At 39.6% G+C, this 122,609-nt stretch overlaps 12 protein-coding genes and 1 long non-coding RNA gene across 19 annotated transcripts; 6 read left to right on the top strand and 7 right to left on the bottom strand.

Moving 5' to 3' along the window:
- Window positions 1-3,755: 3,755 nt before the first annotated feature.
- LOC116249034 (defective in cullin neddylation protein AAR3) lies at window positions 3,756-13,067 on the top strand. Its single transcript, XM_031622135.2, has 9 exons — window positions 3,756-4,068; window positions 6,201-6,285; window positions 9,197-9,248; window positions 10,238-10,313; window positions 10,444-10,526; window positions 10,891-10,987; window positions 11,302-11,347; window positions 12,148-12,239; window positions 12,411-13,067. The coding sequence occupies exons 1-9, from the start codon at window positions 3,993-3,995 to the stop codon at window positions 12,725-12,727; spliced, it is 924 nt and encodes a 307-aa protein (XP_031477995.1). The 5' UTR covers window positions 3,756-3,992; the 3' UTR covers window positions 12,728-13,067.
- A 3,143-nt stretch (window positions 13,068-16,210) lies between these two features.
- On the bottom strand, window positions 16,211-16,953 carry LOC116248412 (Bowman-Birk type proteinase inhibitor-like). The gene is made up of 2 exons (XM_031621185.2): window positions 16,794-16,953; window positions 16,211-16,570 (listed from the first exon to the last, which is right to left on the bottom strand). Exons 1-2 carry the CDS (start codon window positions 16,906-16,908, stop codon window positions 16,365-16,367), a joined length of 321 nt encoding a protein of 106 aa, XP_031477045.1. The 5' UTR covers window positions 16,909-16,953; the 3' UTR covers window positions 16,211-16,364.
- Window positions 16,954-19,822: 2,869 nt separating this feature from the next.
- On the top strand, window positions 19,823-24,270 carry LOC116248663 (uncharacterized). 3 transcript variants are annotated; one of them, XR_004171039.2, is made up of 3 exons: window positions 19,823-20,436; window positions 20,923-22,637; window positions 24,059-24,270. It is a non-coding gene; the product is annotated as an uncharacterized LOC116248663 (long non-coding RNA). The 3 variants fall into 3 exon arrangements; XR_007572455.1 differs by lacking the exon at window positions 24,059-24,270 and having other exon boundaries at window positions 20,923-21,281; window positions 22,073-22,843; XR_007572454.1 differs by lacking the exon at window positions 24,059-24,270 and having other exon boundaries at window positions 20,923-22,843.
- A 1,363-nt stretch (window positions 24,271-25,633) lies between these two features.
- Window positions 25,634-26,378, bottom strand: LOC116246704 (Bowman-birk type proteinase inhibitor-like). The gene is made up of 2 exons (XM_031618527.2): window positions 26,216-26,378; window positions 25,634-25,970 (listed from the first exon to the last, which is right to left on the bottom strand). The coding sequence occupies exons 1-2, from the start codon at window positions 26,331-26,333 to the stop codon at window positions 25,765-25,767; spliced, it is 324 nt and encodes a 107-aa protein (XP_031474387.1). The 5' UTR covers window positions 26,334-26,378; the 3' UTR covers window positions 25,634-25,764.
- A 13,797-nt stretch (window positions 26,379-40,175) lies between these two features.
- Window positions 40,176-40,930, bottom strand: LOC116246702 (Bowman-Birk type proteinase inhibitor-like). The gene is made up of 2 exons (XM_031618526.2): window positions 40,767-40,930; window positions 40,176-40,514 (listed from the first exon to the last, which is right to left on the bottom strand). Exons 1-2 carry the CDS (start codon window positions 40,882-40,884, stop codon window positions 40,309-40,311), a joined length of 324 nt encoding a protein of 107 aa, XP_031474386.1. The 5' UTR covers window positions 40,885-40,930; the 3' UTR covers window positions 40,176-40,308.
- A 4,227-nt stretch (window positions 40,931-45,157) lies between these two features.
- On the bottom strand, window positions 45,158-46,131 carry LOC116248634 (Bowman-Birk type trypsin inhibitor-like). The gene is made up of 2 exons (XM_031621540.2): window positions 45,926-46,131; window positions 45,158-45,523 (listed from the first exon to the last, which is right to left on the bottom strand). Exons 1-2 carry the CDS (start codon window positions 46,047-46,049, stop codon window positions 45,309-45,311), a joined length of 339 nt encoding a protein of 112 aa, XP_031477400.1. The 5' UTR covers window positions 46,050-46,131; the 3' UTR covers window positions 45,158-45,308.
- Window positions 46,132-55,565: 9,434 nt separating this feature from the next.
- On the top strand, window positions 55,566-59,899 carry LOC116247181 (glycosyl hydrolase 5 family protein-like). Its single transcript, XM_031619192.2, has 4 exons — window positions 55,566-56,340; window positions 57,942-58,354; window positions 58,474-58,889; window positions 59,080-59,899. The coding sequence occupies exons 1-4, from the start codon at window positions 55,939-55,941 to the stop codon at window positions 59,562-59,564; spliced, it is 1,716 nt and encodes a 571-aa protein (XP_031475052.1). The 5' UTR covers window positions 55,566-55,938; the 3' UTR covers window positions 59,565-59,899.
- Window positions 59,900-66,218: 6,319 nt separating this feature from the next.
- LOC116247350 (granule-bound starch synthase 2, chloroplastic/amyloplastic) lies at window positions 66,219-75,846 on the bottom strand. Of its 4 annotated transcripts, none has more exons than XM_031619497.2 (9): window positions 75,679-75,846; window positions 74,659-75,069; window positions 72,026-72,686; window positions 71,750-71,814; window positions 71,304-71,381; window positions 71,080-71,190; window positions 69,948-69,992; window positions 68,731-68,904; window positions 66,219-67,535 (listed from the first exon to the last, which is right to left on the bottom strand). In XM_031619497.2, the coding sequence occupies exons 2-9, from the start codon at window positions 75,046-75,048 to the stop codon at window positions 66,579-66,581; spliced, it is 2,481 nt and encodes an 826-aa protein (XP_031475357.1). In that variant the 5' UTR covers window positions 75,049-75,069; window positions 75,679-75,846; the 3' UTR covers window positions 66,219-66,578. The 4 variants fall into 4 exon arrangements, with proteins under 4 accessions (XP_031475357.1, XP_049931877.1, XP_031475358.1 ...); XM_050075920.1 differs by lacking the exon at window positions 75,679-75,846 and adding an exon at window positions 75,431-75,651; XM_031619498.2 differs by lacking the exon at window positions 75,679-75,846 and adding an exon at window positions 75,402-75,651.
- Window positions 75,847-80,627: 4,781 nt separating this feature from the next.
- On the bottom strand, window positions 80,628-83,314 carry LOC116248783 (uncharacterized). Its single transcript, XM_031621755.2, has 4 exons — window positions 82,506-83,314; window positions 81,674-82,054; window positions 81,142-81,359; window positions 80,628-81,047 (listed from the first exon to the last, which is right to left on the bottom strand). The coding sequence occupies exons 1-4, from the start codon at window positions 83,182-83,184 to the stop codon at window positions 80,787-80,789; spliced, it is 1,539 nt and encodes a 512-aa protein (XP_031477615.1). The 5' UTR covers window positions 83,185-83,314; the 3' UTR covers window positions 80,628-80,786.
- Window positions 83,315-89,410: 6,096 nt separating this feature from the next.
- Window positions 89,411-98,249, top strand: LOC116247259 (beta-1,3-galactosyltransferase GALT1). 2 transcript variants are annotated; one of them, XM_031619310.2, is made up of 10 exons: window positions 89,411-89,689; window positions 89,766-89,835; window positions 89,977-90,897; window positions 91,730-92,940; window positions 94,656-94,891; window positions 94,989-95,270; window positions 95,359-95,487; window positions 95,602-95,781; window positions 96,306-96,413; window positions 97,176-98,249. In XM_031619310.2, the coding sequence occupies exons 4-10, from the start codon at window positions 92,094-92,096 to the stop codon at window positions 97,386-97,388; spliced, it is 1,995 nt and encodes a 664-aa protein (XP_031475170.1). In that variant the 5' UTR covers window positions 89,411-89,689; window positions 89,766-89,835; window positions 89,977-90,897; window positions 91,730-92,093; the 3' UTR covers window positions 97,389-98,249. The 2 variants fall into 2 exon arrangements, with proteins under 2 accessions (XP_031475170.1, XP_031475171.1); XM_031619311.2 differs by having other exon boundaries at window positions 89,411-89,663.
- Window positions 98,250-100,103: 1,854 nt separating this feature from the next.
- On the top strand, window positions 100,104-103,838 carry LOC116247260 (GDSL esterase/lipase At1g74460). The gene is made up of 5 exons (XM_031619312.2): window positions 100,104-100,576; window positions 101,920-102,050; window positions 102,167-102,406; window positions 102,660-102,909; window positions 102,997-103,838. The coding sequence occupies exons 1-5, from the start codon at window positions 100,324-100,326 to the stop codon at window positions 103,356-103,358; spliced, it is 1,236 nt and encodes a 411-aa protein (XP_031475172.1). The 5' UTR covers window positions 100,104-100,323; the 3' UTR covers window positions 103,359-103,838.
- Window positions 103,839-107,002: 3,164 nt separating this feature from the next.
- On the top strand, window positions 107,003-109,854 carry LOC116249267 (uncharacterized). The gene is made up of 4 exons (XM_031622488.2): window positions 107,003-108,132; window positions 108,578-108,970; window positions 109,105-109,325; window positions 109,429-109,854. Exons 1-4 carry the CDS (start codon window positions 107,283-107,285, stop codon window positions 109,705-109,707), a joined length of 1,743 nt encoding a protein of 580 aa, XP_031478348.1. The 5' UTR covers window positions 107,003-107,282; the 3' UTR covers window positions 109,708-109,854.
- A 1,197-nt stretch (window positions 109,855-111,051) lies between these two features.
- Window positions 111,052-115,276, bottom strand: LOC116247175 (ribonuclease 1-like). Its single transcript, XM_031619184.2, has 5 exons — window positions 115,129-115,276; window positions 114,803-115,044; window positions 114,282-114,437; window positions 111,946-112,144; window positions 111,052-111,551 (listed from the first exon to the last, which is right to left on the bottom strand). The coding sequence occupies exons 2-5, from the start codon at window positions 114,911-114,913 to the stop codon at window positions 111,328-111,330; spliced, it is 690 nt and encodes a 229-aa protein (XP_031475044.1). The 5' UTR covers window positions 114,914-115,044; window positions 115,129-115,276; the 3' UTR covers window positions 111,052-111,327.
- Between the last annotated feature and the right edge of the window lie 7,333 nt (window positions 115,277-122,609).

Genomic DNA, 122,609 nt, shown 5'->3' on the forward strand with positions numbered 1-122,609 from the left:
GGAGGCTAGGTTTCTGGGATGCATGTCTTTAAAAGTGGAACCCGCCGATGACCCAAATAAGATATACTGATATACATACATAAGTATCGAAAGAAGTGCATTCCCTGCATATCCACGGAAGAAGCTACCATTTCTACTTCCTGTCCATCATCAAAACCCTGCTCCGTTAAATGCCTCGATGTCCAAAAATTAATCACCATGTCTGCTCGGGGAAGCCAACTAACGAAGCACAAACAAATATGGTAATTGAACAACGTGCCTTCATCTATTTAGGTACGAAGGGCAGTTCAACTATTTGAAGGTAGGCCATGATCTTTGAGTCTGGCCCTCCTTGCTATTCACAGTCTCAAGATTTAGAAATTTAATGGCACGATGTCTATCTACCTCTTTCTCTTTCTCTTTCCAATTTGTGCGATGGTCTTGCGGTATAGATACAATTTGCATGGTCTCTTTTTTCTTTCGTTAGTAGCCTTGCCAAATTTAATGGCACGATATCTATCTATCTATCTTTCCCTCTTTTTCTCTTTCCAATTTGTGTGATGGTCTTGCGGCACAAATACAATTTGCATAGTCTCTTTTCTCTTTCGAATAGATGAAAAGTTTTTCATTTGATGATATCATGGATATCTACCTTTATTAAATGCAATTTGAATATGGTTTTCACTGAGCATTTTTTTTCATGGGCATGAGATGACGAAGGGCTTTTTTCGTACATCGTGCTTACAGCTTGCTTTAACCTTTTGGTGTTGGCTGGTTTCCTCATAATCTCCTTTGAGCTGGGGGGCCATACTCGACCATCCAAAACTCTTGCATGATTTATTTTGTTGGACCACACTCAGACTCAAAATAACTTCAAAAGCTCTGGTTTTCATCTTACAAGCACACATCTTTTATGTTATTGTGCCGGAGAAACTAGCACTCAACTGTTATGGTTTATCGAGTGTTGTCGCAAGATCTTTATGCGCTTACCTGATCCATAACTCCTATTGAAGTAAAAAAACATATCTACAATTCAGGACTTGATCTATAGACCAGTTAGAGTGAGAAACAAAAAAAAAATGGCATACCATTTAGAGAATTTAGTTGTTTATGTTTTGGTGAGTCATTTGGAACTCTATGGATGATATTATTTATAGGAATGAGGTTGTCTTACTTCAAGGTCCTCTATTTTGTATTATGTCTGGTAATTTATGAGAAAATGGTAATATCTTCAACTTCTTATAAGAATTAATAGTTGAACTTTAAATGTAATCTCTAAATAGATTGAAAAACGAACAATCATAACTCCCATGCATGTTTTTGAATAATATCCTGGCTAGCTGTATACATGTAACTGGTGCCCATGGTAAGGCAGTGGGAGAGGGGGAGGGCCATTCACGTGGTTCTGTGGGGGCAGAACACGGGGCCCGAGCAAACACGGGGAAGGACGGCTGAGCGGGCCCAATAGAATGGGAAGCCATTTCCTGCCCACATGACCATGAAGAAGCTCATCCTTCCACTGTTAAAAATCTATGCTCCTTTTTCTGCCAAACAATCGCCCGAGCTCATCGATCACCATCTCTCGAATAACGCTGGCCGACAATGGAACATGACACTTTTCACTGTGAAGTTAACACACTGAGCGGCCCATACCCATCCGTTTGCAGAGAAATTAATTTCTGCCTCTGGTCTTTACGCTAGCTAGCTAGTCATCGACTCAGACGTTCCAATAACCCAAACTAGCATAGGACGTAGCTGGGTACAGTAAACCTCTCACTGTCAAACACGCGGTTCCCCCTCCTCTTAAGAAAAGTAGACATTAAGAAATATTTTTCTTTCCCAACAGGCAAGCTGAGGATGGACAGGTCCTTGACAAATTATGTCAAAGAGATCGAATTAAACAACTGGGTGATTGAAGTCTTGGACAAGTTTAAAACTTGAAGGTCTTCTAACCGACTCAAAAGTCATGGATATTATAGCCTTTAAAGATTTTCTTTCGAAAGGCAAGATGTCAGAATTTGAGGCTTGTCAATGAATTATTATGACAGTTAAAGCCGTGGACATGTATGCTGGTACGTTGGGGCCTCAATTTCTCTCTATATGCAGCAACAGAATTTGCCAAAGTGCAAGCTATATGTCTAAATATATATAGTTAATATTGACATGTACATGACATGGACCACCTTCACAATTATGAAACTGTAGAACATTACTATTGACCAAGGGTCCCTATACTATTCCTCTCATTCCACCGCCCTCACCAACTACTGCACCAATTTCAGCTGTATATAATGTCTTCTTGGAAAACGATAACAGGGTTTTCAATTGTTTGGAAAATGCAGGTGAGCCCGTGCCCTCTTCATGGCGCCCATTAGCGTCCGCGACTCTGGTCCTTGTGTTTTTTTTTTTTTTTTCATTGATTAAGTACATTGCACTCGAACTCAAAGCTACATCGTTGAAACTGCATTTATGAAAGATGATTTCTTGTGGTTAATTGATTTGGCCCTTTTGCAATGGGTGAAATAGAGGCATCGGATAATTATCGGTGCAAGATGAGCTGCTGCCATCAGCTAGAAAGGAAGAAGAAGATCTAACGTGGAGTGGATGCTTTGAAGAGTAGGTAGCACATTCAATCTCATCACCCCTTCTCCAGTTTATTTCTTTTTCCTTCTTACTCCGAAATCTTCGTTGAAGATCCTACCTCTTCCACATCAAACCTAGGGCTGGGCTGGGGCCTCAGTTCCTAACTGTTGCAGGGGCTCGACCTGATTAAAATTATATATATATATATATATTATTAATAATAAAAAATTAAAAATATCTTATAGAGCTGAATCGGACTGATTCTGACCCACCCAAGCCGAGCCCAAACCCTAGTTAGGCCAATACCGAGTACCTGTCCAGTACCAGGTCTGACTAATATCCATATAGCTTCTTGTTATCTATCTAATGTATTAATGAATTAATTAAAAATTTAACTTTTTTTTTAAAGAGAACTACTGGCTTACAACGGTTTACCATTGGATCTAAAGCTTTTCACAAGTTCCATACCTGCAGATTCGGATCCGGTTTGGATTACTTAACGGGTCTTCAAACTCAAGAGTCAAAGTGAAAAGGAGACCATTTTGTAGAGTTGGTAAGCCGACGAACGTTGGCCTTGTTTTTTGCGTCACCGCCATTTTTTTCAGACCGTTGGCACGGGACAGAGGAAAACTTAAAAACGAAAGGAATTAACAGATAGGCACAAAATTTAGCAGTTATTCTCAAATAACCGTTTCGCAGTGTATACGTTATTGCTATTAGCGGCTGCTTCGGTTTCGATGCTCGGCCTCGGAATTTACCTTTTGCGTTTTCATTTATGCCATATAAAACTACAGGAGACAATGGGAACCAATAATACAGAGAAGGGAAAATCAATGTCATGAGGATGGTGCATCTCAGCCGAATAGGAATCTTATTGAAGTCTTTCGAAGGTGCATTAAAACATGAGCTAAATCTTAGGCTCGAAATTGACCCGATTTAGTTATTAATTTAAATTCGTTCGAAATACACATGCTTTCTTTTTTGGCTTAGCGAATACTTAGAAAAAATAAATAATAGTAATATGCTAAGAAAAATTACAAAGTGAAAATTCAAAACAGAATTTCATAATCGAATTGGTTTACTTTTTTAAGAGCTTCCGGAAAAAAATCGCGTCATATCTCATTCAGGCACTTCATATTTGATGAACGCGATACGCGGCGTTCTACAAATATGTGATAAGCAAGTGGCTTCCAGTGAAATACTTGGGGGTGCGGAGGAAGAACCAGGTGCGGATGTCTCCAACGTATAAGCTCAGAGATCCTCCGTGTTTTTCCCTCTGGACGTAGGAACCCAAGCATCTGGCATCTTCTCGCCGGACCTACCGGCTACCAGCGACAGAGAAAAGGAGACGGTTCATTTTCCTTCTTGTTTTGATGCGAAAGAAACCCTAGCGAATCCTTTTTCTCCAGCTTCGTGTTGTCTGGGTTTCGATGGAAGTCATGGTTCGTGGCTCAACTCCTTTGAGCTCCTCGGACGCCGTGGCGAACATCTACTCTAGATATTGCGGTAAAAGCACCGTCCTATTCATCCCTCTTTGTTTTCTTTAATTTTTTCCACTTAGTTATTGGATTTTATTATTTTTTCCCGGATTGGTTTTCTTTTAGATTCATTTTTGCGTTCTCTAGATTTCTAGTTCCATATTTGTTTGTAGATCTTCAATGGTGCCTGGTCCGCTAGTTATGGTGAGTTAATGGTCTGCTTAACACTGAAATTGATGATATCTTAGTGAGCTTTAAGTTGATCGAAACCTTATGCTCGTCTGTTGCTAATAAAAAGGTAAATGACGATATGAGGTTCTTTGGTGAGTGATTTGCATGTGGATTGATGCAATTCCTTCCGAATGAACCCCTTTTTTGGAACCCCGTAGTTCTTGATGAGTTTTGTGTTGTTAAGATGACTCAAGTGCTAGCAAGTGTTCTTGTTTTTAATTGTAATCATAGCATTAACTCTGAGGTGATCCGCATGATTTAAAGGGGTTTTCTTATGACTATACCCGTTTGGCTTTTTCCTGTCAATATCGGTCTTTGTGACAATGTAGATGAATGTGAAAGATGGTCAAAAGGTGAGTTTGAAACCATGAATCTTTCCTTTATACGCAGCATAATCCATTTTCACTAAATAAAAGTAAAGGGTGCCAAAAATTTTCCTGCATTTAGTTCTCTAATGTATAATACCAACCATAATAAACCTAAAAATCGGCCATCATAATGTCAACTATGTCATATAACCCTTGCATTTTGTTGTATTGGACTTTACCATTTGCTACTGAGTGTGGATGGTTGCAAGTAGTGTTGGGTTCCTGATGGGTCACGAACTACAAGGTACAAAGTAGTGTGGCTGGGAGGTTGGGTATGTTATATGACGCACATGTTTGCTCTCCTCTCCCACCGGCACCTTGCCTTCCCCTCTTTTTCTCTGTGTGCATGCATCTGTGTTTGCAGATGTCTATGTCTATCTGTATGCACTTGTATACCAGTGTGCACGTGCAAGCATGCACCTACACGTGTGTGTCTGTGTGTACTGACACACACATCTGCTGTCCTCTCCCACCGCCACTCTGCCTTCCCTTCTTTTTACCTTGTGTGCATATGTGCACTGTGTTTGCGGGTGTCTATGTCTATCTGTATGCACATGTATATCAGTGTGCACCTTCACATGTGTGTGTCTGTGTGTACTGACACACATATCTGCTCTCCTCTCCCACCGCCACTCTGCCTTCCCTTCTTTTTACCCTGTGTGCATATGTGCATCTGTGTTTGCGGGTGTCTATGTTTATCTGTATGCACATGTATATCAGTGTGCACATGCAAGCATGCACCTTCACATGTGTGTGTCTGTGTGTACTGCTCCTAGGCATGCATGTATAACCTGTCTGCGAGCACCATATGCATCATGTTTGCAAGGCATGGATATAAGTAACTGAGATTCTTGGATAATCAATTGATTTTCTGAATATATAGTCATTAGACGATAGTGTGGCATTTTACAGAGGGGAATGTGAGGTCAAGCACTTAAACGATCATGCCACAGGAAGATAATGCACCGTTTTGGCTGCATTCATTGTCACTAACGAGAAGCATTCCTGAATGAGGACTAAGGATCGATTGTCTAGATGCTGCTGGTTTCTTATTTAAATCCGTTGCCAGGAAGCATGACACATCTTAGTATCTTACGATTCTTATACAAGGGATGGTGTTCTTATTATCTCATGTCTGATGTGCCTGAATTTACATTCATATTAGGTTATGGAGGGCATATATAAATTAGTGGACTCCTTGAATCCAAAACACCTTAAATTCTTGCCAGTTCAGCATTGCATTAATATAATATGTTGTTATTAACTTATTGTGAAGTTGAGGGGCCTTAAACTTCATTTGTCAGTGCTACATTCACCTTAAATAACTGTCTACTGTCTTTTGGACTCTTCGCCTGATGTTCCTGGACTTGTAGGATTGTTCTTTCTTCATTGTTGTTTCTTATTCTTCTATTATGGTAAGATTTTGGGAACATTTTCATCTGATTCCACCAAATTTTGTTCTCTTGAAAGCATTGTGGTGCTTAATCTTGATATAGTTACATTAAAAGGGGGATGTATCTCTTACCTTTTCCTTTTTCTTCTAAAACATGGTTCAATTCAGATACGAGAAGAATAAATGATCCTGCAGAGTGCAAAGATGCTTTAGCATTGCTTTCAAAATGGGTGGAATCCAAAGGATTGACAAGGTATACATAATTTGATTTATGGATGGTTCATTTTCTTTTAACATTTTGATCCTTCAGATAATAATGCAAGAATAAGGCTTTCCATGTGCACACAAGATTAGCACAATGTGCTACATGCTTTTGGTTAACATGGTCACAGTTATGGATCACCAAAAGAAAATAGATACTCTTTGGATTTTGTCATTCAAATGCTAATCTCCACTAAACTGGCCTTCATCGTGTATGTAGGAGTAAATTTAGGACAAATATGTTAAAGCTGATAAAAGTGCTTAAATGCAATTAGATTGCACATCCAAATGAATATGCACACACACACACACACATATCATTGTCACAAATATCAACATATTTTTCTTCAAAATATAGTGTCTGAGAAGCAGCAAAATAAGGAAAATAAAAAGGAAAAGATCACATTACTGAAATATTGCTAAAACAAAAACATCCCTCATTTTTTGACAATTTTTTTTGTTTTTTTTAGAAAAGACATTTTAATGCAACTTAATGTTTTGGGTTTATCTTAACATTTTAGTAACTATTTAATACTTTTGTCAATGCTTTCATAAGAAATTTAGTAGAAAATCGAAATTTGCATTTTTTCTATTATTTTTATTTCTTTTCTGGTTTTCTGGATTCGCAAGATCTTCATGAGGAAAAAAAAATTCAGCTAGCATCCCATGGAAACCCCCAATTAGTGGCGGAGCCATGATTTTCATGTTGGGGGGCCAAAGATTTTGTTTGAACTTTGAAGGGCTTATTATAGCTTTCAAAATTCTCAAAGGGGCCAAGTTATATATATATTTTTTCTGAAAATATTGTGTTCTTGTATATTTGACTTGCTTGAACTATTGAGAAAATAAGCTTCCCAATTAGTACATGAGAACCAACAAATTCCCAAAAATGATATTTGTGACAATGACACATATGTCTACGTATATACACACTTCTTCAAGCTATGTGATATGGACACTTTCAAAAGGCAGAAGTACCCATGTCAATGTTTTGGTGCTAGTATGGGACAGCGCTTGGGCACTGCAGACTTATTTTTTTTGTAATTTTTGTGGTATATGTTTTTATCTGTTTTTGGTCTATTTTAACATTAAGTAATTTATATTTTATAAATATATACAATGAATTTATGTATGTATTTGCTTAAAATCTATTATGTATGTACTATGTACATATACACATATACACTTTGTCACATGGGTACTTTGTTTGAGTGAGGCACCCTTGTCGACACGCGTACGGATATGGGAACACTCTTGGACATGGCCCATACATGGCCAAATCATTGTCAGGTGAGGTCAACGCACCCATGGCTGGATCCATCCTTTTTTGGACTTTGTCAAAGTTGACCAAGTCCTCTTTGTCTATTAATTAGGTTTTGTTTTAAACCATCATATATATAGACAATGCAAATGAAGAGCCCTTGATAGACATTAATGGGCTGTTTATGTTCTCTATGGTCTAACTCCACCTGTTCAGCAGGACTTTTCAGCGACCGGCAATTTTTTGGTGACTTTTTGGGCCACTTAGTTTTCTTTAATAAAACTTTCTGTATTGTTTTGTTTATTTGAAATCTTATTTTTTGTTTTTTTATATATATACATGTGTGTGTGTCTGTGTGTACAGCCGTATCTCCAGACCCAAATTTTTTGAAAGTGCTCTGCATCCATACCCGTACTGGGACCCGTACCCACACCTATGTGACTAGCATATACATATTTGTATATATATTTGTATGGCTACATTCCCATGCCCAAGTTTTTTGAAAGTACTCCATATCGGCACCAGTAGCAGCACCTGTACTGACATGGTGGCACCCATATCCATATCCATGTGACATAGTCTCCAAGTGTGTCTTATTGCTGTGCTTCCTAGTTTTTTCTTTTTCATCAATAATAATGTGTGAAAATTTAGGAGTAAAAGTAAAGTTCATGAACGTTTGGTGTCCAGATTGTTTTTGTGATCTGAGAAAGCTAAGACTGTTACTTTTTAGAAGCCTTATAAATTTTGATTTACTCACATGATTTTTCAGTTTTTTAATCTTATAAATATATACATTTTGCATCCATCTTTTTGATTGGATTTGTAAAAATTAACATTCTTGATGCTCGACAGCTATGAGACAGCAGGCAAGATAAAAGGGAGACGTGTGTATGTGCATTTATAGTAATCAGAGACCTGTGTTTGTATATAGATATGCATACACACACACACACAACACACACACACACACACACACACACACAAAAAGAGAGAGAGAGAGAGAGAGCATTTCTTATGCATCTCCTCTGTTTCATTGCCACTTTGACATGAATAATGTTGGTTTCCATCTCATGCTAAGATGGAAGGTCTACAGACGGGAAGCCATGTGCTAAACATGAACTTCTGCTGCCTAACCTGGAAAAGTTAACCAGGTAACATCTACTTTGAGCTGTTTGATCAATTTGATCAGCATGATTTGTAAGTTGTAACTTTGGAAAGGTTGATAGTTGATACCAACTATCTGTTATGAGTTGACAGTCCTTATTTAAAATATTAGAAAATCAACTCTTCTTTTTGAGGTGACAACCTTTATAACCCTCTGCATATAAATGGATTAGATGTTTGAGGCTGATAGGCGTGGTGTTTATGTTTCCCAGTTCCTCGTAGCTCTTCATTCTTAAAGGTACTGCCTAAGAATACTTCTTCTGATCCATATATAGGACTACCTAATTTATGCTGGTGCAACCTGCCACAACTGTCATTTCTAATAGTGTTTTCTTCTTGGAGTCTGCAGTCATAACATTCAAACTGTGTGATTCCTTTTATGGTTTGTAAAGTTGATTATATGTATGAGTAACATGGTTAACCTTTCTTCTTTGTGGTAATGAAAGCATCTGATGTGTGGTGCACTTCTAAATTGCAGCCAAATAATTTTTGATGGACTATATAGGCTTATGGTGCAGCTTGATTTATTGGTGAGTTGCTTTTCTTTTGGTGATTTTCTGAGCACTTGCACTCAGGCTTCTTATTGCAGACTGTGGCCTTTGTTCCAGCTCTTTATATACAAAAATTCTTATTCTTATAAGTGTTCTTTTACTTTTTTTTTCTCTTGGATGTTGAAAGTTCTCCACACTAGTCAGATATGGCCGTTATTGCTTGTGAATGTATTTTCCATTTAACAACTTGCAAAAAGATGCTGTGACATTAAGAGAAAAATTTTTTATGTGAAGCATAGTGATGAACATGGTTATGTAGCTTATTGCGATACCTGGTTCTGACTTTGTTGAAATTCTCTACATCATTCTGATCTTCAGAATTCTGTTGCCAAATTTTCGTGTACAGTCACATGGGGTGGTTTCCTAGTTCAACCTCAGCAAAACAAGGATTTGGGGCCATGATCTAATCTCATTCTGTTGAATGGTGTGAAAATGGCTGTTTCTCTACGCACTTTAGTCATCTTGGCGTGCCTTTATTTGACGTCTTTAAGACGGACAGTTTTCCATTCCAATCCAACTTTTATCAGTAGGTAATCTAATCAAACAGTTTCTGGACACATTTAAGACAATTGTGTTAACACTTAGAAGTGGTCTGGTATCTGGTCGTACTGGCATTATGACCAAGTTAGGCATGTTCTTACAGAAATTCACAAGTTTTCGAGGGTGGGGGCAACCTTGGTTGAGGCCATTTTCTCATATGCTTACATCCAGTGTAAGTTTCAATTTTATGCTTTTGAGCTAATCTGGTTGTGCCATTAAAAAATCACATCCATTTACCAAGGGATGTCAATATGGTTTGTTGACTATGTCTATTGGGCTTATTCTAATAACTTCATCTTATGATGGAACTTAGGTTATATTTTTATATGTTTGGTTCTCTACCTTAAAATGGTTAATGCTGAACTAAATCTTACTGCTTTGATGTTGAATGTGAAGTTTATTGACCCAATTCTGTTATTCTTCTGTAGGCAGATTCTCGTGGATTTCTAACATTCTACAATTTTGTGTTTTTCATTTGCCGTGAGAATGGTCAAAAGAATATATGTAAGTACTGTTTATGTGCCTTGGCAAATAACGTTGACTTCCTATTTTTATGTCAACAGCAATTAATTTATTATTCAATTCTCAATGTTTCTTTTCTTACTATGAATTTACCTTGTTGGAGCATGTGCAGCTGTATCCAGGGCTACTACTGGTTGGAATATGGTCTTGAATGGCAGGTTCCGTCTTCTTAAACAGTGGTGTGATTTTGTTGAGGTATACATCGAACTTTTCGATCCTTCATGCCTCTTCCTATACTATCCTTTCAAACCCAGGCATCAATGCAATACTTGAAATTGGGCTGTACAGTCTTTCTCCTTGTAACCTCTTTCCTTATGGGTGCATTTGGTAATCATACACATGAGAAGCAAACTCTCACCCTGTTAAGGTCATGGTGTCTATGAATTGTTTGGAATATTTTGATGGACCTTACTTTTATGAGATAATGTCTACTTTGCATATTTTGTTCATTTTGTGGCACTTTTCTAAGGATAAAATGGGTATTATTAGTATGCTTCCTTGATGAATTTGAATTGATTGCTTCTGTTCTGTCTTTCTTTCTTTTGGTTGGCCTCCTTAGAAGCATCAGCGACACAACATTTCTGAAGATACCTGGAGGCAAGTGTATGAATTCAGCCGATGTGTTCATGAAGATCTTGAAGGCTATGATCCTGAAGGTAGTTACATGGATGATTATTTCTCTAGTAGGCTAGTCCCCGTTTGTTTCTAAAAGTTACTATTCATATATGTTCAAATAAGAACTGTGTTTTAGATTGATAATACACTCCAATAGAAATGAATCTCCGTTTGTATGATTAAGCTCTCAATTAACTTCAACCAGAAGTAGAACTTACTGTCATTGCAAGCTGATACCATAATGGTAGGTCCAATGTCATTCCACGTAATTGAACAGATATGAAACGATTCTTGTGTAACAGCATTTTGTTTGATGCTTTATTATTTTATTAAATCTTTGGTTCCTGATCTTCAGGTGCATGGCCAGTTCTAGTCGATGATTTTGTTGAACACATGTACAAGTAAGGTCCTTTCGTAATTCTTGTCTTAAACAGGGTTTGAGTTGCATGAATTTCCGGCTTCTTTGCAGATATATATATATATATATATATATATATATATATATATATATATATATATAGGGAGAGAGAGAGAGAGAGAAATTGGTAGGAGCTATATGCGATGGATAAGGAACAATCTCAGTCCTTGAACTTTTTCAAAGTGGTGTTTGAGAGAAAAACAAGGAGAAAAAGGTGATACCGTGATAGGGCATTTTGTCGTTCGGTATTAGTTCACACAGCTTTCTCATTGTTTTTTTTTTCAACTGCCGATCTGAAAATGATTAGACATTGCGATTGTTTCTATATGTCTAGCGTCTAAGTGCCTACCAATCTCTCTCTCTCTCTCATATATGTATATTATATAGAGGAGATGAAATCCTCTAGTCATCCATCAATTGGCTCTCACATGCGCAGCCCTATGCATCCGGCTGTGTGTGTGAAGGCTGGATAAATGGATATCTTGAGGAACTTGAGAATCTTGTATATGTACATATATAACATTTGAGTGCTGTGCATTTTTTGCAACGGCACATTAGAGAGCATCACTTCTTGAGTTTGACTGATGTGAGTGAGTGACTCAGCCGAATTTCTGTATAAGATTGTATAACAATCTTTGATGGAAACCTTGATACACTGGGCCATCTGATGTCTCAAAATTACCTCAGGGCAAGGATTTGTGACCTTGTGAACAATTAAAAGCTATTTCCACCCATGTGTGCCTGGATTCCTGTGATGAACATGCTTTACTTTTCATATTGCAGAACTACTCATTCAAATGGTTGCAGCTGTTTGAATCTTGAATGTGATTGTGGCGGAACACAAAAAGATATTGGCTTGTCTAGTCCACTTCCTGGTGAGCTTGGAAATATAATTTGTTTCGATGTGTTAATATTTCCTCAATTACTTTTTGTCTCTGGCGCTCGTGTATGCAATTTTTTTTTGGTTTCACTCTGTACTTTCCTCATTCGTAAGTCTCTGGCACGTTCCTTGCTTCACCCATCTTTTTGGTGTTTTGCTTTAATAGGGTTGAATGTTTTCCCGGGCTTCAAACGGAAGTATGCTACTGCAGTCAGTGACTGCAAAGTCATACCAGGAAATTTTTCATCTCGAAATCCATCCAGTGCAAATGACATGATATTAAAGAAAGCTAGAACTCTTTCACTTGACGAGAAACTGGAATACTTGGAAGCTGCTTGTGACACAAATAAGCATAATGTGAAAGTCGGGTTAGGCAGTTCTGTATGTGCCATCGAACGGTTTCTTTCAAAAGGATTCAAGGGGCAGCTTTCTATTGGCTGCAATATTCAAATTGATCCGTCAAGAAGAGTTTCAAGTGTATAGACTATAGGGTTACGTATCCACTGATTGATTGGCTGCTTTAGAATTCCTGGTCTGCTTTCTGTTTGCTGTGTAATCCAGAGTCATAGGTGATTTTGATTGGGTAGATGGTGCCAATTATTGCTATCTAAATGCTCAGAATATGTTGCCACACCGGTATTCGCCTCATTCGGCCTCACATTGGAAGATGACATCGTGTAATATCAACCCCTGATGGGGCTTATGTTTCTATTAGTGAATGGGTAGATATTTGGTGTGGTGATCATATATTGTTCTTTACTTAATAGTGGTGCTTAATCATAATAAGAATGGGAATGGTTTCATGGCTCTAAATATTTCTGTATTGAGAGTTGTTCTTTCTGCGGGGTATGGTTGTGTTCTTGACAAAGTTATTGGTAATTATATGAATACACCCGATGTATGGGTGTATAGTTTCACCTGATTTACAAAGGGGTTGGGTTTATATGGCCCGAACAGATAGATTTGCACTGTCATTTTGTAGCATATGATACTCGATTGTATCTACTGGTGGGTGACCTCCCACCTTTTTATTAGGCAAAAATTAGGCTATATTTACTAAAAAAGTTGAGTGCCGAGCGGATAGGCGATCACAGACCAAAAAGCGGGACTCAGTTGAAGTATGGTTAGGCGCCAGCGGCCAGCAGTGGGGAGAAAACGCCTCTTCCTTCTAGCAGTGCCAATGTCCATCTTAACCAACCTCTTTGGTTTGTGATTAATTTTCCAGTAACAGGAGGAGTGCGATGTTAACGGGAGGCTAGTGTACTACCTAACAAATCTTGTTGCTGTGAAAAAATCCTTATCGTTTTGATGTTGATGCATCCCCAGCGTGGTATGGTTCTTCAGTGAACTTATCAAAACCTCTCAAGGGCCTTGGTATAGTTGGTCGGGCGGTCAGCTAGGTGAAAGTCTCATAAATAGTGGAGGTTTCGAAGAAGCCTGGGTCATCGGGAATGGTGGCAGGAGGGGTAGGGTGTTCTCAGCTTCTCTTCTGGGTACCATCAGCAAACAACATACTCGAAAACCACATGCGATGAAATGCCTCTGTGTTGATTAGCCAGGCACCAGCTGTACTGCTATCACAGTTCACCCATCCATGACAGAACTTGTGGACGGCTAGAAGTTCAGCGCCTTTCTCAAGCTAGTGCGGAACGCTTTCACACATCGGAGTTTCCCATTTCTTTGTCATGCGAATTCTTCCACTTAGCGGTATCCTGCAAATCAGAAGTCAGAACTCTTACGGCTATTGGCATATTCGTCCATGTCGTTTAGCAGGAACCATGTTTATGGCTACCTTACATGGGAATTTCAAATTATATTTCTTAAGCAATCAATCAAAATTGTTTTCGTCTAACGAAATATAAGTATTCTTAAAGAAATGTCATAAACCCATTTTCTTAACCATGCAACTACGGTGAGTTGCTTACAATATATAGTCAAACAAAAACAATGATCTGCTTGCAAGTCTAATCAAGGAGGATTGTAATAAGTAATCAGAATTTAGACCAATTTGTCATTTGCTGCAAGGAATGAATTTGGAAATAATAACCTGCTCTTCTTTTCCAGGAAGGTGTGTTTAAGGTGGGAAACGTGGAATGATTCTAAAATTTTATTTGAGGGTTTCAATTCAGGAGGTGCTCCCAGTCCGAGTACCTGAGTGTTCTGCCCGGAAACAGAAAGGCTCGTGCAAGTGGCCTCCAATTCATGGGCTTAGACGATCCTTTCTGCCCCTAAGCCTTGTCGAAGAAATCACGAAAATGACAAGGATTAGCTCGTGAGTATATACATCATGAGTTGCAGATAAATCTTCACACCGTCTTCTTTCTGCTTGTCGATTAAGTTAACATGATATTTATTGATAGACTTATCGATGAAGAAGCTGGGGAACATGAAATCTACTTTTGCAACACAACCATGGAGAATTTCATGGTTGGCTATTAGAATACTGATGTGCATACTGTTAAAACGTCCGTAGATGGAGCTATAGATTAGATCTTCCTTAAGGAGGCCAAACAAGGTTAAGGGTAGTTCTCGTCAATAAGGTGAAAAAGAACAAAGATTTAAGGGGTGGACTGGTTTGGTATTTCATGTGTCTTCCGTTGTATTGTGTGACTTGTTTGATTTTTAGGCACACTGAATCTAGGATGGGCCCTGGGGGGAAGGAGGGAAGGGCAGGGGCTTTGGCTCTCAGTCAGGCACGCACTAAAGATGAAATACTCTTTTTTTTTTTTTTTCCCACCCAGAGTCCGTGGTGGCTTGAAGCCTCCCAAGTTCGAATAATTCAATGTCAAGTTCTTTTATCTGTCCAGCTTTTTATGCCTACAAAATATGGAGACTCTTGTCTAAAATCTGGAAAATCAGGGGGCTCGTCATTAGGTGCTTTAGCAACACATACAAACAGAGAGCAATCGCAAGCCATTCTGATCTGTCACGGTACTCTATGGTCAAGGAGAAGGGAAATGTTCTGTCCCGATCTGTTTCGTTCGTGTAAGTCCTTCTTCTGCTATTCATGATTATTCGGTAGTTGTAGGTCGCATACTAGCCTGAACTGACCATGTTACAACCTGCTTTAATAGTTGTTGTCTTTCACTGGAAAAGGAAAAGGAAGCGTGATTTATGGAGCTAGAACATTTGGAACAACATATCAGATTTATAAGCCTCATCACCATCGATTGGCCCGAAATTGTCCGGTAGTTTCTTGCCGTGACTTTGCTGTTAATTTGCTACAGAAATCGATCGTGGCAAATCGAGGGTTTATTTTTTTTTTTGCTCTTCGATGTGATTGAGTGTGGAGGCTTCTCTCCTTAATACGAAGCAAACTTTAGGTGGTTCGGCCATTCGGACGTGCAGTGCATTGAGAACCTGGAATTTAACTCAGTCCTGTTCTTACCATGAATGGGGAATGGGAGACGGAGCCTGTTCTTAAATCTGGTCTATGTTTTCGGCAGTCTTGTTTCTCTTATTGTTTCCCTACAGGGTGATCTCCTGCTGAGAGGGGCTTAGTTTTATCCTGTTCATCCTTCAGTATTTGCTGCCTTACTGTTTATGCCCTTGACTCTCGCTGCTTGTCACCTTTATGAGTAATATTTTCCACTGTTTAGTTATTTCGGAGAAGGTTGCTTACTGTTGTTGGCGGTAAAGATTGAAAGACCCTGGGAAGCAGCAAACAAAATTGCATCCTTAATTTACCAAGTAAAAATGGATTGTACGTCCATGGAAAAAAGGGCCAGCTTTCAAGCAGCGGCCTATCCATTAATGTGTTTGGACTGTTACTGCAGTTCAATTACCTGAATTTTTCTGTAAACTCAGCAAGGAACAACGTAAAAGTGGAACTTCTTGGAGAATAACGAGTAACCAAAGTTACATTTTGAGATATGCAGGGAGACCTTCCCACCATAGTGTGTCTTATTCATTTTGGAAATATGGTAGCTGATTCTTTTCCATGAATGAAGCAGAAGCGAAGCAGACTCAAAGTCAACCATCGAACCCAAGGTCCAAGTATTATTTAGATATATATGCAACTGACAGCACATAGCTAGGTGCTAAGTACGAGCATCAGGCAAATTTATTAGGGGCTTAGATAGTCCTTGGTTCAGGTAAAGGTGCGCCACTGGCATTGGCTTCAAGGTTTCTTGGCGGAACATGGCTTTGGGCAATATGACAAGGGATCTCGGCATCTGCACTGCGGAGGGAAGGACCTGGTGCACAAGCACATTTTACACCCCGGGTAGCAGTGGTCCTTCACATCTCCGCAGTGGCATAGTGGAGGAATCGACTTGGTGCAACCACAACCGGCATCGCAGCACGGCCGCCCAGCAGCATCAGAAACTGCACAACAGAAGAACACAACCAACTTAGAAATGCAAGAAGAGAACCAGGTTAAGTGATCATGGCGAAAGACTGCGCGTCTCCATTCGCAGGGAAAAATAAAGCTTATTTCCAAAATCACATTGCAAATGATTGTAGACTTGATAGTGCACATTGATTTATCGCTGCTAAGCTCACTCAGAAGCTGTAAAAATTAAACAGGGGTTACAGAGCCGCCATACACCTTCATCATCAGTCACGGTTGGCAGGATCGGCTTATCCACTGCGGCATCAAGCCTAAGGACCGAAATAGCCAGAACAGTGGCCATTAATGCAACCAGAACACTCGTTCCCCTCATCTTGGCCAAAGACACTGCTTCCACTTACGTCCACAACGCATCCATATCAAGGCTCAGCTATTTATAGACTCAGAAGCAGGGTCTTCTCACATGCTAGGCCCGTCCAAGTTGTTTCAGTAAATTACTGGAAGGCTGCAGCAACTGAGAACGCGTTGGATGGTAGGCCTTGCAATCTTTCTGTAGTTTGGCTCGTCTCCAAATGTTGACAAGCGCCTGCCAAAACATGCCGTTCTCTTCTTCAGTGTGTGGATGGTTTCTGTCTTCATGTGCAGATCTAGCATTGTCACAAGCCTCTTCTTATTATTTTCTCTAAAGTGGGTTGTCGTCAATTTCCAAAAAGATATACAATAAGATGTCTGTGGTTGTGAAAGCGTCTCCGCACATGTATGTATCCTGATCTCCTTGGATACTCTTACTTGATTCGCAAGCATGGGGGCTCCACCCTGGAAAGCAGACATTCATTGATTCATACTTGCTCGTGTAACCTCTGGACATAATGTTCTTTAATTACACATTGACAGTCCAAGTTTTTATAAACTAATAATATGTTTGAGGATAAGGATGCGATGTGGGTCTACAGCAACGGGCTCGAGTGTAATATGAGCACTAAATTTTCGTCCAATTACACACCAAAAACTGCACTTATTATGTTCTTCAAAATTTCAGTTGTATGGATCCGTCATGTTTAAAGAAGTTAAAAATTTCCAGATCAGTTTTCTCTTCAATGTTGTAACCTGTAAAGATTGATGGGTATTCACTTTTTTAGTTTATAATTGACTATGCAAACATCCGAGCAGACTGACATATAGGAATCACATCTTATGCTCCGAAATTTGAGAAAAGAATTATGACTGTCGAAGTGTAATTGTACAGCTATATAAACTTGGAGCAATTACGTAGAAAAAACAATTCGCTGGAATCACAGTGCACCAGGCCTGTCCCTGACCAACATGGGAAACTTTTGCTGAAAAAAAATTGCTTTGCTTGACAGCATTAATTTACAGCCTCAATATTGTTCCCAAGTACCTGCGGAGGTGTTCTGTCCTCTTGAGAGTGAGGATAGTGTCGGCCTTTCTTGCGCAGATATAGCCATATGGCCTATGATCACAAGCCTCCTTTTTCTCCAAGTGGGTTATTGTGAACTCTGAAAGGGGCGCCATAGACAAGCATGTGATGACAACAGTCCCATGCCTTATGACTAAGTTCGGTGTTGGTGATCAGTAAAGACAGAAGACATATGCATGCCCTGCTCTGATTTCTTTTTCATACTCATGCTTGTGGACAGTGACCGCATGTTCTTTTCATACCAATTCCTGTAACATGTGGACAAAGCTTCTTTAATCATGCAACTATTAAAATACCTATTCTGTAACATGTGGACAAAAGCTTCTTGATATGCAACACGACAGTCAAAATTTTTACAAGAATGGTATATGCTTGAAGAATTAAGATATTAAGCGGCAACAAATTTTCATGGAATAGCAGTTGAAGTAATAAAATTGTTATATTCTAGTTCTAATTCTCAGATATATGCTAAAAAACTTAAAGTATATCGTCTTTGAAACAGTTTTCTTTTGAATACTAACTTAAACGACATTGTAATTAATGTGTACAAATCCGTACTCCAATTAATGGCAATTTTTTCTTTTAATTTTGTCTTGCTTCCCATGTGCACATGGGGTATCTCATTTTTGCCTAGGTACCTGTGTCGTTACGTGGATACAGCCACATGAGTATATGGTACGGATGCATTTTATAACATTTAAAATTATACTTAAAAAATATAATTTTTTCTTTAATTTTGATTTTTCTTTTTTTTATATATATATATATATTTTCCTTTTACTAGATTCTATATTTTCTTTTCGTTTTTCTTTAATTTTGAGATTTTTTTGTTGATGACAAGACTATTAATTTTTTTTTTTTTCATTTTATCATTTTTAAAAATCCAAAATTTACCTTACCCACATTTTTCAAGATTGCCGAACCCATACTGCCGTACCCGAACTCGTACTATACCTACACCAATGTGACATAGCTTACTTTTATTTTTCTTTCTTGACTACCCTTAGTCATAGACGGTAGTCTTAGCCATTTTGTTTCGTTTGGGTTATTTTAATTCAATGGTATTTAAGCATTGGTTCTATCAACTAGTCCTTCCAAAACCTTATTGACCTGTTGCCTTCCATCTTTGGTTTTTCTAAAACTGAGCTTGATTTGTTATTGGCCTCCAATTATAGTTCCTTTGTTGATTTTCTCAACACATTCAAACACTTGTTTGTTGATTAAGAAATTAGTTCAATGCTAAACTTTGCATCTAATCATTCCAGTCTCCCCTATTTTGCTTAGAGTGGATATCATATTGAGCATAACATAGCTGGTTGGACAGACAGCATCTAGAAGGCACACCATGCCACCTATTCAATTCCCATAGATCCTATTTTTTTGGACCACAAAAGTAAAGTTGCGATACTCAAGCTGAAAGGTGAATGGGAGAGCTTCGAGCCTCACTCCAATGAGTGGGGTAACCTCCCATTCGCTGGAATGTCATATAGTGTAGATCAGTCAGTATTAGCATGATCTATCTCTTCTGCATGGTGAACAATTAATTGTAGACTTGAGAGTGCACGTCGATTTATCTCTTTTGCCCGCACTCACACTCGGAAAGAAATTATACAAATTAAACATGCGAGCACACACAGAGCAGCCATATATGCACCTTCATCATCAGGAGTGATCGAAAGGCGCGGCTCGTCCACTAAAAGATCGTTTGATGACCACAGGACACGCAGAACAGGACACGCGTGTCTTGTTTAGTAAATTTCATCAAACGGACATGGTGGACAGAACGAACGGTTGAGCGAAGGTATAAATAAATTTTTTGTCCCAGACAGAAATTCGTCTCCTGCCACCGAAGACCCTGAGCCCTCGACCTCTGCCCCCATCTCCTTCTCCCCGAGCCCTCGACCTCTGCCCCCATCTCCTTCTCCTCCACCTCCCCTGCCTTTCTCCTCTTCTCCACCCCCGACCTTACTTTCTCCTCCATCTCCGCCCTCATCTACGCCCCCGAGCTGCCCTATTCCTATTTCTCTCCTTCTTCTCTGCCGCCCGAGCTGCCCTAGCCGTCACCCTGTAGCCCCTTCTTGTCTCTCCATCTTCCTGTGAATTTTGAGGTAGCCATGGAAGGTTACAAGTTCAGTGGGCTGTGGGGGCACAGCTAAGGCTAACCTGATTCTCTCCACATGCATCCTTCAAAGGGCGTGGACCTCCATCTCCGAGCTCCAACAATCGGGCAAACTCCCCTTCATCGTCAACGATCGTTTCCGCAGCTTCACAATCGTAGCTTTTAATGACTTGCAGAACCAGACGCAAGACCTCCACCTCCTCTCACCCATTCTTGCTCCCCTGCAGCCAACCCATCCCGACTTCGGTTTCCTCATCAGCAAGGACAATCCCTCCATCTCCCTCCACGCCTCCCCTCTCTCCACCTTCCTCCGCCTCCTCTGCACCACCGACCTCAAAGCCCAGGTATGTATGTCTTTACCTTCATTAATCCAAGTGACTAGCTGAGAATTCACTGCTTTAATTTCTTTCTTATCAACGATTATGTAGCTACCCACCTTCTGCCCTTTGTTCTGCATATATAGAACTGAAGATTTTCCCGGACTTCATGATAGCTGCGGATTCGTTTGAGCTTTAATGATCAGTTCACTAATAAACTCTTTTATCAGCTGAAATAAAGAACCCTGACTCTTACAAATTGTGAAGTGGAATTCATTAAGAGTAGGGCATGATTCTCATTCACCGAGGGGGAGATCTCAATTCCCATGCCTTGGATATCAACTCTTACATTGCATTCGTTTCTCTTCTAAAAAATTGTTATTAATATCAATTTACTATAAGTTCCAGGCATGATCTAATATATCGTTTGCTGTATAGTTCCCCGTGTTCTTCCTTACCCATTTCCTGCATGTTATTTCTGATTCTAGTACTGCTTCCTGTTTCTAATTGTAGTCCGCAGCAACTATGGGGAGAACCACTGTAGTCCTTCCACCATTTTTCTTCTGCAACTGTTCTCTTCAAGTAGTCTTCTTGAACAAAGAATTCTGTTACAATGTAAAAAATTAGGTAATTTTCCTTTTATTAAATTCATTCAGATTCTCTGCTTTGTGCGTCAGTGAGTAGTAGTGCTTCTTATGCGTTCTGCACGTCCGCATTTGAGTCAGACCACACCGACAATTTACCAGAGGGTTGAATGATATCTAAGTTAAGGGACAGCAAGTATCACCAACAGGAACAACTAAATAGCACCTGCCTGTAGATACAAGAAGACCCCCCGAAGTACACAACTCATTGGCAGCAGAAACATGCCGGTAAAGTGGTTTGCAACTTATTTTTCTGCTTCTTAGCAGAACTCAGAGAAGCAAAAAAACTCGTCTTAAAGGATGGTAAACAAGAACGGAAGCAGAGTCTGGGAAAAAGCAGATAAGCTGACGATATTATCCTAATACAAGCTTGACAAAGAAATTAAAGCAGTGAATTCTCAGCTACATAATATTTTAACTGACAAATGGAATTCTATTGAAAATAAAACAGCCTTCATGGAACTATCAGGTTAAACCTCTTTGTCCTTATGTACTGCAGAAGAAACTTGCAGGATTTATAAGTGAAACACTGAAACAGGTCTGTAGTTGTATTTGTAGAAAATATGAGGACAACAAATGTTATTTTGAAGAAAATCAAATGTTTTTAAGTAGATTGATTAAAGATCCAATGGTTTTTGTAGTTGTTTTTCTGAAAAACGAAATCTGAAACACATCATTTGCGTAGCAATCTGTGGAAACTGGGGAATGAATTGCAACTTTCTGGAATGAGTTGAAATCTAATTGGATCTGAACCCGTCTACCCATGCACATAAACATCATTCAGTTGTTTATCCTATTTTATTATTTTCAAAAGCTTCCACTAGTCAAAGTTTAAGCTTATGCAGTCTTAATTTATGCTTTGATGAAAGAATGTAAGGGTCTATCATAAATATGAATGTATATTTGAAAGTTGCTTCTCAGAACAGATGAGACATAAAACTTGTAAAATGCTTCATTAGATCGTCTAAAGTTTGGTTGTTTGAAAGATTTTACCATGTCTATATTCTCTACATGGACAGGCTTTTCTTCTGACTTACGGCAGTATGCTTCTTTTGACTGGCAAAGAAATTTGGGGTTAATGAGTCTAGAATTATGTTTCCAAAGTTGTAGCAGAGGAAGTTTAAAGGACAGTTTGGCCATGGTTGGGGAAAAGAGAACGTTAGGTTAACAACATCTAATTGCAAAGCATGGCCTTGAAATTTTAAGTGGCCTTTTACTTTTAACCAGTCTTCACCAGGAACACGTCTCAGTGTGTATTATACATTCTCCCAAGCACATGGCTAATGGATTCAACTTCATTTTCAAACTGAAGGAGAAAGTTCAAAACCCATGCTGCCCCATGCTGCCTCTCTTGGAAAATCTTGTTGATGCCTGCCAAAAGTAAACTTCTTGTTGATAGAAAGCAAGATTGTTATCTTGCTACTAACATCACAAGGAGCTGACAAAAAATGTCTTTACAAGCAGATTTCAAAAGGAGGGAAGCAGAAGTTGGGAACAGACGCCTGACCTACAACACAACACCGACATTATGTCATGAACGGCAGCTGTTCCATTCTCCAACTTTATTTCTAAAGAACCAAATTGGTATTGCATTATGTTAAACCTCTTTGTCCTTATGTACTGCACAAGAAACTTACGGGATTTAGAAGTGAAACACTTGTATTTGTACTTTGCTTTTACAGTCGATGTAATAATCCTTGCTTCATCTATCAGATACTTTTGTAATTGTTTGATACTTGTTAATACTTGTTAACATTGATAGAGAAAATTGTGAAATGTCCGTTTTTGTACTATGGCATTCAAGAATGATTCATTTTATGTTCAATTGAAAGCATTCAAAATATTATCTGGAAATAAATACAGGAGATATTGAAATTGAAGGTTTTGTGTAGTACAAACGTCAGACAAAATTAAACATCGGACATAACGAATAGATCGGACAAGAAAAAAACAAACGTCAAACAGGACGGACAGAACAGACAGAACAGACACACACGAAACAAACACCGGACAAGAAGAACATAAAGTTCTGTTCCTAAAATCATCAAACGGTGGACAAGGAACACCATTGTCCATGAGGACAGGACAGTGGTGTAATAGATAGGACGTCCTGTCTGTCCTGTCTCAGTGGACAGCAATCAAACGACCTCTAAGGCTGAAGACCGAGACAACAAGAAAGTGGCCATTAAGGCAACCATAATAGTACTCATTCCCCTTATCTTGGCCTAACACACTGTTCACACTTACTTCCCTGACGCATACATATGAAGGAAGGGTTATTTATAGACTCAGGACTCAGGAGTTGTGCCTTCTCACATGCATGCTTACTTACAAGCACAAGCCCATCCAAGTTGCTTTCGGTCATTTACTGGAAGGCTGCAGCATTGAGAACGTGTTAGATAAAAGAACTTTTACTTTTTCACATTTTTAGTTTTTGCTCGATAGGCTAGAGACGTTGACAATAAGGCATGCTGTCATCTGCTTCAATTTGAAGCTAGACTGTCATCTGCTTCAATTTAATGACTCATCTAGTCAGACCCATCGTCGGTATAGTACATAAGATATACAAGCTTATTTTTTCTACGTAAAAGTTTTTGGTCACTTTTTCGAAAAGTTAATTTTACACATGACAAAACATGAATAATCAGTCAGGTTGACTAAATAACTTATAATCATTCTACATAGTTTCAATATTTACTGAGTTCAGATATAAATGAATTGGTTAAACTGGTCTTACTTTGTGACTGGTTTTTCCAACCCCTATTTTTTTTTCCTCACTCACTAGCTCACTTTCTTCTCTTTTCATTTTCATTTCATGTTTCACAAGCATCATGGTGTGTGTGTGTGTCTGTATATTAGTTGAATAATGTCTGTATATTAGTTGAATAATGACTTTGATTATCCAGAACCACTCAGCTGAGGGCCAACTGGTCCATCACAATGAACGGTTAAGAAAAAAAAATAATGATGCCGCAGATGACGCGGATGTTCGATGCTCTCTGCAGGTTGGAGACAAGGAGGCGAAGGGTAGCGTGAAGCTGGTGCGTGATAATCACATTCACGAGGACATCAACGCGAATGTGTCAATGGAATAAGTTAAAAGAAGACAGAGCAATGGTTCCTTCTAATTCGTCCTTTCTTTCTCGTGCCTTTCAATTTGTACCCACATGAAACTCAATCGACAAAGAGCCTGAATAATCCATTCCTGCGCATTGAATATCTGGCTTCATTGTTTTTCCCTCGGAAGCCTAATGTCCACACGCCCAAAGCATCAAGTCTGATCTCTTATTAGGGATAAGGATCGGCCGGCCTACCGTCATGGCCGCAATATCTTGTCCGCATTCCTGTGGTAAGCAATTATTTTGGAGGAGAGCAGGGTAGGCGGAGACTCATGGCTAGCTGATTTATAGTGTGCTTGACACTTTCTGGGCTGCCTAGCTGTAAGATATCATGTCTGACAGTGTATGTACAATGAAATATCTTGAGAGACAAAGTGCCGGGAGAGGAAAGTTAGATGCCAGCCTATATTGCATCACACATGCACCGCTCAGCGCACACAATACACAGTACACCAAAAAAAAAAAGAGACATTTTTGAAATTATTGAAAAAGAATGTCCTTTTGAATCTTTTCACTCTTTTCAATTTTCTTTTTTATTTTTATAAAAAGTTTTTTTTATCTGTTAAATGAAAGTATTCTCATGATGACCACACACAGGCGTACGAAAATTGCATGCATATAATTACCAGCTTCGGAATAAGGATAGGAAACACCATTCAGCTTGGTCACACAGGTAAGTATCTAGAGCTTGGTATTCACTGCCTCTCAAAATGTTTTATTTTTCTTTAAAAAGTACTTTCAACTTTAGCCTGAAATTCACAGAACGCATCTGATTTTGTAAGCTATCATATACATCCAAGTATACCGAGAGAACACGTGCACAAAAATAATATAATAACAGTTATCAATCAAAGCTAATAGCACGCACATGGCCACAAATCAGAATAAATTAAATCCAATGGATGAGAAAAGTTCGCTTGTGAAGTGTAAAAAAAAACCGGTTTTTGGTTTTTACCCTGCTGACAGGCCACGCACACACTCTATTCACACGCAAGTCTACGAGAAAAAGGTAAATCAAATCGTCTAGTTATCTGCTTGATGACCAAACTGCTGATGCACTGCTCGACCGGTACATGGACTTCCTTGTCAGTGTGGCCTATTATTCACGGAAAGAATTGCTTCTTGATCTTGGGGTGTGAAAGGTAGAAAGATCTTGGGGAGCAACAATACTAATTAGAGGACCACATCTGAAAATGATGATTTACTAGCTGAAGTATTCTAGCATCATCATATAAAAATGGGTGAATCTTGAATTAGTTTCCAGATGGATGATTTTTGTCCGTCGTTCACAACTCAAAATCCTCTGCTTATGGCATCCATATATAACAAAATTCGATCCTCCATTTACCAAGTCAACAAGGAAGATAGAGCCGTAATGTGCCTTCTTTAGTTCAGAAATTTGTTCTGCTAAGGGATTCAAGTGCAGGGATGAATCGGAAACAACAAAGGCAACCATGCATAGAAACCAAGGTCCAGTCTTATTTGAATATATATCAAACTGACGGTGCACAGCTAAGTGCTGAACATAGTAGCGTCAGTCGAAGATTAGGGAGTACTATAGGTCCTTGGTTTTGATCCACGTAGTCTTGGCTTCAGAATTTCTTTTCGGAGCAGGGCTTTGGGCAGAAGGGCAAGACATCTGTGCATTGGCACTGCGGAGGAATGGACTTGGTGCATATGCAGCCTCTGCACCCCGGATAACAGTGGTCCTTAACATCTAGGCAATGGCATTGTGGAGGAATCGACTTGGTGCAAGGACAAAGCGAGTCGCAGCATGGCTTCCAACGAGCATCTAAAACTGCACAACAGGAGAAAGAACAACACAACGGACTCAGAAATGCAAGAACAAATGGAACTTAGTTGAGTAATCATGACGAAAACCAACTCTCTTGTCACAGGAAAAGACAAAAGTTTCTTTCCAAAAAACCGCATGGTAAACGATTAATTGTAGACTCGAGAGTGGACGTCGATTTATCTCTGCACTCAAGTCGCTCAGAAATTATACAAATTAAACATGCGAGCACACGGAGAGCAGCCGTGCACCTTCATCCTCAGCGATGATTGAAAGGAGCGGCTTGTCCACTGCTGCATCAAGCCTGAGGACCGAGACAGCAAGAAGGATAGCCATGAAGGCAACCAGAACAGTACTCACTCCCCTCATCTTGGCCTAATACAGTGCTCACACTTACTTCCCTGACGCATCCACGTGAAGGTGGGGCTATTTATAGACTGAGGACTCAGGAGTTGTGCCTTCTCACATGCATGCTTGCAAGCACCATCCCATCCAACTTGTTTCGGTAATTGACTGGAAGGCTGTACCATTGAGAACGTGTTGGATAAAAGAACTTGTACGCTTTCACATTTTGTATCTTTGCTCGACCGCTAAGGCAAGATGTCCTCTTCTTCAATTGGAGGATATTCTCTGCCATTGCAAATCCAATTATGTGGCCTACAAGCACAGGCCTCTTCTTATCGATTTTTCCTCTCCTGTATAGGTAAGTCTTAAACTACATCCACAAACGACGCTTTAAAGCCTTGAGTGGGTTTTCTCAGAGCCTCTGACGTTTAAGTTTCCCCTCAACGCACAATGAACATGTTGTTTGCTGCTTCTCCGTCATATGAGAGAGAGGAAAAAAAGAAGAGGAGGGTTTGTTACTCGCCTGCCAATGGTTTTTAGAATATGCATTCTACCTAAATATGAATGATGACTCATGTGAATTAATGTTCTTAGGAGGGATGACACGTTGGAGAGGAACAAGAAAGGAATTTTATCAATGGAACGAGGTTATTTCTTTATTGAAAATCAAGACCATATATACAATAGCTTCACAACGGTAACGAGCTAGCTCTCCTTCATTCACGTAACAAAGTTTTCTAAAATACATTTGATATCTGAGGCAAGTTGAGGTGGAGAGCCTTGACATGAACGTTGAGATGGACGTTGAGATGAGGTGAACGTTGTAAAGTGTGAACGTTGTAAAGCTTTTCTTTTAACACTCCCCCTTCAAACATGTGTGTAAAGATTGACGACACTAAGTTTGAACAATAGATGATAAAAACCTTCTTTTCCTAATGCTTTAGTAAATAAGTCTGTCAGCTGGTCTTTGCTTCGAATATAGCATGTGCGTATTGTCCCCTGAAACAATTTTTCTCGTACGATGTGACAATCTAGTTCAATATGTTTCGTACGTTCATGAAAAACTGGGTTTACAGCTATATGTAATACTGCTTGATTGTCACAGAAAATCATTACTGGATGTAGTTGGCTTACTCCAAACTCGTTCAATAGATATCTTAACCATGTTATTTCACATATCACATTAGCCATGGATCTATATTCAGCTTCAGCAAAGGATAGTGATACTGTTTGTTGTGTCTTTGACTTCCAAGATATGGGAACTGGGCCAAGAAACACACAATAGCCAGTGACAGATCATCGCGCGTTTGATGGCAGGTAGCCCAATCTGAATCACAAAAGGCACTTAACTGCAAACTATTCTCTTTACTCATTAGGATGCCTTGGCATGGATTTTTCTTGAGATACCGAATCACTCGAAATGCTGCTTGTAGGTGGGGTATTCGTGGTTGTTGCATGAACCTGCTTAGGACGTGTACGGCATATTGTATATCTGGGCATGTAATGCTGAGATAGATTAATCTCCCAACAAGTCGGCCATATTGTGTTGAATCCTTGATGTAGTCTCCATGATGTTCGTCCAACCCATGTTTTTGTTCCATTGTCGTTTCTGTTGGTTTTGCTCTCAAAAGACCTGTTTCATGAATAATATCTAGAGCATATTTTTGTTGTGAGAGATATATTCCCTTTGAAGAACGGACAATTTCAATTCCCAAAAAATACTTAGGTTTGCCTAAGTCTTTCATGTGGAACTTTCTACATAGAAATGATTTGAAGTTATCAATTGCATCCTTCACATTTCCTGCAATTGTCAAGTCATCAACGTATACAAGAATGGCAAGAAAAATTTTATCACGCTTGAGTGTGAAAAGGGAGTGATCAGCTTTAGATTGCATAAATCATACCCTTCTAGAGCAGTTGAAAGCTTGTGAAACCAATTTCTTGGATATTGTTTTAAGCCATAAAGAGATTTATGTAATTTACATACCTGATTCTCCTCCTGTTTGACATACCCTTGATGTATTTTCAGATAGACTTCTTCATGCAAGTCGTCATGTAGGAAAGCATTATTGACGTCCATTTGGCACATGATCCAATCTTGATTAGCTGCTATAGTAAAAAGAGTATGTACCATGACCATTTTGGCAACCGGAGCGAAAGTTTCATTATAGTCCAATCCCTCTTGTTGAGCATATCATTTGGCCACCAGCCTAGCCTTGTAACACTCTATGGATCCATCTGATTTTAGTTTAATCTTATAAACTCATTTGCACCCGATTGGTTTCACTCCGTTTGGAAGTGTAGTAATAGTCCAAGTCTTGTTTTCTTGTAAGGCACGAATCTCACTATCCATGGCGTCTCTTCATTCCTTATGTTGAGTTGCTTCTTCAAAGGTTTGTGGCTCAGACTTGGAAACAAAAGATGTGAGAAATGCAAAATGATTACTAGAGAAACGATGAAAAGAAATAAATTTTCTTATAGAATACCTCGTTCCTTGTTGATAACCTGATTTGGATATGTCGTTGGTTGAGGGTGAGGTAAGAAGCGAACATTGGAAATCTTTTAACCATACTGTTGGTTTTCTTACACGGGTAGATCTCTTAGATACTAAAGATGGATTTGGATATGAATCTGGATCAACCGAAGATAGGTTTGGTTCATTTAAAGATGGATCTAGATCTGGATCAAATGATGATAGGTTTGGTTCATTGGTTTCTAGATCAATGTGTTCTACATTAAGGGGGCTAGAAATGGATGTGTCATTCCTTATAGCCTGTGTAGGATAGATGTCTAGATCATAAGGAATGGGTAAAGCGATACATCTTTCACCAATTTTTTTATTTTGAAAGGAAAAATATTTTCATGAAAGATTACATCGCGACTAACAAACACTTTGTTTGTCTCAAGATCATAAAGTTTATAAGCTTTTTGCCCTTCAGGGTACCCAATGAAAATGCACTTAATCGCTCTAGAATCAAATTTGGTTTTGTTTTGGAAAGTATTTGTGGCATAACATAAGGATAAAAAAACTCTAAAATGTTTGATGTTTGGTTTCTTGCCAAATAATATTTCAAAGGGAGATTTTTCATTTAGTTTTGAAGATGGTATGCGATTAATTAGATAGGTGGCTGTCAAAACACATTCACCCTAAAAATGCAAAGGTAAGTTAGTTTCAAAACGTAAGGCCCTTGCAACTTCAAGAAAATGGCGGTGTTTATGTTCCACTACGCCATTTTGTTGAGGAGTAGCCACACAACTATGTTGATGAGTGGTACCTTGTTTTTGTAAAAAATCTTTCATTTCATATGAAAAAAATTCAGTCCCATTATCCGTTCGCAAAGATTTAATTTGACAATTAAACTGTGTTTTAATCAAAGCAAAAAAAAATTTGATAAGATGCAAGGTTTCATATTTATGCCTCATTAACAAAATTCAAGTGGCACAAGAGTAATCATCTACAATGCTAAGAAAATAATGTGAACCGGAAATAGTGGATTGAGCATACGGGCCCCAAATATCACAATGAATTAAATCAAAAGGTTGCGTCGTAGATATTTCACTCAAACCAAACTTAAGTCGAGTTTGTTTTGCTCGATGACAAGCATCACAAACATAGTCATCATTCACATCAAAGTTTAAATCTAAATAATTGTTCACTATCTTTAAGCGAGAATGTGAAACGTGACCTAATCTTTTATGCCAAAGTTCATGAGTAGAAACGGCAAGACAAGCTTGAACAAATGGTGGTCTTTGTTGGAGAACGTACAGTCCACCTTTCACCTCACCCTGCCCAATCGTCATCTTCGATTCCAGGTCCAGTGTAATACAATGATCAGGTAGGAAAGTTATGGAACAATTTAAATTTTTAGTTAATTCACTAACTGAAAGTAAATTAACGTTAAAAGATAAAATGCATAATACATCATTCGCTTCAAACAAAGGCAATGATAGTTTACCCGCCTGATGAACTGGAATTGTTTTTCCATTTGGTAATGTCACAGGAACATTGCATGATTTTAAACTTTGGAGCATATTTTCGTCAGCACATATATGGCGACTCGCTCCCAAATCAATAATCCAAGTACGAGATTGAGTATTAATAGAACAAACATTACCTCCATGAACTACGTTACCTGCAAAGTTGATATTGGTCTGTTGGTTTTTTTACCAAGGATAGCAATTTGTGATATTCTTCAAGTGTAAATGCTGGAGCAGAACCTTTAGTATCTAGTCCTCCACAACCTAGACTCCCAACACCATCAAAGGAAGTCAGTTTAACATAAAGTGCATAGTTTCTTTGAGACACATTAGCTGCAATTGGCGATTTAAAATTAGGATCATACAAGTGATGTCTTGGAGCGTACCCAATGAGTTTGAAGCACTTTTCTTTAATGTGTCCAATTCCTCGACAGTGGCTACAAACAGGCCGATTTTGGCGTCCTCCTTTGTTTCTATGAAATCCTCCATAGTCAACATCGTGACTGGTTTGTTTAACATGCTCACTTTGCTTGACCGCCAAGGCTGCAGTCCCTCCACTAGCTGAACCAGAACACCGTGCCTCACGCTGTTTTTCTTCTTGGAGGACCATCGCATAAACTTTGTTGACATTGAGAAGGGGATCAAGAAGTAAAATCTGGCCTCTAACAACATTATAAGAATCATTGAGACCCATTTAGAATTGGATAGCACGTTCCCTTTGGATTTGTTCCGAATACGACTTCATGGCCCCACAAAAGCACATGGGAATAAGAGAATATGAACTAAGCTCGTCCCAAAGAGCCTTTAATTTGGTAAAATATAATGCAACAGTCATAGTATCCTGTTGTAGACGACTAATAGCACTCTGGATTTGATAGATCCGAGGAGCGAGACTTTGAGTAAATCGTTCTCGCAAATCTTCCCAACCTCTCTAACATTAATCGAATAAATAACACTCTCTACAATGTCTTTGTTGACTGAATTCAAGATCCAAGAAAGTATCATATTGGTGGACCGAACCCATAGATGATAGCTTGGATCATCCTTTTTTGGTTTCTTGATAGAACCATCAATGAAACCAATTTTGTTTTTTTACTCAAAGAGCCATCAACATGGCTCTACTCCACATCCCATAATTTTTCCCATTAAAATGTTGCGAAACCAAGACATTTCCAGGGTTGTCTGAATGGTGAATAAAGAAAGGGTTAGACATCACCTGGGATAGATATGCGCCATTGGGATCAACATAAACGACATCATCTGCCTTTCGTCTATCGCTATTCTCATCAACTCCACGGTCTGCCATTGCCCTCATTGCTCTGATACCATGTGAATTAATTTTCTTATGAGGGATGACACGTTGAAGAGGAACAAGAAAGGAATTTTATCAATGCAAAGAGGTTATTTCTTTATTGAAAATCAAGACCATATATACAATAGCTTCACAACGGTAAGGAGCGAGCTCCCCTTCATTCACTTAACAAAGTTTTCTAAAATACATTGGATATTTGAGGCAAGTTGAGGTGGAGAGCCTTGACATGAACGTTGAGATGGACGTTGAGATGAGGTGAACGTTGTAAAGCGTGAACGTTGTAAAGCTTTCCTTTAACAACTCAAGGATCACACATTTCATCCATGAAGGTTGTTCGATACATTGTAATGAATTGTTGAGAGAAAAACAAAGAGAAAAAAGTGATTGACATTTTTGTTATATAATATTAACTAACATATTTTTCTCTGGTTTTTTCTCAATCATCTACCACACCACAATGAGTCTGAGTCATAAAAAAAAAAATCAAATTGATCTAACATCTATTAAGGTATTAACGAGCAATGAACATCATTAAAAAAATGTGAAAGCAAAAACTAAAATTTTTTTACGTCATTCAGAGAAAAGCCCCTTGCGTCCACGCCCAAAGCACAATCGATTTCTTATGTTTTTGAAATAAAATACAAGAATGGATCGTGTTTTACATGTCTAGAAAAAGAAAGCCTAATGGAAATAGCTTCCGTACATGGCTTAAATAAAATTGGATCTTCGACAACCCATGGGACATGAAGCGGCCGGCTCCATCCTCCGCTTCCTTCCACGAGAAACATCTTCCATCAAGCCCCTGATTTTACACGACATCTTCTTACTAGAATATACCTACCGAACAATTCCTGCGTTAACATATATTTTTTTCCCGGTCGACATCTGTGCATATGTATATTTTACATTATCTATAATTCTTTCCCCCTTAACATCTACATTTGTTTTACATCTTTCTATAATCCTTTCGCGGTCAACGTCTGCATTTATTTATTTGGCAGGCATATGACAGGGTTCACCTTTGGAACCATTCGTAGCACATACTACCACGTTTATATACCCGTATATGAATGATTGAGACGTAGGAGATGAACCACACGACCCAATTACCTACTTTAATTTGGAATCTAAATGAATTGATCAATACATCCAATTAGTGAAACGATTTCAAATTGGACCCAATAAAGAGATTCCGCCGCAGATTTGATATGCAGTTCCACAATTAAATCGAAATCTGAAATGAGTAGCCAATAAAAGTATAATGACATTGCATATGAATGCGAATATGAATCTAGATAGTGAAAAAAAATTTGAAAGGAATAATGGGGAGCAGGAATGACTTTGGGACGCTAATTAATGATGCCGCCGCAGATGGACGCGGATATTGTTAAGAGTCAGCACCGACTCAAGAATCATCACCGACTCTCACGAAGCATCTTAAACCTCCTCTTTTATGTCGGTGCATGTAATGATTACATGAAATAAAAAATAAAAAAATATAGAAAGTGGTGGATTCTTCCACCACCGACTAAGTAATCCCTATAAATAGGGGATGAGGGCCATGTTGAGGTGTACGTGTGAAAAAAGAGTGAGTGTGTGTGAAAAAATTGTGAGTGTGGTTGAGTCATTTATGTGCTCACTTTGTGAGCGTGTGAGGTGTGTGAGCTTGTGAGGTGTGTCAGAGTTGTGCTCAGTGCAAGAGCGTCGGGTTTGGAGGTATTTAGGTGTGGAAGTTCACTACGTGAGCGAGGTGAGTTTTTCTTGAGCCTCCTTGTAATGTTTATTTTGATGAATGAATAGTTGATATTTTAAAGTATACTCTTTCAAAGTTATTATTGAGTATCATTTTGGACGTCGAGACTCTGCTAGATTTTCTCTGCATAAATTTGAGTTTGTAGCTGAGTTATAGGGCCCGCATTACGTTTTCCAACAATTGGTATCAGGGCCAGGTTCTGTCCGAAGGCCGATTTATTGGAATAGATATATCCTGAAGTTATGGCGGCATTAGCGGTTGCATTAAACAATATTGAGAAACTTAACAATAGCAATTATGGCTATTTGAAATCATGTATGGAGTCGTATTTTCTAGGACAGGAATTATGGGAGATAGTATTGGGATCAGACACTAATATTCCTGTCGACGAGGAAGCGAAGAAGAAATGGATGATCAAAGCAGGAAAAGCTTTATTTGCAATTAAGGTATCAATCGAGAAAGATTTATTAGAGCATATACGAGATGCTACGACTCCTAAAGAAGCATGGGATGCTTTTGCAACCTTATTTTCACGAGCTAATGATGCCCGCCTACAATTATTAGAAAATGATTTAGCTACATTAACTCAGGGAAGCATGTCGATAGCAGAATATTTTATGAAGGTTAAAAATATTTGTAGAGAGATATCTCAAATCGACCCTGAGTCTAAAATCAGTGAGGCCCGTATGCGGAGAATACTTATTCACGGACTTCGTCCAGAATTTGGCAGTTTCATAATTGGTGTTCAAGGCTGGCCAGTTCAACCAACTTTGTTGGAGTTAGAAAATCTCTTGATCAATCAAGAAACATTAGCGAAACAAATGGTCGGGCTTTCTCTCAAGGGAAATAATGAGGAAGCTTTGTTTAGTAAGGGTCAGAGATCACGATGGCCAGCTAAGCCAGTCATTAGGTCTCCAAGTAGGAACATTGATGACAAGAAAGAGAAAAATGTACAAAAGAAAACAAGAGAAACTACACAGCAGTGGAGACCAAAGGTAAAATGTTTTAGATGTGGGAAATTGGGTCATATTGCTCGTGACTGCAGAGTGAGAATAAATGAAGGAAATGCAGTCATGATAAGTAAGCAAGATGGGGGAGCTAATGAGACTGTACAGAAAAGTTCATTTTTGTACTCAATGGAGGTTAAAGAGGATGTTAAACAAGAAAGATGCAATTCCGCCCATATAAAACCTCCAAAAGAAAAAGAAGAGAAGATCAATTATCAAACTGATTGGATAATTGATTCTGGATGCTCAAATCATATGACTGGTGATGAAAACAAGTTTGTAAGTCTGAAAGAATATGATGGAAATCGAGTTGTTGTTACTGCTAACAACACAAAGCTCCCAGTGGCACATATTGGAGAAGCAGAGATTATAGCCAACTTCGGTAAAGACCGGATTTTACGGAACGTTTACCATGTTCCAGGAATGACAAAGAATTTGTTGTCTGTGCCACAACTTACAGCTTTAGGGCACTATGTTGTGTTCGGCCCAAATGATGTAAAAGTTTATAAGGATGCAGATGTTCAAGGAACTCCCATGTTTGAAGGAAGGAAAGTTGAGTCAATATATGTCTTGTCAGCAGAAACAGCATATATTGACAAAGCAAAGAAGCATGACACTGCAGATATCTGGCATGAGAGACTCGCTCATGTTAGATACAACAAACTTCAGGAGATGTCTAATAAGGGGCAGTTGATTGGCCTGCCCAAGTTTGAGGTACAAACTGACAAAGTATGCCCAGGATGTCAGTATGGAAAGGCGCACAGGAGGCCATACAAAGAATCAAAATATAGAGCTAAAGCGCCATTCGAACTTGTGCATTCAGACGTATTCGGCAAAGTACCAGACCCATCAGTTGGAGGTAAGTGGTATTTTATCACTTTTATTGATGACTTTTCAAGATATACTTGGGTCTATTTTATGAAAGAAAAGTCTGAAGCACTTGAAAAGTTTAAGGAGTTTCACCAAATGGTGCAAAAAGAACTTGGGCATAGAATTCGGTGTCTACAAACCGATAATGGTGGCGAATATACATCCAACATGTTTATGACATACTTGAGACAACATGGCATTCGAAGACAATTCACATGTGCCTATACGCCACAGCAAAATGGAGTGGCAGAAAGGAAAAATCGCCACATAGCAGAAACATGTCGAAGCATGATGCATGCAAAGAACATGCCACCAAGATTTTGGGCCGAGTGTGTCAGTACCGCTGTACACGTAATCAATCGATTACCAATGCCGAGATTTAATTTTAAATCTCCATATGAAATGCTCCATAAAAAGAAGCCATCTGTGACTTATTTTAGAGTATTTGGTTGTGTATGTTATGTTTTTATATCTGAGCAGCACAGGACTAAGTTCGACAAAAAGGCACAGAAGTGTGTCTTTGTCGGATATGACCCATATCGGAAAGGATGGAGATGTGCTAATCCTAGCACATGACAAGTTTATATTTCTCGCGACGTCATCTTCGATGAAGCATCATCGTGGTGGTCAGAAGAAAAGAAGACGCTTCCAGACTCTCCAGTTCTTGGAAGAGACGTTCAACACAAAATACAATTTGAGATTAATCAAGGAGAGCCTGAGCTTGAAGACACAGAAGCAAGACAACCAGATAAAGAAATTCATTGCACAAGGCAAGAAGAACGTACAGATCCATGGAGAACAGGAGTCAGTCATATCCAACAAAGAACTGCAGAAGAAGAAAGACCATCACAATTTGAAGAGCCAGAAGGAGCAACGATAGCTCTAAGAAGATCAACGAGAATACCAAAACCAAATCCAAAATATGTAGATGCAGACTGTGCCATCATGGAGGAGATCGAGCCAGCTTCTTTTGAAGAAGCAAAAGATGTTGAAAAGTGGCAATCAGCAATGAAAGATGAAATGAAGTCACTAGAACATAACGAAACTTGGGAGCTCGTTCCAAAGCCTAGAGGAGTAAAGCCTATTACTTGTAAGTGGGTTTACAAAATAAAAAGAAAGACAGATGGCTCAGTTGATAGATACAAGGCTCGACTAGTTGCGAGAGGATTTTCTCAACAATATAAAATTGACTTTGAAGAAACTTTTAGTCCTGTTGCGAAAATCACATCCGTACGTGTTCTGATAGCCATTGCTGCAAGCAAATCCTGGACGCTATGGCAAATGGATGTGAAAAATGCATTCTTATATGGAGATCTCGACCATGAAATCTGTATGGAGCAACCTGAAGGATTCAAATTTCCAAACAAGCCAGACTACGTTTGCAAGTTAAGAAAAGCACTCTATGGACTGAAACAAGCACCAAGAGCATGGTACGGGAAAATAGCTGAATTTTTGGTATTTAGTGGATTTCAAGTCTCCTCAGCAGATTCAAGTCTCTTCGTCAAGGTAAGAGGTACGAAACTTACCATGTTGTTAATTTATGTTGATGATCTAATTATCACTGGAGATGACAATGAAGAAATTAATCTCATTCGTGAACATCTCACGGTGAGATTTGAAATGAAAGAGCTGAGGGAGTTGCGACACTTCCTTGGATTGGAAATTGATTACGAAACTCAAGGATTATTTTTAAGTCAAAAGAAATATGCTCATGACTTACTACGTAAGTATGGTATGCTCAGTTGCAAACCTATCCCAACACCAATTGAGATAAATGCAAAACTTAGAGTTGATGAAGGAGACAGGCTGGATGATGTTACTATGTATCGACAACTGGTTGGAAGCCTAATCTACTTAACATTAACAAGACCAGACATTGCCTATGCAGTTGGTGTTGTGAGCAGATTTATGCAAACTCCAAGGAAACCACATTTAGAAGCACTAAAAAGAATATTAAGGTATATCAAAGGAACTCTTGACTTTGGTATACTTTATGAAAGAGGGACAACTTGTCAAGTTGTTAGTCATTGTGACGCGGACTATGCAGGAGACTTATCAACACGAAGATCAACCACTGGATATACATTCAGTCTTGGAAGTGGTGCGATTTCATGGTGTAGTAAGAGACAGCCAACAGTTTCACTATCTACAACCGAAACAGAGTATAGAGCAGCTTCTCAAGCAGCACAAGAATGTGTGTGGTTGATGCGACTGCTGAAAGACATTAAACAAAACGTGGATTATGCAGTGAGGCTCTACTGCGATAATCAAAGTGCAGTCAGACTTGCAGAGAATCCTGTCTTTCATGCTCGAACGAAACATATAGAGGTGGAACATCACTTTATTAGAGAGAAGGTACTCAAAGGGAAGATTCAGTTGCAGCCAATCGCTTCAGAAGATCAAGTCGCTGACATCTTTACCAAGGGCTTACCAGTACAGACGTTCGTGAAACTTCGAAGAATGTTGGGAATCATAAGTAAAGAGTCGGTAATGAGGGGGAGATTGTTAAGAGTCAGCACCGACTCAAGAATCATCACCGACTCTCACGAAGCATCTTAAACCTCCTCTTTTATGTCGGTGCATGTAATGATTACATGAAATAAAAAATAAAAAAAATATAAAAAGTGGTGGATTCTTCCACCACCGACTAAGTAATCCCTATAAATAGGGGATGAGGGCCATGTTGAGGTGTACGTGTGAAAAAAGAGTGAGTGTGTGTGAAAAAATTGTGAGTGTGGTTGAGTCATTTATGTCACTTTGTGAGCGTGTGAGGTGTGTGAGCTTGTGAGGTGTGTCAGAGTTGTGCTCAGTGCAAGAGCGTCGGGTTTGGAGGTATTTAGGTGTGGAAGTTCACTACGTGAGCGAGGTGAGTTTTTCTTGAGCCTCCTTGTAATGTTTATTTTGATGAATGAATAGTTGATATTTTAAAGTATACTCTTTCAAAGTTATTATTGAGTATCATTTTGGACGTCGAGACTCTGCTAGATTTTCTCCGCATAAATTTGAGTTTGTAGCTGAGTTATAGGGCCCGCATTACGTTTTCCAACAGATATTCGATGCCTTCTGCCGGTTGGAGACAAGAAGGGGAAGGGTAGAGTGAAGTTGGTGCGTGATAATCACATTCACGAGGACATCGACGCGAATGTGTCAATTGAATAAGTTAAAAGATGTCAATTGAATAAGTTAAAAGATGACAGAGCAATGGTCCCTTCTAATTCGTCCTTTCTTTCTCGTGCCTTTCAATTTGTAGCCATATGAAACTCAATCGACAAAGAGCCTGAATAATCCATCCCTCCGTATTGAATATCTCGCTTCCTTGTTTTTAACTCGAAAGGCTAAACGTGCACATGCCAAAAGCATCAAGACTGAGTGATCTCTTATAGCGATAAGGATCGGCCGGCCTACCGTCATGGCGGCAATATCTTGTCCGCATTCCTGCGGTAAGCAATTATTTTGGAGGATATTATTGCCAATTTCCTTTGGGGAGAGTCACTCGCAGGCTGTGCATAAATCCAATTTCACAACTTTATAGTTGCTAGTGGAGGAGAGCAGGGTAGGGGGGACTAAGGGCTAGCTGATTGATAGTGTGCTTGACACTTTTTGGACTGCTTAGCTGTAAGATATCATGTCTGGGAGTGTATGTATAATGAAATATCTTGAAAGACAAAGTGCCGGGAGAGGAAAATTTTTAAACTGGCATTCCCTCTACGCTACGGAAGGAGATTAAGGGAGTTAACATTGTTCTTTTGTCGTAAGCTAGCCAAGTGTGGAGATCTAGACAAGTTTTGGAAAGATACTTGGGGAGCGAATATTATGCACTCATATTTCTATGGAGATCTTAATTAGTTGAAGTCAAGGTGGACATGAAATTGACTATTATGTATGGATGTAGTTAAGTAGAGTCGAGCTCGGCTCCACTTGTTTCTTGCTCGGCTCAAGCTTAAGTCGAGCTTGACAAGGTCAGATCGAGCTCGATTCAGATAGGCTAGACTGTGTTGAGCTCGAGTTCAACTTGTTTAAAGATGCCAACCTATATTTCATCACACATCCGCCGCTCAGTACATGCAATACACATACACCAAAAGAAAAAAGGAAACATTTTTGAAATTATTGAAAAAGAGTGTCTTCTGAATCTTTTCACTTTTTTTAATTTTCTTATTTTTTGTCTTTATAAAAGTTATTTTTCTGTTAAATATAGGTGTTTTCATCATGGCCACACTGGCGTAAGAAAATTGCATGCGTACGTAATAACCAGTGGTCACACAGGTAAGCATCGAGAGCTTGGTATTCACGGCCTCTCAAATTTTTTTTTTTTCATTAAAAAATACTTTCAACTTTAGCCTTAAATTCCAAGAACGCATCTGATTTTGTAAGCTATCATATACATCCAAGTATACCGAGATAAAAGATTCTTAGCAGCAATGGGCGCATGAAGAATGTCTTTAAGAACTGGAGTATTAGAAATGTGAATGGGCAATAGACGGACCTGATCCTACAGTCTTCCGGCCCGATAAGGAGTATGAATACTTTAAATCTTTAATGGTACCTTAGGTATTGGTTCCATCACGGACACATATTTGAATCCAAATGCAAAGTTATTACTTCTAAAGACCTTCCTTCTTGACCTATTATTCACGGAAAGAATTGCTTCTTGATCTTGGGAGCAGCAATACTAATTAAAGGACCACATCTGAAAATGATGATTTACTAGATGAAGTATTCTAGCATCATCATATAAAAATGGGTGAATCTTGATTTAGTTTCCAGATGGATGACTTTTGTTCGTCGTTCACAAAATGGCATCCATATATAACAAAATTCGATCCTCCATTTACCAAGTCAACAAGGAAGATAGAGCCGTAATGTGCCTTGTTTAGTTCAGAAATTTGTTCTGCTAAGGGATTCAAGTGCAGGGATGAATCGGAAACAACAAAGGCAACCATGCATAGAAACCAAGGTCCAGTCTTATTTGAATATATATCAAACTGACGGTGCACAGCTAAGTGCTAAACATAGTACCGTCAGTCGAAGATTAGGGAGTACTATAGGTCCTTGGTTTTGATCCACGTAGTCTTGGCTTCAGAGTTTCTTTTCGGAGCAGGGCTTTGGGCAGAAGTGCAAGACATCTGTGCATTGGCACTGCGGAGGAATGGACTTGGTGCATATGCAGCCTTTGCACCCCGGATAACAGTGGTCCTTAATATCTAAGCAATGGCAATCTGGAATACGCGCCCTGGTGCAAACACAACCCGAGTCGCAGCATGGCTTCCAACGAGCATCTACAGCTGCACAACAGGAGAAAGAACAACACAACGGACTCAGAAATGCAAGAACAGATGGAACTTAGTTGAGTAATCATGAGGAAAACCAACTCTCGTCACAGGGAAAGACAAAGTTTCTTTCCAAAAAACCGCATGGTAAACGATTAATTGTAGACTTGAGAGTGCACGTCGATTTATCTCTGCTGCCCGCACTCACACATGCGCTCAGAAATTATACAAATTAAACATGCGAGCACACGGAGAGCAGCCGTGCACCTTCATCCTCAGCGATGATTGAAAGGAGCGGCTCCTCCACTGCTGCATCAAGCCCGAGGACCGAGACAGCAAGAAGGATAGCCATGAAGGCAACCAGAACAGTACTCACTCCCCTCATCTTGGCCTAATACAGTGCTCACACTTACTTCCCTGGCGCATCCATGTGAAGGCGGGGCTATTTATAGACTCAGGACTCGGGAGTTATGCCTTCTCACATGCATGCTTGCAAGCAAGCAAAAGCCCATCCAAGTTGTTTCGGTAATTGACTAGAAGACTGCAGCATTGAGAACGTGTTGGATAAAAGAACTTGTACGCTTTCACATTTTGTATCTTTGCTCGACCGGCTAAGGATGTGACCGCTATGGCAAGATGTCCTCTTCTTCAATTCGATGATATTCTCTGCCTTTGCAAATCCAATTATGTGGCCTACAATCACAGGCCTCTTCTTATCGATTTTTCCTCTCCTGTACAGGTAAGTCTTAAACTACATCCACAAACGACGCTTTCAAGCCTTGAGTGAGTTATCTCAGAGCCTCTGACGTTCAAGTTTCCCCTCAACGCACAATGAACACAAACTAATATTTTCGAATGATCAAACCCAAAAACAAAGATTTCCCTTTCTAGATCCTCACATACATTAGTCACCCCACTGATTCAAAGCTTGAATCTTAATTTGACACCGTCCTTGCAGTTTAAAGGTGGCCGATCGACCTTGTCGTTTCTTTCATTAAGATATGTTGTTGCCTTCTGGTTAAATGGACGAAAATAAAGATGGAGAGCAACATCTTGTTTACTGCTTCTCCGTCATATGAGAGAGAGAAAAAGAGAGGAAAAAAAGAAGCACAAGAGGAGGGTTTGTTACTCGCCTGCCAAGGGTTTTTAGAATACGCGTTCTACGTAAATATGAAAATTACGTGGAATACTTGATGAATCATCTAATCAACCCAATTGATGGTTTAGAATTTAAATGAAATATGTAAACTTCTTCAAAGTAAAAGTTTTCAGTCACTTTTTTGAAAAAAGAGTTGTACACAAGGTAAAACATGAATAATCAGTCAGGTTGACTAAATGACTTGTAATCATTCTCCATAGTTTCAATACTTGCTGAGTTCGGATGTATAATTTTTCTCAATATCTGACTCTTTTTTTTTCGTTTTCATTTTTCTTTTCCACAACCATTCGTTTCAATATCTTAAGTGTGGCAAATTAAATAGACTTGAAAATTGAGTCATATATTTTAGGCTTGCATATTTTACATACCGAACAATTCCTGCGTTAACATATACTTTCTTCCCAGTCGATATCGTATATTTTACATTATCTATAGTTCTTTCCCAGTTAACATCTGCATTTATTTTACCTTTGTCTATAATTCTTTTGCGGTCAACTTCTGCTTTTATTTATTTACCACGTTTATATACCCGTATACTAATGATTGAGACGTAGGAGAAGAACCACAAGATTTTGGTCACGACCCAATTACCTTCTTTAATTTGGAATCTAAATGACTTGATCAATACATCCAATTGGTGAAACGATTTCAATTTGAACCCAATAAAGAGAATCCGCCGATTCAACAGCCAATCTGATTCAAATTTGATTTGCAGCTCCACAATTAAAGCGAAATCTGAAATGAGTACCCAATAAATGTATAATAGCATTGCATAGGAATGCGAATATGAATCTAGATAGTGAAAAGAAATTTGAAATGAATGATGGGTAGTGGGAATAACTTTGGGAAGGTAATGAGGCCTTGGATGGACGCGGATACTAATTCGATGTTTTCTGCACGTTGGAGACAAGGAGGGGAAGGGTAGCGTGAAGTTGGTGCGTGGTAATCACATTCACGAGGACACCGACGCGAATGTGTCAATTGAATAAAGTTAAAAGATCAGGGAGCAATGGTCCCTTCTAATTCGTCCTTTCTTTCTCGTGCCATTCAATTTGTACCCAAATAAAACTCATGCTCCAAGTTCTATCGGGATGTTCAATCAACCAAGAACCTGAATAATCCATTCCTTTCCTCGGCATTGAATATCTGGCTTTCTTGTTTTTCCCTCGAAAGGCTAATGTGCACATGCCAAAAGCATCAAGTCTATCTCTTAGCGATAAGGATCGGACTGCCTACCGTCATGGCCGCTCAAGGCGCCAATATAGGAGAGAAACGAACCCCAGCTACCCTTGCCTTGAGTTGAAGCTCGGACCCTGGCACAGCCTGGACCTTCTGATCGGACCACACTCTGCAGCTCCAGGGGAGCTTGGTCGATTAGCCATGGCGGGGCGGTCAAGCTCGAAAACTTTTGCTCCGGTGCCAACTACCATGGAACTGAAAAGAATGATGGTTAACGGCACATACATATGATAAGGATGCCAGCATCATGGTAAAGATCGTTTGGAAAGGATCATAGCAAAAATCAAGACGATAGATTATGGAAACAGTTACAGTAAAAATCAAGAAACAGTTTTGTTGAAAATGAATACCTTGTAACAGCTCCTTAAAAAGGATCATGGCAAAAATCAAGACGATAGATTATGGAAACAGTTACAGAAAAAATCAGGTTTTGTTGAAAATGATTATCTTGTAACAGCTTCTTAAAATAAAGAGTTACCTCAACTGTAATGCCTATATAAGAGATTGACATACTTTGTCAATTTTAAGGTTAATGGCCTTTCGTGGGTAAAGAAAATATGCTCCACCTTAATCTCCTAAACTTTTTTCTGTTATTGGTTTATGTTTTTCAACAGGAACCCCATCTTTGCTTCCAACTCCTCTGATGGCACCCACACCACACGTACTACGTGGAACTCCAACCAAAACGTCATCACCGACCGCTGCAAATGCTTAGGGAGACTAGGCATGCGACCCTTCGAGCCAACGGTTCAAGATTATTACCACCGCCACTCCAGGGACCCAGCCGCAGCTACCCACAGCCAAAAACCCTCAGCTTCCACCTCCCTTAATGCACTTTAATTTATACTTAAATAATCCAATAAACAGTCACTGGGCAGAAGGATAGAGTATTTTCGTTATATAGTATTACCGTTAGTGTGATGATGGAGGGATTTGAAGGTTATAAATAAAATAAATCATCAGAGTTTGAATGTTAGCAGCAATAATAAGCAGTAGATTGGAAGATGTACCCGCTGTTCCAATGTCTCTAAAGCAAAGGCAATATAAATATTGATGTCTTTTGTTAAAGTAAATGAAGTTTGAGAATGTTTTGGTTTGACATTTCAAATGACCGCTGGATCTGGATGTTTCAGTAGGGAACACCATGAAGTTTATGCAGGTTTCTAACTTATAAGCTACTGAAAATTCTTAATGGACACAATCTTATTTCAGATATTTAATGATCAAATCTAGGGGTATCGACTATAGTAATTGGGTAGGTGCAAAGACTAAATCAACTAATTATAAATCACCCAATCAATTTCACTAATGGTTTACAAGTTGAGTTTCCTTAAACACGGTGAAAGAAAATTACAAAGTTACTGAAATAATTAGAATTGGCATGTACATTGGCGTACCTCATAATCGTCAATCAGGTTGAGGGAAAATAACTGCCCTCAACTTGTAAACGAATTAATATTTTCTCAATGAAAGCGCACGACAGCTTGGTGAGCTCTATACAGAACCGCAGATTGCTGATCACATATTCATAATAGTTTGACATTTTGCGGCAATATGACTTATTAAAAATTACTTTCTTTCACATATTTTACGGGGGAGGCCCATCTTATTTGTCTTTGAGATGGTACATTAGTATCCGCATTCACTTTTTTAGCAGGGTTGACAAGGCTGCGTGGCACCATGGAATCCAATTGGTGACTGCAATATCAGAGACGCACCATCCAAATGCATCCGTATATCAATGGAAGAAGCGGATCAATTTACGCTCCTCTTTCTCGCTTTCATATATATAAAGGGACGATTCAATCCCACCGGATGCCTCATGTTGCCATATTGCTGAACACTTATTTATATTATAAGCTTCATATATATATGACGAACTGTTAAAATTTAAAAATTTACTGCTAAAAAAAGGTACTATATTCTCATTAATGCAGTTCATGATATTGTGATGTTTAGCATTAATCAATTTAATAGCAGGTACCCATACGTTGCTGCACTGAAGAAACTACCACTCACTTGTTATGATATTGTCGGTTGTCAGAAGACATTTATGCAGCTACCTGATTTTTGCCTTTGATCACAAACATATCTACGATTTTGTGATCTTAGAGGTGGACCAGTTAGAGTGAGGAACAAAAAGAAATGACAAGAATTCATGGTTTGCTCATCTATCTTCTTCTTCTTCTTCTTCTCATCCAACATTTGATTTCGACGTTGATGGTAAAAAACAAAATTTCGATTCAATAACAAGTGGAAATGAAACTTGAAAGAAAACAACCCCAGGTCGCTTTATTTAGAACCTGCTGCAGTAGCAGTGATCATGAGTCATCACAATTAATATTGGGAGACCTTATTTAGACAAGTAGCTAGACACTTGGGAAACTCATTCCATCCTCTTCATCACTTCATTAGCTGCTCAGCACGGCTTTACGAGACTCGGTGCATGGTGTGTGGCAGTAGCTAGGATTAATATCCACACATCTGCAACCAGGAGGATAAGATAGTGTACATATACATAAACCACATGCGGGAGGACAGGAGGCCGCGTAATAGATATCACCACACATGCACTCTGACAAGGTGCAGACGCAATTGTCGCAGCAGTTCTCTCCATCTCTTGTACCTGCAAAAATTTCAGCAGAAGAAGTTCACCTTCACTTTTTGAAATGCTTGTCCCCGAGGTCGATGGACCAATAATGCAGGGATGGATCTAGGAAGCATTATTATACCCTTCATAGATGTTATGGTGGAACGTTAATTGTTTCTTCTCCAGTGCATGTCATTAACATCTGTCAGCAAAATGCGCTTCCTAGTGTTTATGCAAAGCAGCCGGCCGCGGGTTTTCTCAAGGGCATATCATGTGGAAGATTTCTTTGGAAAATTTTAAATTTACCTTCTTTTAAAGATGAATGGTGGGTTTGAAAATGAAATTAGTGGGAATCACTCGAACCTGAACTTGCTAATGAAAAGGAAAAATTAAGGAAATAGCGATATACGGGAAAACTTCCACTGCAACGGTTCTTACCGGCGCTGAAAGCATCGAGGAAAACAGGCAGGTTTTTTCTGGCAGCTTCAGCCCTTGGATTAGCAGTAAAGATGGCAAGAGTTGCCAGGAGCAGGCCGATAAGCACAACACCCTTGCCCTCCATCTTTTTCCAAACTTCCCTCAACCCACAATGCACACTAATCTTCTAGCTCTCGACAAAGCCGCCACAGTTTGATCAGCACTCGCTTGCCTCATTTATAGATCCACGGGTTGGATATTAATGTCACATTATGGACAATATGACTTAGCGTTTCTTTCAAACACTGTATTATTGGGGAGACACATCTTCTCGTCTTTCATAAGGTACTCTATATTCCTCGATATCTGTGCATATGTATATTGTACATTATCTATCTATAATTGTTTCCCTGTTAACATCTACTTTTATTTTAAATCTTTCTACAATTCTTTCACGGCATTTATTTATTTGGCATGCATATGACAAACACATACTACCACGTTTATGTACCCGTATATGAATGATTGAGACGTAGGAGATGAACCACAAGATTTTGGTCACGACCCAATTACCTACTTTAATTAAGAATCTAAATGAATTGATTAATACATCCAATTAGTGAAACGATTTCAAATTGGACACAATAAAGAGATTCCGCCGATTCAACAGCCAATCTGATTCAGATGTGGTATGCAGTTCCACAATTAAAGCGAAATCTGAAATGAGTACCCAATAAATGTATAATCACATTGCATATGAATGCGAATATGAATCTAGATAGTGAAAAGAAATTTGAAATGGATAATGGGGAGTGGGAATAACTTTGGGAAGGTAATGATGCCTTAGATGAACGTGGATATTCGACGTTTTCTGCAGGTTGGAGACAAGGAGGGGAAGGGTAGCGTGAAGTTGGTGCGTGGTAATCACATTCACGAGGACACCGACGCGAATGTGTCAATTGAATAAAGTTAAAAGATCAGGGAGCAATGGTCCCTCCTAATTCGTCCTTTCCTTCTCGCGCCTTTCAATTTGTACCCATATAAAACTCGTGCTCCAAGTTCTATCAGGATGTTCAATCAACAAAGAGCCTGAATAATCCATTCCTGCGCAATGCATATCTGGCTTCCTTGTTTTTTCTTTGGAAGGCTAATGTCCACATGCCTAAAGCATCAAGTCTGATCTCTTATTAGCGATAAGGATCGGCCGGCCTTCCGTCATGGCCGCTCAAGGAGACAAGGCGAAAATATAGGAGAGAAGCGAACCCCAGCTAGCGTTGCCTTGATTTGTATGTTCGGGCCGGGCTGCGACCAACTCAGGTCGGGGGTGGGTTTCGATCGATCGTCGTTTTGAAAAGGTGATTTTCTTCACATTTCCATGTTAATTTGGGGGGATTGCCTCTTTATTAACTGGGGCATTTCGGTCATTTGGGCAACCATTGAGTTCAATGTTGTGTTAAGTGCCCACCCCAGGTTCCACCATTATAGTTGTGAACCTGGTGATATGCACCACATTGGTGCAAATTTTTTTCTGCATTAGTATGGTTAATGACTAAAGTACCCTTGGTTTACATTGAAAAATACTTTTTATAACGACAAAATTGAAAATAGGAAAAAGATTATGGAGAATTTTTTTAGTAGATTGCCAAAATGTCCTTCCTGCCTGCTGGGTGTGTGGGCATCCATTGAATCCTTTGAGTGAGAATTTCAAAAACAAGATCAAACACACCCTTCAGGCCTACTTAACGTAATGCGCAGTTTAATTAATTTTCAAACATATTGTTCAGTTAAAAGTAGTTTATTTATTTTTATATCAAGGCATAGATTCCATTTTTGTTGTTTAGTATTCTACCAAAAGAATGCATACTTTACTATCCTAAAACTAATTCTTGGACGTATAACAGGGAAAAATTGGAAAGTTTCCTTAAACAACTTGTCCAACCTGAGTAAAACCTAACTCAATCTCTGTTTCTCTAACCCAACATCGGAGTTGTTCCTGCGTGTGTTCGGGGTGGAACGTGAACGACAACAGGCGCGTACCTGAACCCTTGCAGCCGTTGAAGCTCGGACCCTGGCCCAGCCTGGACCTACTGATCGGACCACACTCGAGGCGGTCAAGCTCGGAAACTTTGGCTCCGGTGCCAACTACCGATGGAACCCCGTCTCTGCCTCCAACTCCTCTGATGGCATCCACCGCACATGCACTGCATGGAACTCCAACCAAAACGTCATCACCCACCGCTGCAAATGCTTAGAGGGAGACCACGCATGCGACCCTTCGAGCCAATGGTTCTAGATTAGTACCAACACCACTCCTGGGACACAGCTGCAGCTACCCACCAGCGAAAAACCCTCAGCTTCCCCTTCCTTAATGCACTTTAATTTGTACGTAAATAATCCAATATACAGAAGCATAGAGTATTTTCTTATATAGTATTACCGTTAGTGGGATGGTGGAGGGATTTGAAGGTTGCAAAGAAATAAATGATTAGATTTTGAATGTTAGCAGACTAGTTTTAGTAGCAGCAATGTTAAGTAGTAGATTGGAAGATGTATCCGTTATTCCGCTGTCTCTAAAGCAAAGGCAATAAAAATATTGATGTCTTTTGTTAAAGTAAAGGAAGTTTGGGAATGTATTGGTTTGACATTTCAAATGACCGCTGGATCTGGATGTTTCAATAGGGGATAGCATGAAGTTTATGCAGGTTTCTAATTGTAAGCTACTGAAAATTCTTAATGGACACAATCTTATTTCAGATATTTAATGCTCAAATCTAGGGGTATCGATTATAGGAATTGGGTAGATGCAAAGACTATACGAACTAATTATAAGTCACCCAATCAATTTGATTAATGGTTTAGAAGTTGAGTTTCTTTAAAGACGGTGAAAGAAAATTACAATGTGACTGAAATAATTAGAATTGGCATATATAGTACCGCACCCCATAATCGTCAATGAGGTTGATCTAACTTGGGGGCAATAAATATTCAATCTATGTAATCCTTACATTTACTCGATTCTAATATTTTAAAAACTGATCGTTTAACCATAACACCAAATCTAACTAAATTTTGTGGAGTAGAGAAGCGCATGGAGGAAGAAAAAGAACTGGCATATAATATGACAGCTTCTTAAATGAATTTAAAACAAGCCAAAGAATACCGGGCTGTATGACACGCCTTGTGTTTTTAAAATGAAAAGGTTGCAAGTCCCGGCTAAAAATTGATATTTGGGTCGGATATATGAAACCTGAAGAGATACTCAATCGTACACGTGCGTGGGATTTAATAAATATGACTATATTCATTACTTCAGTTTAGATTAATTTAAACTTGACGGCGTCTTGCTTGTACTCCTGCATAGGGTTCCAAACAGGTCAGGTTCGGTCTAGCCAGAGCGAGCCCAGCCTAGTGCTGAGAACATTATCTCGCCCTGGACCTCAATGAGATCGAGGTGGGCCCACAGTGCAAATTAAGTCCGAAACAGGAGTTCATTATTCATACGAGTTACCCAGTAAATCCAAACTGGTCACCTGACCCGCCCATGCATTTCCAAAATTCATAGTTTTCTTAAAGACTAAATGAAAAATTTTCTTATTGTGTTCCAAGATCACATCAAAAGTTAGTATGAAATATTTGGATAAAAGAAGGTTGTCTGAATTTAGATCTGATCACATAAAACCAAGTAAAAAGCAGAACTGGATAAAACCTTTGTCCTACCTAGACCCAAACTGGCCTCTTAGTAGGAGTGAAACTAGAAAATTCTAGTTAAAAGGGCATTATGTATAAAATTTTAAATTTTTAAGAAGCACCAATATGTTGCACCCCAAAAGGCATGCAGATGTTGCACCCAAAACGATCAACATGGTCCTTCAAAGATGCGAAAGACAAAGTTTTGATTTGATAACACGTGGAAACCAACCTTCAAAGGAAACAACCCAAGGTTACTTTATTATTTAGAAACTGCAGTAGCAGTGATCGAGAGTCATCGCAACCAAGCTTGGGAGACCTTATTTAGACATGTGGCAGGACACTTGGGATGTTAATTCCACCCTCTTCATCACTTAAGTAGTTGCTTAGCACGGCTTTACGAGACGTGCTGCTGCTGCTGCATGATGTGTTGCAGTAGCTAGGATCAAGGACATAACATACATTCAGGAGGAACAGTTAGTTGATCACATATACAAGCGTCGCATGCAGCAGGGTAGGAGGTCCGAACATCAGCACATCTGCACTCTGACAAGGCACAGACGCATGTGTCGCAGCAGTCCGCTGCAGCCTTTGGACCTGCACAAAATTTCATCACATCTGAAAATGCTTGCCACGAACGCACAGGTGGAAGAGCTGAATAATGGTAGTCGAAAGCATCATTACCCATCGCAGATTTTAGAATGGAACATCAAATGTTTCTTCCCCAGCCTCTATTTCTTTTTTACTTATTGTGAACTGAATGCTACTAGCTGATGCAAAGAAGGATCAAGAATATAGACACTTCCATGGTAACATACGCTTACCGGCAGTGAAAGCATCAAGAAGAAAAGGTAGGTTTATTCGGGCAGCTTCAACCCTTGGGCTAGCTAGCAGTAAAGATGGCAATAGTTGCCGGCAGCAGGAGAAGCAGAAAACTCTTGCTCTCCATCTCTTTGGAAATTAACTGCCCTCAACTTGTAAACGAACTAATATTTTCTCAATAAAAGCGCACGACAGCTTGGTCAGCTCTATGTAGAACCGCAGATTGCTGATCACATGTTCATATTAGTTTCACAATTTTCGGCAATATGACTTATTAAACATTAACTTCTTTCACATATTTTATGAGGGAGGCCCACCTTATTTGTCTTTCAGATGGTACATTAGTGTCCGCATTCACTTTGTTAGCAGGGTTGACAAGGCTGCGTGGCACCATGGAAACCAATTGGTGACTGCAATGTTACAGACGCACCAACCAAGTGCATCCGTATATCAATGGAAGAAGCCGATCGCTCCTCTTTCTCACTTTCATATATATATAAAGGGACGATTCAATCCCACCGGATGCCTCATGTTGCCATATTGCTGAACACTTATTCATATTATAAGTTTCATATATATATGACGAACTGTTAAAATTTAAAAATTTACTACTAAAAAAAGGTACCATATTCTCATTAATGCAGTTTATGATATGGTGACGTTTAGCATTAATTAATTTAATAGTATTACCATTCACTTGTTATGGTATTGTCGGTTGTCAAAAGACATTTATGCACTTACCTGATTTTTGACTTTGATCACAAACATATCTACGACTTGTGATCTTAGCGGTGGACCAGTTAGAGTGAGGAACAAAAAGAAATGGCAAGAATTCATGGTTTACTCATCTATCTTCTTCTTCTTCTTATCCAGCATTTGATTTAGACGTTGATGGTAAAAGACAAATTTTCGATTCAACAACAAGTGGAAATGAAACTTAAAAGAAAACAACCCAAGGTCGCTTTATTTAGAACCTGCTGCAGTAGCAGTGATCATGAGTCGTCACAACTAAGATTGGGAGACCTTATTTAGACGTAGCTAGACACTTGGGATGCTCATTCCATCCTCTTCATCACTTCATTAGTTACTAAGCACGGCTTTACGAGACGCGGTGCATGGTGTGTTGCAGTAGCTAGGATTAATATCAAAACATCTGCAACTAGGAGGAACAGATAGTGTACATGCACAAAAAAAACATGCAGCAGGACAGGAGGTCCCGACATCAGCACACATGCACTCCGACAAGTTGCAGACGCATTGGTTGCAGCAGTTCTCTCCATCGCTGGTTCCTGCAAAAAATTCATCAGAAGTTCACCTTCACTTTTTGAAATGCTTTGTCCCGGAGGTCGATGGACCAATAATGTAGGGATGGATCTAGGAAGCATTATTATACCCTTCATAGATTTTATGGTGGAACGTTAATTGTTTCTTCTCCAGTGCATGTCATTAACATCTGTCAGCAAAATGCGCTTCCTAGTGTTTATGCAAAGCAGCCGGCCGCGGGTTTTCAAGGGCATATCTTGTGGAAGATTTCTTTGGAAAATTTTAAATTGCCTTCTTTTAAAGATGAATGGTGGGTTTGAAAATGAAATTAGTGGGAGTGACTCGAACCCGAACTTGCTAATTATACGGGAAAACTTCCACTGAAACTGTTCTTACCGGTGCTGAAAGCATCGTGAAAAACAGGCAGGTTTATTCTGGCAGCTTCAGCGCTTGGATTAGCAGTAAAGATGGCAAGAGTTGCCAAAAGCAGGCCGAGAAGCACAACACCGTTGCCCTCCATCTTCTTCGAAACTTCCCTCAGCCCACAATGCACCCTAATCTTCTAGCTCTCGACAAACCCCACCACAGTTTGATCAGCACTCGCTTCAAACGTGCCTCATTTATAGATCCACGGATTGAATATTAATGTCACATTATGGACAATATGGCATTAGCATTTCTTTCAAACACTGTATTATTGGGGGGACACACTTTCTCGTCTTTCAGAAGGTACACTATTGTCCGCATTCACTTTTCTATGACAGTTGGCACCATGGACGCCTTCAGAGCACCAGCCACCTTTAAATCCCCATTTGAATGAAGTGGGAAGGACTAGTTCATCAATCTATGCCTCTCGCTCTCTCTCTCTCTCTCTCTTCTCGATCATAATACATTTTCCAATTTATGCACTCTCCCTCTCCCTTATATATATATATATATATATATATATATATATATATATATATATATAAGCAGAGAAAGAGAGAAAATGAGAGAAAAGACGGGTGAAAAATCCATTGTTGTTAAAGGCATGAATGTAAGGTAACGATTGAGCTTATTATGAGGCTCGAAGAATAAGCGTTGAGGCGTTGATGCATTAACTTAAAGAATATCAATACAAATAACAAAAATTTGAAAAAAAAAAAAAAGTTAAAGTGAGAGTAAACAAACATATAAAAAGCACACTAATTAGCTGCTTCACAAATAAATAAATAAATAAATATACCTTTTGTTGTGCAACCGAAAATGACGGGAGAGAGTTTTCATTTTGGACAGCGAAGGGCGCACTTGGTCCCGCAGACGCCGATCTTTGATGTCGCATTTGGTGAAACTTTTCCTTGCAAGTGTATTGCCTTATCTACGTTTGGTTATTGCTATAGAAAGCTCTGATGTTCCATGGTTAAAATATGATGATGAAGAAAACCATTGACAAAGTTCATTAATTAAAGCCGAATCACATAAAATGCTTGTTTTCTCTTGATTACATGTTTCAAACTACTTGGTATAAGAGTCAATGACCGAACATGTAAAATTAATCATGGCTGATGCTGATAGTTGTTTTGTTGCATAATGCTGTAGTAGCGAACGCAGAGTGCATTTTAATTAAAATCCTCCAGATACCAAATAGCTAGCAAGGTTGCTTATATTCTCTTTGAATGGTATAAATTGCTTCTCTTGGTCAAAATCCGTTACTCTGTATATACTTCATCGTAGATTTAAGATTGGCTATTTAATGGTGAAATTCTTTGACCAAGTTCGTAACAACCAAAGATTTTGTTATCGCATATCAGCCAGGAATGAAGTGGATTAATAGCCTAATCATTTTTCAATTATAAATCATGAGAGACTACTCCTTTTTCACTTTTCCTAGATACCAAGTTATCTCAACAAATTAAAACAGAAAAGCCAGTGGTTGCTGACCTCATAGACGGCATAGGCAATGTCCAGCCTTGTTATGTGAGATTTATAGGCCTCCAGCTTTTCCACGATCGAGTATTCGTTCCTTAGGAAGGTCAAGTGGAATCCTTGAGATTTTGTCACTCATGATCAAGCTTCTGTTAATAAATTGTGTTGCCTTCCTTTGTCAACTTGAGATGGTTAAAGGCCTACACCATTGGCACTCAAGAGTCCCTTTTCTTTTTTCCCATATACTTTTAAGAGAACATGAGCCTAATTAGTTCCTAGTTTGGAAAGTTGCTTAGACACCTCTGAAGGATCAAAGGAACAAATTAGAGAAAATATCAGTCATCAAAGGTGTTCTCTTTGGACATTGTCCACAGCAGCCAAGGATTAATATCCTTCTTTTCTCTCAGACGTCTTCAGAGAACATGGACAGGTTCACATTAAAGGTGAAAGGGCAAGGACCCGTTACAGCTTATTTGGAAACATTATCCAGATTGCAACCGTTGCCCAAAAATTTGGAGATGGCGATTATAATAATGAATTTCAGCCAATAAATATTTCTTTCTTTAACACATCCTTTTCCTCCATCTTTTACCAAAGTTCACTCAAGACACACATCAATCTTCTTTAAACACGAGTGACACCAATGTGCCAAGCTATAGGCCTGCCTATCTACTTATACCAAAGATATCGGGCTAATGCTTCATTAATTAGATGTAATTACCCGATTTATTCTACTTTTAATTTTCAGAACAGTAATAACTTGGCACCTTTCGACCATTTGGTTCATAAATTAAGTTTACAAAGCAATGTGGTTCATATGCGGATCGGGTGACTACAAAACCTTGTGATATATGGGTGGAGCCCTGTGTCAATTATATTAATTCCACAAGCACTGGGGGTTTGTCCCTTGTGGCTTTTACAATGGAGTAGAGGAATCTCTGCATAATTTAAACGTTACCGTCAGATATTGAAACTGGTCATGTGTACACCCTTATACACAAAAAAATTGTGGGTATGTGCAGTGACCAAAATACCTTTGATTAAGTAAAAATGAGAGCCTTTTTATAAGGATAAAAAATGGGTTATAAAAATGTCAAAAATTTAAAATGTACATTTTCTTATAAAACACCACCTGATGCACGCAACTAGATCTCACCGGAAATGGAGAGTAAAGCGGGGGACGTGAAGGTTGTTAGGGTGCATGGTGAAGCCAATTATCATTCTAGTCTTCTTCTCTTCTTTCGTTTTGATCTTTTTAGCTGTCACAGGTGGAGAGAAGGTGGTGCCATTTTTCTTTTCTCATTGTCTTTTGTCTTTTCTTTGTTAGTTATATGTGTCATACTGTTGTGTTGCATGAAATTTAGTGCACCAGTATGGTTAGTGACAAAAGCATTTCTGGTTCACACAAAAAAGACAAGTTTTTAATAAGATAAAAATAAAAATAAAAATAAAAATGAAATGAAATGAAATGAAATGACTATAAAAAACATGTTTCTTTTTAAATTACAAAAACATCCCCCTTCTTTCACTGCGTAAATAAGCGGCGGATTCAACCTTTACTAAACCAATGTGTACCATAAGTGCAATTTTTCGAAAGGGAAGAGGAAAAGCACTTAGCTAGTTAGCTTTTTTAATTTCTACTTAGTTCTTTTCCCTTCTAGCTTGAACTGCTTTTGCTTTAAACTCCAACTGAGAAACATTCGAAGATTGTCCCGTGCTAGCTGATTCCATGTTTTACCGATTTCCTCCTTAAACTTTACTAGCGTGCATTAAGATTATCTTTTCTCTACGCATATAAGAAGCTGAAAATATAATTAGGAAACTAATATAATGACATTTAATTTACAGAAAGCATCTGACAAACACCGAGAGATGAACATTTGGGTTTTTAGACTTTTACTTTCTTGATTTGGTATAGTTGTCTAATTAATGAAAGACTTTGAAGAAGAAGGAACATATTCGATGTCAGTGACGGCAGAGTTCATCTTTCCTTTCCGCTGTTAAATATGACAAGCATGCATTTTGGATACTGTTATGTTACCATTTTTCAAGAAGTGGAACAACTCAGTTCAACTCATTTTGAAAAAATTTCACGACGTGCGAAATTTATTGCCCAGCGGTCCTGCACATGCAAGGCAGAGCGATCGACAAGTCATGTTATAAACGTATGAAATTTATTGCCGACGCTGCTCTTCGTCGAACTTCTCTTCGTTCTCATTTGTTTATTATGATCTCCATGTGATTGCTTCAATCACGCTCCCGACTCATCGTTTTAAACTGCACCCTCATGAAGGAGAAGCAGCATTCTTTAAAGGTAAATTAAGCACCGTCATCCTCAACTGCATCCAAACTCCACCATGGTCGACAGGTCCCTCTTACCAGCCGCTCTCTCTATCCTCCTCTTATCACTCCACCGCGCCTCCTTCGCCCTTCCACTCTCCACCAACTCCCGATGGATCGTCGACGACCAGACCGGGAATCGCGTCAAGCTCGCCTGCGTGAACTGGGCGTCTCACCTCGACGCGGCCGTCGCCGAGGGCCTGGACAAGCAGCCGCTGGACAACATATCCAGACTCATATCCACCATGGGCTTCAACTGCGTCCGGTTCACATGGCCCCTCTTCCTCTTCACCGACGACTCCTACTCCAACCTGACCGTCAGGTCCTCCTTCGAGAGCTTGAATCTCATCGACTCGGTTGCTACTCTGCAGTTTCACAACCCTCATCTCATCGATCTCCCACTGACCGATGCCTTTAAGGTGAACCTTTTTCTTTCTTTCTTTCTTTCTTTTACTTCGTTAAATTGTGTATGATATTGAGCCGAGATATTATGGCCTGCATGCATAAATGACGCACTGAATCTAATGCATGACTTAAGATCCACAGTAGAGATCCTCTTGGTTTTACTCTTAAACGCTAAGTAAAAATTTCTAATGAAGCATCGAAGGGAGGAAGGGTTTAACTTGAAGCTACATTAATCTCAGAGGATCTAACATCCAACTAAGCCAAGGCGTAGTTGAGCCCCCCTTTGATTTTGTGGTGCTAATTGGGTTTGGTTTAGGGGTGGCCTACCCTGCTCTTTCGAAAGAACCACATCAACCACTCCACTTTTTTTCTCTCAGCTTTTTCTTCACTCACGGACGTCCTTCAACTTTTTCTTCCTTTATTTTTATTTTGCTTGTTCTTGTCAGGTTGTTTTGGTTAAATACCCAACCACTTCCATTATTGTTCCCACCAAAAAAAAACTGTTTGGCATTTTGTCTTGAGGGCCCAACAGAAAATCTTATGACAGATATAGAGAGAGAAAGTCTTGGGTTCCACTTCACGCGGTGTAATTAAAATCTGCCTGAATTAGTCTGACCAAGTCAGATTGAATCAGTGGCAAACTGATTCAATTCACTAATGCTCAATTTTTTTACTATTTTGAAGCTCGAAATACGAAGCTTTGGAGATTGTTTTAAGACGGTATATATCGTCTTCTTCAATCTACACACTGGAATTAGGTCATGCTCTTCTTGAGGATCATGACCGTTAGATTGTCAATTTATATCGAGGGTTCCTTGCTGAAAAAAACGTTTGTAACATCAAGTTGATTCACATCATAACCAGATATAACAAAATTAAAGTCATAACGTGCCGAAGCATCAATTATTTTACCATATTTCAGATGGCCTGAGTTCAGATCATTTGAATTTATTAATGAGTCTAGCTGAAAGAGCAGCTTTGGAACCTGTTCTATTGGTTTTGCTGAAGGTCTGAAAAACTCAGCAAGTAATTCAAGAATTGTAGAAGCCCCAAAATTAGATAATGAATTATAAGCAGTTGATCCCTGTCTTTAGGCTTTTAGTTTTTGTTATTCAAACCGCGCGCGTTGCTAAGATGAACTAATAGCAATCTCTAGTATATATATCCTTCCTTCTTGCAGTTTGTGCAAGAACTTTTTTTTTTCTACGTACGATTTTGGTGTTTTACTTGATGAAACTGATGATCCGAATCATTGTTATTCATAAAACTGAACGAGTTACTGCATCAGACTTTTTTCATTTCAATTTTTGACAGATCAATCAAATTTATAACCAAGTAACCAACCCACCAGAGTCCTCTCATGACAGTAAAACTAGCAACGTTGAATGAAGGTAGCTCCTAGTTTACAAGGCTTTAGCTTCCTCATATTTCGGGATTGACCGACAAGAAGTGGAATTTTTTTTTCCCTTTAGTCTTCAATTTTTTGGGTTGTAATAGCCTATAGGATCAATGTATATGGAAAATAAGAATCCAACTCATCTCTGACCATTGGATCAATGACATTCTGATTACCAACATATAATGCTTCTTAACTGAGTTCATCTTAATCAATTAGGCCGTTGTATCAAGCCTTGCTGCCAACTCCATCTTCGTGATATTGGACAATCACATCAGCAAGCCCGGGTGGTGCTGCAGCAATTCCGATGGAAATGGCTTCTTCAATGATCAGTACTTCGACCCCGGTACCTGGATCAGCGGCTTGGCGCGTGTGGCCTCCATGTTCAACGACACGCCCCAAGTGGTGGGAATGAGCTTGAGGAACGAGCTGCGCGGCCCCAAGCAGAACCAGCAGCAGTGGTTCCAGTACATGCAGAAAGGCGCGGAGGCTGTGCACTCCGCTAACCCTCAAGTTCTGGTCATACTCTCAGGGCTAAGCTTTGACACAGACCTCAGCTTTGTAAGGAAGAGCGGAGGAGGCACTTCGGTGAAGCTGAGCTTTCCCAACAAGTTGGTGTTCGAGTTGCACTGGTAAGAAGACGGCAACGCTGTCAGTGTATACATTCTCAATCTACTGTTGTTGAAAAGGAGCATTAATTACCTTATAAGATATTGATGTTGTCGTTAATTGGGGGATGGTTGCGGCGCAGGTATGGGTTCTCTGATGGTCAGGCGTGGGTGAACGGAAACCCAAATCAGGTGTGTGGTTCGGTGGTGAGCAGCTTCATGAGGAGGGGGGGCTTCCTGCTGACAGGGGCCAATGGCAATGGTGGTGGCAGTGAAGCAGGGGAAGGAGGGGAGGAGTACTACCCATTGTTCCTGAGTGAGTTCGGTGTGGATCAGAGAGGGGTGAACGTAAATGACAACAGGTACCTGAACTGCATACTGGGGGTGATGGCGGAGATGGACATGGACTGGGCTTTATGGACGCTACAGGGCAGCTACTACTTGAGGGAAGGCAAGATTGGCCTGGACGAGACGTATGGACTGCTCAACCAGAACTGGTCTGCCCCAAGGAACGGGAGCCTCCTTGCAAGGATTTCCGTCCTTCAGTCCCCATTTCAAGGTAGCTACTGATTCATTTCAATTGTATGACAATATTTCATCCATCTCGTCCTTCTTCTTCTTCTTCCCACCGAAAGATTTTGCCAGTGCTTCGCTTTCCTTTCTTGCTGCACTATCTACACATTGGTCATAGATTAAGCTGTACTGATGAATATTAATTGGTTTGTGATGCATAAATGCTTGAGTTTTAGGTCCGGGTCTATCACAGGAGAGCTCATACCAATTGATTTTCCACCCACTGACGGGCCTCTGCATCACAAGACAGTCGACACTCTTGGAGCCATTGAAGCTCGGACCTTGTACTGATTCGGGCGCAGCCTGGACCTACACAACGGACCACACTCTGCAGATGAAGGAGAGCCCGGTCTGTGTTGCTGCGATTGGCCAAGGCAAGGCGGTCAAGCTTGGAAACTTTTGCTCGGATGCCAACTCCAGATGGAACCCCATCTCCGCCTCCAACCTGCATCTTGCATCTAACTCCTCCGATGACACCCTCATCTACTGCATGGATGTCGACTCCAACCAAAATGTCGTCACCAACCCCTGCAAATGCTTAGAAGGAGACAAGAAATGCGACCCTGCAAGCCAATGGTTCAAGATTGTCAGTACTACCAGGGATCTGTTAAGAGTCACCACCGACTCAAGAGTCATCACCAACTCTCACGAACCATCTTAAACCTCCTCTTTTATGTCGGTGCATGTAATGATTACATGAAATACAAAAAAATGAGAAAAAGGAAAATTGAGAAAATGGTGGATTCTTCCACCACCGACTAAGTAATCCCTATAAATATCGGATGATGGGCATGTTGATGTACGTGAGAAAAAGAGTGAGCCTGTGTGAAAAACTTGTGAGTTGAGTGTGCTCCATTTGTGAGGTTGTGAGTGTTAGCTCGTGTGTTCACTTTTGTGAGCTTGAGCATTGCAGTTTCAAGTGTGCGCTGCAAGGGCGTTGGGTGTGTTAGCTTATTGCATGAGCCGAGGTGAGTTCTCTGGAGTCATCTTTTGTAATATCTAGTGTGATAAATAAATAGTTTACATTTTAAAGAGTACTTTGTCAAAGTTATTATTGAGTATCATTTTGGACGTCGAAACTCTGTTGGATTTTCTCCGCATAAATTTGAGTTTGTAGCTGAGTTATATTTAGGACCCGCATTACGTTTCCCAACAAGTGGTATCAGAGCGAGGTTTTGTCCGAGGGCCGATTTATTGGAATAGATATATCCTGAAATTATGGCGGCATTAGCGGTTGCATTAAACAATATTGAGAAACTTAACAATAGCAATTATGGCTATTAGAAATCCTGTATGGAGTCGTATTTTCTAGGACAGGAATTATGGAAGATAGTATATCGACGAGGAAGCGAAGAAGAAATGGATGATCAAAGCAGAAAAAGCTTTATTTGCAATTAAGGTATCAATCGAGAAAGATTTATTAGAGCATATACGAGATGCTACGATTCCTAAAGAAGCATGGGATGCTTTTGCAACCTTATTTTCACGAGCTAATGATGCCCGCCTATAATTGTTGGAAAATGAGTTAGCTACATTAACTCAGGAAAACATGTCGATAGCAGAGTATTTTATGAAGGGTAAAAATATTTGTAGGGAGATATCTCAAATTGACCCTGAGTCTAAGATTAGTGAGGCCCATATGCAGAGAATTCTTATTCGCGGACTTCGTCCAGAATTTGGCAGTTTCATAATTGGTGTTCAAGGCTGGCCAGTTCAACCAACTTTGTTGGAGTTAGAGAATCTCTTGATCAATCAAGAAACGTTAGCAAAGCAAATGGTTGGGCTTTCTCTCAAAGGAAATAATGAGGAGGCTTTGTTTAGTAAGGGTCAGAGATCACGTTGGCCAGCTAAGCCAGTCATTAAGTCTCCAAGTAGGAACATTGGTGAAAAGAAATAGAAAAATGTAGAAAAGAAAACAAGAGAAACTATACAGCAGTGGAGACCAAAGGTGAAATGTTTTAAATGTGAAAAATTGGGTCATATTGCTCGTGACTGCAGAGTCAGAATGCATGAAGGAAATACAGTCACGACAAGTAAGCAACATGGGGGAGCTAATGAAGTTGTACAGAAAAATTCATTTTTGTACTCAATGGAGGTTAAAGATGATGTTAAACAAGAAAGATGCAATTCCACCCATATAAAACCTCCAAAAGAAAAAGAAGAGAAGATCAATTATCAAACTGATTGGATAATTGATTCTGGATGCTCAAATCATATGACTGGTGATGAGAGCAAGTTTGTAAGTATGAAAGAATATGATGGAAATCGAGTTGTTGTTACTGCTAACAACACAAAGCTCCTGGTGTCACATATTGGAGAAGCAGAGGTTGTAGCCAACTTCGATAAAGACCGGATTTTACGGAACGTTTACCATATTTCAGGAATGACAAAGAATTTGTTGTCTGTGCCACAACTAACAGCTTTAAAGCACTATGTTTTGTTCGGACCAAATGATGTGAAAGTTTATAAAGACGAAGATGTTCAAGGAACTCCCGTGTTCGAAGGAAGAAAAGTTGAGTCAATATATGTCTTGTAAGCAGAAACAGCATATATTGACAAAGCAAAGAAGCATGACACTGCAGATATCTGGCATGAGAGACTCGCTCATGTTAGATACAACAAACTTCAGGAGATGTCTAATAAGGGGCAGTTGATTGGCCTGCCCAAGTTTGAGGTACAAACTGACAAAGTATGCCCAGGATGTCAATATGGAAAGGCGCACAGGAGGCCATACAAAGAATCAAAATATAGAGCTAAAGCGCCATTCGAACTTGTGCATTCAGACGTATTCGGCAAAGTACCAGACCCATCAGTTGGAGGTAAGTGGTATTTTATCACTTTTATTGATGACTTTTCAAGATATACTTGGGTCTATTTTATGAAAGAAAAGTCTGAAGCACTTGAAAAGTTTAAGGAGTTTCACCAAATGGTGCAAAAAGAACTTAGGCATAGAATTCGGTGTCTACAAACCGATAATGGTGGCGAATATACATCAGACATGTTTATGGCGTACATGAGGCAACATGGTATTCTTAAGCAATTTACATGCGCCTATACGCCTCAACAAAATGGAGTGGCAGAACGGAAGAACCGCCACATAGCAGAAACATGTCGAAGTATGATGCATGCAAAGAACATGCCACCAAGATTTTGGGCTGAATGTGTCAGCACTACTGTGCACGTAATTAATCGACTACCAATGCCGAGATTTAATTTTAAATCTCCATATGAAATGCTTTATAAAAAAAAGCCATCTGTGAGTTATTTTCGAGTATTTGGTTATGTTTGTTATGTCTTTATATCTGAGCAGCACAGGACTAAGTTTGACAAAAAGGCGCAGAGGTGTGTCTTTGTTGGATATGATACATATCGGAAGGGATGGAGATGTGCTAATCCTAGCACATGACAAGTTTACGTTTCTCGTGACATCATCTTCGATGAAGCATCATCGTGGTGGTCATAAAAGAAGAAGACGCATCCAGACTCCCCAGTTTTTGATAAAGATGTTTGAAACAAAATTCAATTCGTGATGAATCAAGGCGAACCTGAGTCAGATGATAAAGAAGCAAGACGATCAGATAAACAAGTTCAAACGCCTGAACATAGCTCAAGACGAGAAGAAAGAGCAGATCCATGGAGAACTGAAGTCAGTCCAATCCAACAAAGAACTGCAGAAGAAGAAAGACCATCACAATTTGAAGAGTCAAAAGTAGCACCCATAACACTAAGAAGATCAACAAGAATACCAAAACCAAATCCCAAGTATGCAGATGCAGACTATGCCATCATGGAGGAGATCGAGTCAGCTTCTTTTGAAGAAGCAAAAGATGTTGAAAAGTGGCAATCAGCAATGAAAGATGAAATGAAGACATTGGAGCATAACGAAACCTGGGAGCTCATACCAAAGCCTGCAGAAGTAAAGCCCATTACTTGTAAGTGGGTTTACAAAATAAAAAGAAAGACAGATGGCTCAGTTGATAGATATAAGGCTCGACTAGTCGCGAGAGGATTTTCTCAGCAGTATAATATTGACTTTAAAGAAACTTTTCGTCATGTTGCGAAGATCACATCCGTACGTATTCTGATAGCCATTGTTGCAAGCAAATCCTACAAGCTATGGCAAATGGATGTAAAAAATGCTTTCTTATATGAAGATCTTGACCATGAAATCTATATGGAGCAGCCTCAAGGATTCAAATCTCCAAACAAACCAGACTACGTCTGCAAGTTAAGAAAAGCAATCTATGGACTGAAGCAAGCATCCAGAGCATGGTACGGGAAAATAGCTGAATTTTTTGTGTTTAGTGGATTTCAAGTCTCCTCAGCAGATTCAAGTCTCTTCGTCAAGGCAAGAGGTACGAAACTTACTATTTTGTTAATTTATGTTGATGATTTAATTATTACTGGAGATGACAATGAAGAAATTAATCTCATTCGTGAACATCTCACGGTGAGATTCGAAATGAAAGAGGTAGGGGAGTTGCGACACTTCCTTGGATTGGAAATTGATTACGAAACTCAAGGATTATTTTTAAGTCAAAAGAAGTATGCTCATGACTTACTACGTAAGTATGGTATGCTCAGTTGCAAACCTGTCTCAACACTAATTGAGATAAATGCAAAACTTAGAGTTGATGAAGGAGACAGGCTGGACGATGTTACTATGTATCGACAACTGGTTGGAAGCCTAATCTACTTAACATTAACAAGACCAGACATTGCCTATGCAGTTGGTGTTGTGAGCAGGTTTATGCAAACTCTAAGGAAGCCACATTTAGAAGCACTAAAAAGAATATTAAGGTATATCAAAGGAATTCTTGACTTTGGTATGCTTTATGAGAAGGGACCAACTGTCAAGTTGTTGGTCATTGTGATGCGGATTATGCTGGAGACTTATCAACTCAAAGATCAACTACTGGATATACGTTTAGTCTTGAAAGTGGTGCAATTTCATAACAGTTTCACTGTCTACAACCGAAGCAGAGTATAGAGCAGCATCTCAAGCAGCACAAGAATGTATGTGGTTGATGCAACTACTGAAAGACATCAAACAAAATGTGGATTATGCAGTCATAATATACTGCGACAATCAGAGTGCAATTAGACTGGCAGAAAATCCTGTCTTCCATGCTCAGACAAAACATATAGAGGTGGAGCATCATTTTATCAGAGAAAAAGTACTCAAAGGAGATATTCAGTTACAGCCAGTCGCTTCAGCAGATCAAGTTGCTGACATATTTACCAAAGGCTTGCCAGTGCAGATATTCACCAAGTTTCGAAGAATGTTGAGAGTCATAAGTCAAGAGTCGGTAATGAGGGGGAGATTGTTAAGAGTCATCACCGACTCTCACGAAGCATCTTAAACCTCCTCTTTTATGTCGGTGCATGTAATGATTACATGAAATAAAAAAAAAATGAGAAAAAGGAAAATTGAGAAAGTGGTGGATTCTTCCTCCACCGACTAAGTAATCCCTATAAATAGGGGATGATGGCCATGTTGAGGTGTACGTGAGAAAAAGAGTGAGCGTGTGTGAAAAACTTGTGAGTTGAGTGTGCTCCATTTGTGAGGTTGTGAGTGTTAGCTCGTGTGTTCACTTCGTGAGCTCGAGCATTGCAGTTTCAAGTGTGCGCTGCAAGGGCGTTGGGCATGTTAGCTCACTACGTGAGCCGAGGTGAGTTCTCTGGAGTCATCTTTTGTAATATCTAGTGTGATAAATAAATAGTTTACATTTTAAAGAGTACTTTGTCAAAGTTATTATTGAGTATCATTTTGGACGTCGAAACTGTTGGATTTTCTCCGCATAAATTTGAGTTTGTAGCTGAGTTATATTTAGGGCCCGCATTACGTTTCCCAACAGGATCCAGACACAGCTCGTCACAAGTTCTAATGGTGATAACGGTGGTTGCCCCATCTTCAGACAGCCACATTCCTTGCGCTTCCTTTTAAGATCTATAGGCAAAACAATCAATAAACTGGCACTGGCCTACTTGTTGCTCATACAATTTAGGCGAAGAGAGACATTGTGGAGAGAAAAAAGGAGAGGGGGAGGCAGGAGCTGGTAAAATGGAAACTCCATTGACAAAAATATTGGGTGACACTGTAGTGAGAGGTCTCAATAACTTGGTAGGGTGTGACATCCAAGTTGAATGGTGCATTGCTACTATTGACTGATGCTAGTACAGCTCAAAGACCCTGAACGTCTCACTCCAGCTGGTAGGGATGAGCCTTGGCTCACCGGATCAAGCAGTAGCGGGAGAGAGAGAGTTTCAAGGAGAACCTTCTCCAACTCTCACAAGGTACATGAGCTGTACATTTCCAAATGCACCTCGATGGTGGATAATCTATCAAGTTCTTCATCCCTCTGATATGAAAGATTTTTTTTGTTTCGACATTGCTGGCGAAGATGACCATATAAAGTTTCAAACTCGTCATATCTATAGAACTCATGAATGGTTCTTACACAGGCTCTGCAGAGACCTTATAAGCTCAAACAGGTTATTCTCAGATTCAATATTTTCCACTGCTGGAGAAGCCATGGTCAAAAACGAAAATTATACTTGATTCGAAAGTTCTGCAATATGATCCCTAGTTTTTTATGTACAAACAAAATGCAACCTGAAATTTGAAATATTACATCGTACAGTTTAAAGTAAACTATGATAAGTCACTTGAGGAAGCTGCTTTTGAAAAGACAAACTACGACTGAGCTCTCTCACCACAGCAACTAATGAGGATACCACAACTCAACAGTATTCATAACTCTACTGTCTTATGCGGGGAGAATCACAACTGAAATTTTTACGGAAGGTCTTCACCTCAACAGTATTCATAACTCTACTGTCACCTGCTGGGTCAACCACTCGTTACTTTTAAAAGGTTATTAAAGGCACCAACTTGGGCATCTGTTTGCTACATAAATTCAAAAGTGAGGCTTTAGTACATTTCCTAGGTTGTGCCACAAGATGAACCTATAGTATTGAACTATTAACCTCCGAGGTTTTTGGTTTTTTTGGCCAACTCCATAAAGCCAAGAATACAGAGCTCATGGCACCAGACAGCCTACAACCGTATCAAATGAAAGATATTTTATTCCTGTCAAACGGCCCTCATAACATGTTTAATGACCGTCCGGCGCAAACCCTGGAAAGTCACAGCGAGCATCCCTTGCCACAAGACCAAAACTACGCGTAATGCATAGGCAAAAGGATTCACGGGTCCTAGCAGACCTGTCATATGGAGTTCTTAGTTGGTCTATGAAAACGAACACGTTTAATCACTTTCTATCGTAATCTACGGACACTGAAAGAAAGCAGATTGACCAAAGATATATATTAACAGGAAAATGAATCCGCATTTTGAAACTCAACTGTATGTACTCAAACGGATGGCACTGCAAGAACATTGGCAGGTCCCACTCAGGCCTATCTAAAACTGCAAATTATGTACAAATAAGTGCCACGTGTGGTCTTCATTGGAAACAAAATTTCCTTCATTGGAAGTGCCAGGTTTGGGGGACAAGGGTTTGAAAGGGTTGTTGGTCAAAAGATACATCTTGCTAGCTCATCATGCTGGATTTCAGAAGCTTAAAGAGAAGCTTTCACTGCAATCATACTTGTGGCATCAGCAGAAGGAACGGTTTACTGAGATCATTACTGTTTTGCCCTGTCTCAAGCATCACCACTGATACTTAGCAGCAACTAGAACCTCTTCATATAACTGAGCAGCATGATCCCAACTGAGGTCCTGCATCATTCCTCGTCGTTGTATTCCATCCCAACTGTCCTTGTAGTCTCTGTAAGTCCATAAGCAGTTTCCTAGCGCATGTATCAACCTACTGGTTTCAGCTCTATCAAAAGTCCATCCAAGTCCAGTCTCGTTGAATGGGTCAAAGGTTTGTACTGTGTCTCGCAACCCGCCAACAGCATGAACAACAGGAACTGTGCCGTATACCATTGCATACAACTGATTCAAGCCACAAGGTTCAAACCTTGATGGCATCAGTAGGACGTCAGCACCTGCAGTTATACGATGTGCCATTTTCACAGAGAAACCAACCCATCCACGAACTTTATCACGGTGTTGACCTTCAATTTGCCTCAGCATGTTTTCAAGATCAGATCTTCCAGTACCTAACATCACCAATTGCAGATCCTGACTGACCATCCAAGGCATGGCCTCAGCAATGAGGTCCACTCCTTTCTGGTGGTCTAGTCTTCCAATGAAACCAATAAGGGGGACATCATCACGAACTGGCAAACCCAGCTCCTTCTGTAAAGCAGCTTTGCACTGTGGTTTACCAGTTTTAAGGGTTTCAAGGGAGTAATTTGTATAACCATCAGATTGCAGGTGAACATCCAACTGTGGGTTCCACTCATTCATATCAATACCATTGACAATGCCTCTCAATTTCCAATCATTCTCCTTTATTATCTCATGAAGGCCCCAGCCACCTTCAGATGTTTTCAGTTCCCAGGCATAACCATGGCTAACAGTCACAACTCGATCAGCTGTTTTAAGTCCAGCCGCAAAAATATTAAAATGCTCACCGCCAACTGGATCATAAAGTCTGAAAAGATCAAGATAGTGATCTGGCAGTCCTGTAAGAGAAAAATCATCCACTGGACCACGCCCCTGAATATCAATAAAAGCAGTCTCAATTTAAAAAGAAAAATGAATTGAAACACAAATGATTAAGTTTTAAACTTTTGAATCAAGAAAGCAAGAGAAATCTTGAAACAAATCGTATCCAATAGGAAGCAGCTGCCTTCATGACCATCTTTTAAATGGACTGTATCTGTAATGGATGCTAACAAGTTCAAGAACTCTTTTGATACAAAAGGAAACTAGGCCATTATCAATCCACAATTGTGTGCGCAGAAATGGATGCTTGCAATCACAAGAACATTTGAAACATTTATCCCTAGCTAAAGGGTGCAGAAAAAAAGCTTCCTATTAACAACAAAAGAAAGAGCATAAGTAGTATAGCAAGCTTAGCTTCACATGCTAAGCCTCAGTTTACAAAAGCATCAAAAGGGAAGTGGTTAACCCAATGATGTTGCTTCATGGACTACACCATCACAAGAAGCAACATGTTTTCATCAGTTAAGAAGTTCCCAGCCCCACTTCCTAATATAAAGACCCAACCAAATTTCAAACATTAAGCCACAAAGAAGCCTTTCTCAGATCTCGAGTCTCTTATATTCTTGCACGTGAAAAAAATGTTCTTTGTTTGTCCAATGTAAAGTTGAAAAATCGTGACAAAAACAAGGAAGCAGAAGCAGCTACATCATGTCTGCTTGAAGTAAAGAAACTTTTGCCCTAGAAGTTTCACTTTTTTAAATTAAGGGTGAGCATGGACCACCAAGCCTATCCAGGGTTGGGTCTTGATCCAGAGTCTTCAACTCGACACCCACAAAGATTTATATTTATCACACATTTATCTCCTCAGTAACATACCATAAAGATGTTGATATACTAAGTAACCAGCAATATTTAAATACCTATCCAACAAGACCAGGCTTATTGAGATTAAAAATCTTTTTGTGTTCATTGAAGGGTAAAAATTTCAGTATATGTTTCAACTTTGAATATATTCCCAGAAGTAGTAGTATGCTTTTTATGCATGCCGAATAGAAAGAGATGTGGTCTTTAACAAGCTAGGAATCTATAGTTTAGAATACAAAAAAGAGGATATTGAGGCTAGATACCAACTTTATTATTGGATAGTATCTAATTATTTTGCATTATTACCAGATTTCAGCATCGTTTCGTCAAGATATTCTGAACAGTGAACATTATAATAGAGAAATAGTAAACAAAGACATACCTGATGGGCAATATTGTGAATGACAAGCACAGATCGGGTATATTTCATTAAACCATGGTCACGATAATATGCCTTCAGATAAACTGGCAGCAATGCCGTATGCCAATCATTTGCAATGAACACTAAATTTCCATCTCCATAGCACACACCACCACAAGGAACATGCCAAGGGACCTAGAGTAACCACCTCATGATGTTAAGGTCCCAGCCACAAATTCAAGAGATGAGTAGAAACAGAAAGCACTTATGTGCATGCTAATATGCATGCATGAAATCACAAGAAAGAATATATTGTCCAGAACATCAGCAACAAAAAAATGGATGAATTCATTGCCTACTAAAGTAAATATTACAGGCTGCCTAAGAAAGTTGTTTAGCTTCAGCTCTCTGGGCAGTTTGCACTTTGCAGGGCATACGCTCTGGACAATCACACCCTTTCTTGCAACTGTTCATCTCTTCAGCTAATTTACATATAGATGCTGAAGAAAACAAGATCCTCTCTCCATAACTTCCTTCTGAAAATATTTTTGATCAAATGGACAAGGATGAAATTTGTAGAGGTATGTTTTGCATGAAAATATTAGGGCACAGGAACTACCAAAAAGAATGTGGGCACATATTGATGCAGCCATACATGTGTTGTCTTTATACAATGCCTGTTTAGATGCTTGGGGCTAAATATAGCCAATACTAAGTTGATCATCAAGGCTGGTAGGCAGACAACTCGGTCATTGGACCTAACCAAATTGATAAATCAAACCATCCAAAAGACCCATATTCTGCATGTCAAAACTAACTATATACAATTTAAGTGAACTAAACTTCTTGTTAGAATAAAGAAGTCAAAAAAAAAAAAAAAAACACAAGGGTGTGGTGGTTGGTGAAAAAGAAAAAATAGAGTTTGCACTAGAGTAAGGAAATTTAGAAAAAGGTCAGATGTCAAAGATCATGTGGCACATGATTTTTTGGTGTATGAACATTTCAAGCTCACAGTTTGCAATATTATCCATGACGTCAAATGATTCATGATATAAAAGAAAATACTCAACTCTTATTCAAGCATAGCAGCCCCCTTGGATACAAACTATAAGGAAATTGAAATTCAACTCTGGAATTCTAGTTGTTCGTTCAATAGGAGATTCATTATGTGGAACAGCAATGCTACTACAGAAAATTTATAGGCTTATTGGTCATTTAAAGAAACTTCAGCACCATACCTCAACTGCAGCTTTGCAGAACAAAATCATGCGCTTCAAAATCACCTATAATAAGGCAAGAGCAAGTCAAATAGATGCTAAAAAATAATAAAAAGAAAGCTTTTCATAATATAGTATTATACATAATGAGAAACATACATAAGGAGATAAACATAATGGAAATTATGTCTGCAATATATTATATGTATGCACATACGACCACATTCACCGCACACGTGCACAAACATATATTGTGCATGTATGCTCCAACAAAAGAATTCAAATTCATGTTTTCTGTTTATTTAATCAGGCTTAGCAAAAGCATCCCATCAACTCACCTAAATACATACAAGTGATCCATTTCAAGGGGAGCTTATTCCAGTTCTTGGATATGGTCAGAGAAATCCTCCCTATAACTGATGGCTGTCACATGCAACCATTAGTAAGTCAAACCACCTTATTCCGGAGAGTGTCTGACTGTGTCCTGGGAATGCCAGGAACAAGACGTTCTTTCCTGAAGTTCCCAAGAACAGGGTGCGCAACAAGGGCGAGGATTGGCACATGTTTGCCCGAATCTCTGGAACGGATGCTCCATGCCAAACATATAGCATCCACTCCCTGCCATTCTGCCAAGAAAAATGCCAATTTGGCAATGCAGTCCTCCCTTCATACATGCCTATTGACCCAATGGCCGAATGCCAAGAGGGCAAGCATCTATTCTGCAAGGCAGAACATGTATCTAAAGTCTTCATAGGTTAACAAGAAAGACCATACTGAGAAATGTGATATAGGCATTGCATCACATGTGGAGTGCAGAAAAAGAAAATAATGGCCACTTTAAACGATTGCATTTAAGAGCCAGAAAAAAGAGTTGATCCAATGTTTCTATCAGCTTAGCAGATTTTCCCATGAACCATGATTCGAAATACTCAGGGAAGATCCATATTACCATCATTCTTTGGTTTAGCTTGAAAATTTGGAACAAGTTACAACAAAAGCAGAGGAACGAGTATCCTAAGAACAAATTTGAAATTTAGGCATCCAGAATCATAAATCTGGGGGGGAAAGCAAATGTAAAGATGAAAGCAAAACAACTTTCAGCAAAGCCAATGTTCCTGAAGAACTACCAAATGAAAGGGCAAAAGCAACATACCAAGTGATCCCCACCATAAATATCCTTTTCGCTGTGGCGGAACATATGATTATCAATAAATACAAAATCAACCCCATCAATATAGGCATGGTAGTAGCCTATTTCAACGTCCTGCAAAGTACGCATACCTTGATTAATGAATAAGCTAGAAATATTTCTGCCTATGGGCCTCATGTGCATATGAGAGAGAGAAAGAGAGAGACGAGCTACAACATATCACAGACCTGTCCACCCACATTGATTCTTTTGTTTACACCAACATATTTTGCTTCATGGTAATCGCCATATCTTGGTGCCACAACCTACATAATGAACATAATTATCAGTTCAACTATGGAGACCTTACTAATTGGAGCTTAACTTGTAACAGTTTACAGCAAAAAGCTTGACGTTAGCTGCAATAAGGATAAATTAACTTTATCAGCAAGAATCAAGTGATAAGATCATTAAGTACAAAATGCCTTCAATGTGAAATGTGAAGGATTACACTACTTTCAGAAATTGTTTGTACACATAAACACTGACTGGAAAAATATGTTTGCAGTTTTGCTTCTAATCTGTAAAACTAAAAACAAACATTGGCTTTTCAATTAGTAATGTATCATCATGACTAGTTACTTACAGGGCCACAAAGGCACATGGGATAAATGCTATCATATCAATATCTTACCATAACTCTATGGCCACGCCGAGCCAGAGCCTTAGGTAAAGCACCAGCTACATCTGCCAACCCACCTTCAGAAATCCAAAATGTATTAGCATGTATGCAGCAGAAAAAACAAAGTATTATGTAAGTAGGTAAAGTTTATATCAGAACTGAAAGGAGGAAAAAACAAGAGAGGAAGAAATATATATATGAATTATGACATGAATGGTGCTAATACCATAAAGGAACTGAACAGACAAAGAAAGTAAAGATAAGAGCTATAAACACTTAATATGGTACCAGTTTTCGACCATGGGGCACATTCTGCAGATATGAGTATGACATTCATCACATTGGCCCCAGCCAATGGAGGAAGTTTTACATCTTCTTCGTCAGGCAGCATTTCAGGCTCTTCAATAATCTCATCCATTAGATAAACTGAACCATCCGACTCAAAAACCTCATCACCCTTCACATCATAACCTTTAATTCGTTCAGTAAGAAAAGGTGGCAATACAGCAGGTTCTGGAGTTGGCATATGTTCTCTTAGTTGTTCTACTTCTCCCAGATCGGCTTTGACAGAAAATGATGAAAAATTTTCAATCCTTCTAGGTTCTTGAGCAAAGCCATTCTCTGAAGTTAAACTAGTTTCTCCAAACTCTCCTTTCAAATCTGTTTGTGCATTAAAAGGTTTATACTGAATATCTGTTTTAGGTTCTTCTTCAACATCATCATCATCATTACCAGAATATGTTGGATCTGCAACCGAAGCTGACCGGTCAAACTTATCCCGAACGATCCCACCACCAAATTCTCTATCAACGGCTCCCTGCTCCCTGTCCTCTTCCGAAACTTCCATACTTGATACAGAATTATTCAACTTAATGGAATTAGAAAATTCTTGCTCAGGATGAAACATAGTCTGTTTGATAGATGAAACAAGTTCCCTTTTTTCTGCAATCTGCATTTGAAACAATAACAAAGAAAATAATGCTAAGACATTGGCTACTTCATGTCATTAATTCTCTCCATAGCTCTCATAGAATCTTCATTTCCACTGAGAAAAGACAATTGTACAATAACTTTTTTTTAAAAAAAAAAAGATAGACTTAATCAGGATGCGTTCATACTTCACCATGTATGAAATCAAAGGAAGTGTTATATTTAAAATCCACAAACAAAATGCACTAACTCCATAAAATTGACAAAACAAGCTTACTCATATGTAGATCACAATATTGTTATGGGTGTAGGAAATTCACTTTCAATATAGGTATGATAGTTTAACTTTAAAGTATATTCTTGGTTTATTGCATATTATCAGCACACTGCAGGCAAGTTTTTATATTCAAACCATTGTCACAAATTTGGTTTTCGGGTATATAACGGCGAAGTTTTTCTCTGGTATAATATGATAAAGTTGAAAATATTGACAGGTTTTAAAAAAGTTAAAAAAGCTACAAATAAAATGTAACAAATGTAAAAAATAAAAAATTGGTAATTAAAAAATGTAAAAATGCAAAAAAATGTGAAAACTTTGAAAATAATAAATGTTTTTTTCAAAAAAGCATGTTTTACCTTTTTTTTTCGCTTGAAATTTCTTTTAACATCTTTTTGTGTGTTTTTTTTCTAACAAAACGTGTTTTCTGCGACAATGATTCAAACCAAGGGGCTTCCATTATAAATTCATAAATACTGGTAAATGGGACGTCCATAATGTTTAGGAGTACGGAACGTGCATAAATAAACATGTAAATCTAAAGTACGAGCAGATGTGACATTTGGACTTCAGAATTAAGTGAATATTCACACAGACATGAATACAAGCACATGCCATGTACATGTGCATCCACCCAGACGGTGACCTGCATAGTTTTCATACTACATGTCATAAGATGTATATGTATACCCGTTACAAGGGTTATGCTGGAAGTAGGTTACATATCCATGAGCTAGATCCATAAGATGCACTCTTATGGACCTACACCAAATTATAGAAAGAAGTGAGATGTTCTAGAAGAAAAAATGAATTGCAAGTATCACGCAGAATCATTGAAGGACTTGATTTTCAACACCTCATTTATCTTCAAGGATCATTCTCTTGCAAAGTTAGAATTACCAACTTCAGAACATTCTCTAGTGTGGCATCTGGCTTACAATGTTGACTATTTGCAACTATCTAGTTTTAGTTTTATCAGCCACATGATTTTTTTACCCTCTAACCAAACATATAAGGTAACGAGAGCAAGGCTCTATCCGATGGACCCACAATAATATGTCAGTTCCTCTAAAGGCGATAATCATCACCTTGAGCTCACAGCAGAAATGTAAAAAAGGTGCTATCTGACCTCCGTCGATTACCTTCTCAATGTCATTCTCCTAAACAACTCAAAGTGCAGTAGTTGAACCACAATTATTAGCTCCCAATACAGAAGATAGCAAAGTGAAACAATTTTGTTTATTTGCTAAAAAAAACCTCCTAAATCCCTCTTTCTGATTTAATAAGCATATTCATAGGTGGGTAGAAAATCTAGAAGGTAAGCAAAACCAACCACAGATTGTTACAACACATGAAGAAAAATGCAGTAGATTCCTTCCTATGTAGCATATAACCGGTGTGACCGTTGCCAAAGTTCAGAAAAGAGAATCATGTGTTATTAGATCTTCCAAAGGAATGCTACGTTAAAAAATCTAGAGAAGTATTCTTTCAGAAAGACAACTAAAATGCTAGACCCGTTAATCCCTTAAGCCCAATGAAACAATTAATTTAAATGGACAAACGGAGTAAGAGAGGACACTTAGCATACCAAGTCATCCTCTACATGACAAAGCTAAATATAATTTAAAATTTCAGGATCGAACTGCACATATATAACAAGACCAATGTCAGACATGTCAAATGAAGAAAAACGGTAATGCCTCAAATGTTCTACCTGCTTAAGCAGGTCATTCTGCATGGCCAAGACCTTCTTACTCTTCTCGATGGTGGAACGCAGAGCCTCATCCGCACTGCTTTCATTCTCTCCTCCTTCTTCCCAGCTTCTTGCTATCGACTTCACTTCAGGGTATCCATTCCGCCCCTTGCTTTTCCTTGACTTCCCCTTGCAATACCCAAAATCCAACCTTGCAGAAACACGCAAGACCCTCTTCCCACTCAAGACACCCAGATTAGTTTCATTTCCAAAGACCACATTTTTCATGGAACCAGTGCATCTTCGGCTTCGACATTGAAGAATCTGGCATGGAAACAAAGAAGAAAAGCGGGTGGAAAGGATGGAACCTTCCATGCCTTCAACCAAGGAGAAGCTCCCAAAATTCGCCATGCTTGTTAATTACCAACAAACCTGGAACCAAGGATCCGGAAAGAGCAGAAGAAAAATCAAATAGGGAATTATCTGCAAGGATTCTTCAAAAAAGATGAAGGCGATGAAATCTTAAAAAGATGGAATCCAGAATAAAAAAAAACGATTAATAAGAAAGAGAAGCCAATTGGAGAATCTGTGCGGAGGAACTAAGAAAAGGGTGGCAGAAAAGGCAGTAATGAAATCTCGGAAAGCGAAAACAAGAACTATGAAAAGCACATGGGAAACGTTCAAAGCAAAAAAAAGGGGGAGAAAAAGGAGAAGAAAAAAAAATGGTGGTTGTCAGAAAGAGAGGACCCGCAGGAGGAACATACTAACAGGAGGTGCTACCAAAAGAACTAACACATTGAGAATTTGAAGCTAGGAAAGGTTGGCAGTAGAGCAGAAAATTGACCACAGAACGAATGGCGAAAAAAGGCAGATTATGCGATCAAGATATTTTAGGGAAAAAAGGGTATCGGAGGATCACAAAAAAATTGAGGTGGTGAGGTGAGATGTAATCGACGGGGAAAATGAAAGTCATTATGCTGAACGTGCGTCTTTCAAGAAAATGAAATCATATATTCGTGAAAAGGAACAAAACCCACAAACCAGAAATGTCCAGCTTCTTGGCATTATTCTTTCATGTCTTCCGGAGGGTGGGGGGGGGGAGAGGGGCGAGAGAGAGAGAGAGTGGGAACCACCAACATGACCTGATCAGTTTAAATGGAATCGCCAATGTAACAATAATAGGTATCTATTGCTCAAACTTTGTAGGATTAATGTAGACAAGTAGAGATGGCTAACTGTGACCGCAATTGTAGAGAGAGATAGAGACGAGAGAAAGACTGCTGGATCGCCACATGTGGAGAACCTGAAAGCCAAGCAGGTACTGGTGCCGGCGGTTATGCCAAAGTATATGGAGATGGCTGTTTCAACCTTCCTCTTCTTTACCACTTTGGAGAAAGTAAATTCCCCTCAAGACTTGCTTCGGGCTCAAAAGAATGGGATTGATCGTTTTGAACCGGTTTCAAGAAAGTGGTTGGTTAATCGAAAATTACTGAATAGAAATCCCCCATTTCCATCGTCCACCAGGTTAAAGTTTCGCTTGTTTTGGTTTTTGCCTTCCCTGTGAAAAAGGTGAAAGCGATCACTTCAACTGGAGAAGAACGTTAATGTAGTGGAAGACCTTCGATTTGGCAAATTAAGTCGTCCATGCGTAATTAGTTGCCTCTATTTACTAAAAAGATCACAAATTGAGAAGGAAAGAAATTGATTATTCGAACTTTGTTCACTTATAAAATCTTAGTCTACAAGTAAAAAATCATGAATATTGTTCCAACTGATTTGTTTTCAGATATATGGGCACACAAGATGACAATATAGAAGGGGAATCATGTGCGCTTAGTGAAGGAACCGAGGCCATCCAATTTTGTAGGTCCACCTTTTTGAGGTCTTTCTTTTTCACCAACGTGAAGTGAGGCGCAGTTCAATTTGATTCATGTTCCCTATCACGGAGGTGATTAGCTACATAAAATAAAAATTTAATATCAGATTCCCCATAGGGCCCATCATCACCATCTAAACTATTGCACACGTCTGATCTGTTGGAAGTTAGTAGTTTGGACATACGCGGGACGCACTCTACACTTTGCAGCAATTTATTGGCTCGCCGACTATGCACCTCCATTAATCGAAGGAGCATGGATCTCCCACCCCAATTGGTCATGATCATGGCCGCCCGCCCCAGGATGAAGATGACAATCCCTACCAACCAACCTGATGGCGTCGCGTGGTTGCCCCTGTTATCATTTAAAATTTAAAACTGCTCTTGCTCCCGTCCTACGGGCAGGATTGATCTTGTTTTTGTGTTTCATTTGAGTATGATAAGAAACTGCAACTGGAAATTTGAACACCTCCATGGTAGATTGATTAGAGCCATGGTATGGTGTCCATATACGCTGCTTCAATGATATTGAAATATCATCCTTAGGGTGAGACTTCACCTTCTTTGCCTCTTAATTTCAATAGCACCGACACAATCAGAAATTTGATTACAAATAGAAACCAAATTCTACCTCAAACTGAACTTGGAATGAAAATTTCAATTCTAGTTTCTCTTTGTGTTTGACAATCTGGATTCTAGAATTGAAAATGACGTGTCCCATAAGATATGGGAATTAGAATTCTAAGATTGATGAATTAAAAACATTATGACACGTAACCCTAAGGAGATATGTAAAAATTTTTAAAATTCCGAAAATCATAATTCCACCTCTTATGATAGAATTACAGTTCCTGAATTTTGATAAATTCAAGAATGAACCTGCAATTCCGGAATCAAAACTTTTTGTTTGGTAATCAATTCTCGTTTCATAAAAAAAAAATGAGAATTTTAATTCTAAAATTTTACAATTTCAGTCTCATTAAACAGTGTATTTTAAGATATGAAATGTCGAATGCAGTGCAATTGAAGCATGTGAAGCCCATATCCAAATTAGGTCCAGTTAGTTCTAGCCGGACTGGTTAGTAGCGGACAGGACACTGCACGTGACTGGACATGCGTCCATCTTCGACGTGTGACTCCACTATCTCAATTATGGCATAGGTAGGGGCACCTTTTCTATTTCTACATGCTTTATGAGAGAAGAGAATAAACAAAATATGATCAGAGGAAAGTAGAACATTTGGATTCAATGGTGATCAATGACTTCTGTCTGCAAAATACTAATTTTTGTTAGTCAAACTCTAGATGATAAAAAATTTTACTTGTTTTATAGAATGTGTTTTATGTGGTCATGTTTTTTTTCTGTGACACCAAGAATCCATAAATAGCTAGTCTATAGCGTGTAGTTGCTTTAACATTAAATGCATCAGGAACCATTGGGTTTCATGTTTCAGGGGGTAAAAAAAATGTGTAGCTGATGATCCACAAACTACGTATTCGCTAAGTGAAGTGTAAGCATTAAATTTATGTGTGGATTTGAGCATTAAAGTTAAGAATTGGAAAAGACGAATACTTCTTATAAGAATCTCATAAATCGTACGTGCTGCACCTCTTTCTCTCAATTAAACATAAGTAACTATTTGTGGCCATTTGAAAGACCACAATTGAGAATCTTGAGTTTATAAATATTCATGCTTTCCTGGAAAAGCTAAATAGCGACCGCAAAATTTTGATTTTTGCAATATAATAATATTGTTGCACTGCAACTTTACCAAAAGCAAAGATGTTCACTATTAAGTAACTTTAGCTAAATGTTTCTCCTTCTCGTCTTGTCACTGGCTTCGTTGGCTTATTGTGCGCAGTGCATTCAATTCTCCAGTACTTGAAAACTTGACGACAAGGCGGACTGTTTGCTTACTGAACGAACAATCAATTGGGTGAACGATCATCAAACGCCTCAATAGACCACCCGATTGAAACTTTACAGGTGGTTGCGTTTGGGAATCCAGGAAGAGCGTCCAAAAGCAAATCTCCTTTGATGACCACAGAACTCGGCAACTTAATAAAATCTCAACTTGTTCCAAATGAACACCATCGTCAGTACTTTAAAAGGTCTCCTTTTTGGATTAAGACGAAACTCATGATCCGACTTTCGTCGCCGTATTTAGAATGTGTTAATTCGGTCGTCGCCTAGAGCATGCTGCAGTTCGTGAACTCCGTGTTTCCATTGCTCTTTACAAAGCACAGCTTGCTACAGCTGTTTTCTGCAGTACGCAGAAATCTTCACAAATTCAGACATGATTTTTTTGGTGCGCAGAAGAGTGTAAGTTCCAATTCCTACTTCGGCCACAAGGGAACTCCTCTCGTGTGGTAAAGGTGATCATTACTTGGTAAATGATCAAAATTAAGGATGTGATCAGATTTCAATCATACATACCCTTTATCATATCTGATGTATCGGATGTTTACATGATCAGATTAAGTGGTAATGGGCATCTTCTCATTTTTGTAAATAATATTTTTCTAACTAAAGGGGTATACATTTACATTTTTGTTAAGCCTTTATTTGATATTTATGAATCAAACTAAGGACTGGCTTTTTACCAGTCACTAGTCTGACCAGCGATACCACACCCCGAGATAAGAGAAGGTGCTACGGGTTACACCATTTAGTCCAGTGCAATTTGATTTCCAACTTCGAGCATGATCTCTCTGTCATCCGAAAGAAAAATGATCCATTTACTCCAGCTGTCTACATTGTGAAAGGATGTATCCAATTTATGAGCGGTATTGGAATAAATCCATGGAGAGGCCTTGGAATTCTCTGTTATATACTAAATCTGACTCCTCATGTTGTTTGTGGATCTGGGGGCCGTGCTTTTTGACCCATATGCCTCCAACTCACTGACTGACTCGCACCGAGGACTACTCATTAGAAAGTAGGCCCAGAACAAGAAAAACTAGATCTACTTACGGTGCTGTTATCCATCTTCAGAAAACTAGATCAATTCATGGTGCTGTTATCCATCTTACCTAGACATTGGCCATGCCTAATGCCTGATTCCGCTATCTGGTTTGAAAAGCTTGTTCTTCCTATTACTTCAATGCACAGAATCCACAGCACAACCAATAAAAGATGTGCCTGCCATATGCTAATGTGAACTGCTTTGAATTACATGTGCAGTCACTTGAAACACCCAAAGTAGAAAAAGGCTATTACTGTAATTACTATGGCATCTAAGTTTTAGAACTCATCTGATTGTGGGCCTCAAGTAAGGGTTCCTGCATGTGCAGCCAGTTGAAAGATTGCTGCGCAAAGAGCAATAAATTCCTCGCGGTGTGAAAGGCGACCATTTAAGGTGTTCCTCCAAGTCTCCAAGCAATTGCAGTCCTACACAAGTTTTAGTTTAGTTCAATGTGACAACATAGTTTGAATAAAAGAATGAAATCAACAAACTTGATTACAGTAACATTTTGTTCATTTCAATCTTGACTTCCGTTTGTTTGGTTAGGAGATTTCCTCTGATAACAGCAGGGAGAACTCTTCTTGAGGCTTAATTAGCAGTTATCACATCAATTTAGAGATGCTTTTTGCTACATTAATAATGAGAAAATCATAGCGCTTTGGCACTCTGTAATTGGTGATGGAATAGTTGTCCAGAAACTAAAAAGGTGAGGAGAAAAAAAAAATGTTAGCTGATAATCTAAGCATAAAACGTGAGTTACTAAGGATTAAATTAAGCAAAATGAGGCACATGTATGGACGCACAAGTGGGCTGATCATGCATTCATAATAGTTGCAAATCAATCTCTAGATTTCATTTAATTTCTTGTTTTGAGCTTAGCTGATAATGGTAGATGGATCTCTTAACTTTTGGTCGAAGCTACCATTCTACTGTATTGACCTTTCACAAGCTATTGCCTGGCTAAGAACGTTGCCAACCAACTCAGGGCACAATTTAAGTAGTGCACTCATTTTCTATGTTTTCAGGTCATCTATTAAGCCGAGTGTGAATTGGTGGATTTTGGAAAATTCGTGGTGGTATTGAAGAAAACCACATTCTTAACCCTTCCCACTTTCCAACCTTTTCCAAAGAACCTCAAAAGAAAATAGTAAAGGCTGGAGTTCTGCTCCATTGGGGAGGACAAATTCCTCTATATAAAAAATAATGTGCCCACTGTACAATTTGAATACTAGAAAGGAAATTTTGGGCTTTGGCAGCATGAACTGATGTTGCCTAGGCCTTTCTTGTCATTTCTCTTTTCTGTAAGCCTAAGAGAAAGGGAAAAAGAAGCCTGAGCAGCCCCTGTACAGTTTTCCACCATGAAACTCAATACCCTGAAGCTTGTGTTGGCACCAGTTTAGTTGGCTAGTAGAAAGGTGACTCATCTTCAGAACCCTGGATACAAGCTTTATTTCTATCAAGGCGAACAGGTACTCCAATTTTTGTGCTTCTTCAACTGTATCCATTCTTCTTCTCTTTAACAGCCAGCCTTTCTTCTTTCTTACCATATCTTTCGCTCTTGCTTTTCTCTGGAGAAAATGTAATCAACAGACAGCTAATTAGTAACTTTTTGTAATCTTATGCCCACATAGGGTGCAAGTAAGAGTCATTTATCAGGCTTACTTCTTTGAGGGTCTTCCTCAGGTAGAACAGCAACTCTAGATCATTCGGGTCTTCAACTAATGGATCATCCCACAGAAGCTTGGATCCCAATCTCCGTGGAGTTTTCTTGTTGTCAGTTGAGAGTAAAACCCAAAATGTCCATATAGATTCCTCCATAATTTGAAGCAATTTGGTCGCTTTCACATCCCCCCCTCCGATTTGCTCTTCCTCAGCATAGCCTTTACAGCACGAAATATTTTCATATGTCAGACACCAAACAATTTGTTCCGAGTGACAACAGAATTATGATGACCAGAGTTTCAGCCCAGAGCCTAGAACACAGGCATTAAATACTCTACTAGAACAACGAGAATGTAAACATTTGATTAAATATAAGAAATACATGAAATTAATTTCCATTTCCCGTTTAAGTCGTTGCAAACACAATATATCAGTACGTCTTCAGGATATAGGAAACTAATCAATAAATTTGTGGGTTTGACTCTCAATATATATATATATATATATATACGAGGAAGTTAAAACCAATCACCTGATAAACAAGGGACTTGAAGCAAATTTTTGGAGGCTAATCTGCTCTTGGAATATCTCCAAAACCTTTCAATTTGCGGCCCTTCATCTTCCATGAATCTCTCTAGCAAAACCCTGAATTTTTGAAACTTCTGAGCTACTCTATCATATGGTAACCTCAGATGGCAATCTGCAGCTGCCATCTGCTGAATTTTCAGGTACTGATGATGAATGGCATCCCAGCACAAACAAGAGTGACCCACATACACCCTTTCAAACTCACACTGTAAACGCCTGACAAGCTTTCTCATACCAACATTGCCATGAGTATCACTAGCAGACGTTATAGAAGCGAACCTTTCGGCCAAATTGGAGTCCTGCACTTGCTTCCCTAGAATTGCACCTGCGACAGTAAACGAGCAGAGCATGTTAGTAAATATAGTAAAATTGCTCAAGATCGCAGGTCAGTTGGTGGAAGGCTATTCACCAATCATACAAGATGCCTAAACCCACCTAGCCACCTAGGGCTGGATCTAAAGTTCCATGACAGACCAATCATACACGATGCCTAAACCTCCTAGCCACCTAGGGCTGGATCTAAAGTTCCATGACAGCATCTCTTTGATCAGGAAACTAGTGCGGGTTGACGTGGGGAAGTTCAGGAAAAGAACTATATTGAATCTCCTTCAGGAATCTGATTCCATGAAGAGTCACCACAAGTCAATCGCTTGTCATGTCTCAATGCCAGACTTAACTCCGTCTGCACCGTAACCCAAGGTCTCAGTTGGTCGTCTGGTGGTTAACATCACAGAAGCAAAAAGCAACAATAAACTGAAGGAACCAAGTGTACCCACTTAGCATACTGCCCCTCTCAGAGTTGAGGAGATCGAACATCGTCATCCTCGTCGCATATTCTCTGTAAAACTCATCCATTTGTTCCTCTTTCTGCTGCTGTGCCTCTGGCTCCGACAATGAAACCACCAATTTAGGATCAGACATTTGAAAAGATTCCTTCATCCCATCGATGGAATTTGGCACATCTATCACTGGACAAACATTATGTGTGTCTGCAAACTCTGTCTTGCAGTACAGTTCCTCTTCCTGGACAACAATGGCCCTGCAGTCTTCTTCCGTGGTTTTCGGTTCGTTAATGGTGGGGAAAGATCGCAACGAGTGACTGCATATAGCTAACTGAAGTGGGCCGTATGTGTCAAAATCTTCGTCCTTGGAGAGAGCGCATAATTTGATGGATTCCGCGGCAGAAGAAGCTTCATGATCAATGACGTCTCTCCTGTGACTGCTAAAGAAGGACAATAAAAATCTTGCATCTGCAACAATCATGCCTGACATGAGCTTAAGAGGGACGACAACTATGCACGGCAACCAATTTGCCAAGAGCTTCACCCATACTACAACTTGGCAGGGTACGAGCCATAGTGGGAAGAAGAAGAAGTGCAGAGTGCGCCATTTGAGTGATCCCTGTGGGATCAAGAAGACGGTAACAATTAACCAACATTGCGAAAGCAAAGGCATCTGAAGACCCAGCGTTCCCTCCTGAGATTTTTGGAATAAGCATTTGGTGTCATCACCTATAAAGTAGTCCCTAGACGATGGCCAACTTTGGTGGGAGTTGTTTGGTTCGAAATTTTTTAATTTCGTCACAATCTCCAAAACTCTCTAATTAACCAATGCGATGTTGCACGATTCTAAGGTCACCAACCAATAGTTCGGATGCTGTTATCTCCAATTTGTTTCAATTTCTTAACTACCATTTGAGATGGCTGCTATTACTCCAATTTGTTTTCATTTCATACTGCTATTTGATCCGTGATGAATATATAGGACGTGCATATCACACCAAAATATGCACATATTTTAATGTAACAATATATTTATGATCTTAAAATTTGCAAGAGTTCAAAAGAAAATGAGCCGCTCGTGTTCAGCTTGTAGGATTACTGCTTAGCTTGTTTATGATGCATTCATGGTCGACAGGTTGTTACCCTCAATAATTTAATAAGGCAGTTCAGGTCATTTGGGTCGTTTATTACTACTTAAAAGTCATGTAGAGAACATTATCTACCAGTTGGCACTTTACTGTCTTCTACTTTTGATGAGGAAGGATTGGATCCTGCTAGGACGAGGCTTTCCTGCAAGTCTTTCTTTACTACTTTGTGTTTGTCCTGGATCTGATTCTTTATTCACATGCCTGGTTGTTCCGGATTCCACATGTTTCGTTGTTCCTACTTCCAACATAAAAACAATAGTCCAAGGAAATTGTAATCAGGAGTTGGAAGAGACGAAATCAGTCAACAGCAGTGGTTGTTCCACTTTTGCAACCCTTAGAAAAGCAGGCTTCCGCCTGCTGTCCTTTCAACCACAAACCAAACGCTATGTTTATTAACTAACGACGATCCCCCACTAGGAAGGCGCCATTAAAGAAGCAAATATGACCGTACTGACGTGGGCATGAGAGCCCAGATAGAGAGAGAATCGTGCCGCAAAAGGCAATCCATCTGCTAATCTACGGCGGCTCTCCCGTCTTCGTCTTCCAGGCTGTTGATCTTAGAGTGCAGTTTTTGGGAGCTAGCTAGTGAACAACCACATGTACTGTAATATTTTTTTGAAGTTGGGAGTGAAAATGAGTCTCTAGATCTAGCTTCAATTTTCTTTATCGATCTGTGGGCGGGAAGAATCGATTCCTTTTCTGTTTTGATTTTAGCGGTTTCATGTCAAACTCTCAATAACGTCTCCTTGTAAAAGGCTCTTAAATACAACCCATTGGCCAAGTGGATTTAGCTCTTCTTGGCAAGTAAGACCTGCAAAAGGTTGGATTCAAGACAATTAAGCACAATGGAACCCAGCTTGAAATTGGAAAATAGCAAAACGCTTGGCCCAATTACAACCCCACAAATGGCAATCAGTCTCCTGTTAGTAACAATTTTCAAATTGCTCTTGTTGTTCACAGGAGCTCCGCCTCTTACTTGGTAGAGCCACTTATATCTCTCATGGGCTACACAAATTTTTTGTCCTCTACATTAATCCCTAGCTGGCTGGTTCAGTAGACCCTTATTCCTATTTCCTAAGGGATTGGTACAATGGTTTGGGTTGAGGGTAGAGAGTCTCCTCCAGTTGAAGTGTCACTCAAAAGCATCAATCTTCTACACCACAAAACCACAAAAAAAAAAAAAAAAGTTGAAACTTGCAGGAGTTGCCGAGTCCCCTCGAGAACTAGTTAATGGGCTGCATGCACCGATTCCGGTCGAGCGACAAACAAATTATTACACCGACAGCACAGATGGGTTAAGATGACGTCTCGCACCATGCAAAGCTCAGCGCCCACAATGGAAAGCATTGAAACTTTGAGCAAGAATTTAACTTCACCATAGCACGACAAATTTGTAGTTCGGTGGGAGAAATTGATCAGCCGGAACGGGTTTTCCGGAGTGTCTGACGCGATGCTTTTAAATGCAAATGAAAGCATCCCTTCAGCTTTTTATTGGTCCAGCGTGCTTCTTTTGTGAGGTGAGTGATAGAAAGTAAGTAAGATGCGAGAAGGTGATGGTTGGTCCCTCTCATCCACAGCTGTGGCCAGTTATGTTTCAGAAACTAACTTTCAACTCTTTAGTAATACAAAATAGTTTTTTTTTTCTTTTAATACATAGTTTTTGAATTGTGTCAACCATCATTGCGTCAAGTAATCTAACCTGAAATTATGGTTTTCTTTATATAATATCAAATTCGACTATCACATATATTTGAGTAGTTGCAGTGCAGTTAATCTGTAATCTTATCATTGTATGTATATCAGCCATGGGGTCGTGTGTAGGCCGATCAGCTTCGTATCAAGGTAAGACTGTTACTTTTCACACTCAACTTTTGATCTTATAACAAGCACAGGCTTGCTCATGAATCTCCTTGGATCTAAGATCCATGGAAAATCAAATGCAACCTAACTTTTATTGTTTTCTAAAAATGTATCAGTCAAGAAAAACTCGGCGAAGAACGATCGGAAACATAGATTTATAAATACTCAACTCTCGACTTTCTTCAACTTAGTCTTAATGTTGATTCACACGCATTTAATTGGTAGCTTTACTGGTAGCCACGTGAGAAGGTATTAGCTTCCATCCGTAAACTCAATTGAGTAATGAGTCGCTCATTTTTAACGTCATACAAGAATAAAATTGTTCCGGTTTACCGGCTGTAGTTGCAGTACATTATTACAAGTGGGGGAACCGTGGCTTTGGAATACTTCCAAATGATGATGCCCACTGCCCCGAAAGCAACCGGACCGTGCTCGGACTAAACCGATACAAAAAATTTTTGCAGTCACTACCGAAGATCATGTGAAGAAAAAATAACCATATTCATATTCAATTTGTCTTTTCTGCACAAACCTGTTTTACTCAGCAGCGCTGCTTTGTCGCATATAAAAGCCACTCCTTCCCTTCCCAGCCCACCCCCACACACACACAAATTACATCGATGAGAGGCCAGGCCATTCCGATGGCCGGAGAAATCTACTTTTGACCCTAAATTCTCCATCTCTCTAGATGCTTCAGTCTTTACATACACGCAGGTCGATGCAGTATATATATACATTACATATATATATATATATTACAACTCAATATTGAGAGGGCTTTAAATCAAGGGGTGCTTGATTGCCACTCGTCTTGAATCCATAGATATGATATGATATGCTCTTGCTTTTGCTTAAAAAATCATATAAAAATTGGTTGTTCATTATCTTAAGTTTGAATTAAGATCTACATTTGATTTATATTTAAATTTATGGTTCATCAAACCAAAAAAACTAAATTCTGAAATAAGATCTCAAGTATGAGATCTTCATTCTATCTTTTAAAACTGATAAAATGCATGAAATAAGATTAAAAGCAAATAGTCTGATCTTAGCTATATAAATTATAAATCTCAAATTCTATGGATTTAAAATAAAAACTAAGTCAGAGGTAATCAATGTGCTTAAGTTGTCTTGATATGGAGTTGACTGATCGAATCTCTTTCATTTAATTGCCGAATCTATTTACGTATAAAACTTTCAGGATAAAGCTTTGTTTCTTTTTTCAAATTTATTATTCACTCACATGCTGTGGCAATTTAATTCACGTTAATTGCCATCGCTCCTTTATATATTTAAAAAAAAGAAAAAAAGAAGAAGAATATAAGTGATTGTCAAATATTTGTTAGCGAGGAAGTTTGTCAACAACACTGACGAGCAATTATTCACTTCCGATTCATCACCGAATCTAATATGCAGGCAGGCGCGCGCGTGCGCTGACGATTCGCGTCATTTTAAATTCCCGCTACTTTATTTTTCCCTTACCTGCACTCGAAATTTAGGAATATCCAGGACGTTCCTCCAATATCTTGAGAACATGGCCGTCAAAAAATAAAGGATGTACGTAACGGTGACAACTATATATTCAGTTTGTGTTCATCAAGACATACAGTGAACGCTGAACTACTACTGGCCATGAGCTCAACAATTAAACATCTTTATTAAGTGAGCTTGGAAACCTCCATCACTTTTGTTGGCTATTTAATTTAAGTGTCATCTTGATCACGACTGATGCGAAATCACTTATGGTCCCCATCTGTACATATACTTGGTATTAGTTTTATTAAGAGATCATAACTAAAGGCATATTTGTAGATCGAGAGAGGAGGTGGTGTTTGCAAAAGGGACAAAATTGATCCAGAACGGCGAAGTGCATTAGAGGTCAAACTAATCGGACGATATGTTAAACCGGCAAAGCACTCGAACAAGCTTGCTCGGACCATGACAACCCATTCAATTCAGTTCGCGTGAAGCTTGGATATGCAGAATCATCGCCATTAGAATGAAGGGCTAAAAGAAGTGCCATTAGGTACATCCCCACACAATGAATGCATTGGTTAGTATGTCCGCTTTGCTTTTTGCTTACCATTGAAGGCTGTCGGCCGCTTGATCACTTGGCTGGTGCTTCTTTGCTTGCCCATAATATCGCCAACTGCTCTGAAATTTCAAAAGTCGGATTTCCAAATTTCTTTAAACACTGAACGCTGCTCCAAGCAACTAGCGGAGCCAAAAAAAAAAATTTGATTGGAGGGGGCACTAATTCTAGGAGTACCCATATATATAAACAATCAAATTATTACAACAACTCCGCCATTGGACTTCAAGCGCCGGCTAAATGGGTCCGATCCATTTTAAATTCTTGCTTATGGACCTACCTTGCCCCTTTTATGGAAGGACATGCAGACTTTTTTGGAGCTCTGGGTCGACTATGACAAAAGAAAAGGCAAGACTGGTCCATTTTTGCTGCTGCTGCTGCTTTACTTTTCTTCAAATCGGTTGGTGCAGCCAGCTCCGGTCAAAGGGCGGGCCTTTTCAACGAACAAGCGCGTGGGGTCCCACCCCTTGGGCTTGAAGATCGCCCACTTGATTTGGATTACAGTATACCCGAGATCCAATATCCGAAGATTAAAAGCAATGCACCCGAACAAGAATGCGGAACCAACGTTAGTTTCATATGTTGGATCTCCACCTTACTTTGCCAAACTTACACATGAAAATGGACTTACTCACAGTTCTTTACTTGAAATAACGTTTTTTTTTTTTTTTTTTTTTTTTTTTTAACAGGGCGAGAAATAGATAAAACTGCACTAGCACGTTTGAGTAGATTCCCTTTCTTCTTTACGATCTCGAGGGGAGGGCGAGCTAATTTTCAAATGACATCCTTTGCAAAAGCGTTAAATTGATGTCGACAGCTTTGACAATTTACCTGTGGCCAGCTTTTAGAAGAATCAATCCCTGACTGTGTTACATTACATTACATTACATGGAAGGCAACTAGGGTTTCATTTCAGGCGATTTCCAATGTCAACAACGGCCATGAAACCGCCAAGACTTTGCGTCGTCTTCTTCCTTTTTTAAAGAAAAACTGAACAAAACACAGTAGGTTCCTGTCAAATTCCCTTAGAAATCGAACAAAATTACTTGGACCACTGAATTATAAAGCTAACTGCTCTGCTCCTACCGCGTTTTCTGGACCCCGACTGTGTGAATTGGCCTCGGAAAAATCTGGAGCTGCCAATTTAGTCTATTTGCAGATTCATCGATTTATTTAGCTGAATTCATTGTGAATTATAATAAAAAAATATTAAAAACATAGATTTAATTTTAGAAAATGAACATAAGGCTGTACAGCTGAAAATATTGTTTGAATGAAAACTCGACCGATTGAATTGCCCACGAAATCCAATCAGGATCCACCGTTGGCACGAACAGTCCAGATCCGTCAGACTGGGTTCGCATTTCTTTATGAGATTCGACTAAATGAATTTGAACCGATAGTGCGATCCAAATCAATCCACACCGCTAAGGAACCGTATCTGGACAGGGGTAATTTTGTCATTCTCCTGAAAAGAGCCGGTTTCTTCCGCTCCCGCCCTGGCTGTACGGGGAAGAAGGCAGCAGGCAAAGACGCTTGAAAACGTTTTGATTCGCCAACGGGTCGGCAAGCAAGGCCCTTGTCCCCACCAAGCCCGTGAACATTTTCCGAGATCGCCCTTCTCTCCCGCTCCCCGATTCGGGCTTCTCATCTTTTCTCACCCTGTTTAACCGCGACCGACGGTGACGCACTCTTCCTCTCTCTCTCTATGTCCCACCGACTGAACTTTGTTCAACTCCTGCTAAAAAAGAAAAGAAAAGAAAACTGACGCCTCTCTCTTCCCTTAACTGACGGTGACTTCTAATCTCTCCGTGGGCGTCGTCGTGGACTACAGTGCCGAATAGACTTTAATCTCTCTCTCTGAAAATTTATGGCGAGATTTAAATTTTAATAATCAGATTGAACAGTACAAGTAATCTGGAAGACGAAGTGTGAAAACGAGATAAACTCTCTCCGTCCACCGCGTTTTCTCTCCGGCTGTGCGCAAATCTCTCGTCGCGCGGAGAGGGGAAAATCTCGCGAGCGTCCGTTCTACGTTTCTCCTCCTTTTAAGTAATGTGGAAGAATAATATGCCCCGGTCACGGTCTTCCCCTCTCTCTCTCTCTCTCTCTCTCTCTCTCTTTTCTTTTAAATATTTTCTGCGATATTTATAGGTATCTGTCTTTTTTGCTGAACTTCGACGCCAAAACGAGGAGTTGTTCCCACTGAAATTCTGAAAGCAGTGTAAGTTTCCAGATCTCCGATATCTCTCTTTCTCTCTCTCCCCCCTCCCTCTCCCCTCACAAACACATACACATGCACATGTTCCCGTTGTTTTCTTTTCCTTTCGGGGATTCAACATTTGAGCGTTTTTTCCCTTTTCAGAACACTTGCTTTTCTCTCGGTGCTTTGCTCAAGAGCGTTCAGTTTCTGAGGTTGAATCGGTTCAGCTGCCTGGAGTGACGAGGATTTTGTGTGAGGAAGCCCGGCGGGTGGAAGAAAAGTGGAGATTTGCGACTTTCAGTGGGAAAGGTTCCGGCAGGAAGAAGAATAGCAGGGAATGGAGGTCTCGAGCGAAGAAATTGCTGTCAGAAGAGGAATGTGAGAGTTTTGAAGATTTGGAGTGAGACGATATCCGCTAGGGAGAAGGATGAAACGGGTTTGAGAGTGAAAGTCATCTAATGTGAAAAGCTCCGGTAGCAAGAAAAACAGCCAGTTTGTTGAAGTTCTGAAGCGGGAGAGAGTTCCGGCGGTAGCTATATACATCAGAAGGACGATCCGGTTCATTTTGGAGCTCGCTTTAAGCGAACATCCTGTAGCAAACGACAGGCGTGGTTGAAATTTTGGGGTGCGAGAGAATCCTGCGAGAAGATCGAGGACATTTAGTTGTGTGAAGTAGAATCTCGGTGACAGCAAGGCTTGAAATGCGGGAGAGATCCGCAGGAATAAGGGTCGTTGGATATGAAGGTTTGAAGTGGTCCAGAAGGAAAGGCATGAAGCGGGAAAAAATCTAGCAGTAAGAATTCGGAGAGTTGAAGGCATTAACTGAAAAGATAGAAAAGGAAGAATGTGTGGAAGGTTTCGAGTGAAGGGAAGAGGAGAAACGGATTGTTCCCAAGTTTGAGTGACTGAAACTTGCAACTTTAGGACAGAGCACGGGATTTTTTCCTGCGTGGCTTACTTCCGCTTGATCTTTCAAATATATACTGGCTTTGATCCTGGTCCTGGTGAGTGCGATCAAAATCGACAGAGTCCAGCAACTTTCGTCGAGTATGTAGAAGAGGAATAGCCACCGAGTAGCTTCAGGTAAGAACGGGTTACAGGACATAAACCAACGGAAATGTATTTGAAAGGGAAAAAGAATTATATCTTTGGCTACTTGTTTTGAAATTTAGTTACATTTTTTCCGAGGACCATATCATGCTCCTGATAACTTTTTTTTTTTCAGTTGATTCATTGGTGCATTGGTGTCATCAATTTGATTGTACGTGCACTTTTACATGTTGTGCCAAAGACAAGAGAAGGGATCTTTATTTGTTTCCTTCTCTTACGATGGTTCTTTAAAAGGTTAAAAGACGAACGAACGATCTGCCTCCCGGATTAATGTCAAGCATCTTTAACATGCATGGCGAAATATTTGACATAAGTCGAATTCTATTGTAATTTTGACTTAGACTAAATTCTCGAAATCTGCAGTCATAATGGAATGTAATTTTTGTTGTTTCGGGGAAATATTAAAATTTTCGGTAAAAAATCAGGATGGAAAACGGAATGGAAAGACTCGAGTTCTGACTTCATTTCTTGTGCACTTCCTGCCATACATGCATGTTTTTCCTATCAATCTTCGTTTTCTCCTTTGTTACATTTTGCTCATTTTGAATCTTTGTTACTTGGCATTGCTACTGAGAATTATGTAGTGATGCCAATCTTTTGCACATGCAAAAGTAGATCAAAGCTTAGGAAGTCTTATGCTCTAATTATATTGTGTCCAGTGTCACCTTTCTATTTTTGTTACGAGGTAGGTGAGCTGGCTTAGTTTAGTGATTTCATGAATTACTGGTACTGTGCTTGGAGTACATTGTGAAACAGAAAGGGAGCTTCAACAGTCTCATGCATTTGTGATTCTTCCATGTCACAGGGATCAGAAGCCACTTCTTTCAGGGCATTTAAAATTTTCAAGATGAAATAATCGGGGGATTGCTTATGGAAGGTTCCTATGTCACCCACACATGTGGGAGTCAGAGATAGAAAAATGTTGTAGTTATTGGACTGCATTGTTGAGAGGCTCCGTGGAGCTTTCTGATGGTGGTCAGCCTTGATTCTTTTGGAACACTTGTAATGGGGAATTAGAATTCCATTCTCAGATTAGTTTATCATTCTGTACAGCTATAGTGCAGGATTGGTTTTGATTCAAGTGTGTAACCTTTAGTGCAAGGCTTCTTGCACGTGTTATTGGAAACTTGGAAGCTGGAACCTGAAGGGATATTTCATTCTTCAGAAGTATGTTGGGTTCCGAGGTCATCTCAACATTCTCTCATTTTAACAAAAAGCTTCATTCTTTGGTTTGCTGGTTTTCTGGAAAAAAGAGGAAATGGCCTTTCTATATTTTAATGATATGTGTACTTATGTTGCTTGTTATGAAATATAATATGGTAGAAAGTCCAATCAGTTCACAGTATTTTATGGGTTTCTTCACAAATGGAACCTCGGATCACCTTCACTTGGAGCATCTTGATCTCCTTGTACCTGCTGTTCAAAATCCTGACGACTCTTCCGAAGTTATCTCCTATGAAAATCTGGTTTCTGGTCTGTTAATTCCCAGAAATTTTTCACAGGAGGAAAAAAGGTCTGTACAAACATGGAAATATTTGAAGCCATTGGTTGCTAAAGCTGCAGCCCTACCTCATTTTGTTGAGGCCATTCAAGAAGCAAAAGTTGCATGGGAAACCCTTATGGCTTCAGTTGAAGAGGAAAGGCTGTTTCACATTGGCAATGGTAGTATTAGCCGAAAGGCAAAGGATAAACAGTGCCCCTATTCTGTTAGCAAGATGAATGACACAGAATTGGGCAAGTCTGGATTTAAGCTGCAGATTCCTTGTGGCCTGGTTCAGGGTTCTTCTGTTACTGTTATTGGTACACCAGTTGGGCTTCTTGGCAATTTTCAGATAGACTTGAGAGGAACTGAGCTCCCTGGGGAACCAGATCCTCCTATCATTTTACACTATAATGTCCGGCTTCATGGTGACAAAGTCACAGAGGATCCTGTGATTGTTCAAAACACGTGGACTGCTCCAAATGATTGGGGTCCAGAGGAGCGGTGTCCTTCTCCATCTGAGAATGCTGGCAAAGGTTACTTATGTTCTGAGAACTCTCAAATTTCTCACTTCTTTATTATTGCACTTGTGTGCACTGAGTTATTTGATTTTGGTATACTGGAAAACTTGTTCCATGTAATATTTTACAAATCAAAATAACTTACAATAATTTTTTCACGAGGTCAACAGATTTAGCTCGGATCAAACCCCTGGCTTTGAAAAGAACTATTTTCCAGGGCACTTTTCAGCACAATTATGTGTTATTTCCTTCATTGTGTCTTTGTCAGTTGTGGTCGGTGTAAGAATGTCAAAAGTTGGTCCTTCGATTTCACTTTACTGGTCTGTTGTATTTTCTTCCCTATTATTTAGTATTGTTTGAAACTTGCATGTCATCAGGCTGGAGTTTAAAACCTAATAGCCATGCTACTTATGCACTGGATGCATCTGTATGCAAGTTAGGAATGCACTTCAAGGTTCAAGAAGCGTGTCCCTTGCAGGAAATTCTCCATTATGTCAGTTAGAAGCTACTGGTTTGAAATATTTGATCATCTGATTCTTCGGAAAAGAGGCTGCTTATCTGCAATATTCAGCAAGGCTTATTCCAAATTCCAATCTTATGTACTGAACTCTTCAAGCCATGGGCTCACCTTGGCTGCAAAAGAGATCAAGCTGAGCATTTGATTGTGCTGTTATGCTTGTGCCTTTAAGAATACATAATGGAATAATTTAAGGGCTGTAGTTAGGTTCCAATTTCAGAGTCATGAAGTTGCTAACTGTGTCTTACCTACCAGGTATTCCTTAAGATCTTTTTTGATGCCAAACTCACTGTTTAGTTTTCTCTCTCTGTATGAGAGATACAAATCTTGATCACCACTTTTACTCTGTGATTCACTACACTAACATTGTTTCTGTTTCTTTGTCTAATGTCAGTCTAGTTGATTCTTTCCTCTGTCTGTCAGTCCACTCTCTTATAATTGCATATAATTGAGAATATTTGTCGTGCATGGATCTCTTTCTTTTAGCTGTTTTGTGGCCTAATTTAAAAATTTCATGTCCTACAGTTATCCTAGCCCTTGCTCATAAAGCTAGGTTCTTGCATTCTTCACGGGATATTACAGATACAGTTTCTCACATAATGCTGCTTGCAAAACGCTTGTGAAGAAACACAATCAACTGAGCTAAGAAAGGCTTTTTCCCTCAATTTCACCTGCTTGTCACTCTGTGCAGCTAGCTAGCATGTCACATGCATGTCATTTGCTGAGATCTCATATCCTTCTGATTATAAAATAAAGACTGCTACTAGTAGCTAGTGCTTTAAATTGAAGGAACGAATGAATCATGTGGTGCTGAAACTGCAGTTCTGGTGGGCTCCTCGTTGTGTTTGATTGCTATAAGCAACGATACTGCTTTACTGGACTTTGGCTTCTGCTAGTTATCTTATATGTAGAGTAGGATTTTGCAGTAATCAATGCTATCTGCGTCAAGTTTCATTTATTTAGATAAAGATATTATTGATTTCTTGTAGATATATCTGGAATGATGGTTATACTTTCTAGGTAGATTTTCACTGCCTTATGTTATATCACTCTTACCTGATTGTTAGATTTTCACTGCCTTATGTTATATCACTCTTACCTGATTGTTAGATTTTCACTGCCTTATGTTATATCACTCTTACCTGATTGTTAGATTTTCACTGCCTTATGTTATATCACTCTTACTTGATTGCCTATTTCTTTTTATATGTAGTGGATGAGTTGGACCAATGCAATCCGATGGTGGGTAAGGAAAACAAAAGAAAGCCTGCATTAAGCAAGCATTTTAACAGTTCAAAAAGAACACCAGAATTGAAGAACATTGATAGCCCAAAGACATACTTTCCTTTCAAACAAGGGTATCCATCTGTTGCTACTCTTCGAGTGGGTTTGGAAGGGATTCAGATGACAGTTGATGGAAAGCACATAACATCCTTTGCCTATCGAGATGTAAGTGTGCTGTCAGTGTAGTAGGAGTGCAATTGTTTTACACGAAAATAGCATTTGCTGTGATGCTTTTCATTTATACATGGCATTTTAATTTCAGAGTCTGGAGCCATGGTTGGTTAATGATGTAAGAATTTCTGGAGATCTGAAGTTGCATTCTGTGTTGGCAAGTGGCTTGCCATCATCAGAAGATGTAGACCATGCCGTGGATTTAGAAACACTAAAAGCCATACCCCTGGGAACAAAGCAGCAGTTGGATCTTTTCATTGGGATTTTTTCTACTGCAAACAATTTCAAGCGTAGGATGGCAGTGAGGAGGACTTGGATGCAGTATGATAGCGTACGGAATGGCAAAGTGGCTGTCCGTTTCTTTGTTGGTCTGGTAGTTTTCTCTCTCTCTCTCTCTCAAATGCGCGCGCTCTCGCTTTCTTTCTATCTCCTCTCTCATGTTGAGACAATGTCCGTTGCAGCACAAGAACACGATGGTCAATGAGGAACTTTGGAATGAAGCACGCACTTATGGAGATACACAATTGATGCCTTTTGTTGATTATTACAGTCTCATTACTTTGAAATCTGTTGCCATATGCGTCTACGGGGTTAGTTCGAATTCTTCTTTCATTTTTCTAGTTTCAAGTGCACACTCTCTTTCCTTTTGTTATGGGGGAAGGGTGGGGGATTCATGCTCATTTCTCCATTTCTGACCTTTACAGACAAAGGCTGTCAATGCCAAGTACATAATGAAAACAGATGATGATGCATTCGTCCGTGTGGATGAGATTCTTGCTTCTTTAAATGAGAAAAACATCAAACAAGGGTTATTATATGGACTTATCAATTACGATTCAGAGCCTCACAGGGATCCAGAAAGCAAATGGTATATCAGTCCAGAGGTATTAATTTTCAATCTGATGTTAATTTCTGTTTTCGGTCATTAAATATCATGTATTACTGGTTGTTCCCATGAGAAGTGATTATTGACCCTTCCTTTGGCTGATATATACCTGTTTTATTTGTAAGAAGGTTTTCCATTTGTAGTATTGATATTGTAATATTATTACAAAATTTCCCCCTTTACTATAGCATGCCATGAACTGGTTATCAAATGCTGCTGTTAGATCAAGTGTTTTGAGATGGATATCATATTAACAGCGCGGTGCAGAGTAATCATTCATCCTATAGTGGATAACTAGTTCATGGCCATATTATCAAAATTCAGAACAGGGACGTCGGGTTCTGGTACAATTAGACACGTGACCCAAAAATATTTAAGCTGCTTAAACATCATCTTGTGAAGCTGGTGACTTTGTCAGCTCTGTTTTTTCTTTTTGGTTGGGGTGGTGGTGTTATTTTAATATTTACTGCATTATCAAAATAATCCACTAACATGTTGCCTCCATTTTTTGTTTTAACGTAGGAATGGCCAGAAGACAAGTATCCTCCTTGGGCTCATGGTCCTGGCTACGTTATTTCCCATGACATAGCTGATTTGGTGGTGCGGAAGCACAAGAAAAGGCGACTAAAGGTTTGGCAACCATCTTAACTTTACCGTTATCGAGTCTAGAGAATGAGTTGCGGAAATGATCAATTTCCTAAACCCAAGACCTCGTTCGGTTCCAATCTTTATTGGATGTTTCCGAAGGGACAATTTCTCGGTCAATTACTTGGCGTCTAAGGCGTTCGCCAAGCCTGAGCCGGACTTGGGACGCCACAACTTTAAGTGTCTTAGCGGCCCAAGAAAATTTTTGTGGACAGGGTTCGCTTGTAGTTTATGCGGTTCCATCGTTTAAGTTCTTTTCAACTCTGGAACTCAAGTCTGCCGTTGATGACCTGATCCACCCTTGCCGGGGGCCTCTAAACTACATCTCGAACCTTGACTCTTTCTGGACATAAGTTCTGCCCTTAACGCACTTGTATGGTGATTGTAAACGGAGGGGGAGGACTTGGGAATTATTGATCTTGACCCTACTGGTCTTTCTAAAATTCAAGTCACACGAATCGGTTAAAAGTAAATCTAGGATCTTGACTTTGGTTGTTTTATGGGTTAGTTCGAACTTGGGTTCAGATTCATGTGAAGCGGTGTGCACTATAATAACGTGCTACTCGAGTTAACTTCTCAGATTTCCCGTCTTCTCTATCCACACGATCGGATCGAGTGGTCTTAACTGCTGCACCCAGCTTGGATTTGATCCGCCTGAATCCGTCTAATTTGAGCAACGTGCTGATCTCGCGGCGTTTTCCCTCTACTCTTCACTGCAGCTGACATTGTTGCGTATTTTTACCGCAGATGTTCAAGTTGGAGGATGTGGCGATGGGTATGTGGATAGCCGACCTGAAGAAGGGCGGTCTAGCAATTCAGTACGTGAACGACGATAGGGTGTATAACACAGGGTGTACAGATGGATATGTTGTGGCACACTACCAGGAACCTAGAGAGATGCTCTGCTTATGGCAGAGGCTAAGCGAGGGACGTGGGGCTATATGCTGCAATCGTCGATAGAGGGCATCGCACGTCACTAACGGAGTTTGTGGAAATTTTTTGCTGATTATTTTTTCGCTTGTCCTATTACCTATACATATGTAGAAAAGAGGAGGGAGAGGTGGAGGCGGTTGCTTTTGCTCGGCGCTTTCTTCTTGTATTTTCCGGAAAGAATGATCTTCTAGAGTATGCATTTCGCCCTAACGGTCTTGAGCCGTCTCATCATGTTCTTGGCACTGGCTCTGCTGCATAAATATGATAGCGGAATCATTTATTGGTATTGAATCTCCAATGAAGTGCGCAAAATATGTTGAGGACTTAGGAGAGGTGGAAATGTGGGTGAAGGAAGGACAAGGTTAAAACTGTGGAGGACAAGCGATGCAACTTTGCTTCTCATGGACGCCTTTTGCTCACCTGCAGATTGGCAGATTCGGAGGCGGAGCATGCTCGACAAAGAGAAAATGGAGGAGAGATTGGCCTGAGCAACTAACAATTTGCGACCCAGTAGGCTGTCAAGGAAGGAGCTGGGCTTGACTGGTTTTTTGCTGTAATAGATGTGGACCTCTCTCTCTCCCACTCACGCACATGCGCACACGCACCAAAAGCCAATGTCTGATGAACTTTTCAAGTGGTAGCTTGAAGGTGCTGGTCCGCAGCAAGGCCTTGCTGACCAACGAATTAGGGGAAGGCGGTAAGTGGCTGCATCATTAGAGAACCAGAGATACATGGCCACTACTACCTCCATGAAAGCAAAATCTGCTTCGGTACACCCTCAAGAAGCAGAAAATCCAAATGCAGCAACTGCTGCTGCTTCTCTTTCAGAAGCGGAGTTGTCGCTTTTGGAGGAAGTTTTCACTTCCATTGAAGGAAACTATCAGATGCCATGGTTGTTCTTTCCCTATTCGCTGCTTGTTGAGAACTTGCAAAAACCAAACGCCGGTTACACTAGAAAACTACAACAGTTGCTATAAAATAACTCGTGAAACACGGTTTTAGGTGGCAGGATTAGGTGAGTTAGAAATCACCTATAATGGTGGCGTTCTGTTGGGTCTTTTTCCCCTTATTACACTAGTCTTTTCCTTAATAGCATATTTTCAACATCCTCGCCTTTTACTATGGTCGAATCTGTTTCCTGTTCTTCCTTAACCATGGAAATAGGGGTCTTCCAACTTTAAAAAATATGAAATCTTTCAAGTTATCGTGGAGAAATTCACGCAAACTTTCTGGGTTCACTCCCTTCTGCAGTTCTGCTGGTACGTGGAACCCGAGAGAGAGAGAGAGATAGAGAGAGAGAGAGCACAGATTGGCTAAAAATATGTCACCTTACTTTTTCTAGAAACCATGAGAACAAACAGGTCCAATTGGGTTTACTTAAAAAACTGTTCTCTTAAAAGTAAATTTTGAATTTAAACTACTTACATCATTTTCTTTTTCGAAAGGTTGCAGTTGTTTTATCTTGAAATAATTAAAATTGAAGTTAGATCTGCTTTTAGTATGAAATTTCCTAAAACATGTTCAACAGGTTTAGAAATGAGAACTTGTAAGGCTGAGGAGGATCCTTGGCTGAGCATCCTTATCCCGTAACGAAACGCAGTCCAGCCCTGGTTGGGTGAATATTATTCCACTAATTGATCCCCTGATATGCATCGAAGGATTAAACAACCCACAACGAAACTCAGTTTTTATAGTCCCAGTTAGGCTATGAAAACCAGGTCTTACTGTCATCCAAACAGGCAGGAAAGGTTTACAATTCCATAAACTTTAAAGTCATGATTTTGCTCTTCATGGAAATCATGTTGCCATTTGAATGTATATGAGGACTCTAAGCACATCCTAGACAAATTGTTCAAGCTGCAGCTATATATAAACAACAGGTTAAAATAGGAAAGATATCAGATATGAATGGCATCGGAAAATTTTAAATGTCAGTTAAAACAGATCAATCAAAAGAGTTTTTGGAAAAGGACTTGTGACCTAGCTTGATAGAGTGACTAAATGTTGGTGTAAGCATTAATGTAACTAACATGAGTCACAGCAACTAATAACCATCTGTAAAAGGACCATTCACCATTTATTGGCAGTGAAAGGAATAAATACAGCTTGGATGGCATTTCATGACAAATTCGAAAATGCAAAATATGGAACTAAACAGTGTTCTTAATTTGTTTGCCGGTAAGGCTTACACAACAGAAACATTCGATATTTTGGAACTAGCTACTAAGTGAGCAGTCACCATGGTTTATATGAACATCTTGCCAACAAATTCTTTTAAGGGTCTGGTTGGTGACGGCATCCAAATTTGAGTGGAGCAGGTCCCTTAGAAAGGAGTGCCTGTTTCTAGAAACCTTCCTCTCTCATCCAAATCATGCATATTATGGATGTTAATTAATGACTACCAAATCTGGAGCTGCTTCTTTGCTCTCTATGGATTGGCTTTCTGTATCTGCTATGTTTTGTTCTTCCCTTGCTACATACCTTTTGTCGATGTCCCTGAGCAATACGAAGGGGAAGAAACTTCACTAGATGTGAAGATTCGAGAACATTTTTAGGTGAAACTTTGTTAGAAAGAAAGGATTAATTTTGGAAACAAGCCTAGTGGATGCGGCTCTCTTTGATTCTCACGTTGAATTTCAACTCCCCGTTTCGTGGCTTTTGCTTGGCTCAACAAATGGTGTACGTGGCAAGTAAGTAGGCCAACGTCCACAACCTCCAAGTTTTGAGAATCAAATGAAAACCTGAAACCATCATAACAGTGACTGACTTTGATAGGTTTAAGCAGGCTCAAATTTTCAAGGTTGGTGGCTCTCTCTACCCCCCTCTCTCTCTCTTCTTTCAGTCTTTTCAGATTGTTTATAAGATCTCTCCGCACTCGAGTTTCACTGGCCTGCTCCTCCTTCCATTTTGGGACTTTTATGAGTCCCAAAGTGGGGAACTTGCGTATGTAACTCGGAAGTTGATGAAGAAGAAGATGATGGTGATGAAGACGATGGTACTCATCGTGATGCTGATGATGGTTGCCCTTGCGGGCATGGGAGCTGACAGTGCTCCGGTTCAGTTCATCTTTGGGGACTCCTTATCCGACGTTGGGAACAACAACTACCTCACAAAGGGCATTGCTAGGGCCGCTTTGCCTTGGTACGGGATCGACATTGGCATGGGTCTCCCCAATGGCAGGTTCACAAATGGGCGTACAATTGCAGACATAATAGGTGCATATCCTCACTCGATCCCCTCCATCTATTTGTTGTTCTTGTGGCTCTTCTTTATGTCAGCTTGGTATTTGCACCATAGTTACCATGAACATTAACTTGCTTTCCTTCTCTAAGATTCATTATTTCCTGCTTCACGCTGCTTCCTTAGGACGTAGTGTCATAGTTTTTGGTTTTTGAAAAGCATTGGCTTCCTCTCGCTTTTGCTTCATGTATTGCATCGCCTCCCTTGTTCACCTGTTCATTTTACATGGTAACAATGGCTCCGACAAACCAGATGAGCGGCTATATCTTGTGGATGATTATTACGACCAAGCTGGCCTTGCCTGAAAGGGCATTAACTTGTGGAGCTTCGCTTCGATCCCTGGAACTTAACAGCTCCTAACAGGAAATGGTCGAATTCATGAACTTCCTTGATCTTTTTGAGATTTGTTCGCCGCTAAGATCTTCAAAGTTCATGAAATTTCCAATCATGTTTCAGCTGGTATTTCTAGCTTCTCTGCGGCCTACTTTCTTTCTTTTCCCTGTCCCTTCCATTTTCTATTTTAATCCCTGGGAAGGGTGGGTGAACAACCGTGGTGGGGCTCAAACCGAAGACCTCCTGGTTTTCTCATTCGTCTTCCACAAAAGCTTCTTTTGAAAATTTTTCATTTAGATCCAGGTTTACTTTTTACCTGTATTTTCAAAGCTCTTTTCTGAATATTTAATAAAAGTCAGACTTCCATAAAACCTGTCAGATTGAAGCAAACTTATGTTGAAGACTTAAATCTGAGAAACAGAAAAAAAGTTAGCCAATTTATTTTTCATATTACCTTCTACCTCTAAATTAGATTTCTTTTTATTTTAGCCAATCTTTCGTTTTTTAATTAAGCTTAGTTTATTTGAAGAGCTTATTTGAAGTTTCTATGAAAAATTTGAGCCTTACTGAAAAAAAATTTTAAAAATAGTTTCTTTTGTTTACATGCAAATGGTAGTAGGCCCAAGAACGAAAATTATCATTTTTCTGAACTGTTCTATCGCCACATGGCAGCGATTCGACAGGCTGTTACCAGAGTATGCCAGTTGCCTCAGTTTTTAATATCAAGTTCTTAACCTCCTTCAACTTGAAAGACTTGAGCTTAAGAACTCCAAAAGGTGCATATATAGCTTTCTCTGGTTGTGCAAAGATGGTATCAGACAAATCCTATATATTCCTTTTACATTCCCCATTTTAGACAAATTAAACTTCATATTCGTCACTCCAACCCCTCAGCCGGTATGGCGGAGATGGCCGGAAAAAGGTGCACTTTTTTGGGGGTTAATATCCAAAGTTAACCTGAAAGTTTTATACATTATTTTGGCAGGCGATTACATGGGATATCCGAGACCTATAGCATTTATGGACCAATCTTTGGATGTGGATGCGATACTAAAAAATGGAGTCAATTATGCTTCTGGTGGAGGGGGGATCCTCAATGATACAGGCCAATTATTCGTAAGCATTGAATCTTTTTTAGTAACATGTTAATGAAAAGTTTTCTGATTTCTTCTCGACAACATAAAACTCTATGTAGCCAGCTTGATTGTGCCTTCGGTTCTTCTTGGATGCAGGTGCAAAGATTTTGCTTTTACAAGCAGATTGATCTCTTCCAAGGGACACAAAAGCTGGTCAAAGAGAAGATTGGCAGCGAAGCAGCAGACAAGTTCTTCAAGGAAGCAAGCTACGTCGTTGCACTGGGAAGCAACGACTACATCAACAATTTTCTGCTTCCTGTTTATCCAGATGCATGGGCATACTCCTCCACAGGATTCACAAACTTGCTGATCTCCACACTGAAGGACCAACTGACGGTAAACACAAATCGTCAACAAATTTTAACTATTAAAAACATGACCTTTTGAAAAGCTCCACCAATTAATTGACCCTGGCTTCAAACATGTAGGAAGATATGCATCAATTCCATGAAGTTTGTGTTCCTTTTATGTAAAAGATTGTGCATGGTTCCCTTCATTTCTCACATTGTTATCATTGTTATTATTATTTATTATTATTATTATTATTATGTATGAACTAACAGGAGGAGGCTGCTGTAACCATGTGCAGTTGCTGCACAAGTTGGGAGCTCGAAAATTGATCTTCTTTGGGCTGGGTCCGATGGGTTGCATTCCCCTGGAGAGGGTCATGAACACCAACTACACCTGCCAAGACAGTGTCAACAAGCTTGCTATGAGCTTCAACGACAATACCAAACAACTCATGCAAGATTTGTCTGCACAGCTTCCCAACGCCACCTTCCAATTTGGAGATGCCTACAACGAATTCGCCGATTTGATTGCCAACCCTCTCAAACATGGTCGCTTCTTGCCAAATTATTGTTTGATTGATTCCCTGTTTCCTGAACCGCAGAAGCTGATCAGGAATTTTTCCTGTGTTTTAACAGGATTCAGCAACGCGGACTCTCCGTGTTGCAGACTGGGGAGGATACGGCCATCATTGACGTGCACCCCAGCATCAAGTCTGTGCAAGGAAAGGAGCAAGTACGTGTTCTGGGACGAGTACCATCCCACCGAGGCCGCCAACCAGGTCATTGCGAATGCCATCATCAAGAAGCTCAGCTTCAGGCCCCTCAACGCACCACCATCGGCGGCTGCGGCCCCCTCCAACAATACAGCATCCTCTCCGGCCACTACTTCCGTTGCTCCGGCAGGGGCGCCCTCCTCTCCCACGGCTCTCTCCCCAGCTTCTTCGACTACCACCGTTCCCTTCATTGCCACGCCACCCGCTCCTACTCCTTCTTCCTGATAAAACTTAGTTTGCTTTTCCTCTGTTTTGATCGAAGCTTGCACATGAGGAATTGACGTTGTTTAGGGAACACTACTATGGTGCTCGGCAAGGAAGAGTTGGGGAAGACAAAGAGTACTGTGGAAGCACGAGCATCTGGGAACATCTCTGCTCACTGAGGTGTTACCTCTTAACGTGAAACACGAGTGTTCTAGTTGGCTTTTACTGTCCTATTAATGGTTGAGCCAGCAATCAAAACATAGCAATAGACCTGAAGATCAGGAAGAACTTTGAAAGGGCATCTAAGGTTGAAATTTCTTGTAGTTTCATATTTTGTACCGTCACGGGACTGCCTAGCTCCAGCTTCAATCGCAAAAAGAAATGGAAAAGAAAAAAGAGAGTTTGTTTGAAACCTTTATATTTTGCTAATGTCAGTGTCAGTAAACCGGCCCGACGTTCACCTGTCCGGCGGTGTAAGACTGATGAAATTCATGTTTGATTGCTTGGAGAACTTGTCTGAGAAGGGGAAAAGTTTTCGCTAATACACAATACCGATTCAAGTTCTAAACCGAAAAAACCAGGGTATGTTTTCTTCTCGATTTTCAGTGAGACTTAAGAATCATACTTTTTAGATTGATGCATCCAAACCCTTATCTTAGGCAATCAAACACGTGCTTACGAAAATGAGAATTATTTTTTGGCTTTCAGATCTTTTCCTTTCACAGTCCTGTCTCTGCAAATAAGTTTAGCGTGGTTCACGTTTGGTGAGACCAATTAAATGTTTCGATTAAAAATTATTTCTTTGAAATAGGTCTATATTTTGGCCATGATAAAAGATTTCCTGTGCTTAATCTTGGTTGTCTTTAAAATCATTTCCTTTCCATCTATCGAATCGAAAGAAAGTGTAAATCAAAGTAAGTTCATGAGTCAAAATAACTGAAACACCATCATTTTCCTCTTGACCTATTGGTTGTCATTGTTTCTATTTTTTTTTTCAAATTTTACTACTTTTTCGCGATTTTACAACTCATATTTATCTCTTTCTCTCATGAAAATCTGAACCATTTTGTGTTTTTATGCTCTATGAACAAAAGGTACTTTCCTTACCTACTTGAAAGGACTAAGGAGAGTTGGCTGAGAGCAACCCTTTGATATTTTGGTTAGCCATACAAAATTTAAGTGTGATTTCAATAACGTACGTTCCAAGTCTAGCTAGGTGCGTTGTCAATTACTGACAAAATTAACTTTTAAGACTATTTGTAAATTTTTTCCAGAAAAAGAATGTCGTCGAGACTTTTCAGCCAATTAATGATTTTGAACCCCTGAAAACATAGACAGTGGCGGATCCAAAAAACGCACTGACTAGTCTCTGGCTTAGTGGGTTGGGTGCTTGTAGGGCTCAGACCAAGGACTAGAGTGGGCACTCATGTTGATGGACCCAAATCCAACTCCATTACAGCAGAAAGATCTCATGGACTGGCATGGGCAATGGCCCTCACCAGCCACATGGTAGCTTCTTCGCTACTGACATGGATCCAGCAATTAGAAGAGGCACTTCATTCTTCTATAAAGAAAACAAAAAACAAAAAAAACAGACAAAAATCAATGCGTCCTGATCTTTAAGTTGCTATCAACAGGTACACTACCTTATCTCTTTTTAAATGCCAGTGCTCAACATCAATTAGATGAGGGCAATCGTAGCTTGAGGCCCATTCATTGTCATTGTAGCCAGCACAACCTTCACTTCCTTGGGGACAAAACAAAGTTCACTCTTCCTGTCTTCTTCGAAAAAGACTCTGAGTGTTAGTGAAGCTTCTATGAAGCTTCCTGCAACTCCAACCAACTGTGGACGCATCCTCCCTTGCAGAATCCTACTCTTATTCTATTCCAATTTACATTGATTGCCACGCATTTTGTTAGTTTGCTATTGTTTCCTTTGCATTTTCAAAAGGAGGTCTCCATTTCAAACTCACCTGCTTTTATTTTAGATAAAGTTTTCTTTTAGTGCTTGGTTAGCTCCAGTTTAGTGAAACTCGAGCTTGAGCAGATTGAGTTGAATCTGAGTTCGAGTTGGTGAAGTCAAATTCAACTCAAGTTTGTGCAGAACTCAAGCTGAATCTTTCATAACTTGAGTCAAATTCGAGTTGGTTCAACTCTTCTACAGCCCCAAAGTCCTCCCATGTGCTTTTACTTTGATTCAAAAAAAAAAAAAAAAGTAAACAAACAATAAATCTTTGTCTTTACCATTCTTCCGCTTTTCATTCACTTTTAAATATGGTATTTTAAAAATGATATCATACTTCCATAAAACTCAACTGCAAACACAGAAAAAAAAAAAAGAGGGGTGGGGGTAGCATACCACGTGTCAGCCCGTGAGCAAGTCCTTTTCCTTTTCTATCTTATCTTGATAAAGGTGAAAACCCAATGTCCTGCAATGGTGACCAAATAAGAGGAGAAGAAGACGGTTTTAGTACTCATGCATGAATAAAACTGCACACGATTCGTACCTCTAAATCAGGTCTGGCCTGTAAAGAATTTGGGTTAATCGGATTCCATACAATCTGGGGACCCGATTTCAGGCTTTGTTTCTTAATGCTGAATTCAGATCAACTAGTATAAACTCTGATATTTTTATGTAATGTGGTTGGAACTTCATTCAATCTCAGTCAGATATCAAACTCAAATTTGGGTTCGGCTATGAAACTATGCACTGAATTTAAATCGGTCCAGCAATTTCATCCAGATCTCTTTAGTTCATCCAATTAAACAGATTCCAAATCTATCTATATCCGTGGATGTAAAGATACATTTTGCGTCCACATGTTTGAATTCGAGGGTCAAGAGCCAGCCGCTTGTTATACGGGATCTGACGCATTCCGAAGAGCGAAGCAGCGTTCCATTCTTTTCGGCGGCATCCTTCTGCATTGGCGGCGAGTGGAGTGCCACAATCCCCTTCATCGTTTTTTATTTAAGACTCCCATCCAAAGTTGTCGGACTTCGACCAATTTTCCACAGTATGTATGGTTGTATTTTCGTCAAAAAGTGGACATCGTCTTACCCATATAAAAACAAAAAAATTGTGGTTCCCATTAAATCAGATACGTCATACCAGTGATGCCTACATTGCCGCAGTAACTGTCCCTGTGTCATTAGTTTCTTCTACTTGGTGTTCAATTTACTTCTGAGGTTGCAGATGAATGGGATTCTGCACCGTGAGACACACCAAAAACTTGGTTTTATAAAACTTAACTTTTTTAATGAATTTTAAATACTCGATTTGTTGGTTTTGAAAACCTGGTTTTTATGAATAACTTGATTGGAAGGTTTTTCACTCTTTTTTATAAAATCAGGTTTTGTCAAAACTGCATTTTTTTTCAAACCCAATTTTGATGGCATTCAAAGATTGGAAAAACCTTATTTTAGAAGTAAAACCAGGTTTTGAGTTTTGCTTCCAAAACTGACTTTGGTTTGTAAATTAAAACTGGAAACACAAGTCTAGAACCGAGGTGCGTTGGGCTTTATGTGAAACTCAGGTTGTGGGGTTTGACGATTTGATGTGAGGTTGGAGGTTGAGGAATTTGAATCAGTCAAATCAAAGCTTACCGAAGTCACCCTTAGCAAGAGCAGTAGAAAAATGTGGGATTCCACAGTTCCCCTTATGGATGAAGAGAAAATCTCCAGGCCACATATGAGGTAGTGGATATTGCACGCCATTGGGTGCCGTATGGTTGACCGACATATTCAATTCTTCTCACAAATATTACCCAGAAGACGGGCTGAAGTAGCAGCGGAAGTTTCTTGTTATACAGAGAAATGGCGCGGTTTGCGGTACATTGGGGTCAATCATTAGAAAAATGTGGACATGGTATCCTTCTTGCACCAAAAGCATACATGTATCAGAGAGTGCAGAATTACAGAGCTACTGCAGTCTAGTTTGCCCCCGAGATGACTCCGCTCGCTCGTGCTTGGTTGCTCCTTACAGTTTACTTGATACCCTCTGGTTCTCTTCGATGGCATCTCTTGAGCTTCTTTTTCAATCCTTTTTGGCTCATACCCTGCCAATTTTTTGTGTGGGTGAAGGCATCAAGGAAATGGATAGCAGTGATTCTGTTTTTCCCCTTCAAGGTTGCCGTCGTTTACTTCATTTTCCCTGTTTATAGATTTTTGGTAGCTCGACTGTTCCGCAATAAAGGTTCCACGGAGTCAGCGGTTTGGCCAGAGGAGTCGATAAATTGTGAGGATTCGGAAGAATATGAAGATGTCCATGAATTCATTCCTGGGATCGAGTGGTTTCGCATTTTTGAAGTCCCTCCACTCGTAAGCGGATATGCAAGGATTGAAGTTGTTCAAAATATCGTGAAAGAAATGCCAAACATAGAAGAAGAACAGAGCACCAACGAATCTTCGGAAGCAGAAGTTCAAGAAGTAATGAATGCACTAGCAGGCATGCGAGCAGAACAAGCAACGAATGTATCTGCAAGGATAGAAGAAGTTCCGGTAGCCGATGAGGAGTTCATCGCAACAGATGACAACGAAAACGAAAAGGTGGAGGAAGATCATAACAGTACTGAGGATGCAGACACGGCTGAGTCAATTGATGAATCAGTTTCGGAGGCTGTAAATTATGAAACTGGAAGAAATGTGCTAGATCGAATTAGCACCACGGGTACATTGACTTTTCAGAGAGGATTGGAGGTAGAAGAAGAAAGGGAAGAGGTTGACCAATTCTATCAGGAGTATAGAGAAAGGATAACACAGCTTAATCGCCTGAACGAGGAATGCACCGATAATTTAAGTGAGTAGCTGCCAATATATATTTGTTTATTTTTACAGATTCACCCCAAAACATGAAGTTTCTTTTTGCAACCTGTGGTTAACAACTTTCCGTGAGGGAAATTTTTGTGAAAATTCTCTACAAAGAGTTCAAATTTGATTTTCATTTTTCACTTTGTCAAGACGTTTCGGAAACCACGAGGAAAATTTTCTCAGTGCCTCAGATTTCTGTAGAGTGATGAAACAAAAGCATTAGTGGAATAGGAAAAGCATGCCCATTGTTTTGTTTCCTCTTTTTCATCATTAGTGATATTTTCCGTCGGTTCTGCTAAGCTTCTGCTAAATCGAGTTATTCTATAATGGATATAAGTTGGTGCCGATTTAGAGGAATATCCATGGAAAGTAAACCTAAAGAACATCCCCATATACCGTGTACTGCAATCTGAAACGTTGATATATTGTTTTAGGAACAATTTTGGCGAGGCTAGTTTGGAATTCAGAACTGCCACAGAAATTTGCTGGTTTAGTGTCTGTTCTGACAGACAATGCCGATAGGAGCGAAGCTGTTACAAGGAAATTTATCAAGAGTGTAAGAGCACGTGTTGAGATGTTTTATGTGGGTCACTCTTGTTTGTGCTCCGAGGCTCTTCAATACCAATACAGGAAGATTCAGGAAATGGCATCCTCTGTTCCTCCAGCGAGACTTCCATGTAATAAGATAGCTGCCAAATTTGATCACTTCAGGATTCTGCTCGAGAGATTCATGGAGGACGAACGCATGCGAGGCGAGAGGTTTTGGAACTATTCCCAATTCAGGTTTATGCAATATAAAGACCTACTACTGGTTCCTTCCCTGTCAGGTGATCTCTTGCCTTGCTTTCTGTATTGGTTGCAGTCAACTTCGATCCCTAATTTTTGCTGCCGCCAAGTTTTTCTTCTCTCGCCCTTTTTCATGAAGTTGATTATATATGCTTCGCACATATGGAAAATGCAGATCAACTGGAAGCTGATAGAACTGGAGGTAAGAACATGGAGTCGAGCGAACTGCTAAATGTAGTTGAGGAGTGCATAGTATGGTTTCTGAAATTTCTCAAGAACGATCACGGGAGAAAACCTTCTGTTAGTCTGCGAAGGTTCCTGCTGTGGGATGAAGCACAAGTAGAAGACGCCAATGACCTGAAGATGTTATCAGATATAAAAAGAACGCTTCGAGAAGTATGCTGATCTCTTTTTCTGTGTAATGGTTTAGTGATCCACATATTGGAAAAAAAAACTTGCCATGTCTAACATTCTGTTTCTTCTTGAACACTTCCTACAGAAGGAAGCAGCATTGAAGAATTTGCAAACAGAAAAGAGGGATTCGCTCTTAAAGAGGAAAAGAAGGAACCAAATTCAAGGCTGGTACAGGGTTGAATGTTTGTGTTGCTCAATTGACTTGAGACTTGTTGCTAGAGTTCTGGCTATGCCAATCGTCTCCACCAAGCAATTGAAATGGTGTCAAGATGTGCTGGCAAACATTCACTTTGATGGTAGCCAGGTTAAAAGAAGTCGCTTAGGCCTCCTTTTCCCATGTCCAGGGAGTGACCAAGAAAGATGAACTGTAGATTTTTCTTTCTCCATATGTTTACAGGTCGCTAATTAGTGGAACCTGTACACCCTTTGCATACCTTTTAGAGCTATGCACTGCGCGTGTTTTTTTCTTGTACAGTAACACAGTAAAAATATCTGCACTTCATAAGTTCAATCTTCTTTCCTCTGGTTTAATATTTGCATCGAATAAATTGTCACGGGTTCGGAAACAAAGACAAGGCCATGTAACATGTGATTCCTACTCGACAAAGGTTCTGGTAGACTTGATCTGTTATCTCCTGTCTTTCACATACCTCAGGGGCAGATGGAATTAGTAGAATGGGAGGATGAGGGGATAAGCTTGAACAGCGACCTGACTCGGAGACCAAATTTAAATACCACATGTTTGCAGATAGACTTCACAATAACTCTTTTTAAGTTCTAAAACCAGAACAATTTTGTGGGTTGAACTCCATATGCATCATCAGGTGCTGGCAGAACGAGTCCGCATTATGCTTCGCATGTCATCGACTTTGCTTGACTTTGGAATGACCTACACTTTTCAATTCACCGTTGACTTTACAGGAACCAACCGCTGCAGTCATTCCATGGTGAAATATATCAGGTCTTTTCAAGCTTAAAAGTTGATGAATTCGAAGTCTTCATGTCACACCATGCTTTAAAGTCATGCTTTAAATAAAAAGCCCAAAAAAATCAAGTTGTCTTTTCTAGCTGATGATCTTGCAAAGATATCTGTAAGGTCAAAATTGAATAGAAAATACATATATAGAAATGCGCCCAAGTATGCCTCTTTATTGCATATACTTGTAAGGTGCATGTATCTTTTTGCTACCTAATGACATGGATGTGATCTTCGTAGGTCCAGCAGCAAAATTATGTTTCCTGATGCATAGATTTGAGTCTGATCCGGCAGCTGCAGCTGCTTCTTTGGCAGTATGGGCTCACCATCCCCTCCCTAACGACAGTAATCAACTATTTCAGATTTTATAGCTTACAATATGATATATATGCATAAAGAAGCATGTTTTTTCATATGATTACTATATATATATATATATATATATATATAGATAGATATCCGGATGTCTCACATACGCCTCAACAATAAATCGGGCTGCGTGTGTGGGACATCCAAAAACAAGTGACACAAAGTAAATAAAAACCCCTTCGGCAACTAAGGGTAGCCGGTAAATTTCAACAACGACAGGAGTGTGCGTGCATGCGCACACATATACATGAATCCTGACCTAGACGTGGTCCAGTTTTTCCTTGCGAGTCACGCCAGGGGCAGATTGCGACACTCCAACTAACATGCGTATCGATTAAATATTGAATTAAGAAGGTGGTGAGGAAGGGAAGGGAACCCCATGAAATCGTGAGGTTCAGTTCCTCAATATATATATATATACACACACACACACACACAGAGTTTTGACTATCCTTCCAGGAAGTGGGTTTAGCACAATCCACTGCAGCTAAGGCAGTACTGTAAATTATATTGCATGTATTTGAACTTTTTTTTCTCATTAACCAGAGTGCAAAAGATTCAACTGTCTGAGATTTGTCATGGGGTAGGAATTTGCTGAGCTAATCTCGTCCTCCAACAATCTGGAGACGCGACTTTGATTCAGAAAGCAGGAAATTCAACTTCCGAGGAACATCTTCCTCTTGGCAGGACAGGGCAGTCAATGAAGTTGGTTCCCTTTGTGTTCACACATACGAAGATCTGGTAGAGCTGCGGTTGCCTGCTCTCATCAACATTGCATTCTATACCTGGGGCAAACCCTGTTGCTTCTTGTATGGCATTCTTTATGCTTTCTAAACTGTAACTTCCTCCATCTGGCCGAATTCCTAAAATCAAAAGAGCAAAATCGAATGCGTGAGAAGATGATCCTATTGGTAACAAAAGATTAATAATACTTCGACGACATTTTGAAAATAATTTGTAAACTAAATAGTGCAAAGACCAATGAGCTGATTTTTCACAATTGGAGGTTTCTTCAACGGTTCACGCAAACGAAGATCACATACTGTGACTCATCTACCACCATATAGGCATACACTTACCAACCTGTACATTAAATATGTTATGGTCCTATATATATTGTGGGCGCACCGACTATGGTTTTGGACCTTTCTCGATATTAAATTTCGGTGGCATAAGACAACAGACCCAAGATTGAAAAGTGACAACTAATTAAACGACTCTTTTTTGTTAATTCAAGATGTGAAATGTAAAGTTTACCTGCTTTGGTTAGGATGTGGAGGAGGTTGAGTTGGGTTTTGAGGTTGAGCGCAGCTTGGAAGTACTGGTGCTGGTTCAGCACCGATTCAGAGCAAGTCCCGTGCTTCTCCCACTCGTGGGACCAAAAGCTGGTGCCGTCGCTGCTTGGGCACGACAGAGAAGGCCACTGCTTCTCCATCTCATCCCTCAAGTCCGATATCTGCAATAAATTACAATTCATGTAATACATATTTCGTTGATCTTTTCAAAACCTTGTCCAAAATATATAGAAAGGTAGAGAGTCGAGGAATCATGATGAATGCAACAAACAAGCGCCACACCTATTAGTCGTTCAAAGAGAAATCTGAAAACCAAAGTAGATGTCAAATTTCAAAAACATTTTTCTGCTTATGCGTTTGTTCCAAGAACTCAAAATGATTGAGACTTGTACCAGTCCTACTTTTTAAGTATATAGCTATTCGAGATTTAAAAACTAGGATTAACCTCCATGGCGTGCGCACTCACAAGGCACAAACCATCAACGCTTTCCTGTCTTTGTCTTGTATCGAGAGGGCGAGAAGGTGAAGCCGGGCAAAACGCTGCCTGTTCCTTGACATGACGTACTTTCGAGCAGGAAAAGCCAAAAACGGAAAAAAAATGAAAGAAAAATATGGGAGCGAAAGCACTTTCCATGTTGTCCCGGGGGTTGTAACACACTTGGGAGGTCTAGTGGCTGCCAAGCCACCAGTCGCTGGTTCAACTCCCAGTGTTGCTCTTCTCTTGCAAAAGCCGATACATGCCATTACCAGAGTATGGGGAAAATGGCCATGGGGTTTTACACCTGATGTGAGCATCTACGTCTCTCTTCCACAAGTAAAAACTAAGAAAGGGCAATTTTACGAGGATGCCTTCTATTTAAGCATTAGAGACATTTTGGTTATTTGCTGCTGAGTCTTTTGTTAGGGTCCATGACATATATATATGACATGTTCTGGTGTTTTCAAGCTTTGTCATTTTAAAGAAGAATTAAGAACGTTGTTTTTTCGAAAAAAGTACCAAATAAGAGCCTGACGTGAAGATCTCTTAACTTAAGATTATAGGAAAAAACAGTCCACATAAAGCAAAATTGCCTAATTGAAAGAACATCTACCCTCAGGATCCCTATAACGTCTCCTGTTTTACGAAGCCTGTCAATTCTAGAAATAATAACCGAAAGAAATTGAATTTCCCTTAATTAATATGGATGCCGCTAATTTGTGAGTAAAAAATGGACGAATTACTGCAAAAAATACAGCCATCATTAAGGAGGACGCCGGCCTGCACTTGCTCAGAAAAGACCGGATCCAAGAAAGGCTGTGTGTTGATGATCATCATAATTAACTTCCCAAATGTTGCAGTCCTCGACTGCAGCTTAAATGGAAAATGAGAAACGCTTATTGGATCTTATGATTCTTATCACTCATGAGAAAAAAGTGAAACCTATTTTCATTCAAACAGCTTTAATCCAGATAAATGGTATTACCAAAGACATAAAAGCGGGCGACGGGATGAAAATGATGTGGTGTTCCGAGATTTTTCAAATAAATCGATACCATGGTCCAAATAGAAGCATGGTATTTCAAGAATAGCAGCTACCCTTTTTGAAGTGCCGTCGTTTTTCACAGTTAAGAGTGTTTATAGCTTTTCATGTTTTCCTTTTTTCATTTCAAACTTCATTCCGTTCTATTTTTCACATTTTAATAGTGAATTATGCCTTTTTTTAATTTAGTTATGAAAATATGTATAATATCTTAATAATTATGTTTAATGGGAGACGGGGCACGAGGAAAATAGGACCGTTTAGTGAGATTCACTAAGATTAGTCTCTTTTCGTTCTGTAAAAGTAGCGTACTTGAATCCCTTCAAATATTACGATGCTTAGGCTATTAAGAAATGCTTCTTTACTATGCAAGTGAATCCCATCAAGCATCTGGACACCTATAATTATTAAAGATGTGTCTCTCTCGAGCATGGAGGCCTAACGATTCTACAAAACATTTTTAATAGACTTTTCTGTCATGAATTCTTTTCACAGTTTTCTAAAAAGAATCGCGCGAAAAGCTTTTCAAACAAGAAAAACCTGGATGATGGTAGAAATTAAGAGAGGCCCTCAACCTCGAACAGGTGATGCTGATGCCCCTACTTGGCATAAGAAAGCATTTAGAAAAGCGAGGGTCCTACAGTACTGCCCTTTCCAAAAGTCACCCTCCCAATGGAAAGATACGAAGAAGTAAACAAATCACTCAAGATATCCGGACATTTCTATTTGCCAAGAAAATTGGAGAAGAACATCTGTGACTTGTGGGCAAAATACAGACCTCGGAAGGAAGAAATGGGCTGCCATTGTCGCAGTGGGAAGGGTAGCCGCCGTCGTTGTAGTTGGGCCAGAGGCCATGAATGCTGAAATCCACAGCAGGTTTGCCTGTCTTCGGGTAGCAACAGCCGAATTTGGTATCACAATAAGCGCCTGGCCACTGCGCAGAACAAAAGAGAAGATGCACCCTGATGATCCAAATATCAGAATATCATGTGACAATGAAGAATATGAATCATCAACTTGACAACTTCTACTCTGGTTTGTTAATTCCTTGGAGCCCTTCGAGGATCAGACCGCCCAATGGGTTTGTTCATAAACTACCAAAGGAGCCCCGGCTACCATGCCTCTCGAGGGAAACACCATGAACATAACTAAAACTAATTAGGAAGCAGAATGGCAGGACCGAAACTTCATTCAGGGCCTTTATCTTAAGTCTTTACTGTACCCTCCACAATTTCCCTCTTGATTCGTGCTGTATATAATAGCATAATAACGAAAATTTTTCATGAAAGAAAAAAGAACCTGCTGAACGAAGTAAAAGAAATCAAAATCTTGAGCGCTTGACACGATGCACGAGATCGATAACAAAACGACCACCATCGTCATCTTCAGAGAACCTGATGCAGGATCCATCTTTGCCCACCAACCACGGCCGCGGTCACCGCCTACCAAACTTTATAAGAATGAGGAGAGAAAATGATGAAGGCGTTTGTACCCTGCTCTTAGGATGATGCCTTGCGTGATCCTTTATAGCCGCGAGTATTCTGCACAAAAGAGAGAAAGAGAGGGATTATACTAATTTTTCGCGCCACTGGTGACTGCAATTTCTCATTGTTTCCTTTTCCTACCAACAAATATATTATTGATTTGGTAGGATTTGTAAAATTGCCATTGAGAGGATCCTCTGGGAATATCCAACAGTCACTTGACGAACCGTCACTTCCGTTACCATTTCAACCCAAGTTTCTCTTTTGGACTGGCCGCTGAAGAGTTTTGAGAACTTCAGTCCAGGCCCGACTTTTCCAAATGTAAGACTCTCACGATTCTCGAATTTGTATTCACGGGTCATGGCTTCTTAAAACTCTATAGCACCGGGGAGTGGTTAGCCTATCATCACGGGAAGCGCAAACGGAGCTTCCAATTTTGTGCATGCAATTTAATGATACTTATTCACCATAAATACGAAAAATTAAGAAAGAAATCATCTAATTAATTTATCACCATTTAAAATTTTAAAGGCCTAACTATCCCTCGAAATTCGAAAACAAGAAACTTGCTTATTCAAATGGTATTTATCCATTTTTTCCTTGCATGATTGGTCCAAACTTGTTGCACCCAGTTAGAGCTACACCCACCGAGCCCCGGTTTATTTGTTCATTTACTTGAGCGCTAGTCTGAGTTCGATCGATCGGCTTCATCAAACTTGCCTTGAGTGGGGCGGACTCCGATGGACAGACTACGATACGAGATGAGTTTAAACGCGGCTTGCAAAATTATTGTTATATTTTTACTACTGTTCGATCTCCATAAGGATATGATTAGAGGCATTCAATCTAATGACCTTTCATGGTGAACTGAAGACTTCGCTTTCTTCTGGAAAGAATTAACATAACAATAGAAGATTGCTTACCTAGAGCCCGGAATATACCGAAGAGGGATCCTCTCCAAAACACCAAAACTATATATATATATATATATATATATACAAAAAGTCAATGTTGTCGTATGCCTGATAGTTGTTACATGGCTATAATTCAAAAAATTATCGCTAAAAATTCATAAATCGTCACTAAAACTACCCTCCACCATCACAATACCACAGACTATGGCTAATGTCAACTTAACGGCTATTTATTAGCAGAAAAATTTTGAATTGTAACTATCCGACAACGTCTGGTGCATGGTAGCATTGAACTCCCCTATAATATTTATATGCACATACGCACACAAATTCAATGTGAGGATCAGCCATCGGGGTTCAGTTGCAGAGGCTTCTACATGGTGGTGGAAGAAAAAAAAATCGTCCGAAATGGAGTGCAGTTTTTGAAATGTGGCTTTTCCCATAACAGTTTGGAATATGTGGAAATTAGGAAATCCAAAATGCATGAGAATGGTTTGAAGAGGAAAAGCCTTCGTATCAGCATTTGGGAGGATGATGGTAGTAATTCCTTCTGATTTACCAAGTTCAAAGATAAGGTGTTTAGCGTGAGTTGGCACAGGCCCCTCTTTTGACAGATCTTCTTATGTGGTGAAGACTGTTTGCAGGAGTTAATTATAAAGGAACTCAGTGTTGGAAAACGTAATGCGGGCCCTAACTCAGCTACAAACTCAAATTTATGCGGAGAAAATCTAGCAGAGTCTCGACGTCCAAACTGATACTTAATAAGAACTTGGCAAAGTATATTTGAACAAGTAAACTATTTATTCATCAAATTGGATATTACAAAAGAGGGCTTAAGAAAACTCACCTCGACTCACGCAGTGAGCTAACATACCCAACGCCCTTGCAGCATACACTTGAAACTTTAACTCGAGTTCACAAAGTGAACACACGAGCTAACACTCACCAGCTCATAAAATGAGCACACACCCAACTCACAAAGTGAGAACCTAAGATCACTCAACACACCCAACTCACAAAGTGAGAACCCAAGATCACTCAACTTGATTTTTCTCCTTACACTCTCACTATGACCCAACGTCCCTATTTATAGGGAGATAAAGTCGGTGGTGGATGCTTCCACCGACTTCCACATTTACTTTTCTTTATTTTATTTAATTATTATTTTTCTTCTTTAATCATTACATAACCACCGACTTAAAATTGAGACTCTCACCGACTTTACAAATGAAGAGGCTACAAGCCTCTTGAGTCATCTCGACTCTTCCAAGAGAGTCGGTGATGACTCTCTACAATCTCCCCCTCATTACCGACTCTCTACTTATGATTCTCAACATTCTTCGAAGTTTTACGAATGTCTGTACTGGTAAGCCCTTGGTAAAGATGTCAGCGACTTGATCTTCTGAAGCAATTGGCTGCAACTGAATCTCTCCTTTGAGTACCTTCTCTCTAATAAAGTGATGTTCCACCTCTATATGTTTCGTTCGAACATGGAAGACAGGATTCTTTGCAAGTCTGACTGCACTTTGATTATCGCAGTAGAGTCTTACTGCATAATCCACGTCTTGTTTAATGTCTTTCAGCAGTCGCATCAACCACACACATTCTTGTGCTGCTTGAGATGCTGCTCTATATTCAGCTTCTGTTATAGACAGTGAAACTGTCGGTTGTCTTTTACTGCACCATGAAATTGCACCACTTCCAAGACTGAATGTATATCCAGTGGTCGATCTTCGAGTTGATAAGTCTCCAGCATAATCCGCATCACAATGACCAACAACTTGACAAGTTGGTCCCTTCTCATAAAGTATACCAAAGTCAAGAGTTCCTTTGATATACCTTAATATTCTTTTTAGTGCTTCTAAATGTGGTTTCCTTGGAGTTTGCATAAACCTGCTCACAACACCTACTGCATAGGCAATGTCTGGTCTTGTTAATGTTAAGTAAATTAGGCTTCCAACCAGTTGCCGATACATAGTAACGTCTTCTAGCTTGTCTCCTTCGTCAGTTCTAAGCTTTGCATTTATCTCAATTGGTGTTGAGATAGGTTTACATCCGAGCATACCATACTTACGTAGTAAGTCATGAGCATACTTCTTTTGACTTAAAAATAGTCCTTTAGATTCATAATCAATTTCCAATCCAAGGAAGTGTCGCAACTCTCCCAGCTCTTTCATTTCAAATCTCACCGTGAGATGTTCACGAATGAGATTAATTTCTTCATTGTCATCTCCAGTGATAATTAAATCATCAACATAAATTAACAAGATAGTAAGTTTCGTACCTCTTGTCTTGATGAAGAGACTTGAATCTGATGAAGAGACTTGAAATCCACTAAACACCAAAAATTCAGCTATTTTCTCATACCATGCTCTTGGTGCTTGTTTCAGTCCATAGAGTGCTTTTCTTAACTTGCAGATGTAGTCTGGCTTGTTTGGAGATTTGAATCCTTCAGGTTGCTCCATATAGATTTCATGGTCGAGATCTCCATATAAGAATGCATTTTTCACATCCATTTGCCATAACTTCTAGGATTTGCTTGCAGCAATGGCTATCAGAACACGTACGGATGTGATTTTCGCAACAGGACTAAAAGTTTCTTCAAAATCAATATTATACTGCTGAGAAAATCCTCTCGCGACTAGTCGAGCCTTATATCTATCAACTGAGCCATCTGTCTTTCTTTTTATTTTGTAAACCCATTTACAAGTAATGGGCTTTACTCCTGCAGGCTTTGGTACGAGCTCCCAGGTTTCGTTATGCTCCAATGCCTTTATTTCATCTTTCATTGCTGATTGCCACTTTTCAACATCTTTTGCTTCTTCAAAAGAAGCTGGCTCGATCTCCTCCATGATGGCACAGTCTGCATCTACATACTTAGGATTTGGTTTTGGTATTCTTGTTGATCATCTTAGTGTCATGGGTGCTTCTTCTAGCTCTTCAAATTGTGATGGTCTTTCTTCTTCTGCACTTCTTTGTTGGACTGGACTGACTCCAGTTCTCCATGGATCTGCACGTTCTTCTCGTCTTGGACTATGTTCAGGCATCTGAACTGGCTTCTCTAGTTGTCTTACTTCTATGTCTTTAGACTGAGGCTCTCCTTGATTCATCTCAAACTGTATTTTGTTTTGAACGTCTCTTTCAAGAACTGGAGAGTCTGTAAGCGTCTTCTTCTCTTCTGACCACCACGATGATGCTTCATCGAAGATGACGTCGCGAGAAACATAAACTTGTCCTGTGCTAGGATTAGCACATCTCCATCCTTTCCGATATGGGTCATATCCGACAAAGACACACCTCTGTGCCTTTTTGTCGAACTTAGTCTTGTGCTGCTCAGATATAAAAACATAACAAACACAACCAAATACTCGAAAATAACTCACAGATGACTTCTTTTTATAAAGCATTTCATATGGAGACTTGAAATTAAATCTTGGCATTGGTAGTCGATTAATTACGTGTACAGCAGTGCTGACACACTCGGCCCAAAATCTTAGTGGCATGTTCTTTGCATGCATCATGCTTCGACACGTTTCTGCTATGTGGCGGTTCTTCCGTTCTGCCACTCCATTTTGTTGAGGCGTATAGGCGCATGTAAATTGCCTACGAATACCATGTTGCTTCATGTACGCCATGAACATGTCTGATGTATATTCGCCACCATTATCAGTTCGTAGACACTGAATTGTATGCCCAAGTTCATTTTTCACCATCTGGTGAAACTCCTTAAATTTAAGTGCTTCAGACTTTTCTTTCATAAAATAGACCCAAGTATACCTTGAAAAGTCATCAATAAAAGTGATAAAATACCACTTACCTCCAACTGATGGGTCTGGTACTTTGCCGAATACGTCTGAATGCACAAGCTCGAATGGCGCTTTAGCTCTATATTTTGATTCTTTGTATGGCCTCCTGTGCGCCTTTCCATATTGACATCCTGGGCATACTTTATCTGTTCGTACCTCAAGCTTGGGCAGACCAATCAACTGCCCCTTATTAGACATCTCCCGAAGTTTGTTGTATCCAACATGAGCGACTCTCTCATGCCAGATATCTGCAGTGTCATGCTTCTTTGCTTTGTCAATATATGCTGTTTCTGCTGACAATACATATATTGACTCAACTTTTCTTCCTTCAAACACGGGAGTTCCTTGAACATCTTCGTCTTTATAAATTTTCACATCATTTGGGCCGAACAAAACATAGTGCCCTAAAGCTGTTAGTTGTGGCACAGACAACAAATTTTTTGTCATTCCTGGAACATGGTAAACGTTCCGTAAAATCCGGTCTTTACCGAAATTGGCTACAACCTCTGCTTCTCCAATATGTGCCACCGGGAGCTTTGTGTTGTTAGCAGTAACAACAACTCGATTTCCATCATATTCTTTCATACTTACAAACTTGCTCTCATCACCAGTCATATGATTTGAGCATCCAGAATCAATTATCCAATCAGTTTGATAATTGATCTTCTCTTCTTTTTCTTTTATGGGTTTTGTATGAGTGGAATTGCATCTTTCTTGTGTAATATTCTCTTTAACCTCCATTGAGTACAGAAATGATTTTTTTTGTACAACTTCATTAGCTCCTCCATTTTGCTTACTTGTCATGACTGCATTTCCTTCATTTATTTTGACTCTGCAGTCACGAGCAATATGACCCAATTTCCCACATCTAAAACATTTCAATTTTGGTCTCCACTGCTGTGTAGTTTCTCTTGTTTTCTTTTCTATATTTTTCTCTTTCTTTTCAGCAATATTCCTACTTGGAGACCGAATGACTGGCTTAGCTGGCCATCGTGATCTCTGACCCTTACTAAATAAAGCTTCTTCATTATTTCCCTTGAGAGAAAGCCTGACCATTTGCTTCGCTAATGTTTCTTGATTGATCAAGAGATTTTCTAACTCCAACAAAGTTGGTTGAACTGGCCAGCCTTGAACACCAATTATAAAACTACCAAATTCTGGATGAAGTCCGCGAATAAGTATTCTCCGCATACGGGCCTCACTAATTTTAGACTCAGGGTCGATTTGAGATATCTCTCTACAAATATTTTTAACCTTCATAAAATATTCTGCTATCGACATGCTTCCCTGAGTTAATGTAGCTAGATCATTTTCTAACAATTGTAGGCGGGCATCATTAGCTCAAGAAAATAGGGTTGTAAAAGCATCCCATGCTTCTTTAGGAGTCGTAGCATCTCGTATATGCTCTAATAAGTCTTTCTCGATTGATACCTTAATTGCAAATAAAGCTTTTCCTGCTTTGATCATCCATTTCTTCTTCGCTTCCTCGTCGACAGGAACATTAGTGTCTGATCCCAATACTATCTCCCATAATTCCTGTCCTAGAAAATACGACTCCATACAGGATTTCCAATAGCCATAATTGCTATTGTTAAGTTTCTCAATATTGTTTAATGCAACTGCTAATGCCGCCATAATTTCAGGATATAACTATTCCAATAAATCGGCCCTCGGACAGAACCTCGCTCTGATACCACTTGTTGGAAAACGTAATGCGGGCCCTAACTCAGCTACAAACTCAAATTTATGCGGAGAAAATCTAGCAGAGTCTCGACGTCCAAACTGATACTTAATAAGAACTTGGCAAAGTATACTTGAACAAGTAAACTATTTATTCATCAAATTGGATATTACAAAAGAGGGCTTAAGAAAACTCACCTCGACTCACGCAGTGAGCTAACATACCCAACGCCCTTGCAGCATACACTTGAAACTTTAACTCGAGTTCACAAAGTGAACACACGAGCTAACACTCACCAGCTCATAAAATGAGCACACACCCAACTCACAAAGTGAGAACCTAAGATCACTCAACACACCCAACTCACAAAGTGAGAACCCAAGATCACTCAACTTGATTTTTCTCCTTATGACCCAACGTCCCTATTTATAGGGAGATAAAGTCGGTGGTGGATGCTTCCACCGACTTCCACATTTACTTTTCTTTATTTTATTTAATTATTATTTTTCTTCTTTAATCATTACATAACCACCGACTTAAAATTGAGACTCTCACCGACTTTACAAATGAAGAGGCTACAAGCCTCTTGAGTCATCTCGACTCTTCCAAGAGAGTCGGTGATGACTCTCTACACTCAGAAGCTATAATACATACTCAAGGGCGACAGAACATATCAATATACTAATTCCAAACTCAAAGAGAAAATAGTTGCAGATCAAACGCAATGCCACTTCTCCTGCTTTTAATGTACTAGGCCTCCTCGAATAACTAAGTCGTTTCATGACCAAGCCCACATGTAGTTGAATACGTGAGATGCCTTCACCTGCAACCCAACATGCATGGATGGTGGAGGAAGATCCCAAGACAAGCCAAAGACTGCCCATACCTAATCCGGTGCCAACCGTAAGTGATGGTGGCTTCACAACTGCAATTCATGCAGCAATTTGTCTTGTTAGGCTACACACTGAAGGCACTTGGGCGCCCATACATGCATCTCCTGTGCTTTCATATATACAAACTGTAACAGAAAGAAGGTAATTCACCCAATTCTTCCATCTCTTACGGGGAAGAGTTGAGCTAATTTAAAAGGCGTTCTATATATGAGAGCATTGTGGTTTTTGAAACACATATTCTTCTAGAAACGTTTTTGTTTGTTTCAATCGAGTGCTGGGTATAATCACATCATGTTTCTTGAAACCAAAGCAAGTGTTACTGAAACAT

The sequence above is a fragment of the Nymphaea colorata genome, chromosome 2 (assembly GCF_008831285.2).
Source record: "Nymphaea colorata isolate Beijing-Zhang1983 chromosome 2, ASM883128v2, whole genome shotgun sequence".
Classification (NCBI taxonomy): domain Eukaryota; kingdom Viridiplantae; phylum Streptophyta; class Magnoliopsida; order Nymphaeales; family Nymphaeaceae; genus Nymphaea; species Nymphaea colorata.

Excerpts from the sequence above, each read along its gene's own strand:
- LOC116249034 (XM_031622135.2), top strand. The coding sequence starts at position 3,993 with ATGGAAGTCATGGTTCGTGGCTCAACTCCTTTGAGCTCCTCGGACGCC. Across the intron at positions 4,069-6,200 it reads CATCTACTCTAGATATTGCG|ATACGAGAAGAATAAATGAT; the intron begins GTAAAAGCACCG and ends GGTTCAATTCAG. Across the intron at positions 10,988-11,301 it reads TGAAGGCTATGATCCTGAAG|GTGCATGGCCAGTTCTAGTC; the intron begins GTAGTTACATGG and ends CCTGATCTTCAG.
- LOC116248412 (XM_031621185.2), bottom strand. The coding sequence starts at position 16,908 with ATGAGGGGAACGAGTGTTCTGGTTGCATTAATGGCCACTGTTCTGGCT. Across the intron at positions 16,571-16,793 it reads AACCGTGACTGATGATGAAG|TTTCTGATGCTGCTGGGCGG; the intron begins GTGTATGGCGGC and ends TCTGTTGTGCAG.
- LOC116246704 (XM_031618527.2), bottom strand. The coding sequence starts at position 26,333 with ATGAGGGGAGTGAGTACTGTTCTGGTTGCCTTCATGGCTATCCTTCTT. Across the intron at positions 25,971-26,215 it reads AATCATCGCTGAGGATGAAG|TTTTAGATGCTCGTTGGAAG; the intron begins GTGCACGGCTGC and ends CCTGTTGTGCAG.
- LOC116246702 (XM_031618526.2), bottom strand. The coding sequence starts at position 40,884 with ATGAGGGGAGTGAGTACTGTTCTGGTTGCCTTCATGGCTATCCTTCTT. Across the intron at positions 40,515-40,766 it reads AATCATCGCTGAGGATGAAG|CTGTAGATGCTCGTTGGAAG; the intron begins GTGCACGGCTGC and ends CCTGTTGTGCAG.
- LOC116248634 (XM_031621540.2), bottom strand. The coding sequence starts at position 46,049 with ATGGAGGGCAAGGGTGTTGTGCTTATCGGCCTGCTCCTGGCAACTCTT. Across the intron at positions 45,524-45,925 it reads CCTCGATGCTTTCAGCGCCG|GTACAAGAGATGGAGAGAAC; the intron begins GTAAGAACCGTT and ends AAATTTTTGCAG.
- LOC116247181 (XM_031619192.2), top strand. The coding sequence starts at position 55,939 with ATGGTCGACAGGTCCCTCTTACCAGCCGCTCTCTCTATCCTCCTCTTA. Across the intron at positions 58,355-58,473 it reads TTGGTGTTCGAGTTGCACTG|GTATGGGTTCTCTGATGGTC; the intron begins GTAAGAAGACGG and ends GTTGCGGCGCAG. Across the intron at positions 58,890-59,079 it reads CCTTCAGTCCCCATTTCAAG|GTCCGGGTCTATCACAGGAG; the intron begins GTAGCTACTGAT and ends CTTGAGTTTTAG.
- LOC116247350 (XM_031619497.2), bottom strand. The coding sequence starts at position 75,048 with ATGGCGAATTTTGGGAGCTTCTCCTTGGTTGAAGGCATGGAAGGTTCC. Across the intron at positions 72,687-74,658 it reads AGAATGACCTGCTTAAGCAG|ATTGCAGAAAAAAGGGAACT; the intron begins GTAGAACATTTG and ends TTTCAAATGCAG. Across the intron at positions 71,382-71,749 it reads GGCGTGGCCATAGAGTTATG|GTTGTGGCACCAAGATATGG; the intron begins GTAAGATATTGA and ends TTCATTATGTAG.
- LOC116248783 (XM_031621755.2), bottom strand. The coding sequence starts at position 83,184 with ATGCCTTTGCTTTCGCAATGTTGGTTAATTGTTACCGTCTTCTTGATC. Across the intron at positions 81,360-81,673 it reads TCAAGTCCCTTGTTTATCAG|GCTATGCTGAGGAAGAGCAA; the intron begins GTGATTGGTTTT and ends CGTGCTGTAAAG. Across the intron at positions 81,048-81,141 it reads TGAGGAAGACCCTCAAAGAA|AGAAAAGCAAGAGCGAAAGA; the intron begins GTAAGCCTGATA and ends CATTTTCTCCAG.
- LOC116247259 (XM_031619310.2), top strand. The coding sequence starts at position 92,094 with ATGTTGGGTTCCGAGGTCATCTCAACATTCTCTCATTTTAACAAAAAG. Across the intron at positions 92,941-94,655 it reads ATCTGAGAATGCTGGCAAAG|TGGATGAGTTGGACCAATGC; the intron begins GTTACTTATGTT and ends TTTTATATGTAG. Across the intron at positions 95,271-95,358 it reads TCCGTTTCTTTGTTGGTCTG|CACAAGAACACGATGGTCAA; the intron begins GTAGTTTTCTCT and ends TGTCCGTTGCAG.
- LOC116247260 (XM_031619312.2), top strand. The coding sequence starts at position 100,324 with ATGAAGAAGAAGATGATGGTGATGAAGACGATGGTACTCATCGTGATG. Across the intron at positions 100,577-101,919 it reads TACAATTGCAGACATAATAG|GCGATTACATGGGATATCCG; the intron begins GTGCATATCCTC and ends TTATTTTGGCAG. Across the intron at positions 102,910-102,996 it reads TGCCAACCCTCTCAAACATG|GATTCAGCAACGCGGACTCT; the intron begins GTCGCTTCTTGC and ends GTGTTTTAACAG.
- LOC116249267 (XM_031622488.2), top strand. The coding sequence starts at position 107,283 with ATGACTCCGCTCGCTCGTGCTTGGTTGCTCCTTACAGTTTACTTGATA. Across the intron at positions 108,971-109,104 it reads ACTGGTTCCTTCCCTGTCAG|ATCAACTGGAAGCTGATAGA; the intron begins GTGATCTCTTGC and ends TGGAAAATGCAG. Across the intron at positions 109,326-109,428 it reads TAAAAAGAACGCTTCGAGAA|AAGGAAGCAGCATTGAAGAA; the intron begins GTATGCTGATCT and ends CACTTCCTACAG.
- LOC116247175 (XM_031619184.2), bottom strand. The coding sequence starts at position 114,913 with ATGGATCCTGCATCAGGTTCTCTGAAGATGACGATGGTGGTCGTTTTG. Across the intron at positions 112,145-114,281 it reads GCCCATTTCTTCCTTCCGAG|ATATCGGACTTGAGGGATGA; the intron begins GTCTGTATTTTG and ends AATTTATTGCAG. Across the intron at positions 111,552-111,945 it reads CCACATCCTAACCAAAGCAG|GAATTCGGCCAGATGGAGGA; the intron begins GTAAACTTTACA and ends TTTTGATTTTAG.